Here is a 144179-nt window from a genome sequence, read left to right as displayed (position 1 = left end):
TTTGGGAAGTTGATGATATAATGGAATTTCCAGAGACTGGTGTCTCGAAAATGTCTGGATAGAAAATCCGCCATCTGATTGAAACGGCCTGGGAGATACTCCGCTGTGACAGAGATCTAGGCAATATTGCCAGAAACTGGTTGCACAGTCTGACAATGTCTTTGAAGGGGTCCCGCCCAGATGATTGATATAAGGGACGGTAGAGATATTGTCCATTGAGTAGGATGCATGACTGGATAGAATCTTTGGTCCAGCACTTGACTGCAAACGAGCCAGCTAAGAGCTACAGAAAATTGATGTGTAAATTCTGTACTTCCGTGGACCAGAATCCGCCTGTGGAAAATTCTCCACAGCGAGCGCCCCAGCCTGATCTGCTGGCATCTGACTCTATGATGAGATTTGGTGCTGACCCAAACATTGCTCTGCCGGTACAGGCCTCCATATGCTAATGAATTTCCTCCCAAGCTTCCTCTGAAAGAGAAATCATGTGAGTGTAAGAGTAACCCTTGTGAGGATGGGTCACTTTGAGACGCTGGAGAGCACGATAATGGAGAAGGACAGCAAAAATCGGCTGAATGGAAGAAGAGAGAAGGCCTATCAAACAGGCAATTTGACATAGAGAAATCCGATATCTGGCCAAGGATCGTCGAAGCTCGTGGAGAATTTTTGTAATTTTCCTTGATGGAAGGTTCAAAGTGGCTGAGACTTAGGCCCTCATTACGACCCTGGCGGGCGGCGGAGGCCGCCCGCCAGGATTCCGCCCTCCATAATACCGCTCCGCGGTCAGAAGACCGCGGAGGGTATTATGAGTTTTTCCCTGGGCTGGCGGGCGGTCTCCAAAAGACCGCCCGCCAGCCCAGGGAAAAACTCCCTTCCCACTCCGCCGGCTCGTAATTGAGCCGGCGGAGTGGGAAGGTGCGACGGGTGCTACTGCACCCGTCGCGTATTTCACTGTCTGCAAGGCAGACAGTGAAATACATTTTGGGGCCCTCTTACGGGGGCCCCTGCAGTGCCCATGCCGTTGGCATGGGCACTGCAGGGGCCCCCAGGGGCCCCGCGACTCCCCCTCCCGCCATCCGGTTCCCGGCGGGAGAACCGCCAGGAACTGGATGGCGGGAGGGGGAGTCGGAATCCCCAAGCCGGCGCAGCAAGCTGCGCCGGCTTGGAGGATTCCTTGGGGGCAGCGGGAGACTGCCGGTTTCCCTTCTCTGACCGCGGCTAAGCCGCCGCGGTCAGAATGCCCCGCGGGGCACCGCCGGCCTGTCGGCGGTGCTCCCGCGTGCCGCGGCCCTGGCGGTTACAAACCGCCAGGGTCATAATGAGGGCCTTAGTCTATCACAAAACCTAGAAACACGGCTTTTTGGGAAGGCACTAGAAGAGATTTGGATTTGTTTACAACGAAAACTAGGTGTTGCAAAAGATTGATAGTGATTTGCAAATGAAGAGTCCACTTGCAAGACTGGGCCAGGAGAAGAATTTAGTCAAAGTAGCCATTAGACGAATACCCGGAGCCCTGAGGTGTTCCACCCCTTGGTTTGAGAACCTTGGTGAAACACCAAGGGGTTAAGGAAAGACCAAGCAGAAGCGTGGTGAATTTGTAAGTTTGTTGATGCCAAACGAACTGTAGAAAACGCCTGTGAGGAGGAAAAATTGGAATGGTAAAGTTGGCATCTTTTAAATCTAAAAGAGCTAACCAACCCAGAGGGCACAGAATATCGCGAAGGTGGTGAATTCCTTCCATTTGGAAATGACGATATACAAGCCAATCGTTGAGGTCGCAAAGGTTTATGACAGGCCGTTGTCCGTCATTTGCCTTGTCGACCAAGAAAATGTTGCTTATGAAACCACAAGGATGAGGCCACGTTGGAGAGATAGCTTCCTTTTCCAACAAATCTTGAAACTCTGCGTCCACCAAAGCAAGACCTTGAGAAGAAAATTGAATAGGTCGAGGAGAAGCAGTCTGAATGGGACTTCCATGGAATTCTATGTGAAAACCTCTGACTGTTTGCAAAACCCATGCATCTGTTGTGAGTGATTCCCAAGTCTGGATCAAATTCGCCAGATGGCCCCCTACTTTGAACAGAGAAGAAGGGAGAACTCTTACCTGAATAAGTGGGAGAGGAGACACTTCTGTTCCCTCTGTTCCTGAAACGCCGACCTCTGGTTGGGTAGAAATTGGCGAATCGGGTTTGATCTGAAGGTTGTCCTGACTGGGGCCCTTGTCCTATGGAGGAGTTTTGAGAGTATGGGCGGCTGGACGAGTGGCCCCTGCCTCGACCGGCCGCGTAAAAAACACGAGAGGAAAAAACTTTTTTAATTGAAGACTGAGCCTTGTCTAGGGATGTGAAGATGTTCACAAATTTCCCAAGTTCTTTGATGAATGGCTCTCCAAAAAGACCACCCTGATCTACTGGTCCTGCTTCAGAATTTGCCAGGAACCACCTTAATTAAAAGAGAGCGGTGATGCTCAGTGGAAAGAGCACAATTAGCATTCCCCAGGAAAATCACAGGTCACTGTGCCCAACCAGAGAGGACTTCTGGGGAAATACCAGAGCCAGAAGCTTTTGCGTCCTCAGCCATATCCAAGATCTTTGTTAAAGGACCAAGGATATCCAAAAGCTTGTCCTGACATGACTGCCAAGACCTGTCAATACCTTTTTTAGGGTCCTTGATACATTTCTGCAAAAAGGTTGACATTCTGAGATCTAGATCAGGAGTCTGGGCAACTTTGTTACACAGGGAAGGGTGAGGACACTCCACTGTAAGGTTATTGCGTGCCTCCGAATGCACCACGCTACATATGTGGCAGCTTTGTCAGACGGGGCCCAGTCGGAAGACCGAGGATGGAGAATATCATCGGGATCAAGCATGTCCGAAGGTTCAGCGATATGATCAGGAGAAACCTAAGAAGAAGGAAACCAAGGTCTGGCAGGACCAGGTTCTTCATCAGTATCAAAATAATCATCAGAATACTGATCATAAGGAATTGTTGAGGAAGAGTCCATAACTGGGTTATTGTCATCAGAAATTAACGCTTGTTTGAATCTATCAAACAAATCTTGATTGACTCTTTCTGTGTGACAGCGCTTCGCAGGAGTAGGGCCCTCAGTGATGTTTTGCAAAATAGGGGCTGAGGGAGAGGTGAGGATGTAGAAATTTTAGCACACTCTCTTGACATTTGTGGAGACAAACATTCCTTTAAAGGAGCAATAGCCTCAGAAACTACGCGGTAAATAGAAGCATCAAACTCATAAACAAATTCCTCCCCCTCATTTAATTCCATTATAGTTTTATATAAATTAATAAAAGTGTATTAAAACAGTAAGGAGGCTTTCAAAACAAGACTGGGTGTCAGGATGAAATAAACAGCAAAGCTGTAAGGTTTTTTTTTGTAATAAGTGGGACAATAACACCCCTGGTGCAAGAAATTTAACTGGGGAAACATTTGCCTGAGAGGAATGTCCCAAACATGAGCAGTTTTAATAATACAGACCCTGAAAAAAAAGGGCGTATAAAGAATAGAATGCAGACCCTGAAAATAAAGGGCATCAGAAATTCAAATGAGGAAATAATAGTACCGACCCCTGAAAAATGGCGTAAATGCAGGCAAGAAACAACACTACACCTATACGCTACAACTCCTGACTGAGGAGAACATTTGAAGCTGAGCGCTTGAGCTCAAGAACATCAACTGTCAAAATGTCCCCCTGTGGAGCAGACACACAATAGCGAGTCGCACCAAACAATAACAGTCGAGAAGGAGCGTGGAAAAAAAATCTCCTGCGGTTGCAGAGAGAAAGTTTTATTCCTAAATGTAAGCGGTATAAAACATATATGCATTACAGTACACAAATAACATTCAAATACTATGAAATGCGAGAGAAAGGAAAAAACTGCACTTATCCTGGCCGCGAGCAGCAAAGAAAGAGGATTTGCTAACACTGATGACGGACTAAGATTGAAACTCATGTGTGCCAATTGGTTGTTCCGGTGCTGTTCCTCGTTATTGGATACCTTGGTTTTTACTTCCTGATCCTTAGTGTTCTTGGGATCAGTAGTCTTGTTATATATCTTTCTTGGCTGCTATTTAAATAAAGTGAAGAAAGTTTGGAATAATCCTCGCCTCCGGTCCTGACATAGAATTCCCTATACTGCAAGGGAATGACTAGTCTCCTGGTAGCACCAGGTTTTGGGTCCCTTGCCTCTGTATAAAGGAGATTGTTCTCCCAGTAAACCCTGTGAGAGTCATTGACATCCCCTGCTTCTTGTTTGACAGGTTGCTGTCTCAAGCCCTCTAGTGTGGGACAGGTCTGCTGTGCCACACTCTATTCCTTCCTGGCAGCCCCCCCTGCACCCAAGAGTTCAGCTGTGTCAGCCTGAAGCTCCTCCGGGGTAGGATCTGCACAAGGAGTTGACTCCTCCTCATCAAAAGGGGAATCTTCATCAAAGGGAGGGATAGTGGACAAGGGTTTGCCCTTTATACCCCTAGTTTTTGGGAGCGTTGGGTCCATTGTTCCAGGATTCAAGTTTCCCTGTCCTCTTTGCTTCTTGGCCTGAGCCCTGGTAAGAGCAAAGATGTGCCCTGGAATGCCCAGTATTGCTGCATGAGCCTCCAACTCCACTTCAGCCAAAGATGAAATCCCCAAATCATTGCCCAGTAGACAATCTACATGTAGGTCAGTGTATACCGCAACTTTCTTTGGACCAGTAAACCCCCCCCCCCACCCCAGTTGAGGTTCACACCATCCAGGGGATGGCTAGCAGTGTTATTATGGGTGTCAGTCACTTGGTACTGATGACCAAGTAGGTGTTGCTCTTGAGATACTAGTTTCTCCGTCACCATAGTGACACTGGCACCTGTGTCCCTGTAGGCCTCAACCTGTACACCATAGATTAGGGGTTGTTGCTTGTACTTATCCATATTAAGGGGACAAGTAACAAAGGGGGCAAGGTCAATGCCACCATCTGAGACTAAAACAGCCTCAGTGGTCTCCCTAACTAGAACAACCACCACTATATTACCAAATGTGAGCCCAGCTACACCCTTGGTCTGGTTATTTGTAGTGTTTTCCTACCACCACTGCTATTACTAGGGACACTAGTGGAAGCAGTGGGGGTTGTGGTGGTCGGAGGTTTGATGTTCCTCTTGGGGCAAGTGGGGTCACTTGCCCAATGGCTTTTGTTTTTACACAGGTAACACCAAGGCTTTTTCTGTTGGTTGGAAGAGGATTTGTGCCCACCCCCAGAAGATTTGTGTGGGCCTGATGAAGACTCTGACTGTTTATCTTTGTCCCCACCCTTATCATTTGACTTACCATCCTTCTTCTTGTCCTTGTCACCCCCTGTATGAGCTTTTCTGCTCACCCTTGTTCTAACCCATTTGTCTGTCTTCTTCCCCAATTCTTGGGGAGAGGTCAGATCCGAGTCTACCAAGTACTGGTGCAACAAGTCAGAAACCCAATTGTTAAGAATGGGCTCTCTCAAAATGAGATTATATAGACCCTCATAGTCAGACACTTTGCTGCCATGTAACCAACCTTCTAAAGCCTTCACTGAACAGTCCACAAAGTTTATCCAATCTTGTGAAGACTATTTTCTGGTTTCTCTGAACGTAATCCTGTATTGTTCAGTGGTTAAGCCAAATCCTTCCAAGAGTGCTGTCTTCAAAATATTGTAGTTATCTGAATCTTCCTCCCTGACAGTGAGAAGTCTTTCTTTACCTTTGCCAGAAAAGGACAACCACAGAATAGCAGCCCACTGCGTTTGAGGGACCCTCAGTATTTTACATAGCCTCTCAAGTGCAGCAAACCGTTTGTAGATATCATCCCCCTTCTTGTAATGGGGAACAATTTTGTTCAAAGTCCTGGAATCAAAGGTATTCTCCCTAATACCATAACCCCTGAAACTGCTGTTGCTACTGCCACCATGGGGAACTAACCCCAACCCCTGCCTTTCCAAAGCTAAGGCTTCCCAATCTAGGGCCAACTGTTGCTGTTGCAGCCTCAGTCGAGCCTCCTCCAATCTCAGCTTTCTGAGCTCCCTGTCTATGGAGTCATCCTCTGGATTGGATGTGTGGAACCCCTCAGAAACTGAGGTGACATGGGAATGTGCAGAGGCAGATCTTTCCCTAGCTTTGGTAACCCTAGTGACCTGACCTCTAGGTGTGAAGGGAGCTCTACCTGTATGTGAACCCCTCCCACTGACAGCTACACTATGTGGGTTGCTTAGGGGACGATTTTGAGAAGGACCCTCCCCTGAATCCTCAGGCTGCTCCCCTGATTCTAAAGGGTTAGAATTCCACTTCCTTCCCCCATCCTGTATAGCTCCAGGTAGAGAGTACACTTTCTTGTGGAAAGCACTGGTGACAGAGTGATAAGGCAATTGCAAGTACTTTTCCCAACACTGCATCACCAATGTAGGAGGCTGGCCTGGTTTGTAGTGGGTACCAAAGGTACTTACACCTTATACCAGGTCCGGTTATCCCTTATTAGTGAAATGTATTCAGTGTCTAGAAGCCAGGCTGCCTAGGGGTAGCTGTAGCTGAGCAGCCAAGGCTGAACTAGGAGACATGCAAAGCTCTTGCAATACCACTGTAGTCACACAGCACTCACACACATGAAAGAAAACACTCAGTGTTACAAAAATAAAGGTAATTGATTTTGGTGACACAAATGACAAAAATACCTTAGAGACTGTACTCCCTTAGGAGGTAAGTAATATACACAATATCTACACTAGTATCCAAAAACAGGTAAGTAAACAGTCAGAAAACAGTGCAAATAGTGAAAATCACAATAGGTTGCAATGGGCCTATGGGGAACACAAACCATATACTAAAATAGTGGAATACGAAAGTCGGTTTCCCACCTAGGCAAGTGTAGTGTGTAGAGGGGTGCGAGGAGTGTAAGAAAACACCAAAGGTAAGCAATAGAACCCACCCCAGAGTCCAGGAAAACAGGAGTAAATCACAATAAGTTTCCTGAAACACACAAGAAGTCGTGATAGAAGATTCTACAAGAACCAGAAGAGACTACAAGACACCAACAATGGATTCCTGGAGCTGAAGACCTATGGATGAAGGGGACCAAGTCCAAGAAGCACTAAAGAGTCCAGGGAGAACAGGAGCCCCTTTTAACCCAGATAAAGGTGCAAAAGAAGAACCATCGGTGAGAAGACAAAGTCAGTTATGCACCCAAAGAAGAGAGATGTGGGTTCCTAGTTGGTGCAGAAGATGTCCCACGCCAGATGTATGATTGCAGTCTGGTTTGCGTCACTGGATTCCGCCAACAAGCCTTGGCACACGCAAAACTCACAGTTAGCGGAAGATGGCGCTGCCCGGGACCAGGAGGGACCTGGTGGCCTCTACCCAGGAGGGGTAGGCAGAGGGGGCTCTCAGCAACTCAGAGAGCCCTCAGAAGACCAGGCAGAGCACACAGGAGTCCCACAGCACAGGGACAAAGAAGGTGCAAATGGAGGCCCACGCAGCACAAAACATAGGGATTGCACGCTGCTGGAGAACCACTCAGGAAGCTGTGCATCGCAGGATGGAGTGCTGGGGGCCTAAGCTGTGCTGTGCATGAAGAACTTCTGGGAAGGTTGCACACAAGCCTTGGCAACTGCAAGTTACGGGATGCACGCGGGTACTCTCTTGCATGGGGAAGCAAGCTCTTACCTCCACCAAAGTTGGACAGCTGGACCTTGGGACTGTCAGGTCACTTTAGTCCGTCACCTGTGTTGCTGGACCACGCTGGTCATCTGGAAAGGGACCCATGCCACCGGTGGCTGCTGCAGAGAGGTGCCTGCTGAAGCAGGGAAGTGACTCCATCACTCCACTTGAGATTCCTTCAGTTCTTCTGGTACAGGCTGAAGACAGGCAGTCCCCGGAGGATGCACAACCCGGAAACTGTTGCAGTTACTGGCAGGAGCTGCAGATACAATGTTGCAGAAGTCACCTTTGCTTCTTTGTTGCAGTTTATAGAGTTCCTGGAGGGATCAGCGGTGGTTCCGTCGGTAGAAGATGAAATAAAGGATGCATAGGATTCCTGCTCGAGTCTTGCAACCCGAATCTGAAGAAACACCCAGAGGAGAGACTCTAAATAGCCCTGAAAGGGGAGTTGGTCACCTAACCAGGTAAGCACCTATCAGGAGAGGGCTCTCACAAAACATGCTGGCATTGGCCACTCAGATGCTCCCAGAGTGCCTCACCACCTTGGAATACAAGATGGCAAAACCCAGGGACATTCTGGAGGAGCTCTGGGCACCACTCCTGAGGTGGTGATGGACAGGGTGTGGTCACTCTCCTTTCCTTTGTCCAGGTTCACACAAGAGCAGGGACTGGGGGTCCCTGAACCGCAGTAGACTGGATTATGCAAGGAGGGCACCATCTGTGCCATTCAAAGCATTTCCAGAGGCTCTAGGAGGCTACCCCTCCCATGCCTGTAACACCTATTTCCAAAAGGATGTTTGGCAACTGTTGAAGACACTTCTGGTGGATGTGTAATAAAGGCCACCTGATGAAGGAATGGATCACTTTGAGGCCAAACACTAGTGAACAAGACAGAGAGATATGAATTGAATTCTCTCAGATGCACAAAGCTTGCTGAAATGAAAGGAGGCAGAGGAGATACGTCAACATGCATGGAGTTCAGAAGAAGAAGCTCACCATCAATCTGCGCACTGCAGTACCTGTGAATGAGTAGAGAAGGGAACGCAGGGAGAGGCACTAATCAGTCAAGTTGAGACAAGATGAATGCATGAACCACGGTTCCCTTGTTTTGGGAAGTAGGAATAGAATAGTCTAAATCAGACAGTAGAGGTGAAAGAAGCCACAACCAACAGTTATTTGACCTGAAAGGCAAATGAGAGGATTGTACATGTGAAGAAAGAAGGGACAGAGAGAAGCATCTCAGTATGGAGTGCAGAAAGAAGGCTAATTTCCAAAGGTATGTGTGCTGGTTGAATTTCTGGGCTTCTGTATTGCAGCTATACTCACCTACATACAGGAGGCAATAAACTTTAAGCAGCAAGAGAAGGAAGGGACCGAGTCAACACCCACGACTCAAAGAAAGTTCTGCATGACATCTGAATAGGTGATGAATCTAATTTGAGGCAACAGATAGAGGGCAGGGGACAGGTGGATCTTGGAGAAGAAAGGAGATTGCTAAAGCTTTTGCTGATCAACTTTGCAGAGGCTAAACCAGCGATGGAGAATATGACCCAGGAGAGCTCTGACAAACGACTTTCAGTGATGACATGAAGAGCGGCAAGTGGGGTAGAATGATAAATCTTTACTGAAACAACCAAGAGGCAGAGAGTCATGTGAGTACCAGTATTAATGGAGACAAGGAGCATGATTAGATCATCAAGGGCACAAATGCTAACAGATGTATTTCCACTGCCTGGTGGAATGCTGCATTTGTTGTTATTAAGGGAATTGTGAGTCTCAAAGGAGTTAAGTGAGAGGAGACCACATCTTCAAAACGTTCAGCAAGAATTATTAGATGTTTCTTGGGTGAGGGGTGATAAATTGCCCCAGGTCATGGAGAAGGGAGACACTGATGAGAAAGATTAGGCTAAGGCAGGGAGTGTAGTTTGAAATAAAAACAGAGAGCATTGAAAGTGGAGGAGAAAGAGAGTGAATTTTGGGAAAGGAAGAAGTAGAGCATAGCATAAGTGGTGAGTGTAGCAAAGTACCATCTTGCCTGGCATGTTACCCCCATATTTCACTGTATATATGTTGTTTTAGTGTATATGTCACTGGGACCCTGCCAGCCAGGGACCCAGTGCTCATATGTGTGCCCTGTATGTGTTCCCTGTGTGATGACTAACTGTCTCACTGAGGCTCTGCTAACCAGAACCTCAGTGGTTATGCTCTCTCTGCTTTCCAAATTGTCACTAACAGGCTAGTGACTAATTTCACCAATTCACATTGGCATACTGGAACACCCTTATAATTCCCTAGTATATGGTACTGAGGTACCCAGGGTATTGGGGTTCCAGGAGATCCCTATGGCCTGCAGCATTTCTTTTGCCACCTATAGGGAGCTCTGACAATTCTTAAACAGGCCTGCCACTGCAGCCTGAGTGAAATAACGTCCACGTTATTTCACAGCCATTTACCACTGCACTTAAGTAACTTATAAGTCACCTATATGCCTAACCTTCACCTGGTGAAGGTTGGGTGCAAAGTTACTTAGTGTGTGGGCACCCTGGCACTAGCCAAGGTGCCCCCACATTGTTCAGGGCAAATTCCCCGGACTTTGTGAGTGCGGGGACACCATTACACACTTGCACTATACATAGGTCACTACCTATGTATGGCGTCACAATGGTAACTCCGAACATGGCCATGTAACATGTCTAAGATCATGGAATTGTCACCCCAATGCCATTCTGGCATTGGGGAGACAATTCCATGATCCCCGAGTCTCTAGCACAGACCCGGGTACTGCCAAACTACCTTTCCCGGGGTTTCACTGCAGCTGCTGCTGCTGCCAACCCCTCAGACAGGATTCTGCCCTCCTGGGGTCCAGCCAGGCCTGGCCCAGGAAGGCAGAACAAAGGACTTCCTCAGAGAGAGGGTGTTACACCCTCTCCCTTTGGAAAAAGGTGTCAGGGCTGAGGAGGAGTAGCCTCCCCCAGCCTCTGGAAATGCTTTGATGGGCACAGATGGTGCCCATCTATGCATAAGCCAGTCTACACCGGTTCAGGGATCCCCCAGCCCTGCTCTGGCGTGCAACTGGACAAAGGAAAGGGGAGTAACCACTCCCCTGACCTGCACCTCCCAGGGGAGGTGCCCAGAGCTCCTCCAGCGTGCCCCAGACCTCTGCCATCTTGGATTCAGAGGTGTGCTGGCACACTGGACTGCTCTGAGTGGCCAGGGCCAGCAGGTGACGTCAGAGACTCCTTCTGATAGGCTCCTACCTGTGTTACTAGCCTATCCTCCTTCCTAGGTAGCCAAATCTCCTTTTCTGGCTATTTAGGATCTCTGCTTTGGGGAATTCTTCAGATACCGAATGCAAGAGCTCATCAGAGTTCCTCTGCATCTCCCTCTTCACCTTCTGCCAAAGGATCGACCGCTGACTGCTCAGGACGCCTGCAAAACCGCAACAAAGTAGCAAAGACGACTACTGCAACCTTGTATCACTCATCCTGCCGCCTTCTCGACTGTTTCCTGGTGGTGCATGCTCTGGGGGTAGCCTGCCTCCTTCTTGCACCAGGAGCTCTGAAGAAATCTCCTGTGGGTCGACGGTATCTTCCCCCTGCAACCGCAGGCAACAAAAGACTGCATCACCGGTCCTCTGGGTCCCCTCTCAGCACGACGAGTGTGGTCCCTGGAACTCAGCAACTCTGTCCAAGTGACTCCCACAGTCCAGTGACTCTTCAGTCCAAGTTTGGTGGAGGTAAGTCCTTGCCTCCCCACGCTAGACTGCATTGCTGGGTACTGCGTGATTTGCAGCTGCTCCGGCTCCTGTGCACTCTTCCAGGATTTCCTTCGTGCACAGCCAAGCCTGGGTCCCCGACACTCTAACCTGCAGTGCACAACCTTCTGAGTTGTCCTCCGGCGTGGTGGGACTCCCTTTTCTGACTTCGGGTGGACTCCGGTTCACTCCTCTTCTAAGTGCCTGTTCCGGTACTTCTGCGGGTGCTGCCTGCTCCTGTGAGGGCTCCCTGACTTGCTGGGCGCATCCCTCTGTCTCCTCATCCAAGTGGCGACATCCTGGTCCCTCCTGGGCCACAGCAGCATCCAAAAACCCTAACCGCGACCCTTTCAGTTAGCAAGGCTTGTTTGCGGTCTTTCTGCGTGGGAACACATCTGCAAGCTTCTTCACGACGTGGGACATCCATCCTCCAAAGGGGAAGTTCCTAGTCCTCTTCGTTCTTGCAGAAACCAAAGCTTCTTCCATCCGGTGGCAGCTTCTTTGCACCCTCAGCTGGCATTTCCTGGGCATCTGCCACTCTCGACATTGTCGCGACTCTTGGACTTGGTCCCCTTGTTTCACACAGGTACTCAGGTCCATAAATCCACTGTTGTTGCTTTGCTGGTGTTGGTCTTCCTTGCAGAAACCCCCTATCACGACTTCTGTGCTCTCTGGGCGTTATAGGTGCACTTTACACCTACTTTTCAGGGTCTTGGGGTGGGCTATTTTTCTAACCCTCACTGTTTTCTTTCAGTCCCAGCGACACTCTACAAGCTCACATAGGTTTGGGGTCCATTCGTGGTTCGCATTCCACTTTTGGAGTATATGGTTTGTGTTGCCCCTATACCTATGGGCTCCTATTGCAATCTATTGTAACTTTACACTGCTTGCATTACTTCCTTTTGCTATTACTGCATATTTTTGGTATTGTGTACAAATATCTTGTGTATATTTGGCATCCTCATACTGAGGGTACTCACTGAGATACTTTTGGCATATTGTCATAAAAATAAAGTACCTTTATTTTTAGTATATCTGTGTATTGTGTTTTCATATGATATTATGCATATGACACCAGTGGTATAGTAGGAGCTTTGCATGTCTCCTAGTTCAACCTAAGCTGCTCTGCTATAGCTACCTTCTATCAGCCTAAGCTGCTAGAAACACCTCTTCTACACTAATAAGGGATAACTGGACTTGGTACAGAGTGTAAGTACCCCTTGGTACCCACTACAAGCCAGGCCAGCCTCCTACAGTGAGGGGGCACTAAATTGATGGGATCATATTCGGAAAATATTTACAAAGTCTGTTCAGAAGAATGGGAACGAGAGCCGGGAGGGAGAAGTGTTTTGGGTTCTCTGAAAAGATCATAGGAAGGTTCTATGGCTAGGACTCTGAAGGCATAGTGTCTTTTTGTTCACACAAGTGAATGACCTAGCTCCGTCTGTCTTGGTGACAATTGTAGGCGGCTGGCCTGGTTTGTAGTGGGTACCTTGGGTACTTACACTTTACACCAGGTCCAGTTATCCCTTATTAGTGAAATGTAGTAGTGTTCTAGCAGCTTAGGCTGATAGAGGGAGCTATAGCAGAGGAACTTAGGCTGAACTAGGAGACATGCAAAGCTCCTGCAATACCACTTATAGTTACACAGTACTTATACACAAATAAAGACAATACTCAGTGTTACCAAAAATAAAGCTAGTTTATTTGGGTGACACAAGGCCAAAAATATCTTAGAGGCAATACTCCTTCTGGAGGTAAGTATTATACACATTATATATACACTAGACACCTGTAGGAAAGTACCATCTTGCCTGGCATGTTACCCCCATTATTACTTGTGTGTCAGTTTGTTTTTGCCTGTCTTACTGGGATCCTGTTAGCCAGGACCCCAGTGCTCATAATTGTGGCCTGAATGTGTTCCCTGTGTGGTGCCTAACTGTGTCACTGAGGCTCTGCTAATCAGAATGTCAGTGCTTATTCTCTCTCTGTCTTTAAAATTGTCACTGCAGGCTAGTGACCATTTTTACCAATTCTAATTGGCACACTGGAACACCCTTACAATTCCCTGGTATATGTTACCTAGGTACCCAGGGTATTGGTGTTCCAGGAGATCCCTATGGGCTGCATCATTTCTTTTGCCACCCATAGGGAGCTCAGACCAATATTACACAGGACTTCCACTGCAGCCTGAGTGAAATAACGTCCACGTTATTTCACAGCCATTTTACACTGCATTTAAGTAACTTATAAGTCACCTATATGTCTAACCCGCACTTGGTGAAGGTTAGGTGCAAAGTTACTAAGATTTAGGGCACCCTGGCACTAGCCAAGGTGCCCCCACATAGTTCAGGGCAATTTCCCCGGACTTTGTGAGTGTGGGGACACCATTACACGCATGCACTACATATAGGTTAATACCTATATGTAGCTTATAGCTTCACACTGGTAACTCCGAATATGGCCTGGTAACATGTCTAAGATAATGGAATTGTCCCCCCCATGCCAAATCTGGTATTGGGGTGCCAATCCCATGCATCCCCGGGGCTCCAGCATGGACCCCGGGTACTGCCAAATTAGCTCTCTGGGGTTTTCACTGCAGCTTCTGCTGCTGCCAACCCATAGACAGGCTTCTGACCCCTGGGGTCTGGGCAACCCAGTCCCAGGAAGGCAGAACAAAGGATTTCCTCTGAGAGAGGATGTTATACCTTCTCCCTTTGGAAATAGGTGTTAAGGGCCTGAGAGGAGTAGCCTCTCCTGGCCTCTGGGAATGCTTTGAAGGGCACAGATGGTGCCCTCCTTGCATACACCAGTCTACACCGATTCAGGGATCCCCCAGCCCCTGCTCTGGCATGAAACTGTACAAAGGAAAGGGGAGTGACCACTCCCCTGTCCATCAAAACCCCAAGGGTGGTGCCCAGAGCTCCTCCAGTGTGTCCCAGACCTCTGCCATCTTGAATGCAGAGGTGTGAGGGCACAATGGAGGCCTCTAAGTGGCCAGTGCCCGCAGGTGACTTCAGAGACCCCTCCTGATAGGTGCTTACCTGACTAGGTGGCCAATCCTCCTCTGAGGGCTAGTTAGGGTCTCTCCTCTGGGCTTCTCTTGAGATAACGAATGCAAGAGCTCACCAGAGTTCCTCTGCATCTCCCTCTTCGACTTCTGCCAAGGATCGACCGATAACTGCTCCAGGACGCCTGCAAAACTGCAACAAAGTAGCAAGAAGGCTACCAGCGACATTCTAGCACCTAATCCTGCCGGCTTTCTCAACTGTTTCCTGGTGGTGGATGCTCTGGGGGCTGTCTGCCTTCACCCTGCACTGGAAGCCAAGAAGAAATCTCCCGTGGGTCAACTGAATCTTCCCCCTGCTAACGCAGGCACCAAACTTCTGCTTCACCGGTCATCTGGGTCCCCTCTCATCTTGACGAGCGTGGTCCCTGGAACACAGGAGCTGGATCCAAGTGACCCCGACAGTCCAGTGGTCCGTCTGTCAAAATTTGGAGGTAAGTCCTTGCCTCCCTACGCCAGACAGTAATCCTGTGTACTGCGTGAACTGCAGCTGCTAGGGCTTCTGTTCACTTTTGCAAGGAATCCTGTGTGCACAGCACAGCCCAGGTCCCCAGCACTCCGTCCTGCATTACTCAACTCACTGAGTTGACCCTCCTTTGTAGTGTTGAGACGACCGCCATGTTCAGTTTTCGTGAACACATGTTTAAGTGCTTCTGCGGGTGCTGCTTGCTTCTGCGTGGGCTCTCTGTGTTGCTGAGTGTCCCCTATGTCTCCTCCTCCAAGGGGCGATGTGGTCCCCTTCCTTTGCAGGTCCTCAGGTCCAGGAATCCGTCTTCAGTGCTGTGCAGTCAGTTGTGGTCTTTGCAGAATCTCCTATCACGACTTTAGTGTGTTTCTGGTGAAGCAGGGTTACTTTTCTCCTACTTTTCAGGGTCTTGGGGTGGGGTATTTTGGACACCCTTAGTGCTTTCTTACTCTCCCAGCGACCCTCTACACACTACACTAGGCCTGGGGTCCCTAAGTGGTTTGCATTCCACTTACTTAGTAGATGGTTTGTGTTGCCCATAGGCCTATTGCATCCTATTGTATTCTACAGTGTTTGCACTACTTTTCTAACTGTTTACTTACCTGATTTTGGTTTGTGTGTATATTTTGTGTATTTCACTTACCTACTAAGTGAGGGTATCCTCTGAGATATTTTTGGCACATTGTCACTGAAAAAAAGTACCTTTATTTTTTGTAACTCTGATTATTGTGATTCTTATGCTATATGATATAAGTGGTATAGAAGGAGTTTTGCATGTCTCCTAGTTCAGCCTAAGCTGCTCTGCTATAGCTACCTCTTTCAGCTCAAGCTTCTAGAACACTACTAATCTACTAATAAGGGATTGAACAGTTAGAGAGGTGAGGACCCACATACATCAATTACAGCAGAAATGTCTTTAATTAATATTCCATAAGTCCAATTGAAGGCAAAGAACACAAAGACAGGTCAAGTGATAAGAAATGTATTAAGGTAGATCCCAATAAATTCACGAATACATAGGAACGAGTGAGAGCAGTCTTTACAGCAGAAATGTCTTTGATTGATATTTCATAAGTCCAATTGAAAGCAACGACCATGAAGACACGTCGAGTGATGAGAAATATACTAAGATAGATCCAATAAATTCACAATACATAGGATCGAATGAGAACAGCCGACACGTGTTTCGCCCCCTATGGTTATTTCACCTGGGGCCTTTTCAGGGCTGAAAACGAAAATTAAGAAAAAGTAAAATAAGGTCACTAGTAGACCTGTGAGCTCTCATTTATTTCAAATAGTGAAAGTCTGAACATGCAAGAAGGTCATGCAAGTCAGTGATCATAGCAAAAAAGTCCACTGGATTAAACCCAGGAAAAGAAAATAGATTTGAAACAGAATGAGAAAATACACCGGCTCCCATTACCCCAAAGTCTAGAAAGAGAGATAAATAATTAGAGGAAATATTAGAAAAATAATGTTATATTATACCAGTCCCTAACGGTTATAATTAATTGATTCTACTATTAATGTGGCTAATTTACATTCAGAACACCTGTGAGAGAAGTGCAGATCAAATAATTATTATAAAGTTACAAATGATGGAGAATTCCATAATTAGTATAGTATGTGAATTAAAGGCAGGACCGAAAGTTGAAAGGAATAGTAAACAATACGTGGAAACCACCCCAAGGAAAACTCTGATCAATCATACCAATGTAATGTTCATGGTCATTCATCACTTCATCATTAATCAGTGGTCTGAGTTCAGAGAAAGAATAGTCAACCAATTAGGAAAACTCAATAAGCATATTGCTTCTAAGTCCTTAACTGTCAATTCCTCTGGACTGGGTAGTCGTTGAGCTGATGGTCTATCTGAGGGTACTGTTGAAAAAAAGGACTTGAGTTTGAGTTTCCGAATGAATTTGAACAAATCTATTTTGGTTTGAACTAAGTCCCAGTTGGTAGTTGGACAGAAAGAAAGCCCCATATTCAATATTTCAATTTGAGCATTTGATAGCGTAATATCGGATAGATTGACAATCAGGTTTGGGTTTGTTTGTGATGTCTTGCTTCCTCGCTTCGTGCTCTTGTCTGTTTACCTATTTGCATGGGTTCTTCCATTGAGGTACCTGGTGGTCTTGTGCGATTGTATTGAGTAGTACCTAAGCGATGTCTTCTGACTTCCTCTGAAAAATTTACAGATGGTTTTTTAGAAGGGCGTTTATCAGCTTCTTCAAATGAGTCAATGTCTGAGGATGTAATTGTGTCAGAGCAACTAGGTAAGTCTGTCACGGGGTTAAACTCCTTAATGTTATCGTATTGTTTCCCAAATGTATATACCCTACCTAATTGATAATCCGTTATGTCACGCCTGAATTTTCAGTTTTTTCGTTGAATGATGTATTCCTCATAGTGATCTATAATATTATTGAGAATTTCCTAGTTTTTAACTGTAATATCTCCCCAATTAGCCTCCTCGATACATTTATTGAGCTGATCCACCTCCTCTCTAGAATTCTCATAGGCTTCCTGTGCTATCTCAATAAGTTGGCGTATCATATTGTCGGGGGCCAGCTGTAAATTGGCTTCCCATTGTTGAAGTCGTTCCTGTGATGTAGTATCCGTTGGAGGAAAGATTAAGTTTCTGAGTCCACGTGGGATCAAATCATGTTCTCAGTATTTTTAAGTGACGCCACTTCCCACCACTTTGAAGTTTCTTTTTTCAATGCTCGTTCCAGGGCTAGAAACGTACTTTTAGCTGACATTGGATTAGATATATTGGATCTTGTGGTGCTTATACCTGTGGTGCTGAAAACTTGATCCAATTTTGCATTACGTAATTCACGTCTATTCATCTGGTTCACCATGCTTGTCTTTTAATTTAGTTACAGAGTGTTACTTGTGTAATAATATAAGGCTTGGTAGGAGGGAAAGTAAAAGCAATTCCTCTGTCATTAAGTCCAAAATATTCCCTTCCTTTTGAATGCTCAATGTAGAGAGACAACCAGAATCCCTTTCATGAAATAATTGAACAGTTAGAGAGGTGAGGACCCACATACATCAATTACAGCAGAAATGTCTTTAATTAATATTCCATAAGTCCAATTGAAGGCAAAGAACACAAAGACACGTCAAGTGATAAGAAATGTATTAAGGTAGATCCAATAAATTCACGAATACATAGGAATGAGTAAGAGCAGTCTTTACAGCAGAAATGTCTTTGATTGATATTTCATAAGTCCAATTGAAAGCAACGACCATGAAGACACGTCGAGTGATGAGAAATACGCAATACGGCCATAGTCGATCACCAGGGATTGATCACCAACATCGTGGCTAAATATCCTGGGAGTGTACATGATTCATACATCATCCATCACTGCACCATCAATGAACACTTCCAGGATGGACGGTATGGCACTGGACTAGTTGTTGGTAAGTACAAAAACCTACTTATATACACACTGCACAGCAACCCTCTAGGACACACAACACATACACCACAACAGCAACATGTGAACAGGAACACACTGAGGCCGTGACATCGCTAGCCATGTTTCTTAAGTCACCATTGAACCTGTCACACATCGGAAATTATTGTACAGCCTAATGTTAAGACGTCAAAGATCACAAAGTGTGGAGTGGGTTGCCTAAATGTCACCTTGCAAATTGTAAGTGTCCCAATGACCTTTACATTAATCCATTGCATACGTTTCAAGGTATGGGATGTCCAGGGTACATTGATATGAACGTGTTAACAACACTTTCAATTTTAACTGTGCATGGAACTATCATCTCACCCCCAATAAAGACACATGGACACCTGTATCACAAGTCACAATGCTAGGGATGGCACACTGTACTGCAAATCCCAAAACATACTGATGACAAACGGTTAGCAGACAAACACTCGTTCAGCAAAGGAAACAACACAATGCAGATGGTACCGGCTACAAGCATATGCCACATTAGTACACAAAATAGTCACAGACAACACAAGACAACTACTGCCATGAATGGTCTTTTCAATAGTGCCAGCTACATCAACATGATCCCATTCATTTTCTCTTGCAGCTGATCAGGGGTATAGCATCCAGCCATGGATTATGACACCATTTGGCAACCCAAGTACTGCTGCAGAGCGTGCATACAACGACGCCCACAGGAGGACACGCAGCATTGTCGAGCGGACCTTCGGCATCCTCAAGTCAAGGTTCCGCTGCCTCGACATCACTGGTGGTAGCCTCCTATATTCCCCTGAGATGATCTGTAGGATCATCCTTACATGTGCAATATGGCACAACATTTGTATCAAAAGAAACATTCCCCTCCTGGAACCAGAGCCACACATGCCTGAAGAGGGGGAAGAGGAGGATGCTGGCCTGCAACAGGAGGGGTAACTACAGAACACAGCCGCTGGTATACGCAGGCGGCAACAGATTGTAAATAATTTCTTCTGAATATGATCACCTTCACCACTTTAGTTAACAAATTGAAATAAACACCTATTCTAATCACCATATCATGGTCTGGCTATTCCTTTTTGCACACCTTCATCTCTACTTATCAGAATAAGAGTGTTGCCTCATGGAGCATTGCTGAGATACAGAGTAGGACACGGAACTTCCAAGAGCTAATGTGATGCCTAACATACAATGGTCACATACACACACACTCTTAATGACATATATCATGTACATATCTCCTTTGAAGGCCAATAGCAGAGGACCACAACTATTTCACACATACATGTTGAAAGCAAGGTCCAACACAGCATATGGCACACAACTAAGACACCATTACTCAATAAGGGGAAAACAAGCCTCATACATGAGGCAGTCAATGTGCTTTGGCATCAGTAACAGGAATGCATGACCAGACCCTTGACATCAGTAAGTCCAACTGCATCCATTATTTGCAAGGACTATCTGTGACTAGAGTTCCCTAGAAGCAGAACATAGACAGCACAAGTGCCACATATGACATGCATTGCGCACATGACATTCCATGTACATGTCAGCCCATTTCCTAACTCTTGACACCCCCATGCACCTGGTCACAACCCACCTGTCGGAAGAGGTCCCTGGAATACTAAGATGTGTACCCTGATATTACCTCCTCTACACACACAGACCAACATTAGCAAACCAGTGTGCTACACCCTTTCCTATGGTATGCCATTGTCATAGAACATCTGACTGCAAGGACGTCAGGTCAATTTATACACTGTCTTCTAGTTTCAAAGCCCTGTTAGCACATGTAGATTGCTTCCCCTTGTGAAAATGTCTGTTGGCCCTTAGAATGCAAGTCTCACCTACAGGACTGGTGAGAAACAGATGCAGCCCACACCTGTGATCACCTCCATGCACAACACCCATTTCAAAAAGCACTGCCCCTGATGATGCCTGGAACAGCATAGGAGTTGCATAGGAGCATAGGAGTTGCCATTATGTCAAATACACCGTCAAGCATTGATACTAATTAAGCCGTGTAACACAGCCACTGGGTTCATTTGTCACCTCAAAAACACAGCACGTACACAGTTTGACATGTCAACTGTCTAGTTTGTCCTCAAAACAGTCTCAGTCAGACCACTGATTACGTAACTTGTCAAGTAACTGGATCCTGAATCACCTTGCATTCTGTCAGCCTGACTGGGAACTGTCTGTGCGTCACACTAAAGTATCCCTGCGTCTACATATGTACCACACTTGCGTTAGCAAACCTCTCATTCATCAGGGGGCATTGGGCATGGGCTTCTTCCATGCATACCCAAATACATTGTATAGCATCATCAGCCTTTTAACTGTACCATTTGAGTTACATCCTCTTGGAAAAGCAAAATTCATGGCCCATCCCTTGTCTGGAATGCATTTATGCATGAATGACAAAGTGTGACAGTGTCCCAGGGCCGTAGGCAGGGATTGGGTACGGGGCTTTCAGCACAACCAGCAACCTCTGATAATGTCCATGAAAAATACACAAATGTCAGGACCATGACAGTTCACAGACAGCATCACAGTGCGCACAACATAGTGATGGGCCGTGTGTGGTGAATAGCTACGAGAATAATCAGCACAGAGGCTATGATATTCTCAGATGCAGTGGAAAGTGCAGAGGCCAACCTGTGTACACATGTTGTAATGACACCTGCTGGAACATGACACCTGAGACATTATCTCACTCAGCACACCAAGGTTGCCCTGTTGACTGTCTCATTAAACATCTTTAGTGACAGGGTGGGATCATCCACATGTTGGTTCACATGTCCACATCTACTTTACTCACATTGATCAACCAAGGATACTCAGTAGATACAGGAATAGCTGTCACTGACTCATGATGAGTCCTGGACCGAACTGTGACAAATTACACCCCAAACAATATACAGGATCATCATTGGACCACACACATGAACAAGACACCTATGTGCAATTGATCACTGGAAATAAGTGGACACGTGCTGTCTTGTATGCTGGTCCACCACAGCCACTTGATAGTTGGGGCTCACTTCTATGGCCTCAACTGTGGTGTCATCATACATATGAGATTCACCCTTGACTGTCTGTGCAAACAACATGGTACCCACTTCCTCAATGCATGTGTATGACTCACTGTGGGATTCTTCAAGTAGTGCCAAGGAAGCTTTTACCAGTACTCTAGGACATAGGATGTAGAAAATGTGGACCATTGACATGAACAAGCGTCTGCCATCCATCTGGTGCCTACGTGACCCTAAAACTTGGAAGTACACTTTACGGGTGTTGTTACATGTATGACTAACACATGCCCTCGCTCATTTTCAATTTGACTTGCATCTAAGGATTTGACACATGGACGTCACATTCATACAACCATATGTACAATTATGCTTCATGTGATACACACACACTTAGTCAACCAACACATTAGTTGTCAAAGCACACACTTTGAGCCAAAGGCATTTAGGTATTGTACATATGTGCGTCACATTGCTATCCTCTCCTAATGCCAAACATGCACAATTTGTGCAACACATATATGTAGGCCACACTTATGACCATCTATTGCGTCAGCCAACTGTAAAAATACTGTGAAGGTTGTAGTGGATCATGTTCTGCTGCAGTATGATGTCACACATGTGAACATACACCATCAACACCATACTGTCTTCAATTAGCCAATCTCCGATGTGTTCCAAATGTAAAATAACCAAAAAACAAGTAAAAATGCACCAAACCAGTTAATGCACTGTAATTTTGACGTCCCTAGCGGTGTGCGTAATTTTTTGACAACCAAAACTGTATTTGCGTCATTTTTTTTTGATGCACAGGAGTGAAATTTAGACCGCATCCAGATATTTGTACAGTCCATGTATCATTATGTGGATGCGGGTTAATATTCACGTCTGTGCGTCAAAAAAAATGACCCAAATACAGTTTTGGTAAACAAAAAATGACACATAACGCGAAAAAGGTGGGACTTTTCATACAGGAAGTGATGTAATAGGATATCCTGTTTACAGATCATGTACAGTGGGTGTACTTTCACTTTCACTTTGCAGTCTATGATCCTTCTAGACTGTGTGGCTGTGTAGAGAGTGTTGTCCTGAGATTTTGTGCTGTTTTTGTCCTGTGTGCTATCTGTAAAGTCCATTTGTGAAATAAATATTGTTGCTGTATACTGTACTACTGTGTTTTGTCTACATTTGTCCATTTATCTTGTGTTTTTCTTGTTTGTGGGAGTCTGTTGTGGGTAGTGTTAGTTTGGGGATAGTTGGGCTCTTTTAGTGTTTAGGTTTACTTTTTTTCTGTCTTTGTACCCCTACTTTCCCCCTTTTCCCCTTTCTATTTCTTTTACCCCTATTCCATATCATCACTTTTAAGTATGTCTGGTAGGCCATGTCTTGGCAGGATGGGGGAAGAGGAGTTGGGGGGCTTCATCTGGCTGGTGCCGCATTTCTTGCCGCTCATGATCCAGGCAGGTGGCAGGGTGATACAGGGGTATCCGACAGAGGCGCGCAGAATCCGGTGGGGAAAGGTGCTGCGTCACCTGCAGCGTGTGTATGCCAGCCAGAGGAGTGACCACCAGCTGAAGCACCGGTGGGCTGACCTCATCACCAGGGAGCAGGATCTCTTGGACCACCTGGGAATCATGATTGGTGGCACTGTTGGTGAGTACGAATTATGTTAATGTGCACGATTAAATGCTCTGTAGTGACATCAGGGGATTAGTGCAATGTCTGCCAGCTAACTTGCTGACTGTGTGTAATGCTGGGGAAATATAAGGGGATCATTGATGCACTATGGCAAGGATCACAATTGCTAGCTGTCAGGTAGCACGTGCTCAGCAAACTTACAGGTTACTTTTCCATGAAGGAAATTGGTGCGGCCTTTTTGTCAGAACACCTTACAAAATATGAGCCAATCATGTCTATATAGGGTACTATTGACAGAGAAGTACAGATGTACCAACATTTAGGCAAAATATGTTGACACAATTGCTAGACTGACTCTAGAATCACTACATGATGCTGAAAATGAGTGCTGCCTTCACGTCAATTGATAATAGCAAAGTGGCTCAAACATATGTCTCATGTGAGTCTGGTGAGTGTGGAAGGAAAGCGTTCACAGAAGTACTATGAATGTGTGGGATTATTGTGTTCCTTGATCTTTTTGGATACATGTCAGTTCTTGATTTGAAAACATTGTGAAAAGGTGTAAGGTGCCCTCAGCTAACATCTTAAGATGTTTGTTGGAATTAGTTAAGCCACAATCCAAATATGGATGGCAGTCCAAGTGTATGCACATGGCCTCACATCTCCATGGTTGGTGCAAATCACCATAGCTGGGCCACATCAATTGACTATACCTTAACAACAGGATGGCTTACAAAAGTCCCTGCCCCTCCCTCTGTACATTGGGCCTATGTGCAATAAATGTGTCTTGGCCACAAGGCATGTTTGACTGGTAATGCAGTCCTCAAGTAACCAGGCTTTGGATGGCTCTCTTGGATGCACATGATGAGACGATTACACTCCATATTTTTTAGTGCTCACCAATTATGGGGCATGTTTGCAACCACATGATAGTTAGTGCCAATGTATGTGTGCAGATATGTGTGTAACTGTCACAGGAGACCCATGCTATGTACAAGTTGGCCGTGATATATCAGATCCAGTACCATCATGTCTGAATGGCTGCCATTTCATTATTAAGCCTACACATTGTAAATATTTATGAAATTGTTGCACTGTGCACAGATTTTGAGCACATATCTTCCTTCCATACCTTACAGGTGGACCAGCACCCTACACTGTGGGAGAGGTGGCGACATTTGAGGACCCCGACCACTCCAGTAAGTGTTGATATGTCTGTTATGTGTTGTGTTTGCTTGTTATGGACTCGTGTGAGTTGGACGCATAGCAAGGTGTGATGCGTTTGGCAAGCTTTTCTCTTGTTCCATGAGTGGGAATGCAGTTCTCACATGTTTTGAGTTTGCCAATGCGTATCCAATGGTATCATGTAGGGATTGTAGGACATCCCTGTAGGCCCCACTGTGAGTACAGAGGATAGTCATGTGTATGATACTTGTATCACCAAGAGTCGCAATGGAAGTCAGCCCCAATTTAGTCAGCCTGTCAGACCCACATTCTCTAAGATTGGTAGAGCTAATAGCTTTCCAATAGACATCTGCTTCCCTATTTGCCTACGTTATTTTGAAACAGTAGGTAGAACCTCCTAGCAGCAAGTACTTCCACATGTAGTGCAAGAAGTCTGTGGAACCTGAGTACAATGGCCTAGGTGTGCATGCAATTCATGATCATTGGTGTTCTAGCAACTCTGTGTCTGATGTAAGTCAGGCCTCACTGGAAGTATATGTTGTGTACTAAGTTCTGCATTTCCTGACATGTCTGACCCTATGAGTGCTCTAGGGTTTGCTGACTCCTAATTGTAGATAGACCTTACCTGTGGTGTGTATGTAGAGACAAACATGTGTGGAGTTTCCTAGACACTCCTCAGTGTACATGTTGTTGGCAAATTATAGTTGTGTATCCAGCGCCCCCCCTCAAACACGGCCATGGGTTTGTGAATGGGGTACCTAGTACTGATGCTACCAGTATGTTACACATACATGTGAATAAGTGACGGTTTGGTTGCATACTAGTATACACACTCAGGTTTGGCACTTGGTACTATACTGGCAAGTCCAGTTACGACTTGCAGACCATGTGGCATTAGTTTTGCTTTCCGTACACTGACATTTGTAGCCCAGTGGAGGATATGCAGCATGATTCTTAGATGTTAACTGTCAGAACTCAGATTGCAAGTCAAAGCCAGTTATTACCCATCTTGTAGGTTATGGATGTGCTTTGTGTGATGTGACCTTTGTAGTCTGGCCTGCCATATACTTCCTCAGGGACATTCAATGCTCTGTATTGTGATATGAGCTGTTACAAGTACAGTAGATGTAATGTCTGATTAACTTGCTGTGCCGTTTCACACAATGCAGTTACTAATGTAGAATATCTGCATTTAGCTTCACAGCTGCTAACATGACTCCAGACCAGGTCCATGAATTTCAGCGCCGGGCCATGCGATATCAGCACATCCCGCTGGTGGAGTCGGGTTTCCGGAGGATGGCCCGGCGATATCGCCATGAACGGGCCATGGGGGCATGGCGAGCCTTCCCACAGGGTGGGCCTACTTTAGCCACCACAGCCACCACCAGCACAACCACCAATCAGAGCCAGGTGGCCCCACCCACAGCTGCCACTGTTGGTCCAACATCTGCTGGACTTCCTGGCCCCAGCATTGCCACCGGTGCAGGACAGCCCACTAGGCCTGGCACCACACCCACACAGACCTCCTCCACCGGTACCCAGACTGCCACTGCTCCATAAGTTGACCCTGCAGCCTTCAACAGAATGGAACATAAGATGGACAAAGTGCTGCGCAAGTTGAGCCACCTGAGCCGGGACGTGCGGCACATTAACCGGCGGGTCAAGGACATTAAGAGGACCCTCCGGAGGGCCAACCTCTAGACACTTTTTTTGATGGACATGATTCCCTCCCCTCCCTCCTCTTTCCTTGTTCTTATAGTTAGTGGGCTTAGGGGGCTTAGTGTTAGGTTAGTATAAGCTGTTAGTTTAGTTAGTGTTGGTGTGTGGGGGGTTGAGGGGGTCCTCATTCTTTATATTTTTACTTATTAAGTGTGTGGGTGGGGGGCTATGTTGGGGTTCTTGTGTGTTAAAAAAAAAAAAAAGAATTAAAAAGAAAAATACCCCCCAAAAATATATTTGTTTAGGATAGTATAGTATGTGTTTAGGTTAGTATGTGTTGTCCTCCATGTGTCCTGTCTCATAAGGGGGGTGGGGGGTAGATGTTTAGAACGTTTCGTTACATGTGATAAGTAAGTGTAGCTTAGGTTAGTTAGGGACAGTTGTGGGTAATGAGTAGTCAGGGTAGATTAGGGTAGGTAAGATTTTTCCCTCAGTTTCCTCATCTGTGGTTAGCATTTAATAAATATTTGGTTAACCCTTAATAGTATGTGTTGAATGGTACTTGATCGTAGGTTTGGATTCAGTGTACATTAATTTGGTACTATAACATCTGTGTCCTATGCTACTAACAAATCCCAACCGAGCTGTACGATTGGCAGCTAGCTCAGAGCTACCTTGCAAAGTGTCGTCCCTTTGTTGCAACCACCAATCACAGTTAATGTGGATCCCAATGTGTTTCTGTTGATAAGTGTGTTTTCAAAGTCACTAGCTTGATATTGGGGAAACAGTTTTAGGTCTGACTGCAGTGTGATGATCATGCACACCCTTTTAAGATGAGTTCTCATTGGCAATCTTGTATTCTTGTCTTCATGACCCTCATACATCATTTGTGACACAGTTCGGCATGATTACCTATTTGTATGTTAACTCAGACACCTTCATTTGTGCAGTTTTTGTAGTGTTTACTTAGATTAGTGTGGCATGTTTATTGTGTTATTTTTGCATGTTTACAACATTTTGCTAACACTATTTTATGACTTAGTTATCCCCTGAGGAAGCATTCTTCTGTCCAACACAGCATGGTGGTGTATGGTTTCTCACTTCATCAGATTTGTCCCTCAGGAAGGGCAGAGTATGATGCAATCATGGGCACTGTGCAGATTTCTCTGACTACATATTATCAGGACAGTTGTATTGACAAGCTACGTAATTTGACAGTAGGCACATTTCAGTAATCTACTTCACAGCTGATATGCCACATTGCCCAGAGACAGATTTGTTGTGTAAGTGCCATTTACGTGCTGTAGTGCTATCTGTACATTGTCCATGATTGTGAGTCCATTATAGTGACATTTTAAATTGTGATCCAACACAAGGGGTTACGGAAATGCTTTTGACATGCTGGGGTTGATGTTTCAGACAGTGCAGAGGGACAGGATTTGGCAATGAGTAGGAGAGAGACAATCACTGGGCTGGGTGACAAGATATACAGTGGTTTGCAGAACAGTGCTCGAGTAAAGTTGTTGCAAGACTGGCAAGTTACAATGCGCAGGACCTCGGTAAATGTGGGCCATGTGGCAGGGACTAGTGCTTCCGGGTCATTTTCCCTGTGAATGTGATCTGTTCCATGTCTTCTTCTTCTGATGTGTGTGTTGCCTGCTTTTTCCTTGTTGTTGTTGGTTGTGAAGGGGCAACACACACCTCAGTGTTAGAAGACGTGGAGTCAGACATCCGGTCGCTGCTCCCTGTGAAAGTCTTAAGGGCAGTACTGCAGCAAGGAGGGTCTGCTGGTTCTTGAGAATAGCAGCCACATCACAATGGTAGGCAGCCAGGTCGGCCCTGAGGCAGTCATGATTGCATTTGTGCATACAGTGGAAGGTTTGGGGTGCGAGGTGTTGTGGCAACTCCCTTACTGCAGTGGTGAATTCCTTGACAGTTTCTTGTAGTCCTTGCAGTATGGATGTTAGGGCTTGCATGGCTGCTGCCTGATCTGCAGATGACATCATGCACGAACGCACCCCCTCAAGGCTGGCTGCCATAGTTTGCATCCCCACCCGCACCTCCTTGGCCAGCTCCCGCTGTACTCCAACTGCAGTTCTCTCAAAGCTGGTGCCAGTGTCGTCAGATTCCTCAGCTGTATTGGAGCTGGCAGGTCTTACAGTTGGGGTGGTGGGTGGATCCTCTGCGATGGCTGCTTGTTCTGTGCTCCTCCTTGTGACTGAAGGTGGGGTCTGGAGGGTTTCAAGGACCTTTTGGATAGTCTCCTGGGGAATGTTTATCTGCTTGTCGTCCATGTCATTAGGGAAATCTGGGACAGGCATATCCGCAGGAGATCCATCTTCCTCTGCAATGAAACAGGGTACAATTAGTGTGTCTGTGTTGTGGCAATTTTGATGTGACGTGCCTGCCTTATGATGAATTCACTTTGTGATCTTGTTTTGTGTAATTTCTCCAGTCCTTTAGATGGGCATTCTTCCAGGCCTATGGCCCATCTGTGTGTCACATGTATGTTATTGAGTTATCAGACTTGTCAGCCTCATCGCCTCTAGGTGTTGATTTATGCCAAATAGAGAATTGCCACCTTCTTTTCCTACTCGACCCTCCGTGTACATCCATTCTCATGGTGAGACCTTTCACTGGCTGTGGGTGTACTGATGGCCCTGGCAGCACACTTAACTATCAGGACCTGCCCCAATCCCTGATCTTTCACATCGACTTAAATGTAATTGACATGTGGCATATCCTATGCATGGTAATGTTATGATCTGATATGGATGTTGACATTGTTAATGTGTCCTGCTGATGTTGGGGAATGTGTGTTACATTGGATTGCCCTGATAGTCGTATCAGTGTCCTATTTCATCCTCTGACTGTGCAGGTGTATTTCAGTGACCAGTTACATGTGTCCCCTCCTCAATGCTGTTGTCTGAGCAGTATGACATTTGGGATGTTGCTTTGTTACCCAGGCACAGGATGGACCCTGACATATGCAGCATGGGTGTGTCCTTAGTGCTGTGTAGCTCCTATTGTTGTTTACATTGGCTGATGTTTGTGACAACTACGGGCATTGACATTTGAGAGTACTGGGGCCTTTGTCTTGTTTCTGGGGATTGTTGCAGTTGTCATCCTCACCCCCTAATTTAGGTGTGTATGATCCATGGGGAGGTTACTGCCATTGGCTACTTGAGCTGCACACAGAGCAGAGGTGGTAGTGGCAACTGTTGTCGCAGTTACATTCCAGTTGTCGGTATGGCTAGAGGATTGCTAATAGGGCCCTAGTTAATGTAGGGGGTATGTTGGCTGATGTGTGCCAGGATGTCAGTTTGACGTAGTGGCCTTCCCTCCTTGCGTGGCTTTCCCTTTGCTCCATCGTTGGCATGACAGAAGACAGCATGACAGCATGCCCCTATGGGACTGTTGTTGGTGTTGTGTAATGGTGTGCCCCAGGTCTTCTCAGAACGGGCCATGCCCCCCTGCCGTGCCCCTTTACCCATGCCACTCCATGTATTAGATGACTTCCATGCATTTAGTGGTCGGTATCCCCCCCGGTTGTAGATGACATTATTGCATTATAATTCCCCATGCGACTTACCCTGCATGTGCGTTGTCTCCTGGTAGTCTGCGCTGTCCTGTCCTTCAATCCCTGTGACGATCTCCTCAGGGATGACGGCTGCGACCATCTCCTCCATGTGGTCCAGGGCCTTCTGGTGTGCTGGTCTCCCCCCTCCAGTCTGCAGTGCTGCCTTCCTGTTCCTGCCCATCTTTTCCTTGGTCCTGCGCTTGCAGTCATGCCAGCGTTTCTTGCACTCGATGACTGTTCTGCGTACTTCAGCCACACTGTTAATCTTGTCGACAATTTGTTGCCATATGGCCTCTCTCCTACTGATTGGCAACTTTGATGTGACAAACAGTTGGTGCAGGTGTTCCGTCACCTCTTTAACCAGAATTTCCTGCTCCTCTGCACTAAAGTGACACTTTCTTGTCTTCTTAAAAGTGTCCTGGTTCTTGTGTGGGTCCTCTCGGCTGGTTCCTGGTCTGCTGTCCTCTTCCTGGGGTCTGTAGTGGCATCTGGGATCCATTTTGGCTCTCCTCTGGTGAAATGGCTGTGTTCGCAGGTTTTTTTGACGCTATTGTGTCAAAAAAAACAGCGCATATCCGGTTTGCGGTGTCGTAAATCGACCCACAGTCATTTCCGCCGCGTTAACGTCGTTTTCCTTTACGACTTGACGCCGCGGTGTGCGTCAAAAATAATGACTCCCACCTGTTGTTTGCGCCGCCGTGCGTCAAAGTATAAATATGACGCCGGCGGTAATATTTTTGACGCAAAACTGCGCCGGCGCAGTTTTATGTCAAAAAGTATAAATATGGGCCTAAGATTCTGAGTCCACGTGGGATCAAATCATGTTCTAAGTATTTTTTTAAGTGACGCCGCTTCCCACCACTTTGAAGTTTCTTGTTTCAATGCTCGTTCCAGGGCTAGAAATGTACTTTTAGCTGACATTGGATTAGATATATTGGATCTTGTGGTGCTTATACCTGTGGTGCTGAAAACGTGATCCAATTTTGCATTACGTAATTCACGTCTATTCATGTGGTTCGCCATGCTTGTCTTTTAATTTAGTTACAGAGTGTTACTTGTGTAATAATATAAGGCTCGGTAGGAGGGAAAGTAAAAGCAATTCCGCTGTCATTAAGTCCAAAATATTCCCTTCCTGTTGAATGCCCAATTTAGAGAGACAAATTAAGTGGGTGCTCACGATTTAAGGGGTATGGACCAGAATCCCTTTCATGAAATAATTGAACAATTAGAGAGGTGAGGACCCACATACATCAATTAGAGCAGAAATGTCTTTAATTAATATTCCATAAGTCCAATTGAAGGCAAAGAACACAAAGACACGTCAAGTGATAAGAAATTTATTAAGGTAGATACAATAAATTCACGAATTCATAGGAACGAGTGAGAGCAGTCTTTACAACAGAAATGTCTTTGATTGATATTTCATAAGTCCAATTGAAAGCAACGACCATGAAGACACGTCGAGTGATGAGAAATGTACTAAGATAGATCTAATAAATTCACAATACATAGGATCGAATGAGAACAGCCGACACGTGTTTCACCCCCTATGGTTATTTCACCTGGGGCCTTTTCAAGGCTGAGAATGAAAATTAAGAAAAAGTAAAATAAGGTCACTAGTAAACCTGTGAGCTCTCATTTATTCCAAATAGTGAAAGTCTGAACATGCAAGAAGGTCATGCAAGTCTGTGATCATAGCAAAAATGTCAACTGGATTAAACCCAGGAAAAGAAAATAGATTTGAAACAGAATGAGAAAATACATTGGCTCCAATTACCCCAAAGTCTACAAAGAGAGATAAATAATTAGAGGAAATATTAGAAAAATTATGTTATATTATACCAGTCCCTAATGATTATAATTAATTGAGTCTACTATTAATGTGGCTAATTTACATTCAGAACACCCGTGATAGAAGTGCAGATCAAATAATTGTTATCAAGTTACAAATGATGGCGAATTCCATAATTAGTATAGTATGTGAATTAAAGGCAGGACCAAAAGTTTAAAGGAATAGTAAACAATACGTGGAAACCACCCCAAGGAAGACTCTGATTAATCATACCAATGTAATGTTCATGGTCATTCATCACTTCATCATTAATCAATGGTCTGAGTTCAGAGAAAGAATATTCGACCAATTAGGAAAATTCAATAAGCATATTGCTTCTAAGTCCTTAACTGTCAATTCCTCTGGACTGGGTAATCATTGAGTCGATGGTCTATCTGAGGGTACTGTTGAAAAGAAGGACTTGAGTTTGAGTTTCCGAATTAATTTGAACAAATCTATTTTGATTTGAACCAAGTCCCAGTTGGTAGTTGGACAGAAAGAAAGCCCCATGTTCAATATTTCAATTTGAGCATTTGATAGCATAATATTGGATAGATTGACAATCAGGTCTTGGTTTGTTTGCGATGTCTTGCTTCCTTGCTTCGTGCTCTTGTCTGTAAACCTATTTGCTTGGGTTCTTCCATTGAGGTACCTGGTGGTCTTGTGCGATTGTCTTGAGTAGTACCTAAGCGATGTCTTCTGACTTCCTCTGAAAAATTTACAGATGGTTTTTTAGAAGGGTGTTTTTCAGCTTCTTCAGATGAGTCAATGTCTGAGGACGGAATTGTGTCAGAGCAACTAGGTAAGTCTGTCACGGGGTTAAACTCCTTAATGTTATCGTATTGTTTCCCAAATGTATATACCCTACCTAATTGATAATCCGTTATGTCACGCCTGAATTTTCTGTTTTTTCGTTGAATGATGTATTCCTCATAGTGATCTATAATATTATTGAGAATTTCCTAGTTTTTAACTGTAATATCTCCCCAATTAGCCTCCTCGATACATTTATTGAGCTGATCCACCGCCTCTTGAGAATTCTCATAGGCTTCCTGTGCTATCTCAATAAGTTGGCGTATCATATTGTCGGAGGCCAGCTGTAAATTGGCTTCCCATTGTTGAAGTCGTTCCTGTGATGTAGTATCCACTGGGGGAAAGATTACGATTCTGAGTCCACGTGGGATCAAATAATGTTTTAAGTATTTTTTAAGTGACGCAGCTTCCCACCACTTTTAAGTTTCTTTTTTCAATAATAAGGGATAACTGGACCTGACACAATGTGTAACTACCATCAGGTACCCACTATAAGCCAGGCCAGCCTCCTACAACACCAAAATAAGGTAAGTAATTAGACATAAGATAGTGCAAACAATAGGAAATGATATAGAATGCAATGGTAGAAAATAGGTCTGGGGCAACACAAACCATATACTAAGAGAGTGGAATGCGAATCACGAATTCCCCCCTGGACAAGTATAGTGTGTACAGAATCACTGGGAGAGTAAGAATACAGTAAAGATAAGTAAATTACCCCACCCCAGAGCCCAGGAAAGTAGGAGTAAAGTACTGCAAGTTTCCTTAGGACACACTACAAGTTGAGATTAGATTTTTTGGAAGAACCAAGCAAGACTGCAAACAACAAATGGTGGATTCCTGGATCTGAAGACCTGCAAAGGAAGGAGACCAAGTCCAGAAGTGAGAAGATGTTCCAGGACAGACAAGAGCCCCTGCCAATCCAGAAGACGGTGCAAAAGAAGAGTCCCCGGTTGGACAAAGACTGCAGACATGCACCCAAGCAAGATGTCAGCGGGTTCCTGCATGATGCAGTGGATGTCCCATGAAAAGATGTTGGATGCAGGTAAGTTTTGGTGCTGGATTCGTCCAACAAGCCTTGGTTCCGGCAAAGTCGCGTTTTGCTTCTGAATGGCGTTGTCTGGACCCAGGAGGGACCTGGGGGCCTCAACCCTGTGTGAGGAGGAAGAGGGGGCTCTCAGCACCTCAGAGAGCCATCAGTCGACCAGACAGCATTCACAGGAGTCCCAGGACACGGGGACAAAGGAGGTGCAGAATGCGGTTGGTGCAGCACTACAAAGGAAGGCCCCACGCCGCCGGAGGTCAACTCAGTGAATTTAGTGTCGCAGGATAGAGTGCTGGAGACCTGGGCTAGGCTGTGCATGAAGGAAATTTGCAAATAGTGCACAGGGGCCTCAGGAGGTGAAGAAGACGCAGTACACAGGGGTACTGTTGTACTCGGGGAAGGCAAGCTCTTACCTCCTCCAATTTGGGACAGCAGGACCTCAGGACAGTGTATGTCGAAGGGGTCCACCACCTATGTTCCAAGGAGGACGCTCGTCGCCAGGAGAGGAGTCCAAGAGAACCGGTCATCGACTTAGAAGGTGCCTGCGTGAGCAGGGAGGTGACTCTGTCACTCCACAGGAGATTTCTTCGGTCCTTCTGGTGGAGGGTGAAGACAGGGAGTCACCAGAGTGGGCATACCATGGAAACTGTTGCAGTTGCTGGCTGAAGCTGAAGTTGCCGAGGAAAAGTATCCCTTCTGGATACTTTGTTGCTGTTACAGCAGTTCCTGGAGCAGTCTGCGGTCGATCCGAGGATCAAGTAGTATTTGCAGAGGATTCCTGCTGGAAACTTGCAAGTAGAATCTGAAGAGAAACCCATAGGAGAGACTCTAAATAGCCCTGAGAGGGGGATTGGCTACCTCATCAGGTATGGACCTATCAGGAGGGGTCTCTGACGTCACCTGTTGGCACTGGCCACTCAGAGGCCTCCAAAGTGTCCCCACACCTTGGAAAACAAGATGGCTGAAGTCTGAGACACACTGGAGGAGCACTGGGCACCACCCCTGGGGTGGTGATGGACAGGGGAGGTGCTCAGACCCTAGGAGGGCAGAACCCTGTCTGTGAGGTAGCAGCAGCTGTAGCTGCATTGCAAGCCTTAGGGAGCTGGTTTGGCAGTACTAGGGGTCCATGGTGGAGCCCCCAGGATGCATGGATTTGTCTCCCCAATACAGAGATTCGGAATGGGGGGACAAATCCATGATCTTAGACACCTTACATGTCCATATTCAGAGTTACCATTGTGAAGCTACATATAGATATTGACTGATGTAGGAAGGTAGCCTCTTTCTAGCCTTGTTGCCCCCACTTTTGGCCTGTTTGTGAGTATATGTCAGGGTGTTTTTACTGTCTCACTGGGATACTGCTAGCCAGGCCCCAGTGCTCATAGTGAAAACCCTATGTTGTCAGTGTGTTTGATATGTGTCACTGGGATCCTGCTAGCCAGGACCCCAGTGCTCTGTGGCCTATATGTGTTCCCTGTGTGGTGCCTAACTGTATCACTGTTTATGCTCTCTCTGCTTTCTAAAATTGTCACTGCAGGCTCGTGACTAATTTTACCAATTCTCATTGGCACACTGGAACACCCTTATAATTCCCTTGTATATGGTACCTAGGTACCCATGGTATTGGGGTTCCAGGAGATACCTATGGGCTGCAGCATTTCTTTTGCCATCCATAGGGAGCTCAGACAATTCTTAAACAGGCCTGCCACTGCAGACTGAGTGAAATAACGTCCTCGTTATTTCACAGCCATTTTTCAATGCACATAAGAAACTTATAAGTCACCTATATGTCTAACCCTCACTTGGTGAAGGTTAGGTGCCAAGTTACTTAGTGTGTGGGCACCCTGGCACTGGCCAAGGTGCCCCCACATTGTTCAGGGCAAATTCCCCGCACTTTGTGAGTGCGGGGACACCATTACACGCGTGCACTGCACATAGGTCACTACCTATGTGTAGCGTCACAATGGTAACCCCGAACATGGCCATGTAACATGTCTAAGATCATGGAATTGTCCCCCCAATAGCATCCTGGTATTGGGGGGACAATTCCATGATCCCCCGGGTCTCTAGCACAGAACCTGGGTACTGCCAAACTGCCTTTCCGGGGTTTCCACTGCAGCTGCTGCCAAACCCTCAGACAGGATTCTGCCCTCCTGGGGTCTGGACAGCCCCAGCTCAGGAAGGCAGAACGAAGGATTTATTCTGAGAGAGGTTGTTACACCCTCTCCCTCTGGAAATAGGTGTGAAGGACTGGGGAGGAGTAGCCTCCCCCAGCCTCTGGAAATGCTTTGATGGGCACAGATGGTGCCCATCTCTGCATAAGCCAGTCTACACCAGTTCAGGGATCCCCCAGCCCTGCTCTGGCGTGAAACTGGACAAAGGAAAGGGGAGTGACCACTCCCCTGACCAGTACCTCCCAAGGGAGGTGCCCAGAGCTCCTCCAATGTGTCCCAGACCTCTGCCATCTTGGATTCAGAGGTGCTGGGGGCACACTGGACTGCTCTGAGTGGCCAGTGCCAGCAGATGACGTCAGAGATCCCCTCTTATAGGCTCTTACCTCTCTTGGTAGCCAATCCTCCTTTCTTGGTAGCCAAACCTCCTTTTCTGGCTATTTAGGGTCTCTCCTCTGGGGTATTCTTCAGATAACGAATGCAAGAGCTCACCAGAGTTCCTCTGCACTTCCCTCTTCGACTTCTGCCAAGGATCAACCGCTGACTGCTCCAGGACGCCTGCAAAACCGCAACAAAGTAGCAAGACAACTACCAGCAACATTGTAGCGCCTCATCCTGCCGGCTTTCTCGACTGTTTCCTTGTGGTGCATGCTCTGGGGGCTGTCTGCCTTCACCCTGCACTGGAAGCCAAAAAGAAATCTCCTGTGGGTTGACGGAATCTTCTCCCTGCTAACGCAGGCAACAAAAGACTGCATCACCGGTCCTCTGGGTCCCCTCTCATCCTGACGAGCATGGTCCCTGGAACACAGGAGCTATATCCAAGTGACCCCCACAGTCCAGTGATCCTTCAGTCCAAATTTGGTGGAGGTAAGTCCTTGCCTCCCCACGCTAGACTGCAAACCTGTGTACTGCGTGATTTGCAGCTGCTCCGGCGTCTGTGCACTTCTCCGAGGATTCCTTTGTGCACAGCCTAGCCTGGGTCCCCAGCACTCCGTCCTGCAGTGCTCAACCCTCTGAGTTAAACTCTGATGCCGTGGGACCCTCCTTTTGTGACTCCGGTTACACCAATCTTCTAAGTGCCTGCTCCGGTACTTCTGCGGGTGCTGCCTGCTTCTGTGGGGGCTCTCTAAGTTGCTGAGTGCCCCCTCTGTCTCCTCCTCCAAGTGGCGACATCCTGGTCCTTCCTGGTCCTCAGCAGCAGCACCCAAAAACCTCTACTGCGACCCTTGCAGCTAGCAAGGCTTGTTTGCGGTATTTCTGTGTAGAAACACTTCTGCAACCTCCAGCACGCCATGGGACATCTTCCTTCCAAAGGAGAAGTTCCTAGCCCTCTTAGTTGTTGCAGAATCCTAAGCTGCTTCCATCCGGAGGCAGCCTTCTTGCACCTTCATCTGGGGTTTCCTGGGCTCCTGCCCCCCCTGGACACTATCCCGACTCTTGGACTTGGTCCCCTTGCCTTGCAGGTCCTCAGCTCCAGGAATCCGTCTTCAGTGCTTTGCTGGTGTTTGTGGTTCTTGCAGAATCCCCTATCACGAATATGGTGTCCTTTTGGGGCAGTAGGGGTACCTTACTCCTACTTTTCAGTTTCTTGGGGTGGGGTATCTTGGACACCCTGACTGTTTTCTTACAGTCCCAGCAACCCTCTACAAGCTCCCATAGGTCTGGGGTCCATTCGTGATTCACATTCCACTTTTGGAGTATATGGTTTGTGTTGCCCCTAGACCTATGTTCACCTATTGCATCCTATTGTAATTCTACTCTGTTTGCATTACTTTTCTTACTATTACTTACCTGTTTTGGGTTTGTGTACATATGACTTGTATATATTACTTACCTTCTAACTGAGGGTACTCACTGAGATACTTCTGGTATATTGTCATAAAAATAAAGTACCTTTATTTTTAGTAACTCTGAGTATTGTGTTTTCTTATGATATTGTTCTATATGATATAAGTGGTATAGTAGGAGCTTTGCATGTCTCCTAATTCAGCCTAAGATGCTTTGCCATAGCTACCTTCTATCAGCATAAGCTGCTAGAAATACCTCTATTCTACTAATAAGGGATAACTGGACCTGTCACAGGGTGTAAGTACTACAAGGTACCCACTATAAGCCAGGCCGGCCTCCTACAACCGATATGTAGTGCACATGTGTAATGGTGTCCCCGCACTCACAAAGTTCCGGGAATTGACCCTGAACTATGTGAGGGCACCTTTGCTAGTGCAAGGGTGCCCTCACACTTAGTAACTTTGCACCTAACCTTCAGTAAATGAAGGTTAGACATATAGGTGACTTATAATTTAGTTAAGTGCAGTGAAAATGGCTGTGAAATACTGTGTGCACTATTTCACGCAGGCTGCAATGGCAGGCCTGTGGAAGGGTTTATCTGAGCTCCCTATGGGTGGCAAAAGAAATGCTGAAGCCCATAAGGATCTCCTGGAACCCCAATGCCCTGGGTACACTAGGTACCATGTACTAGGGACTTATAAGGGGGGGTCCAGTGTGCCAATTCAAATTTGTAAATGAAGCCACTAGCCTATAGTGACACATTTAAAAGCAGAAAGAGCATAAGCACTGAGGTTCTGGTTAGCAGAGCCTAAGGGACACAGTCAAGCACTACTGACAACACACACATTAGGCCATAAATTAAGGGCACTGGGGTCCTGACCAGCAGGATCCCACTGAGACAGGCAAAAACATACTGACATACAGGTAATAATGGGGGTAACATGCCAAGAAAGATGGTACTTTCCTACACAACACCCCAGCCCCCCTCCCAAACGAGGAACAATAAGGCTAACCTTGCCCAGAACGAGTCTTCGTTGTCTAAGAGGAAATATCTGGAGAGTCCATCTGCATTGCAGTGTGTACTCCCAGGTCTATGTTCCACTGTAAAGTCCATACCCTGTAGGGAAATGGACCACCTCAACAATTTAGGGTTTTCACCTTTCATTTGTTTAAGCCATAATAGAGGTTTGTGGTCTGTTTGAACAATGAAGTGAGTCCCAAACATGTAGGGTCTCAGCTTTTTCAAGGCCCAGACCACAGCAAAGGCCTCCATCTCTATGGCAGACCAACGCTTTTCTCTAGGGGTCAACCTCCTGCTGATAATACTGCCCCTACCCCTAATTCAGAAGCATCTGTTTGGACAATGAATTATTTTGAGTAGTTTGGGCTCTTCAAGACAGGCGCAGAGCACACAGCCTGCTTAAGCTCTTCAAAAGCTTTCTGACAGCTAGCTGTCCACAACACCTTTTTAGGCATTTTCTTTGAAGTGAGGTAATTAAGAGGTGCAACTCTAGAGCCATAGTTCTTAATGAACACCCTGTAGTACCCAGTGAGACCTAAGAAGGCTCTGACCTGGGTCTGTGTAGTAGGGGGAGCCCAGTCCATAATGCATAATGGTCTGCATCTTCCCTTGTAGTGGTTCAATCTGTTCTCCACCTACCAGGTGGCCCAGATAAACCACTTTACCCTGCCCTATCTGGCGCTTTGAAGCCTTTTGCAGGGCCTCCAACACTTTCCAGAGGTGGACCAAGTGGTCATCCCAGGTGGAGATAATACAGTAATATCATCTAAGTATGCTGCACTGAAAGCTTCCATACCTTGGAGGTCTCTATTCACCAGCCTCTGAAAAATGGCAAGTGCATTTTTCAAACCAAAGGGCATAGCAGTGAATTGATAATGTCCCCTATGGTAGAAAATGCAGTTTTTGCTTTGGCATCTTCTGACAATTTGATCCATAAATGCCCTGCAGTCAAATCAAAGGTGCTTAGATACTTTGCAGATGCCAGTGTATCTATGAGCTCATCTGCCCTGGGTATAGCGTGAAAATCAGTTTTTGTTAAAGTATTAAGACCCCTATAGTCCACACAAAAACGCATTTCTCTCTTTCTTCTTTGCTGTGTGGTTTGGGGCCAGGCACCACTGGGCTGGCCCAGGGGCTATCAGAGGGTTCAATAACTCCTGGATCTAACATTTTCTGGACCTCCGTTTTTATACAACCTCTGAAATGGTCAGGCTGCCTGTAAATTTTACTTTTTACAGATAAACTGTCTCCAGTATCAATCATATGTTCACACCAGGTAGGTATACCAGGTATGAGAGAGAAGAGGTCAGAAAACTGTCCTAGGAGATTTCTGCAGTCCTCCCTCTGCTCAGCAATGAGGCAGTCTGCAAGAACCACTCCTTCCACTAAGCCATCAGCTTCAGTGTTGGAGAAGAGGTCAGGGAGAGAGTCACTCTCTTCCTCCTGCCCCTCATCTGTGGCCATGAGCAGGGTTAAGTCAGGCCTGTCATAGTAAGGTTTAAGGTGATTGACATGAAGCCCCCCTAAGGGGGCTTCTAGCAGTGCCCAGGTCCACCAGATAGGTGATCTCACCTTTCTTTTCCACAATGAGATGGGGTCCATTCCATTTGTCCTGGAGTGCTCTTGGGGCCACAGGCTCTAATACCCACACCTTCTGTCCTGGGTGGTACTCTGTCAGGACAGCCTTCTGGTCATGCCATTGCTTTTGGACCTCTTGGCTGGCCTGAAGGTTTTTAGTGCCCTTTTTCATGTACTCAGCCATTCTAGAACTTAGGCAAAGTTCATAGTCCATAATGTCTTGCTTTGGAGGTTTTAAAGGTTGTTCCCAACCCTCCTTAACAAGAGCAAGGGGACCCCTAACAGGGTGACCAAATAGGAGGTGAAAGGGACTGTAGCCCATTCCTTTTTGGGGTACATCTCTGTAGGTGAAAAGGAGGCATGGCAAGAGGACATCCCATCTGCTTCTGAGTTTCTCAGAGAGTCCCATGATCATGCCTTTGAGAGTTGTATTAAACGTCTTAACCAATCCATTTGTTTGTGGATGATAATGGGTGGTGAACTTGTAGGTAACACCACACTCCTTCCACATTGCCTTGAGGTATGCAGACATGAAGTTACTACCTCTGTCTGATACAACTTCCTTAGGGAAACCCACCCTGGAAAAGATTCCCAGTAGGGCTTTTGCCACTGCATGTGCTATAGTAGTCTTAAATGGGATAGCCTCTTGATACCTTGTGACATGGTCCACTACCGCAAGGTTGAATCTATTGCCAGAAGCTGTTGGAGGGTCAAGGGGGGCCAGAAATATTGATCTTGGCAAGGATAAGCAAAGATACATCTATCTCGGGTGGCCTACTAACTTGGAATCTCCGCCAATACTTACAGAGCCTGTCAGAAAAATTGGGGTAAAATCCCATAGCTATTTATCTTTCACACAGCAAACTAATGATGTCTTGGCTTCCTGCTTTGACATCATTAAAGCATTGAGAAGCTCATAGGGTCTCTGCCTCTGGCTGTGAGAAAAACTAGTAATTTCCAGATTATATTATTTCAGCACTCTCTATATGGGCCTCCCTGCCTGTTTTATATGCTGACTTGAGACTGTGCAGAATTCTGCAGAAGTCATTCTCTTCAAAACTCGGAAAACTTCATTGGTTTCCAGTCGAAAAGCAAATTAAATTAAGGTTCTGTCTTATATTCACAGAAGGATATATAACTCTGGATCTGTGAGACTACAGAATATTTTTTAAATGTTATTAGCTGTCCAGGGCCTTGAGATTTGCCAATGCTTATATCCTACTCCCACCAAGATTCCATCGGACTCAGAGAGGGAGTTGTTCAGTTACTTTTTTGTGAGCCAACTTCCACTGTCACTGAGGATTATGCTTAGTTATCGAAGTTTTCTGAAAGGATGTTAAAACCTATGTTTCCTCTGTCTCTTAACCGTTAACTTTTTTTTTACTGCACTCTTGTTCTGTTCTGTAGTCCGCCTGCTTCCTAGAAGCAGTAAAATGATCTAGATATATATCTCAAAATATACCAGCAATTAGGAAAGCACAATAAAGTATTTTTCGTAATTCTGAAGTGTGATGGAAACAAAGATTTTAATAGTATAAAAACTAATCAGGACACTGTATGGGGTGATGTGCAGATGATAAACATTCTTCGAAACCTGATTTTTAGACATTATTTTTTGTGTGCTATATAGTTTTATCAGTAAAATTGATTGTATATGCAAATTTAGTGGCCAAGTGACCTGTAAAGGTGCTGTCTGTAAATGACAGTGCACTACCACACCATGCTCCAAAATACACCACCAGCTACATACCACACCCTTACCACTCTCTTGCTGATTGGGCTTTGTGCATACACTAAACTTTTCTTTGTGTAACACTGTTCTGCTTTGCTTCAAACTGAGAGGAAATGGTGCCAAGCAATGCAGCACTCTTAGTTTGAGTAATACATTTATTAAGACACTTCCCAGATATCAAATAAAAGCACACGAAAATATCAACATGAGCATTTAACTTGAATGCAGTAAAACACTTGTAAATGCTAAAATACTCACAGCAGTTAAAAAATGACATGCATAAAAAGTGCGATACATCAATAATGAATATATGCAGTGACAATATATACAGACATATGGACAGCAAAGCTAGATAATTAAGAATACAAATGCATCACCAAGGAGGTTGACCTCTTCATCCTTGCTAGCTTCATAAAGCCAAGGAACCCTGGAGGGCTGAGGCAGGAGGTTTTCCCAACATGGGGTGTTTCTTGAACCATGCGTCCACGTTCAGACAAGCACCTTCTCCCTCAGTGCCAAGCTTCTACACCTTATGTACCTTAAACAAACCCAAGAGGAAGATTCTAGCAAGCTCCCCCTCCCTCTGAATAAGTTCTGAAATTCAAGCGCTGCCTGTGCTCAGTCTGTGTCAAAAACATACAAAGGAACAGGCCCTTCCTCGATGTGCATTCCTGAAAGAGAGCTGTACCTTTTTCTACTGAAAATATTCTCACCCTGGTACACTCATATCACCTCCACATTCCCCACAAAATGTTCCCTGCTCTGACGAGAAGAGCAAAAACACGTTCAGCGTAGAAAAATACCCGCACCACCGATGTGACGGCATCTGAAGCTAAGCACAAAATGGAGTCAGTGGTCAAGATGGAGTCAGTGGTCAAATACAAATAGCATTACATCCCACCCTTTGACCGGTGACTCTCATAACATACTGTTATAAAAATAACTCTTTTGGGTCTAAACAATGCAATCAGGTTAGGTATGCATTGTATACAGCAATATAGTTTTATTATAAAACAAATCACTACGAATGCTCTACCTAAAATAGTGTGTACTTGCCCAAAATCAGGTAACCAGCCCCACCTCCCTTTATCTACATTTTGTTTTACTCCCTTCACCAATTCATGTAAAGCTTTCATATGGGACTGGATGGAGGTTTAATGGTCTGACAAGTTAAATACCACATATCCTCAAATTCGGAGCAGTCATGATCGTGGTTCAGTAGTAAGTAGTCATTGGCCGCCCTGTTTTGCCATGCAGCTTTGCTAGTGCCCTGTATATCTAGTAGTAACTCGGCCAAAGCAATGGAGGTATGATTAATATTCTTGACCATCAAACATGCTAACTTGTTATCTCAAGTATTATAAACAGCTAATCCTGGAACTCCTACTATAGAAATACTTAAGCTCATATACTCTGGTCTAGATAATATCTTAATTTCAGAGTCACAGTCTTCACTTAGTTGAATGGGTTCTCTTACATGTCGAGTATGCATGGAGTGAAATAGAAACATCATGGGTCCTAACCGCGTAAAAGCAGACTGTCCTCCAGTTATATTGGCAGGAATGTAAGTATGGGTGGTGTTTCCACAAGAGAACAACCACCCCACCGGTAGTTTAACATGCTTGATATGACTAGCAGCAGTCACATTGTGTTGGCAAGACATGTTATTGTTCATGTTTTTACATATTTTATCATTGCTATGCTGACACAGTACTCTTGAGGAGACCCCGTTGTTACTCCAAGAAGCATTTGAGCACATTTTCCGATTCTGTAAGTGTTGCGAGTTAAGTTGTAACAGATATCACCAGTAGTAATGTTGTAAGTAATCACATGTGTTATGTTACCCCATTTTCATCCATTACCTCTTGGCAAAACCTACAACACTCGTAGGGGGTGAAGTGAGTCAGTACATCACTTTCTTCTACTTCTCCATCTTCGTTGGTGGCATTAAAGATTTACAGAAAACGCTGGCATGAGTTGGTATAGTGACTAAACATGTGGAGGTAAAATCAACTGTACTTTTCATATTCGTTATGCAAAAATCCAATCTGTTGAGCACAGTCTGAACCAAATGGATCCAAACGTTCTCATTCTGATGAGGTAAAGGTGTTGATCGGTGCGGTCGGTCAATCACTTCAGAGCTGGGGGCTTTCGGTTCCTCCCGACCCCACACGGACACGCCTGAACACTGACCAGGTAGCGCAGTCAGTACAAAGACACCTTGCAGTATGATCTGTAAAAGAGATGAGTATGATCATTCTTGCAAATAACATTTACCAGCAGGTATGTGCTTCCATTTATCCTGTCCTAGTTTCATGACTAGTAAAACGTTGCCCCTGCCTTTCGCTATAACTTCTGCTGGTTCAAGTGGACGATTTGGGGATTCTACCGACACCATATGCACCAGGATTTTTGACAGTTGAGCCAAAACCTGGGGACACGCACTGAAGGAAGGGCTGGGGCAGTTCCTCCATACACTGGAAACAGATAATCTGTGCAATTCTATCTCCAGATTGTATTATGAAATCAGCAGCTCCATTGTTTAATAGGATAACCTTAAGTTCTCTTTGGTCTTCTGCATCGATCATTCCGCCCAAAACCTGAATACCTTTGAGTGTCAACCCAGATCGAGTAGCAATCAATTTTAAATGCTCCTGGGGAATCTGTATTACAACACCTGTTTCAAGAAGTGTCATGTCTCGTGGTTTCAATCTGTACATTTTCAAAGCATGCAAATCAAGACCTGCAGATTCTGGTGTTGCTTGGTACGGAGCTAAAGCTCCTGGTTTTATTTCCCAATACATGATGGTGTTTGTTGCTACATGGGGTTGTATCTGTAACGTAGGAGTCACCATTCACATTAAAGGGTTCTCTGCATTTGTCAAAGGTCTATTATTCAAAATTTAGAGAACCTCATTTAAATGCTTTCTTCAGTTTCTTAAAGTTCCGTCAGATAATTTTCGTAATTGGGCTTTTAATAAGCCATTCATTCTCTCAATCAATCCCGCAGGTCGTGGGTAATATGGAATATGGTAAATCCACTCCATATTGTGTTGTGAGCAATAATCTTGCACCAATTTACCTTTGAAATGTGACCCGTTATCACTTTGGACTTGGAGTGGGACTCCGTAATACATTAACAAGCCCAATGTTTTAATAGTGTTGAACTCAGTAGCACATTTGCAAGGGACTGCAATCAAATAGCCAGAATAAGTGTCCACCACTGTGCAGGGGTTATGACACCCGCAACTATTCAGTAGTGGCGAAATGTAATCAGTCAGCCATATCTGCACCAGCAACTTCTCTCTCCCTAACTGACCTTTGACAGTTTGCTGACAAATCTCTGTTTTGTGTGTTGACAAATAGGGCATTGAAGAATGATGGTTTTGGTCACATCTAGGGGAATGTGCATCCCTCTAATCTCTGCCCACCTGTTAGTGACCTCCTCTCCCATATGTTCACAATTTTGGTACACCCTCTTAACCATCACCCCAAGTCAGAATCCTGTGTCACCATTTCTGCCTCTGAGATTTTGTCTTTCTTGTCTGCAAGGGAATTAAACTAGCATTATAGTGATTTGGATGAACAGTGGGCATATCCACGATATACAGTAATGGTACTTTGTTCTAACATTTCCCAAATTTCTTGCCACAATTCTTTGCCCCACACCTCCTTGGAATGTATTTGCCAGTTATGTGCATGCAATGTCGGTAGCCAGGTGGCTAACCCATTAGCGGTGGACCAAGAGTCAGTATAAATGTGACATGTCCCATTAAGTTCCTGTTTTAATGCTTGATACACAGAGTCCAATTCTACATATTGACTACTCTTCCCTTCTCCGGTAGTAAAAAGCAGCTTGTTGTTTACAGGATTATATGACACTACCTTCCAATGTCTCTTGGCTTCCACATATTTGGCTGAACCATACAGGCTTCCTATCTTCAGGGCACAAGGATTCAAATGGCTCACCCCACCTAACGGATGAGTCTTTTATCTCTGGTTCTATCCTGCACCCTCTCATTCTCCTGCACGGGTGCCTGAGCCACTTGTTCATGTAGGAATGCTGTCCCTGCTGGTCCCACTAGGGCCCTGTTCTGAATGTACCACTTCCACCTAATCACACTGGCGTGTTCTACATGTCCTATCCGGTGAGTTTTAGGTGAACTGATCACCCACTGCATGATTGGAATCCCAGGTCTCAGAATCACATTATGACCTAGGGTCATTTGCTCTGTATCCACTAGAGCAGAGCAACACTCTAGGACCAAAAAGCATCTGGTTGCTTTTTGGTCCAGCAACCAAGGGACACCCTCTTTCTTCCCTGTTTTTGCCACATGCTCCAGTTTGCATATTGCCCCGAACGGTTATATGTAACTCAATGTCTCCTTCCTGTACTTGCCATAAGTCTGAATCCTGTTGAATCGCCTTCTTTGCCAATTCAAACGCACACTGATGCTGCTCTCCCCAATCAAACTCATGCTTCCTACTTGTCACTATATACAAAGGGGCCAAAATCTGACTCAAGTGAGGGAAATGCTGTCTCCAAAAGTCAAACAAACCAATCAATCGCTGAGTCTCCTGCTTATTACGGGGTGTAGCAAATTCTAGTATATTTTATTTTACCTGCTGCAACACCTCCCTATGTCCCCCCTGATTCCACTGAATTCCTAGAAACTTCACATTTTTAGACGGTCCTTGCATCTTTTCTGGAATGATCATTCACCCTTTGCTCTGCAAAAGAGTCTTAACATCTTGAATTGTCCACTGCTGTGGGAGAAGCTAAATTGCTCCTGACTCTTAGGGGCCAATGTTATGGAAAAGAAAGCATTAGCAATATCAATAGTTGCATACCAGTTCCCTTTATGTTTTTTTATCCTGTCAACCAAAGTCTTGTGTCTGGGACTGCAACCGTCAACAGGGGTGTATATTTGTTCTATTCGCAGTAATACATAGTCAGTCTATTGCCACCATCGGATTTGGTGACCGGCCACAAAGGATTGTTCCACTCATTGGTGACTGGGGCCACCACATCTGCCTCCATGAAATCCTGCATAGTCCTACTTATCTCCTCATGCCCTCCTGAAATTCTATATTATTTCAAACAAACCATGTTGGTTGCTGGGGGGAACTTTCACTGGGCGTACCGTCAGATGACGCACCCTCACGGCTGCCCCTAAAGTGTATCGCTTTGATCCAAATTGATATCAACCATCATCCAGGTATAAAGTCATCCCTCTCAAAATGTCAATTCCCAGTATAAACTCCAGGAGGGGCATAATCAAAACAGTTTATTCTCTTATAGGCGTTCTCCCTATTTTCATTTGAACATTAGTCTTCACTGCAGGGGTTTACTTTCCACCCAACCCGGTGATGGTGTAGCGCTGACCTGTAAACTTTTTCAGATTCCCATATATGAAAGAGTCCTCCACTTCCGTGTGTACCAAGGCCTGAACATTTTGTAACATTTCTGTATTTCCAATGAATATCTAAATCAACATTGGATCTGTTATCTTTACGAGTCCATCCCTGTACCATAGCTTGGCCTGTTTCCTAATTTGACTTAAACCTGTCAACTTTTGCCCAGGTCAGGTCTGGATATATCCTCTCATATCTGCGAGGAGATTCGTCTCCTTCCCTGTTCTTAGCAGTTAACCAATCGGTGTCCGAATCTTTCTCCTCCTTTCCCTGTGAAGAAACATTTTTCTCCCTCTCTTTTCCATCCTCATGCATCTGTGACTTTCTCCGATTCACTCGTTTGATATCCTGCTTATCCACTTTTCTGCTGCCCTCCTTTCCATCCAGCCCTCGCTTATGATACGTCTCCCACAGACTATAAGTATCTATCCCTTCAATCTGCTCTTTGTTGACCTTCAGTACACCATAAAATATCTCTCTTCAATACTCTGTTATTGTCTGTGCGACCCTCAGACCTTTAGGTTCTCTCAGGTTTCCTCCAGTCTCCAAGCTCTCCTAGTTCACGAACTGCCTCCAGTATATCTTTCAATGCCTGCCCTGTCTGATTAATTAGTAGAGTCATTATTACCTGCATGTAATCTGGAGGAGCTAACCGAATGATTTTGTTTTGTACTGAAACTGTCAATGGAGCATCCAACAAATTGTGAGCCTCATCTAAGAGAATAGCAGTTTTCATTCTTTCTTCTTTAATTCTCTGCATAGCCTCTCTGAACGTGTACCAGGGCTTATCATTTGGTGGCCAGTATGACTCAATACGATATTTCTGACTACACCCCACAACTGCCAATTTCTACAAGTTAGTCACTCCTTCTATCCCATAACTTCTAAACTGCTCTTATATTATGGGGTTAGTGCTAAGAGTGCAAAACTTCTTTGCATCTCCCACATCCAGTGCCACCTCAGAAGCTCCTGTGTCAAACAGCTGCATCATCCACGTAAGAAATGCTTCCCCAAGTTTTTGTTGAAACTTATCCATGATGTTGTTTATCTCTTGTTGAAAATAATCTTCTCAGGAGTGCATTTCAACCCCCCCCGGGTTTTGTGGGGTGCCCTTTGAATATATATATATATTATATATATATATATATATATATATATATATATATATATATATATATATATATATATATATATATATATATATATATATATATATATATATATATATATATATGAATAAGTATATGTGCACAGCCAAGCTAGATAATTAAGAATAAAAATGTATCACCATGGGGGTGGACCTCTTCATCCTTGCCAGCATTTTCAAGCCAAGGAAACCTGGGCGGCTGTGGCAGGAGATTTTCCCAACTGGGGGTGTTTCCTGAACCATGCGTCATGTTCAGGTGAGCTCCTTATCCCTCTGTGCCAAGCTTCCCCACCTTATATACCTTAAACAAACCCAAGAGGAAGATTCTGGCAACCTCCCCCTCCCTTTGAGTAAGTTATAAAATTCAAGCGCTGGCTGTACTCGGTCTGCGTCAAAATCAGGCAAAGGAACGGGCCCTGCCCGATGCGTATTCCTGAGTCAGAGTTGTGCCTTTTTCTGCTGAAAACATTCTCACCCTGGTACACTCTTATCATCTCCGAATCCTGAACAATATGTTCCCTGCTGTGGCAAGACGCACGTTCAGTGTAGAAAACAAGCTTCTGCGCCACGGATGTGACAGCATCTGTAGCTCAGCACAAAATGGAGTCAGTGGTCAAGATGGAGTTGGTGGTCAAATACAAATAGCGTTACAAACACTTGGATATTTCACAATTCCACTGACTTCAGGGATATAACAGTAATGGCAGCACCCACTCTAAAAATAGTTCCAGCACCCCTGATGCAATGCACACCTTAATTAAATAGATGCACAATTACAGGGCTTTTTTCCAGGGTTAAAGGAAATTTATTATAGAATGTTGTCACCTGGACAGAGCAGAAGAAAAGGGATCTGTTCTTTTAAACTAGGACTGTTGAAACTCTGTGCAGCATTAAGAAGAAATGCAACTTCAGCTCTCTGTAAATGGGATGACAGCCACTATGCAGGAGTTCAGAATCAAAATATTTAGGTATGTACAATACTGGCTAAGACAATCATCTGGTTTAATAAAAATTAACCTGCTATCATAGTAACTCAATTGAGGTCAATCAATCAGGACTTGTAAAGCGCCGCTAATCACCCATAGGGCGCTGAATGAAGGCGTGCTGCTCAGTCGAAGAGCCAGGTCTTGAGGTCCTTCCTGAACTGCTTCAGTGATGCGTCCGTCTGAGCTTGAGAGGTGGCGTGTTCCATGTCCGGGCTGCTCAGAGGAAGAGCCAGGTCTTGAGGTCATTCCTGAACTGCTTCAGTGATGCGTCCGTCTGAGCTTGAGAGGTGGCGTGTTCCATGTCCGGGCTGCTCAGAGGAAGAGCCAGGTCTTGAGGTCATTCCTGAACTGCTTCAGTGATGCGTCCGTCTGAGCTTGAGAGGTAGCGTGTTCCATGTCCGGGCTGCTCAGAGGAAGAGCCAGGTCTTGAGGTCATTCCTGAACTGCTTCAGTGATGCGTCCGTCTGAGCTTGAGAGGTGGCGTGTTCCATGTCCGGGCTGCGAGGTAGGAGAAGGATCTTCCTCCTGCTGTACTTTTCCAGATCTTGGGGCAACTGCAAGGGTGAGCTGGTATGTACAGAGATGTCTGTTGGGTACGTAGAAGTTGAGGTGGTGGTTGAGTTATACTGGTTCTATGTTGTGTAGTGCTTTGAAGGTGTGGATCAGGAGTATGCATGTGATGCGCTTGTTGGCGGGAAACAGCGTAGGTCTCTGAGGTGGGAGCAGATTTGGCTGTGTCGGGGGATGTCCAGGATGAGTCTGGCTGCTGCATTCTGAACTCTTTGTAGTCTTGATTATAGTTTCTTGGTGATGCCGGCATATAGTGGGGTGCGATAGTCCAGTTTGCTGGTGATGAGTGCGTGGGTGATGGTTTGCCTCATGTAGGGGGGAATCCATTTGAAGATCTTCTGCAAGAGACAGAGGGTGTGGAAGCTTGATGAGGAGACAGCATTAACTTGGCGGGTCATTGATAGACTGGAGTCCAGGATGATGCTCAGGTTGCGTGCATGGTCCGTGGTCCAAGGTCATAATATCAACTTTGGAAGGCAGGAAAGATAAAAAGCAGAACTTTCTGCCCACTCTGTTCCGTTTTGAAGATATGCAAACATCACAGGAGGTTGCATGTTAAATTTCACAAGATTTCTAATGGTGGGAGTTGTACCATAGTTGGATCAAAGGATAAACCCAATTTCTTCTATTCAGCTGGTGAAAAGGTTCTGGGAGGTTTTTTATTGTCCTCGCGGATACAAGAGAAATAGAGAGCATGTGAGGCCTACCATTGCCAGCTGATCTCATGAGTAATGGCAGCCCTGCCATGTACCACGCATCAGGGGTTAGACTAACATATTTAAGTGTGCTTTGATTGCTCTGTGTTCCACAGTGTGCCCCAAGCAACTTACTTATGTCTTCTTATTCAGGGGACGGATACATACCACAGCCTCATATAACCCAGCACTTTGTTTTTATTTTGACACAGCTTATGTTTTCATAAATATTAAAAAGGTTTTTAGAAAAGCAACATAAAAACACAAAACACACCACTTCCCTCCTTAAAAATATAATCCCCCATACATTTTACATATACGCATTGTTCAGATTTAAGGTGAGGAATTACATCCAGAGCTTTGTAACTGGGGAACCAGGTTCAAGCATTACATCTGGTCAGCATCCTGTCATTCTGGGAAAAACACTTAGGGGCATATTTATACTCTGTTTGCGCTGTTTATATGTCATTTTTTTTACGCAAAAACAGTGCAAACTTAATTCCATATCTATATTTTGATGCTAGACATCAAACGTCAAAATATTGGAGTTAACATCATTTTTTGGATGCGTGAACTCACCTTGCATCAATGAGATGCAAGGTACGCCCATCCAAAAATGACTCTAAGCCTGTAGCGCCATATTTAACTCCCCACCCCGGGCAAAAATGACGCAAGGGTAAGAGGCGGGCATAAATAATGGTGGCAATCCTGTTTTGCGCCATTATTTAACTCCTGGGTCAGACCAGGCGTTAGGGGACCTATGGACCGATTTCCATGGCCAAACACCATTGAACGGGCCCACAGGTGCCCACCCCAACCCCCAGGAACAACCCCACCCACACCAGAGGGACACCAGAGGATGGGGGACCCCATCCCAGGTAAGTAGGGTAATTATTTTTTTAATATTTGTTTTTGCCATCGGGGGCCCTAACTTGGGGCCCCCTGCATGGCACAGGGTGCAATGACCATGCCCAAGCGACACTTGTCCCCGTGCTGACCATTGGGGTGCTGGGCATGACTCCTGTCTTTCCTAAGACAGGAGTCATGATTTTGGTGGTTGTGTGCCAGGAAATGGTGCTAGTCTGGTTAGAGGCATTTTTTGCCTCTAACCAGGCTAACGTTGTATTCTGACGCACAACCCCCTCCTTCCCTACCGCCACGCCCACCCGGCTAGCGTCTTTTTTTAAGACGCTAGCCCAAGTTTAGTGCTGGCTTGCGCCATTCAATTAATACGGCACCCGGCCAGCTTTGTGAAATGAGGCAAGCCGGTGCTAAAACCTTTTGCCACAAAATTGCATTAGCGCAGTTTTGCGGCAAAAAGTATAAATAAGGGCCTTAGGGGCATATTTATACTTTTTTTACACCGCAACTGCATCATTTTTTTTACGCAAATGTGGCGCAAACTTAACTCCATATTTATATTTTGCTGCTAGACACGTCTATCATCAAAATATAGGCGTTAACGTCATTTTTTGGATGCATAAACCCACCTTGCGTCAGTGAGATGCAAGGTAGGCATTCCCGTCCACAAAATAACTCTAAGCCTGTAGTGTCATATTTATCCCCCATGCAAAAATGACACACGGGTGGGGGGCGGGTCTAAATAATGGTGCTAAGCTTGCTTAGCGCCATTATTTATTGCCTGGGTCTGACCAGGCATTAGGATACCTGTGGACCCATCCATGGTTAAACACCATGGACTGGGTCCACAGGTGCCCTCCCCAAGCCCCAGGAACACCCCACCCACACCAGAGGATGGGGGACCCCATCCTATGTAAGTATTTTATTTTTTATTTTTTTGCAACCGAGGGCCCTAGCTTGGGGCCCCCTGCATGGCACAGGGTGTAATGGCCATGACCAGGGTACACCTGTCCCCTGTGCTGGCCATTGGTTTGGTGGGCATGACTCTTGTCTTTCCTAAGACAGGAGTCATGATTTTAGTGGTCGTGCGCCAGGAAATGGCGCAAGTCAGGTTAAAGGCATTTGTTTTGCCTCTAATCAGGCCAGCGTCATTTTCTGACGCACAACCCCCCCCTGCCTTACTGCCACCCCCACCCGGCTAGCGTCTTTTTTTAAGACGCTAGCCCAAGTTTAGCATCAGCTTGCGGCATTCAATAAGTACGGTGCCCGGCTGGCATTGTGAAATGACTCAAGCTGGCACTAAACATTTTGCTGCAAAACTGCGTTAGCGCAGTTTTGCGGTAAAAAGTATAAATATGGGCCTTAATCTCTCTGACGTAAAAATGAATGCGACCTTTTGTAATATAACCGGTGCTTTTAATTCTAAAGTGCTCCAATGCCTTTGGGTCGAGTTTGTGGTATATAAAACTGCAAAAAGAAACTGGCATGTGTTATTTGAAATGACAGTATGATTATCTTAGAACTGAGGCATTAAGATCATTTTAGCACTTCTCATTGTTCAAAATGGAATAATTTGTGATATTTAATAGGTTTAATTGTTTGGTTTTAATCTCAAGAACATGTCACTCAGAGTGTTACACATTTGGCAGGTGAATGTCACTCATACGTGCACTGAAGCCATGGAAAAGTCCCACATACACAATCAGAAAACTTGGCAGCTATGTGATGCAGAGCTCAACATGACATCCATGCCTTGGGCCATGTGTGAGCCCGGCAGACTGGAGGGTGGCTATTGTCACACACTTCAGAGGCGCATGCTCGGTATATAATTTGTATGGGGCTGTCAAATGCTCTGCATACAAAATGAGCAGTCTGGTAGGACTATCAGGGAAGCTTCCAGGGTCTGGAAGAAGAGGCACGAGAGATGCTGGGAGATCCTAAGATAGGGGGTTCAGGGAACAGACTGTCTCCCAGAGAGACTCCTTTGTTTTTGTTGCCTGCCCAAACCAATGAAGACTCATGTAAAGCAGCTAGAGTCACTAACAGCGTCTGCCATCCGATTACAGTGCTTTGGGCTGAACTAAAACTAGGCTGAGAGTAGCATCAAAGCAAATAGCCAAGATGGACCGTTCCATTCCTTCATTCAGTGTACTATGAATGCCGCCCAGTGCGATGATCCAACATTCAAATGACACTCCAGAACAGCAGTGGCTGAAAGGGGCGACCCAAAGCACCTCTCTGTTTTAACAGCCAGATCTAGCCTGTCCCTATCACACCAGCAGCACAAATGCTGCAAATTGTATCAATATTATTTTTTTCACCAGTGCAGATCTTTACCTAATGGTCACATATTGCTTCTCACCTTCAAAACAACCATTACTGCCTGGTCTCTGTACCCTTTCTGGGTGCATTCACTTCATAGCAACATTTTAGCTATTTAGATGTGAACAAGAACAGGACTGAATATTTTAATGCAATATTGTTAGGTAAGTGTATCGAGTCTGTGATATGATGGTCAGTTTATCAGAATGAGGTTTATTACATCTGCTCCTGTGGGATTAACAGTGTAGATTGAACTGTTATCTGTTTATAGTATTTTAATTCAGATTCATAGTTTTGAAGAAACTGTTTCCTTTTAACTCATGGGCAGAATGCTACATTTTGACTGTTTTTTTAATCCAACAGACAATGAAAGCGTGAATAGAAAGGAGAAAGTGAAGGACCAGAGACACTGTCTAGATGTGTCTCCACCATGTGATGGAATTTCTGGGGAAATGAACACTACGGGCCTCCAGAGGTCTAACAAGGAAGCAGGCCCTAGAAGGCAGATGTGGTTGGAATGTTATCAGGAACTTCGGAGGGAGAAAACTGCTCAACATGAAATTACTTTTGGCAACCAAGCACATTTGAACTTGCATCCACAAGTCCCCAACGTAAGAAGATCAGATCTATTTAATGAATGTGAACTTAGAAACTTGCAATGTCCTGAAGATTTCCAAGAGACTCAACAAAATCATAGAACATACGTATGCAGTGAAGACACAAGCAACAATTTGAGTGAAGAAGTTAATAGACCTATGGAAAGAAATCCAAGAGAGAGACCGTACGCATGTACTGAATGTGAGAAAGGTTTCTTTCACAGGAGCCATCTTATCACACATCATAGAATACATTCTGGTGAAAAGCCTTATAATTGTACTTTCTGTCACAAAAGGTTCAACCGCAAAGACTATCTGGATGAGCACATAAGGATACACACTGGGGAGAGGCCTTATATACTGTATGTATGAAATGTCAAAAAAGCTTCATTAGAAAATGTCACCTCAATGACCATCAAAGGAAAATTTGCAGCAATTCAGCAAAACAATAATTCCAGAATTGGACAGAACTGCAAAGGTTGCAAATACTGTGAGAATCTAAAGAACTAACAGAGATACCCTATTTTACTCAGGTATTTTACAAAACCTAAAAAAGAATTAGGTAAAGTTGACTTGATACTGTAATAAGCAATCAGCCATGTGAGCAAAACAAAATGGGCTAGAGAAAATAGTTTACGGCACACACAAAAAGAAACTGCATATTCTGCCAAGGGCCTTTCTACTTTTTCACGTTTTGTGTCTGTGAGTCATACAAGAGATTACAAACAGAATACAAATTATAAAGCGTTATCCTGTGGACAGTCTGTAAAAACTATGGCTGAGTGAACTCATGTCTAATGTAGATGATTATGATTCCAGTTTCAGGCCGAGCACTGTAGCTGGGTTTAGGGGACACAAAAGGGAATTTCAGTCCCTGAAGGTAACAACAGCAGTTAGAAGAACAGTGAATGAGTAGCATTCATGCTCTGTTATACAAGCAATAATAATACATTGTTTTAAGTTCTTCATAGCACACTATGTAAGTGCTGTACATAATAGTTACTATCATTACTCATCTTTATGGCACAAACTGCTCTGTTTAGCATCGCATTCCCACACCAATAACCACTGCACATTCAGTTATAGAATGCAGAATGATAGTGAGTGATTCAGTCGCTCAGCTAATGCAGTCAGCTATTAGGGTGTGGAATTCCCAATCCCAGGATTATAGCAAATGAAAATTTAAGGAGTTTGCAAAAAGTCCCTGAAAATAAGCAGTATCTCAGGAGACACAAGGCAAGTTCCAGAAAACTAAAGACATCCAACCAGAATTTTTGTTCTCTTGTTTGGAACACAGGGCCTCATCTACGAGGCACTAGCGGTACACTGTGCCACTCAAGTGTCATTTTTCTATGCGCCAGTGGCGCAGTGTGCCAGCCCATCGCAAAGCCAACTTGCAAGGCTTTTCATGGCCTTATAAATATGGACCCCTTTCACGCATAACACTGCGTAAAAAGAGCATTCCATGGTGTAGGAAAGTACCATCTTGCCTGGCATGTTACCCCCATTTTTACATGTATGTCAGTTTGTTTTTGCCGGTCTCACTGGGACCCTGCTAGCCAGGACCCCAGTGCTCATAGTTTGTGGCCTGAATGTGTATACCTGTGTAGTGACTAACTGTGTCACTGATGCTCTGCTAATCAGAACCTCAGTGCTTATGCTCTCTCTGCCTTTAAAATTGTCACTATAGGCTAGTGACCAGGTTCACCAATTCTAATTGGCACACTGGAACACCCTTATAATTCCCTAGTATATGGTACCTAGGTACCCAGGGTATTGGGGTTCCAGGAGATCTTACACAGGACTGCCACTGCAGCCTGAGTGAATTAACGCACACGTTATTTCACAGCCATTTTACACTGCACTTAAGTAACTTATAAGTCACCTATTTGTCTAATCCTCACTTAGTGAAGGTTAGGTGCAAAGTTACTTAGTGTGAGGGCACCCTTGCACTAGCAAAGGTGCCCCCACATAGTTCAGGGCAATTTCCCCGGACTTTGTGAGTGCGGGACACCATTACACGCATGCACTATATATAGGTCAATACCTATATGTAGCTTCACAATGGTAACTCTGAAAATGGCCATGTAACATGTCTAAGATCATGGAATTGTCCCCTCATGCCAAATCTGGTATTAGGGTGCCAATTTCATGCATCCATGGGACTCCACTATGGACCCCGGGTACTGCCAAGCCAGCTCTCTGGGGTTTCCTCTGCAGCTAACGCTGCTGCCACCCTACAGACAGGGTTCTGCCCTCCTGGGGTCTGGGCAGTGCAGGCCCAGGAAGGCAGAACAAAGGATTTCCTCTGAGAGAGGGTGTTATTCCCTCTCCCTTTAGAAATAGGTGTTAAAGGCTGGGGAGGGGTATCCTCTCCCAGACTCTGGAAATGCTTTGAAGGGCACAGATGGTGCCCTCCTTGCATAAGCCAGCCTACACCGGTTTAGGGAACCCCCAGTTCCTGCTCTGGTGTGAAACTGGACAAAGGAAAGGGGAGTGACCACTCCCCTGTCCATTACCGTCCCAGGGGTGGTGCCCAGAGCTCCTGCAGTGTGTGCCAGACCTCTGCCATCCTGAATCCAGAGGTGTGAGGGCACTCTGGAGGCCTCTGAGTGGCCAGTGGCAGCAGGTGACGTCAGATACCCCTCCTGATAGGTGCTTACCTCACTAGCTGGCCAATCCTCCTCTGAGGGCTATTTAGGGTCTCTCCAGTGGGCTTTTTGTCAGATAACGACTTGCAAGAATTCATCAGAGTTCCTCTACACCTCTCTCTTCGACTTCTGCCTAGGATCGACCGCTGACTGCTCAAGGACGCCTGCAAAACTGCAACAAAGTAGCAGGAAGACTACCAGCGACATTGTAGCGCCTAATCCTGCCGGCTTTCTCGACTGTTTCCTGGTGGTGCATGCTCTGAGGGCTGTCTGCCTTCACATTGCACTGGAAGCCACGAAGAAATCTCCTGTGGGTTGACGGAATCTTCCCTCTGCTCCAGCAGGCACCAAACTTCAGCGTCACCTGTACTCTGGGACCTCTCTCATCCTGACGAGCGTGTCCCCTGGAACACAGGTGGTGGACCCAAGTGACCCAGACTCTCCAGTGGTCCAACTGTCCAAATTTGGAGGAGGTAAATCCTTGCCTCCCCTCTCTAGACAGTAATCCTGTGCACCACGTGAACTGCAGCTGCTAGGGCTTCTGTGCACTTTTGCAGGGAATCCTTTGTGCACGGTCTAGCCCAGGTCCCAAACACTCTGTCCTGCATTGCTCAACTCCCTGAGTTGACCTCCGGCTTCATGGGACCCTCTTTTGTAGTGTTGAGATGACCGCCATGTTCAGTCTTCTTGAACTCGTGTTCAAGGACTTCTGCGGGTGCTACCTTCTTGTGCGTGGGCTCTCTGTGTTGCTGAGGGCCCCCTCTGTCTCCTCTCCCAAGTGGTGACATCCTGGTCCTTCCTGGGCCCGGGCAGCACCCTTGTTCCTGTACCCTGTAGCTAGCAAGGCTTGTTTGCGGTCTTTCTCCAAAGAAACAACTCTGCATCCTCCAGCACTCCGTGGGACATCTTCTGCACAAAGGAGAAGTTCCTAGCACCTTTCATTGTTGCAGAATCTTCAGCTTCTTCCATACGGAGGCAGCCATTTTTCACCTCATCCGGGGTTTAGTGGGCTCCTGTCCCCCCTCCCCGGGCACTTTCACGAGTCTTGGACTTGGTCCTCTTCCTTTGCAGGTCCTCAGGTCCAGGAATCCGTCTTCAGTGCTTTGCAGTCTGTTGTGGTCTTTGCAAAATCCTCTATCACGAGTTTAGTGTGTTTCTGGGGAAATAGTAGTACTTTACTCCTACTTTGCCTATTGTATCCTATAGTATTCTACAGTGTTTGCACTACTTTACTTACCTCCTAAGGGAGTATATCCTCTGAGATATTTTTGGCAGATTATCACTAAAATAAAGCCCCTTTATTTTTAGTAACTCTGAGTATTGTGTTTCTTATGATATAGTTTTATATGATATAAGTGGTATAGTAGGAGCTTTGCATGTCTCCTAGTTCAGCCTAAGCTGCTCTGCTATAGCTACCTCTATCAGCCTAAGCTGCTAGAACACTACTAATCTACTAATAAGGGATAACTGGACCTGACACAAGGTGTAAGTAACATCAGGTACCCACTATAAACCAGGCCAGCCTCCTACACATGGGTGTTGCTTAGAGAATTCCCACACAACACCCATGGAACCCGAAGGAATCTGACGCATTCCCAGATTTAGAAGTCTGGGAATGCGTCAGATTCCTACGCCACTTCAGGGTTGACGTAAGAGTGACGCAATGGGGAGAAATATCTTTATTTTTCCTCGTTTTTTCCTCTTCTTCTGCAGCACACATAGTAAGAGGAAAACACCTCTTGTCATTGTTTTTGTGCTGGAAGGTCTCAAACGCAATCATCCCCAAAACACATGCACCCTTGCACCATGGAGCAATGGTGTCTGAATTGGTGCTAGGCAGCAATTTGTGTGCCAGTCCAGAATAAGAGGACAGACATGCGCCTTATCTTGTATTTTACCTTCTTATCATTTGTGACTCTGTTTCTGCTCCTAACAGGGGTGCCTCAGTTTCCATGCGTTAGCTGGTGGTTAAGTGCTGGTGCCTGCAGGGAAGTGCAGTGTTTCAGTGGTTGAGTTGCGTCTTAGCTGCGGCCTCTTTGCGAAACTATCAGTGTGGTGAGGTTCAGGGTGAGGAGTCGTTGATTGCCCTACTCCATTATGACAAGACAAAACGTTGCCACCTTTGCTGATCTATGTAAGCAAACTTTAATGCCAGAAAATAACACAGAGGTTTAATCCAGCACTCGTGAGGTCTCTGTATTTATGATAGAGGCTCTCAAGCATTTAGTGAAGCAGTGCCACTTCATTACCTCTGGAAAGGATGAGGATGCATCTTAGGTGGTGGTGGCGGCTAGCCATGCTCACCGATGGCGAACTCTAGGTCCTCATTGATTTATATATACTATCCTGCCTAGCTCCAGTCAAACAGCGGTACATCTTCCCCCTGGAACCAGAACAGGATTTGCCTCATCCCAAGGGGAATGCATGCTTGAATTGCAGATGGAAGAGGCTGTGCAACATATCAGGTGAATCCTGGATCTTGTCTGTTTGGTCACCCTCACAAGAGGACCATTTCTAGCAATATCTGGCCTCTGAAGCTGTGGCTGTTCCATTGCATGCTGAAGTACTTCAGATTATGCACAAAGAATGGTCCAGTATTGACAATTGCCTCTTCCCCAAATTCTGACAAAGAGGTTGCCACTGGAGGGTTTTGATAATGAGTTTCCTCTTTTTCCAAAAGTGTATTCTCTTATGGAGTATACGTTTTAACACCTTACCTGCTTTCATTTGTTGACCAAAAAGAGGTAGGATTTTTCACATTAGCGCAATGATGACACAACTGGAAATTATTTGACCGTCTTCACAGAGATGGCATCAATAAAAATATAAATTACACAGTGACAGGAGGAAAGGAGCTGGCCTGGTCGGAAACATGTTAAAGTGGACTGTGGATGGCAGCGGATGTATTATGACAATAGCTGTTCTGCTTATACATCCATTGCGACAAAGTTTAACACCTCAATACGTCTAGACTTGGCAAGCTTGTGCAGTGGTCCAGTCTCTCCTTATGTTTAATGCAAGCATATGCCACAAAAATAAAAAGAAGACAAAAAAAGAAAATATGCCACCTCTTAAGTGTGGTGATTTTAACAATCACATATTGTCAGAACCCCTACTAGAGGGCCACGGGGCAGGCAGGAGCTACTGGGCCCAACCGTGGGTTTTGAAGTGTTTTACTCCTGATTTTACTCCTGATGTCCTAGGCCTGTCTTACTGTGGGTTCTTAGAAACTGCGCCAAATACCCCTTCAGCCTTTACTTTCAGTAGTAGCTTTGGTTGAGAAGGTGTGAACACAGGCTCACAACTCAAAATACATTAAATAGCAGCAATAATTGATTGTTCAGTTGTTAGAAATTGGGTTTCTGGTTGGCTACAGTATGCACCTGAGCCAGGCAGAACCCACCCACTCTAGTCAGGGCAAAGGGAGTCACACACCCAAGATAACCCCTGCTCACTCCCTTGGTAGCTTGGCACGAGCAGTCAGGCCTAACCTGGAGGCAATGTGTAAAGTACTTGCACAACACACACAACACAAGTGACACAATATGTACACCAAAAAGGAAACACAACACCAAGTTATATAAAAATGAACTGTATTGCATAAAACGTAATTAGACCAAACACAACATGTCAGTAATACCCTGCTATCCAAGCAGTTGTCAGAACATTACTCAGTTACTGGTACTCTGCAAAAGCCAGCAGTAGTCACATAAAACACATGGGTTACTGGTGCCCCAGGGGCACTGTCCTCAGCGTCCCGTGCCCGGGGAACACCACAAGGAGTGTGCTCGCTCAGGACTCTGTTCTCCCATGAAATGCACACAGACGTGCTAGTTCCCCAGCTTCTCAAGGGCAAGGGGCACATCAACACCACACAGAGCGTGTTCCCAGCACATTGGGCCAGATGCCCATGGTGCGCTTCTCATCCGCTGGACCAGGAAACGTCCCAAAAGAAAATGTAGTGCTCTCCTCGCACTTAGGGACACAGGGCACTCTTCCAGCGCTTTAAGAGATAGACTGGCAGGGGAGCAGGGGACACAGAACCCAGCCCCTGGAGACAGAAATGGGGAGCACAAGGTGGCAGGGCCCAACAAACAGGCAAGTACAAAGAGTTGCAGTTAGTGGCAGTTCCTCCTAGTGACCCAGCAGAACACACATCAGCACAGCAGCAGCAGTCCAAGGCGATTCCTGGTGAGTCCCTCCAGCAGCATTCTGTGTCCAAGTTAATAGTCCCAAAGTGTCTAAAAATGTGGGGGAAAACCCCCTGTACTTATACTCATTTTCCTCAGTCTCCACAAAAGGAGAGAAGGGGTTCCAACCAGTCCTAACTGGTTCTAGGAGGGTCCCTTCTCTCCTCCAGCACAGGCTCCAGACATCATTGGGGGGTGAACAAGCCCCATTGTGTGAAGCCAGGACATAGCCTTTATAAATGCAGGTATGCCCCGCCTCTCCTTCTCTCAGCCCATGAAGACCATTTAATATGCAGGCGCACCTCTGTGACACCTCCTACTTCCCTGTCTACAGGCTGTTTGAAAAGTATGCACAAAGCCCAGCTGTCACTCTGCCCCAGATGTGCATTGGAGTCAAGCTGCAAAACACCAGAGTCATAAGCACAGAGAAATGCTCACTTTCTAGAAGTGGCATTTCTATAATGTTAATAAAAAAATCCACCTACACCAGTAAGCAGCATTTCTCACTAGCATTACAACCATACCCAACATGCCTATGTTACCCCTCATAGATCAAACTATACCCTCTAGTCGTAAGGCAGGGCATTACCAATCCAATCCTATGAGCAAGGCAGCACTCACAGCAGTGAGAAACCAAATAGGCCTTTTATCACTACCAAGACAGGCCACGCTACCAGGCACACGACCTACCTTCTTAATGCATAGCCCCCTGCCCATAGGGCTATCTAGGGCCTACCTTAGGGGTCACATACATGTAGTAAAAGGGGAGTTCCAGGCCTAGCAAGTACATTTAGATGCCAGGTCCCAGTGTCAGTAAACTGTGCATGCAGGCCTGAGACAGGGTTGAAAGGCTACCTTTGTGTGAGGTGCATGCTGCGCTGCAGGTCCACTAGTAGCAATTAATTTACAGGCCCTGGGCATAGAGATACCACTGTACAAGGGACTTACAGGTAGATTAAATGTGCCAATCAGGTGTAAGCCAATCATACCAAGTCTAGAAGGTAGAGCACACGCACTTTAGCACTGATCGGCGGTGGTAAAGTGCCCAGAGTCCCAACGCCAGCAAAAAGGGTCAGAAAAAAATAAGAGGAGAAAGGCAAAAAGTTTGGGGATGACCCTGTAAAAAGGGCCAGGTCCAACACCAGTCAAATACTTGCTTTCATAAAAAAAAAGAAATGTTTATATGCAAACACAAAGCATACGCACAGTCACCAAAATGAAGGGACTCTAGTGTTCGTACGGCTGGTCCTTCAGTCCCACTTCCCTCCCGCTAACTGTAGTGATTATTTCCCATTCACTATAGGCAGGATTCAGGTAAGCCCACTAGTAGTCTGAGTCGGAGTGCTACTGGAGTCCTGGGAGCATTTCACTTTAAGGCATTTCAGAGGGCTGCAGTGCTTGCTGAAGGTGAGTAGCACGCACAGCTCTGCAGGAACAGTGGCTAGACATTCAAGGCACTTCCTCTGGTGAGACGGTAAGTTCTTCTGTTTTATTCTCACATGTGGGGGGAATGATTGCTGATGTTCAAATCCTCAGTTTGGGTTTGGGTACACTCTCCTCTTGACAACTTACCACAGAGGCACAACGAGGAGAAATGTGTTATTTCTCCCAGTTATTTCCTCTTTCCACCTGTGCTGTATTCTGCTTTTCCCATCCAGAAGCCTCAGGCCATTCTGTCTGCCTTTCTCCCTCTTTCAAGCCATCCTTGTTCTCCTCTACCACAATATCAGGTACTGTTTCCTACCGGGGTTCTCCACTCTTGTTACCAGTTTGTCTGCTGCTCCTTCTTCATCAGTTAGCCTGGAAGTAGACAAGGTAGCAGAGTAAGGGAAGTTCATGGGAGACGGCTTTGGAGACTCAGATGTCCCACCATCTCAGTGACTCTGCTCTCTTCTCAGCCTTGTAATTGTGAGGCTAATAGGAAGCAATGTGTGCATCTGGGTGGTTGTGTCTCAAGTAGAGCCATTGACTGGCCGTCTCTTAAAGAATTTACCTTGTAGTCTCATCATGGGGTAGTTATTTGCTGTTTGTGGTACTCTCATCCCTTTAAAGCATTGTAGGTCATGAATCAATGCATGTGGGTGGATTTGGGACCTCCCTCCCCTCCAACTTTCTGGGTTGGTATTTTCCCCAGTAAACTTCCAATAAAAGGTGCCCTCTCAATTCAGTTTAGCACATCACAATACCACTGTTTTTGCCTGATCTGATGTTGACTGATAAGCTAGTAGACCATTCTTTGGATGCACCCAGTAGTGTGCCTATTTATTAGGACCATTGAGTTTACTTTTAGGCATTTCAGTCCCTTTTTGTTTCTTATGTCATATCAACTAAGGAAAGAAGCCCTCCCGTGCCACACTCCATAGGTGGCTGCATTCAGCCATTGGTTCTTCTGATTTGGTGGCCCAGGTTCTTATCTCGGTGGCGATAAGAAAGTCATGCTGCCAGTAACAGGATGGTTCTTGAGCCAAAGCCTAAAGGATCTCCTTGAAGGATGTCTGTGATGCAGTGTTCTAAGCTTGCTTTCATAGTTTTGTGCATCCTTTTAGACTGCATCTGGGGTAGTGAACACTTCTCTGCATCTGGTCCACTGTGTTGGTGTAATGCTATGTGTATTTAACCACCAACTCCATCTTGACCATTGACCCTATTTTGTGCCCTGTTTTGGTTGCCATCATAGCAGTGCAGGATTTTTCCACACAAAGCTTGTTTTCCATGCTGAACGTGTTTTCGCTCTTCTCATCAGAGTAGGGTCATAACGTACTGGAACATATTATGGGGGATGTGGATGTAATAAGAGTGTAAAAGGATGAGAATGTTTTCATCTCGGAAAGGTACAGCTCTGTCTCAGGAATGCGCATTTGGGCTTGGGCAGTTCTTTTGCCTGTTTTTGACACAGACCAAATACAGTCAGCATTTGATTCCATAACAGAAGGGAGGGGGTTACTAGAATCTTCCTTTTGAGTAAGTTTAAGGTATAAAAGACGGGGAAACTTGGTGCCAAAGTAGGGACTCACCTGGGGAGTGGACGCACTGCCCAGTAAATCCCATTTGGGGAGGGTCTCCTTCATTGGCTGTTTTGAGGGTTCCTCCTGTTTGGCTGGCAAGAATCAGGGACATAACCTCTATGGTGATCCATTTTAACTTTTAATTATTTAGCCTATACATGTTAATGCTTTTTTGATGCACTGCACATTTTGTTCTGTGAATGCTGAATGCTTAACTGTTGTGAATTCTCGTATATACACGTTTCATTCCATTTGAGTTAAATGCTTACTTCCATATATTTGTGTGCTTTTATTTGATATCTGAGAAGCAAGTGCCTTAATAAATTCATTACTCAGACTAAGAGTGCTGCATTCTTTGTCATCCTTTCATCTTAGTTTAAGCAAAAGCAGAACAATTGGGTTTATGACAATTGGGTTGATCCCAAGGACAGCTGAATACATTCTGATTTACAGGTGCTGCGGTGACTAGAGAGACAGTGGTGCTACCACCATGTCCTAGCATTTCTAGCCATTGTTCTGCATCCCTTCCTGCACAAAAACAATCCTTAGAGGTGTGTTCCTCTTACACTCTGTGTTCCGAACGCAGCACAGATGAAAGAAGAAATTCTGAGGAGAAATACATTTCTCCTCATTATGCCTATGTCAGGTAGGCATGAGATTTTGCTGCAAACCCAGGTTTACTGGTCTTTGTAAATCTGAGTTTGCTTCAAAATCCGTGGGTGGATGCATGGGATGCCCGTGCTCCACCCATGTAATGCCTCTCCGATGCAAAGTAGTGCAAGTCAGCAATATGCGCTGTCTTGGGTTACTTTGTATTTACTAAAGCGTGCAAAGTTATGCCTAGTAGCTTTGCGGGGTTTAGTAAATCCCAGTTAAAGACCTGTGTTGGCTTGCGATGACTTGGGTCATGCAAGCACAAAGCAAATATTTAGTAATTCTGCTGTTTAGATTCTATTAAAGACATGGAGGTGAAGACTGTGATTTAATTCCTTTATTGAAAACTCTAGAAGCACAGAAAACAAATAATGCATATGAAGAACATATTTCAATATGGCTACAAAAAAGAACTAAAGTTGGCCATTAATGTACTATGCTTTCCTTGGCTATGACATCATAACACTTCCTGTGATGTCATCAGCAGCACACAAAAAATACTGCAGTCCCAATTAGCACTTCCTCTTCTTTGTTAAACAGAACATCATTCAAACCAGCCTAGAATCACTTTGAACTGAAGAGTAACTGTAGAGAACAGAATAGTCCTTTAATACCTTCGGCTTAAGGCAGACCATCCTCCAAACATAAAGGAAAGACATCTCCCACTGCTCTAATCAGATCTCAGGGGCAGTAGAAGGAATGAATGGGGCGTGGGCAGGATGGATAATCTTCGTCTTCGTGTCTATAATAGGATCTAAACCTCCTGTCATGACAGTGGCGGAGATTCAACATTTTGCTACTAGACCAAAGGTTCAATTATCACAGGTTCAAAGCCTGTGTACAATTGCTTGAGACACATGAGCTATTGGCTGAAAGTAGAAAGTTCTGAAGGGAGACTCACAAGACCAATCTGACGCCTTTGTGAAGTCTTCCATGCCACCTGAGGCTCTAAGATGTTGGACGGTAGAGCCACTCTAGCTGAATGAGACCTGAAAGCTGAAACATCAATACCCGACTCACTCATAGCCCATGTGACCAGGTGGCTGAAGTAGAAAAGGAAGCTGAATTAAAAGGCTTTTTAAAAGAAATCAAACATAGGGAAACACTTGTCGATAGAGTTTTAGTGTGCCTTGTAATATAAAATGTAACCTCGTGGGGAGGAAAATACTTGTCATCAAAACTAAAGTCTTAACTTTTGATACTCTGTGAAAAGAAATTTCGCACAACAAAATAGTTTTGCTCAAATCTGCTTCAAAAACTACAAATGGTTTTCCATCCAGCTCGTCAAACAATTTAAAACTAGCTGTACATTCCAAAGGACAGAATTCGTAGGTTTAGGAGGATACTCTATATGAGCTGAGTGCAAAGGCAATGCAGCAGAAAGTGACCAACCATCTGAGTGAAAACGTTCTCACCTTTAGGAGAGAACAAATCTCCATTTTAGCAGCTTCATCTCTGCCCCTGGAAGAAAAATGGATTCTTTCATTAGACCTAGGGTGAATCCCAGCAGCCGAATCAATGACATCAGTCTAACACTGAATTATTTTGTTCAATGACAAAATGGAACAACCAAAAGAATTGGGGAAGCCCTATGTGACAGTGCGTGGAGCCCGGGACCGGAGAGGGAGTCCCCCGGGGGAACTGCCGACGGTATTGCCACTGACCCGGAAGAGGCGGGAGCTGCTGAGGGGCTTGTCCGCAGGAATGGCTCAGAACCTATAGGGACGGTATCGACACTGACCCGGAAGAGGCGGGAGCTGCTGAGGGGCGTGTCCGCAGGAATGTCTCAGAACCTATAAGGACGGTATCGACACTGACCCGGAAGAGGCGGGAGCTGCTGAGGGGCGTGTCCGCAAGAATGACTCAGAACCTATAGGGACGGTATCGACACTGACCCGGAAGAGGCGGGAGCTGCTGAGGGGCGTGTCCCCAGGAATGGCTCAGAACCTATAGGGACGGTATCGACACTGACCCGGAAGAGGCGGGAGCTGCTGAGGGGCGTGTCCGCAAGAATGGCTCAGAACCTATAGGGACGGTATCGACACTGACCCGGAAGAGGCGGGAGCTGCTGAGGGGCGTGTCCGCAGGAATGGCTCAGAACCTATAGGGACGGTATCGACACTGACCCGGAAGAGGCGGGAGCTGCTGAGGGGCGTGTCTGCAAGAATGACTCAAAACCGATAGGGACGGTATCGACACTGACCCGGAAGAGGCGGGAACTGCTGAGGGGCGTGTCCGCAAGAATGGCTCAGAACCTATAGGGACGGTATCGACACTGACCCGGAAGAGGCGGGAGCTGCTGAGGGGCGTGTCCACAAGAATGACTCAGAACCTATAGGGACGGTATCGACACTGACCCGGAAGAGGCGGGAGCTGCTGAGGGGCGTGTCCGCAAGAATGACTCAGAACCTATAGGGACGGTATCGACACTGACCCGGAAGAGGCGGGAGCTGCTGAGGGGCGTGTCCGCAGGAATGGCTCAGAACCTATAGGGACGGTATCGACACTGACCCGGAAGAGGCGGGAACTGCTGAGGGGCGTGTCCGCAAGAATGGCTCAGAACCTATAGGGTCGGTATCGACACTGACCCAGAAGAGGCTGGAGCTGCTGAGGGGCGTGTCCGCAAGAATGGCTCAGAACCTATAGGGACAGTATCGACACTGACCCAGAAGAGGCGGGAGCTGCTGAGGGGCGTGTCCGCAAAAATGGCTCAGAACCTATAGGGCTTTTAAACCCCGAGCGGGAGGAGGAAGGGGGAGTGTCATTTTCCCCAGGAGGAGGAGACGAGGCGAGGACGGAAAGCGGGACGGACGGACCAGTGTCGGGGCTGATCCCCGGAATCAACGTCGAGAGCGTACTCGCTCGGTCTACGCGACCCGCATCAGCTGGTAAGTCTTTTTTTAGACACCGAATCTCCAGTATTACGTTTTTAGTATTACGTTGTAGTTTGAGGATTTTGTTAAGAGACAAGGGGCCAGATGTAGCAAAGGGTTTGCGCCTCGCAAACGGCGAAAATCGCCGTTTGCGAGGCGCAAAAGCCTCTTTGCTATTCAGAAATGCATATTGCGAGTCGGGACCGACTCACAATATGCATTTCAGAATTGCAAATAGGAAGGGGTGTTCCCTTCCTATTTGCGATTCGGAGTGGAATGCAATTCCATTTGCGACCGCATATGCGGTCGCAAATGGAGTCGCAGTTACCATCCACTTGAAGTGGATGGTAACCCACTCGCAAATTGGAAGGGGTCCCCATGGGACCCCTTCCACTTTGTGAATGGACCCACAAATATTTTTTCAGGGCAGGGAGTGGTCCAATGGACCACTCCCTGCCCTGAAAAAATACCGAAACTAAAGGTTTCGTTTTTTTTTTTAAGTGCAGCTTGTTTTCCTTTAAGGAAAACGGGCTTCACTTAAAAAAAAAAAACTGCTTTATTTAAAGCAGTCACGAACATGGAGATCTGCTGACGACAGCAGGCCTCCATGTTTGCGAGTGCCTAGACTCGCTATGGGGCCGCAATTAGCGACCCACCTCATGAATATTAATGAGGTAGGTCATTGCGACCCCATAGCGAGTCGCAGTCGGTGTCTGAGACACCGTACTGCATACCAATTTGCGAGTTGCAAATTGCGAGTCGCAGGGACTCGCAATTTGCAAGTTGCAAATTGGCGTTTTGCTACATCTGGCCCAAGATTGCTTAATTTGATATTTCTGAATATCTATCATAGGAAAGAGCGGTTACAAATACTTACTTGAATTCAAGTTAAGGAAACTGACAACTGGTGAGTTAATTGGAAGAGATATATGACCATAATACCCTGAAGAAGGTAATTGAGGGAATTTAATATTAATGAATATTTACCTGTGTTTCAGCTGAGTATATGGAAGGGTCTTGGAATTACAGGGAGGGGTAATAAGTGTATAGACAACTTGAGTCTATTTGGAAGGTATGGTTTATCTGATACATTTAATTACACGTTTAGGTTTTTAATGGAGATTATATGTGGGTGTTTGGGAATATATCACAGTTGTGGTGATTTGTTTTTGAATGTGCATGTTTAGACACACAGCATAAAATAACTACACATTAGTTTCTGTCTTTTCTCTAGATCACTAATAAGGTGTATTTCATGAACAATGGTATCACTAAGTATCATTAGAAAACAGTTTGGTATGGTTCCCACTGTCTATTAGTGTACTATAATAATAATCAATATTAATGAAAACAAGAATGTAATTCATTAGTTGTATACTGAAGTAGCATTTATGGAAATATTATTCTAGGAGGTCCTGAGGAAATCCAGGGGCACTCCCCGGATGAAACACGTGTTGACGAAGGATGGACTATTAAGTGGCAACCTTTGGGATGGACCATCTTTGAATGGACTATTCTGGATTTTTGGAATAAGTTCGGATCATCAAGTGGAACTTGTAGTTGACATGAGTTGCTTTGGAATATAGACTATATCACTTGGAACTTTATTATTAGGAGGTCATAAATTTGGAATTTTGTTACTATTTTGGATATAAATATAAAATCTGAGCAACTTATTGTTACTGTATTTATCGGAATTTAATTTGTTCACGTGTGCGAATACTTATTGTGGAATTTTTGGTAATGTTATGTTATCGTGTTGGGGGATTTAGAGGGTGTAACCCCAGCATTTTGCACCGTGCATTACACGACAATATGAGTTATTTGGTATGAGAGCAGGAGCACCTATTACTCATAAATCACCCCCGTCAGGTATTTGATCCCTGGAAGAGGACTACGTGGAGGAGAAGCGCCGATCACCACTGAAGCAGCGATAGTGGAGGATGTCTTGGAGGAAGGAGAAGCGGACAGGCCGGCCACGTGCTGGAAAGAACGTGGCCCAGTCAGGTACGGACTACAGCCGAAACGGGACACGGGGAGGCGGGAATTTTTTTAATAAAATAGAAGGGGGAGTGGGGCCCGAAGGGAATCATCATGGGAGCGCACAAAAATAAGTTTTGTTAATTACTTTTTCTCATGGGGCACCAAAGATATTAGTAGAAGAGATACTCATATACAGGTAGGTCCGATAGAGAAAACAAGAGGGAAACCGAGGAGAACAAAACAACTACTATTAGTAGAAGAAATACAAGGATAAGTACAGACAGTCCAGATATTACGGAGAGAGACAGGAGACTATAGAAGAGCCCTGAGAAAGGAAGAAAGAAAGAAAGTCCGAAGGGCGGGAAAAGAGAAAGCTAAGAGTAGAAAGAGTATTGACAGCAAACAAAAAGGCAGAAAAGAAAGAGAATGACAACACTAAGAAAAGAAAGGCAGGAGAAAGAAAACAAAGGTCAGAGAAGACAGGAAGAGAGAAAAGTAAACAATACCTACCTTCTAAAGGTCTCTCTTCTCTTCTTTCCTCCTATGCCCCTCCCGGATGATCCCTAAGGCTCCACCTGAAAACCAAGAGAAAAGGAAGACGAAACAGAGTCAAGAAGCTGAAGACGTACCAGAAGAGGGAGAGAGAGAGAGGAAAATAAAGAGACACTCGTATAGAAAGACTATAACACATAACATTACGAAAGAGAAATAAAACCATAAACTACTACAATGCCTACAAGCCTCCATTATTTCTGACCCTGGTACACCCTAGTAACCCCCCTATACTCGAGCTAGTAAACTGTGGTAAAACAGAAATAGTGTATAGTAGGGAAAGATACCCATAAATTATGCATTGCAGTGAAAACCTTAATTATTCACTGGAAAAATGTTTTAATTCAAAACCATGTTCTTTATATAAATCTATATTATTGTCTCCTTCTGTCTCCCCCTTCTACATAAACCACCTCTGAGAGTACCACTGCAGGGATTGCCACTGCTGAGATTACCACTACTGGGATTACTACCTCTGAGATTACCACTGCAGGGATTACCACTGCTTATATTACCACTTCTGATATTACTACCACTGAGGTTACCACTGCAGGGATTACCACTGCTGGGATTACCACTACTGTGATTACTACAGCTGAGATTACCACTGCAGGGATTACCACTGTTGAGATTACCACTTCTAATATTACCACACCATTGAGTAAAATAGATTCAAGATTAGGTGTACTGACCCTATACTAAGTTTCACCTTAAAATGAAACCTTACTTTATAACTACCCAGCACCCTATCTTTATGGCCATAGAGTACGCTCTCCTTAACCCAGTGGTTACATTGCGCCAGGAGGTGCCAATGGGCCCACCAGTACATATTTTGGAAGACCAGGACTCTTCCAGTCTGTCCCATGGTGGTCCTATTGGTCTTTACAATGCATGGGCCTGACCTGTCTATTAGTTCCCCCCCCCAGGCCCAGGCATAGACATGAATGTAGCATTCTTAAGTGGCAGGGACACCAAGCGCTTCATTTTTTCATTCTGTGCCCAGGCAAAGTCACGCTTTCATTTTCATAAAATAATATTTTGCACCCTGTAACAAGTACAGCATTTCAGGATTTTTATTCAGTATTTCCCTGTTCTTTGTCCATGCACACAGTGATGCTATCAGCTTTAGGTGGACCAGCCCCTTTGATATTTTAGTAGATGCTGCTCTGTTTCACCCTTTGCCTTTTTTTCGGTAGAACACTAAAAATGTGTCCCGCATGTGCTAGACCTTCTTCTGCTTCATGAAGGGTGTTTGGGAAAAGGCAGCTGCATTTACCTCTTCACTTCCTGTCTCTCCGCAGTTCTAAATTGCCGGGTACCTCACTCACTCTAACTCACATTCTCTCACTTACTCATCCTCACTCCCACTCAGGGGCGTAGCTTCAAGGGGGTATTTGGAGTGTTACACCCCCACTAATAAATGTATAGTCTGATGAATTGTTGGCTACAGTTGGGAATGGGGAGTTGTCTGTCGGGTTTCACCTGGGATTTGTGCACACACACATACTGACAAAGCGCACACACTCTCTCTCATTTCTGTTTTGAAAGCCCCAAAAATGTTAATTATTTTAGAAAATATTATGTTCCTCTCACTTATTAATCAATACCAATCTGCACTGCTCTCTCTTTCCACTGCCGCTTAAGCCACTCTCATGCAGTCTGCTTGTCATATGATGTATTTTAACAATATATGCCAGCCAGGGGCAGCTCCTGTAGGGGCAAAGCTGTGGGGTGGGGGCACAACAGCATTCAGTGATTGTTGGAATCTGCATGAATGGGAAGGATGCATACATACATTTGATAAACGATCTGCCATGTGAAACTGCATAATGACATTATGTTATTATCTGTCTGAACAACATATTGTCCTTTAGTGAATTTTTATGGACATTTTACTGCAAAACCTGCTGTGTTGCCACTATATTTTAAAGACCTCTTGGGGAGGGATAGTCATGCTTATCACATAACATAAAATTATAAGAATGTTTCAATAGTGCACATTTATAAACTCTTGATTTTCAGTCAATCTATGTAAAAAAACTATGCTGTCAAATTCACCATTTTTAGGGTCGAGCGCAAAGCGCTCCGTCCCTGGTGTAATCTCTTTGTGGGCTTTCAACCACACCCATGACAAGACCATCAGTTTGGTTGGTTCTTGGGCTTGATTTGTTTGGTAAAAGGCATGCATACTTCATGCCTTTTCCGGTGTTTAACCCGCCTCGAGCACACCGGCCAACTACTGAAAACATACGAGGCTCCATGTTTTCCATATGGTTTCTGCACTATTTTGTCTTTTTATTTCGTAGCCAGTAGTAGAGCGCTTTGCATGACATCGACCCTGTTACATGGATATTTGCGCTTTTGTCGGTTACATGGATAATTGCACTTTTGTCGATACGTTTCACTGCGAGCAAACTTCTGTTTCCTTTTGTGTGTTTGCTTTGTGCTCATGGCGGCCGTCGGCTTGCTTATGTAAAACTGTTTTACTTTTCAGTTTATGTGGCATTAAAAGTCTGATTAGGAGTTTACAATGCTAATAGCTTTAACTCGAGTTAGTAGCTTTAACTCGAGTAAACACGAGACCCATTGCATTGCAAATGCTTGGTGTAATAAGTTGTGAACTTCTTTTGTAACCAAAAACCACTCCATCTTGGGGAAAACACATTGTCTGAGAAAGAAGAACCAGAAAAGGTGGGGAATAAAATTCTTGTAACCTTGAACTGTACTGATTACCCAAAGGCCCGATGTTCTGTCCCTCCACTTGTTGAGAAATAGGGCCAGTGTGCTACCCAGGTTTCCTGTGGAGAAAAGATTTAATCGAACTTGAGGGCATAATTATCATGCACATGAGTCGCCCTTTTGCCATGTATTGGGACGCAAGGGTGATGCAACTACTAAGTAAGATTTATCAAGTCACGCAAAGCCACCTTGCGTGACCCTGCGCGGCTTGGTACATCTAGATTAATGCATCACAAATCACTGTGCTGCGTTACGCTACCCCAGAGAGGTGTTCCATGGGTGAAGAGTGGGTGCTCCAACACATCCAACCATGGTTTTTCACGCATTCCCAGATTTACCATTACCGGTAGCCCTGGGAATGCTTAAAAATGCTACGCCTCCCCAAGTGAGGTGTAACAAGGAGAAATAACTTTACTTCTCCTCCTCTTTTACTCTTTCTATGAGTAAAGGGCAAAGTTTGCATAGCCAAAGGGAAAACTGTTGTGCCAATGCAGAAGAGATGGATAGCGTGTACGCATCGTTTCCCTCAAGGAAAAGTCCCTAAGAAGGAAAACAGTGGCCCAGATTTACTAAATAGTCACGCAGTGCAATGCAGCAGTGAAAACATCTATGCTGTGCTGCCTGAGAAGGAGAGAGCACGAGAGTGCCATATCCCCTACTGCAGACGCAGATCTTAGCTGCTGAGCGCCACGCACACACCTTTGCACCATACTGCAAGGATGTCTGCTTGAGTATAGCATACGTTTTTCACTGGAATACTGGAAAGGTATCCTTCCAGTACAAAATACTAAGCTTAGACACACGTTAAAACTTTTTCTACTTCGTATCTGTCCTGCACAGTGCAGCACTCAAGCAAAGTAGAAAAGTAGAAAACCCCTGCTTTAAAATGACATTACATTTTGGTGCCAAACCCTGTCTACTAATGTTTGTAGATTGGGTTTTGCAGCAAAAAGCCCGGGTGATAGCATGGATATGCCCAAGTAGCACCCATGTAAGGCCCCCTCGGCGCTGACTAACGCAAAGCAATGCTTCGCCCTGCTTTGCATTACTTTTCAGTGATTTTCCAGTGCAAAACGAAATAAATAACAAGCATTTTCAATGCAATCGGTCTCGCATTTGAAAAAGTTTGAGCTTTTGGTAATGTAAATGCTTAAGGTGTTTGTGGGATCATTTTTGGTTATTTGTAAACAAATTTGTTTTGTGTGATATAAGTGTTTTGAATTTATAAATAATGTAAACATTTTGTTATGTGCAGTAAAATATGAATATGGTGTTTTTTGTGTTGTAATGTAAAATAATGATAACTGATGGACGCAAACAGAACTAGACATGGCAGACGCACAGTAAGATGGATGCAGAGGAGTTTAATGAAGCAGTTTATAAATAGATTAAATACCGGAAGGACCATGAATTGGAGGTGAAGCTGCACTCGATAACTGATGCACGTAAAGGGAGGCACAAATGTCAGACACAGAAAGAGAGACATAGGGAGAGTACTACGGAAAAAGAAACGGACAGAATGAAAAACAGAGAGAGCGTGGCCCTGAGAGACAGATGCACAAAAGAGATACACAACATTTACTAAAACGAGACAGATGCACAAAAATAGAGACACACAGAAAGAGTGACACTAGAAACAGATGCACAGAAAGAGACGTTTGGAACTTGCAGTAAAGGACAGTTGCACATAAAGAAAGAAACAGGGAGCGTGTAATAAACGTTAGAACCACAAAAAGAAAGACACACAGGAAGTATGGCATATCGTGACTGATGGACGCAAAGAGAGTCAGAAATGGCAGACGCACAGAAAGACACATAGGAGGAGTGCTACTGAAAGAGAAATGGAGGGGAAAAAAAGCAGAGAGAGCGGGACACAGAGACAGATGCACAAAAGAGATATCGGGTGCTTACTACAGAGAGATATAGAGACAGTAACACTGAAGGAGAAACCGATAGAAAGAAAAGTACAGAGAATGTGGCACTGAAAAACAGATGCACAAAAGAGATACATGGCGCTTACTACAGAGAGACAGATGCACACAAATAGAGGCACATAGGAAGAGTGACACGACAAACAGATGCACAGAAACTTGCAATAAAGGAAAGTTGCACCAAAAGAAAGAGACAAGGTGCGTGTAATGAACGATAGAGGCACAAAAAGAAAGACAGAGAGTGTGGCACTTGATGACTGATGCACGCAAAGAGAGGCACAAAGGGCAGACGCACAGTAAGAGAGACATAGGGAAAGAAACAGACAGAAAGAAAAACAGAGAGAGCGTGGCACTGAAAGACAGATGCACAAAAGAGATACACAACGCTTACTAAAAACAGACAGATGGACACAAATAGAAACACACAGGAAGAGTGACATGACAAACAGATGTGCATAAAGAGACCTTCGGAACTTGCAGAGAAAGTGTGGCACTTGATAACTGACGCAAACAGAACATGGCAGACGCACAGTAAGACGGATGCCGAGAGGATTTTATTGTAGCACTTTATAAATAGATTAAATTCCGAACGGGCTGTGAATTGGAGGTGAAGCTGCACTCGATAACTGATGCACGTAAAGGGAGGCACAAATGTCAGACACAGAAAGAGAGACATAGGGAGAGTACTACTGAAAGAGAAACGGACAGAATGAAAAACAGAGAGAGCGTGGCCCTGAGAGACAGATGCACAAAAGAGATACACAATGCTTACTAAAGATAGACAGATGCACAAAAATAGAGACACACAGAAAGAGTGACACTAGAAACAGATGCACAGAAAGAGACGTTTGGAACTTGCAGTAAAGGACAGTTGCACGTAAAGAAAGAGACAGGGAGCGTGTATTAAACAACAGAGACACAAATAGAAATACAGATAGAGAGTGTGGCACTTGATCACTGATGGACGAAAACAGAACCAGACATGGCAGACGCACAGTAAGATGGATGCAGAGAACAGTTTTTTGAAGCACTTTACAAATAGATTAAATACCGGAAGGGCTGTGAATTGGAGGTGAAGCTGCACTCGATAACTACTGCACGTAAAGAGAGGCACAAATGGCAGACGCACAGAAAGAGAGACGTAGGGAGAGTACTACGGAAAAAGAAACAGACAGAATGAAAAAAAAGAGAGACCATGGCCCTGAGAGACAAATACAATAAATATGGAATAAAGTAAACTTTTGAAATATATAAGCGTAAGAAAAAATAGGATTTGTAGTTTGTGTGTTAATTTAAGCACTTTATAAATGAAATAGATACAGGATGGGGAGCGAAGTGGGGGGTGATGCTGGTAATTGGCTGCGGCTTTCTTTTGCTGCTTGTTGGGAGTGTTGCTGCTAGAGCACAAAGGAAGGTGAACGCTATTGTAATAGTATTTGCTGTAGCTTGGAAGTGAAATGTAAACTTTTTAAAAATGTACAGTTTAACAAAGCAATTGAAAACGCAGCATACAGGTGAATTTGGATAAAATAAGCCTTATTCTAGTAACTTTATTTTTGGAACACACATTTTAAATATGTTATTGTGTGTTAAGAAAGCATGTAAATCAAAAGCTTCAATGTGTATATATATATATAAAATAAAGCGTTTGTTAAGGTAGCTAATGATAGTTATTGTTAAAATAAATACACATACTCTCTCGTTTATAAATGTGTAAAAGGTTTGGTAGAAATGAAAATAATGGAGATATTATACAATTGTTAGGCAGAAGAAGTACATTACTGATTAGCTAAATAGAAACAAATGGAGAATACTTGCAGTGAACTTACCAACATGTTAGTGTGTAAATAAGGACTTCTGCTGAAATGTCGGCAGCGCATCTGTTTGGAAGAACTATTTGTGTCTGGCTTTTGTGATGCTTAAGTAAGGTAAAAGAGATAAAATCAACTAAGGAATTCAAAGGGAACCAAGAAACCATTTTTTATAGAAGATAGAAACATATGTGCATTTAACTTCAAAGAAGTGTAAAGTGGGGTAACAGCAAGGTGTTAAAAGGGGTTCGTGTTATTTGTGTGAAACATGGAGGCAGTGGTGCATTTAAACAAAAACAAAAGATGGTGAAGTAGATGCAGTGGGTTGAGGACGAGTCTGCAACCTTAAGCAGAGCTATAGGAGCCTCTGTGCGATCTGAAAAAGGGCGGCAGGCTTGGAACGCGAGCAGCAAACTAACCAACCAAGTTATGAAGCACACTTCGGAAAACAAGCAAGAAATTAATTAAAAAGATAATTAGCTATGGTAGGGAAAGAAAACAGTCAGACGGCTGATACACTGGTAGTGGAGTTCAAGTAAACGCGACACAGCCATTTTGAAAACAGACAGAGGTCAAGTTATCGGTGCATTTGTGTGATTGGAAAGGGAAAGGCAGCCAGATGCAAGGCAGGGGTGTTTCAAAGTCCGGTCTAAATGTCGGAGCGAGAATGCAATTGAGAGTAAAAGAAAAGTGACCAATTATGGAGCCGAACTCAAAAAATAATCTGGAAAATAATAAAGCAGGAAACAAACTGAAATCATAAACACTAAAGTTTTTTTAATTTTGATATCGAACATTAGAGCATGTGAAAGGCAGCGTGTCTTTCTATACTTTTCATTTGCAAGTGTTACATACGTTGCAAGCACATTGTTTAAACAGTATGCCTACATAAACAATGTTTTCAATTTGAAAATATCAATTTGGAGGCAAACAAACGCTACCTTTTTAAATGCCCTGAAGCACATGACGTTGATGGAGTTGAAATTTCGGAGCACAAAAGTGCTACGGAAAAAGAAATGACACGTAAAGAGAGGCACAAATGGCAGACACACAGAAAGAGAGACGAAGGCAGAGTGCTAGGGAAAAAGAAACGGACAGAAAGAAAACAGAGAGAGCGAGACACTGAGAGACAGATGCACAAAAGAGGTACACAATGCTTACTAAACAGACACAAATGACCACAAATAGAGGCACACAGAGTGACACGACAAACAGATGCACAGAAAGAGATGTTGGGAACTTGCAGAGAAAGTGTGGCACTCGATGACTGATGCACGTAAGCAGAGGCAAACACGGCAGACACACAGAAAGACAGATTCAGAGAAGAGTTCATTGGCACACTTTCTAAATAAATTAAATACCGGAAAGTGAAGCTGTGAATCGCCCGAGGTTTTCCTGTCCTGCTCGTTTGGAGCCCTGCTGCTAGAGCACGCTGAAAGGTAGACACCGTTGTAATCGGAAAACTTACAAAAACACAAAGGTCGTGTTTTACCGTGAGCTTTTTAAATTATGCATGAGGAAGGGAATCATGTTTACACATGAAAGCTGGCCCTTGAAAAGCACCCCTCTGTTTTATTATGTTTTCAAGGGGAGCTGGTAAGGAGGAGGGACTGAACAAGCATCCACAGCCTTGAAGTCAAACAGGCAAATAGTAAAAAAAAGTCCCTTACAGAAGAGATAAACAGAACATAGCGTAATTACACAGTACTTTGTGCTGCTCCCAAAGTAAAAAAAGGCAGGACAAAGAGGCAGAACTGACCAATAGCAAGCAAGGAATTTTGAAGGACACTGCAACTAACAAATCAAAACACTGAATCTCACTCTATTGTATACTTTAGTATACAGCAGGTCGAACGCTAACGCTCGACCTAAAAAAACTATTTTGCATCTATTTGCATCACTTTTGTGACACAAACAGCATAAAATCTTAGTAAATGCTGCGGATCTGAGTAAAGGAGCACGGAGGTACGGAAGCTGGATAAAAGGTCAAACTGTGAGCTTCACAGACACTGGGTGCATGCTCTGAGTTTCACAGCTTCAGTCAATAACAAGCACTGGCAAAGCCAATATGTCTCGCTTATGCAAAAGACCTATTGGCTTTGCCAATTACTTTTAGCCTTGGTGCAGAGCAGCGCGGCTGCTGTGCATCACAGTTACTAGTTAGAAAAATAGTAATATGATGTAAGCCAGCAGTGGCATTGTCATATTGCTTTATTTTCCTATGACAGATGAGGGGGCAACACAGACAACGGGTGGTTAGGAGAGAACAAATAAAAACAGAAGAAGCAACACAGAGAAGAAGCGAGGAGGAAAGAGGTGGCATCAATAAGGACAATGAAAAAGACCACACTGATATCGAGGAAGAAGAAGCAACAGAGAATAAGCAAGGAAGGAAGAGGTAGCATCAACATGGAGAACGAGAAAGACCACAGTGATATTGTGGAAGAAGTAAGAAGAAGCAACACAGAGAATAAGCGAGGAGGAAAGAAGTGGCATCAACATGGAGAATGAGAAAGACCATTATGATATTGAGGAAGAAGAAAGAAGAAGCAAAACACAGAAGAAGCAAGGAAAAAAGAGATAGCATAAACATGGACAACAAGATGTTGAGGAAGAAGAAAGAAGAAGCAATACAGAGAAGACGCGAGGAGGAAAGAGGTAGAATCACCAAGTACAACGAGAAAGACCACAGTGATATTGAGGAAGAAGTAAGAAGAAGCAACACAGAGAAAAAGTGAGGAGGAAAGAGGTAGCATCAACAAGTACAACGAGAAAGACCACAGTGATATCAAGAAAGAAGTAAGAAGACGCCACACAGACAACAAAGAAGAAGAAAGAAAAATAGTATCTCAATCAAGCACGAGCAGTGGAAGGCAGCAGTTAGGATGAAGCAATCAGTACTTGGTCCATGCTCCAGCTGAAAGAAAAGGAAGTGAAGCCGACACGTGCTGTCCAAGTAAGAGGCAGCAAAGAAGAGTGACAATGAAGGCAGTGAACTGTCAGCAATGGTCGGCCTCCAAGCCCCTTGTAGAAGACAAAATACCCTCTCACCGACAGCTCTGGCACTGTCGGCAGGCGAGTCTGCAACCGTGTCCACCTGGGCCGTCAGAAATGTAAATGTCTATATAGCGAAAGGTCCAACCTGCTGCTGCCAGGGTTCTGTATGTGTTTCAACCACACAGACCAATCACACCAGCACTGTGGGCTCACATTGGTCCCCTCTGACTATCAGGTAGATTCAATGCACCATACAGGGGCATAAACAGCCTATTGTGGGACTGGTCATGGCTTCTTTTTGGACAAATAAATAATTAGATGTATGTGCTCTAAGAAAGCGCCTGTTGTCATTGCATCTGATGTCCCGGACCCCAACACCAGGATGTCCTTTCGAAGAACTTTGCATGTAATAAAGCTTTGAAGTCTAGTCGATGGGCATGGGAACACAATGGAGATTAACACAAAAAGAAAGCTTGTATTTGTAGGAAAGTACCATCTTGCCTTACATGTTACCCCCATATTTCACTGTATATATGTTGTTTTAGTGTATGTGTCACTGCCAGCCAGGGCCCCAGTGCTCATAAGTGTGCCCTGTATGTGTTCCCTGTGTGATGACTAACTGTCTCGCTGAGGCTCTGCTAACCAGAACGTCAGTGGTTATGCTCTCTCTGCTTTCCAAATTGTCACTAACAGGCTAGTGACCAAATTCACCAATTCACATTGGCATACTGGAACACCCTTATAATTCCCTAGTATATAGTGCTGAGGTACCCAGGGTATTGGGGTTCCAGGATATCCCTATGGGCTGCAGCATTTCTTTTGCCACCCATAGGGAGCTCTGACAATTCTTACATAGGCCTGCCACTGCAGCCTGAGTGAAATAACGTCCACGTTATTTCACAGCCATTTACCACTGCACTTAAGTAACTTATAAGTCACCTATATGTCTAACCTTCACCTGGTGAAGGTTGGGTGCAAAGTTACTTAGTGTGTGGGCACCTTGGCATTAGCCAAGGTGCCCCCACATCGTTCAGGGAAAATTCCCCGTACTTTGTGAGTGCAGGGGCACCATTTCACACGTGCACTATACATAGGTCACTACCTATGTATAGCGTCACAATGGTAACTCCGAACATGGCCATGTAACATGTCTAAGATCATGGAATTGTCACCCCAATGCCATTCTGGCATTGGGGAGACAATTCCATGATCCCCCGAGTCTTTAGCACAGACCCGGGTACTGCCAAACTGCCTTTCCCGGGGTTTCACTGCAGCTGCTGCCAACCCCTCAGACAGGTTTCTGCCCTCCTGGGGTCCAGCCAGGACTGTCCCAGGAAGGCAGAATAAAGGACTTCCTCAGAGAGAGGGTGTTACACCCTCTCCCTTTGGAAAAAGGTGTCAGGGCTGGGGAGGAGTAGCCTCCCCAGCCTCTGGAAATGCTTTGATGGGCACAGATGGTGCCCATCTCTGCATAAGCCAGTCTACACCGGTTCAGGGATCCCCCAGCCATGCTCTGGCGCGAAACTGGACAAAGGAAAGGGGAGTGACCACTCCCCTGATCTGCACCTCCCAGGGGAGGTGCCCAGAGCTCCTCCAGCGTGCCCCAGACCTCTGCCATCTTGGATTCAGAGGTGTGCTGGCACACTGGACTGCTCTGAGTGGCCAGGGCCAGCAGGTGACATCAGAGACTCCTTCTGATAGTGTGAGAAAGTAGCCTCTTTCTAGCCTTGTTACCCCCACTTTTGGCCTGTTTGTGAGTGTATGTCAGGGTGTTTTCATTGTCTCACTGGGATCCTACTAGCCAGGGCCCAGTGCTCATAGTGAAAACCTTATGTTTTCAGTATGTTTGTTATGTGTCACTGGGACCCTGCTAGTCAGGACCCCAGTGCTCATAAGTTTGTGACCTATATGTATGTGTTCCCTGTGTGATGCCTAACTGTCTCACCGAGCCTCTGCCAACCAGAACCTCAGTGGTTATGCTCTCTCTGTACAAATTGTCACTAACAGGCTAGTGACCAATTTCACCAATTTACATTGGCATACTGGAACACCCTTATAATTCCCTAGTATTTGGTACTGAGGTACCCAGGGTATTAGGGTTCCAGGAGATCCCTATGGGCTGCAGCATTTCTTTTGCCACCCATAGGGAGCTCTGACAATTCTTACACAGCCCTGCCACTGCAGCCTGAGTGAAATAACGTCCACGTTATTTCTCAGCCATTTACCACTGCACTTAAGTAATTTATAAGTCACCTATATGTCTAACCTTTACCTGGTAAAGGTTGGGTGCTAAGTTACTTAGTGTGTGGGCACCCTGGCACTATCCAAGGTGCCCCACATTGTTCAGGGCAAATTCCCCGGACTTTGTGAGTGCTGGGACACCATTACACGCGTGCACTATACATAGGTCACTACCTATGTATAGCTTCACAATGGTAACTCCGAACATGGCCATGTAACATGTCTAAGATCATGGAATTGCCCCCCCAATGCCATCCTGGTATTGGGGAGACAATCCCATGATCCCCCGGGTCTCTAGCACAGACCCGGGTACTGCCAAACTGCCTTTCCTGGGGTTTCACTGCAGCTGCTGCTGCTGCCAACCCCTCAGACAGGTTTCTGCCCTCCTGGGGTCCAGCCAGGCTTGGCCCAGGAAGGCAGAACAAAGGACAACCTCAGAGAGAGGGTGTTACACCCTCTCCCTTTGGAAAAAGGTGTCAGGGCTGGGGAGGAGTAGCCTCCCCCACCTCTGGAAATGCTTTGATGGGCACAGATGGTGCCCATCTCTGCATAAGCCAGTTTACACCGGTTCAGGGATCCCCCAGCCCTGCTCTGGCGCGAAACTGGACAAAGGAAAGGGGAGTGACCACTCCCCTGACCAGCACCTCCCCTGGGAGGTGCCCAGAGCTCCTCCAGTGTGCTCCAGACCTCTGCTATCTTGGAAACAGGGGTGCTGCTGGCACACTGGACTGCTCTGAGTGGCCAGGGCCAGCAGGTGACATCAGAGACTCCTCCTGATAGGCTCCTCCAGGTGTTGCAAGCCTATCCTCTCTCCTAAGTAGCCAAACCTCCTTTTCTGGCTATTTAGGGTCTCTGCTTTGGGGAATTCTTCAGATAACGAATGCAAGAGCTCATCAGAGTTCCTCTGCATCTCTCTCTTCACCTTCTGCCAAGGAATCGACTGCTGACCGCGCTGGAAGCCTGCAAAACTGCAACAAAGTAGCAAAGACGACTACTGCGACCTTGTGACGCTGATCCTGCCGCCTTCTCGACTGTTTTCCTGGTGGTGCATGCTGTGGGGGTAGTCTGCCTCCTCTCTGCACTAGAAGCTCCGAAGAAATCTCCTGTGGGTCGACGGAATCTTCCCCCTGCAACCGCAGGCAACAAATAACTGCATCACCGGTCCTCTGGGTCTCCTCTCAGCACGACGAGCGAGGTCCCTTGAACTCAGCAACTCTGTCCAAGTGACTCCCACAGTCCAGTGACTCTTCAGTCCAAGTTTGGTGGAGGTAAGTCCTTGCCTCCCCACGCTAGACTGCATTACTGTGTACCGCGTGATTTGCAGCTGCTCCGACTCCTGTGCACTCTTCCAGGATTTCCTTTGTGCACAGCCAAGCCTGGGTCCCCGGCACTCTAACCTCCAGTGCACGACCTCCTGAGTTGTCCTCCGGCGTCGTGGGACTTTCTTTTGTGACTTCGGGTGAGCTCTGGTTCATTCCACTTTGTAGTGCCTGTTCCGGCACTTCTGCGAGTGCTGCTTGCTTCTGAGTGGGCTCTATGTCTTGCTGGATGCCCCCTCTGTCTCCTCACGCAATTGGCGATATCCTGGTCCCTCCTGAGCCACAGCAGCATCCAAAAACCCTAACCGCGACCCTTGCAGCTAGGAAGGCTTGTTTGCGGTCTTTCTGCACGAAAACACCTCTGCAAGCTTCTTCACAACGTGGGACATCCATCCTCCAAAGGGGAAGTTTCTAGCCCTCTTCGTTCTTGCAGAATCCACAGCTTCTACCATCTGGTGGCAGCTTCTTTGCACCCACAGCTGGCATTTCCTGGGCATCTGCCCACTCCCGACTTGATCGTGACTCTTGGACTTGGTCCCCTTGTTCCACAGGTCCTCTCGTCTGGAAATCCATTGTTGTTGCATTGCTGGTGTTGGTCTTCCTTGCAGAATTCCCCTATCACGACTTCTGTGCTCTCTGGGGAACTTAGGTGCACTTTGCACCCACTTTTCAGGGTCTTGGGGTGGGCTATTTTTCTAACCCTCACTGTTTTCTTACAGTCCCAGCGACACTCTACAAGCTCACATAGGTTTGAGGTCCATTCGTGGTTTGCATTCCACTTCTAGAGTATATGGTTTGTGTTGCCCCTATACCTATGTGCTCCCATTTCAATCTATTGTGACTATACATTGTTTGCACTGTTTTCTATTGCTATTACTGCATAATTTTGGTATTGTGTACATATATCTTGTGTATATTTGCTATCCTCATACTGAGGGTACTCACTGAGATACTTTTTGCATATTGTCATAAAAATAAAGTACCTTTATTTTTAGTATATCTGTGTATTGTGTTTTCTTATGATATTGTGCATATGACACCAGTGGTATAGTGGGAGCTTTGCATGTCTCCTAGTTCAGCCTAAGCTGCTCTGCTAAGCTCCCATTTTCTATCAGCCTAAGCTGCTAGACACCTCTTCTACACTAATAAGGGATAACTGGACCTGGTGCAGAGTGTAAGTACCCCTTGGTACCACTACAAACCAGGCCAGCCTCCTACATTGGTCGTGCAGCGGTGGGATAAGTACTTGCAACTACTTACCACTTTGTCATTTTGTACTTTTCATAAGAGAAAAATATACAAAACAAGTTCAGTGTATGTACACCTAACCAAAAAGTTTTGCTTTTCTTCCCTTACTCTTTCGCTAAGTGCTGAAAAGTACCTCTAAAACTTTCAAAAAGTTTAAAAAGTTTTTTTCTGTTCCTTAAAAAGTACTGAAACTTTTTGTTTCTTTTTCTGTCCCTTAAACCTTTTCTATCATGTCTGGTACAGGTCAAACTGTTGATCTGACCAGAGTTGCTTATGATAACCTTAGCTGGAAAGGAGCAAGGAGTCTCTGCATTGAAAGAGGTTTAGGGGTAGGGAAGAATCCCTCAAGAGAACTGTTAGTTAATATGCTCATTGAACAGGATAAGACCATAGTTGGCACATCTGGTGAGACATTAGCTGATGGATCACACTCTGATTCTGGGAATCCCCCAGTAAAAGTGTTAGAAGGGAACCTTCCCAACCTGCCCCTTAGCAGGCCACCTAGCATGGCTGGTACTAATGTGAGTTCTCATCACAGTAGGAGTGTTATTTCTGTAGGCCAGAATGTTAGAGTGCCATCTGTTAGGGACAGGTCTCCCTCTGTCCATTCACACCATTCTTCTGTGTCAAGGCATGCCCAACCCACCCTCCCTGAAGACAGAATGTTAGAAAGGGAACTCAATAGATTGAGAGTGGAAGAGTCCAGGCTGAAGCTTAAAAAGCAACAGCTGGATCTAGACAGGGAAGCATTTGACTTAGAAAAAGAAAGACAGAAGTTGGGGTTTGGACCCCATGGTGGCAGCAGCAGTTTTACAGATAGTAATCATGTGAAAGAGCATGATTCTAGGAATCTGCACAATATAGTTCCCCCTTATAAGGAGGGGGATGACATTAACAAGTGGTTTGCTGCACTTGAGAGGGCCTGTGTTGTACAGGGGGTCCCTCAAAGGCAGTGGGCTGCTATCCTATGGCTATCTTTCAGTGGAAAGGGTAGGGATAGGCTCCTTACTGTAAAGGAAAGTGATGCCAATGATTTTACAGTTCTTAAGAATGCACTCCTAGATGGTTATGGCTTAACCACTGAACAGTACAGGATCAAGTTCAGAGAAACCAAAAAGGAGTCTTCACAAGACTGGGTAGACTTTGTTGACCATTCAGTGAAGGCCTTGGAGGGGTGGTTACATGGCAGTAAAGTTTCTGACTATGAAAGCCTATATAACTTAATCCTGAGAGAGCATATTCTTAATAATTGTGTGTCTGATTTGTTGCACTAGTATCTAGTGGACTCAGATCTGACCTCTCCCCAAGAATTGGGAAAGAAGGCAGACAAATGGGTCAGAACAAGAGTGAACAGAAAAGTTCATACAGGTGGTGATAAGGATGGCAAGAAGAAAGATGGTGAGAAATCTCAGGATAAGCATGGGGACAAGGGTAAAACCAAAGATCCTTCTTCAAATCCTAAACACTCTTCAGGGGGTGGGGATAAAACAAATTCTTCCTCTTCTTCTCAACCCACACACATTAAAAAGCCTTTGTGCTTTGTGTGTAAAAACAGAGGCCATAGGCCAGGGGATAAGTCCTGTCCAGGTAAACCCCCTGAGCCTACCACCACTAATACATCAAGCTCTAGTGCCCCTAGCAGTAGTGGTACTAGTGGTGGGGCTGCTGGCAACAGTCAAGTTAAGGGTGTAGTTGGGTTCACTTATGGGTCCATCATAGAAACTGGGGTAGTCAGTCCCAAGACAGTTTCTGTCCCACCTAGTGGCATTGGCCTTGCCACACTGGCTGCTTGTCCCCTTACAATGGATAAGTACAGGCAGACAGTTACAATAAATGGTGTTGAGGCTCAGGCCTACAGGGACACAGGTGCCAGTATCACTTTGGTGACTGAAAACCTTGTGGCTCCTGAACAACACATTATTGGACAACAGTATAATATTATTGATGTCCATAACTCCACTCAGTTTCTTCCCTTAGCTACAGTTCAGCTTAGTTGGGGTGGAGTTACTGGCCCTAAGCAGGTGGTAGTGTCACCTAGTTTACCTGTAGACTGTCTCTTAGGTAATGACCTAGAGGCCTCAGGTTGGGCTGATGTAGAGTTTTATGCCCATGCAGCCATGCTGGGTATCCCTGAGGAATTGTTCCCTCTCATTTCTACTGAAATGAAAAAGCAAAGGAGAGAAGGCCTGAAAACTCAGGATCCCTCTTCAACAACAGGTAAAAAGGGTATCACTGTATCCCTAACCACCCTGCCATTCAGGATACCATTCCTATGGTGGGAGAAACCTCTCCTGGGGTGGCACCTGTTCCAAGGGAATCATCAGCTGGCATAGCTGTACTCCCTGAGGTGGAAGTACCTCTCTGTGGGATAACTAACATTGGTGAGAAAAGAGCACCATTTTAGTTAACATGGAGCATCCCTCCAACCCTCCCAGAGAAACTTTAGTGCAAAAAACCCTGCACTGCCTCACAACACGTAGGACAGCATCCCTGCCCTAGTGTGGAGCTCATAGGACAGCATCCCTGCCCTGCTCCAACAAAGAGAAACAGCATCCCTGTTCTCTCTTCCAGCCATATGGACAAAGTTTTTGCCCAGCTATGGCTTTACTGAGACAGCATCCCTGTTTGGCATTCTCATCATTAGAAATAGGTTCAGTGCATAATTCCCACTGCTCTAAACTAAAACTTACTGATAGAAACTCTGAAAATATATCTTCACATTGTTGCTTAGCTAAAAAACTTCAAACAGGGTGGTTTACATCCCCACAGGGAAGTAACCATATAGTGGATGATAAATGGAGTAACCAGTCTATTGCAGAGCTACTCTCTACTTATCACCACTTAGACAATAAAGTCTCAACTGGCCAAGGTTAGCCTTATTGTCCTCCGTTTAGGGGGGTGGTTGTGTGAGAAAGTAGCCTCTTTCTAGCCTTGTTACCCCCACTTTTGGCATGTTTGTGAGTATATGTCAGGGTGTTTTCACTGTCTCACTGGGATCCTGCTAGCCAGGGCCCAGTGCTCATAGTGAAAACCCTATGTTTTCAGTATGTTTGTTATGTGTCACTGGGACCCTTCTAGTCAGGACCCCAGTGCTCATAAGTTTGTGACCTATATGTATGTGTTCTCTGTGTGATGCCTAACTGTCTCACTGAGGCTCTGCTAACCAGAACCTCAGTGGTTATGCTCTCTCTGTACAAATTGTCACTAACAGGCTAGTGACCAATTTCACCAATTTACATTGGCATACTGGAACACCCTTATAATTCCCTAGTATATGGTACTGAGGTACCCAGGGTATTGGGGTTCCAGGAGATCCCTATGGGCTGCAGCATTTATTTTGCCACCCATAGGGAGCTCTGACAATTCTTACACAGGCCTGCCACTGCAGCCTGAGTGAAATAACGTCCACGTTATTTCGCAGCCATTTACCACTGCACTTAAGTAACTTATAAGTCACCTATATCTCTAACCTTTACCTGGTAAAGGTTGAGTGCTAAGTTACTTAGTGTGTGGGCACCCTGGCACTAGCCAAGGTGCCCCCACATTGTTCAGGGCAAATTCCCCGGACTTTGTGAGTGCGGGGACACCATTACACGCGTGCACTATACATAGGTCACTACCTATGTATAGCTTCACAATGGTAACTCCGAACATGGCCATGTAACATGTCTAAGATCATGGAATTGCCCCCCCAATGCCATCCTGGTATTGGGGAGACAATCCCATGATCCCCCGGGTCTCTAGCACAGACCCGGGTACTGCCAAACTGCCTTTCCTGGGGTTTCACTGCAGCTGCTGCCAACCCCTCAGACAGGTTTCTGCCCTCCTGGGGTCCAGCCAGGCTTGGCCCAGGAAGGCAGAACAAAGGACTTCCTCAGAGAGAGGGTGTTACACCCTCTCCCTTTGGAAAAAGGTGTCAGGGCTGAGGAGGAGTAGCCTCCCCCAGCCTCTGGAAATGCTTTGATGGGCACAGATGGTGCCCATCTCTACATAAGCCAGTCTACACCGGTTCAGGGATCCCCCAGCCCTGCTCTGGCGCGAAACTGGACAAAGGAAAGGGGAGTGACCACTCCCCTGACCTGCACCTCCCCTGGGAGGTGCCCAGAGCTCCTCCAGTGTGCTCCAGACCTCTGCCATCTTGGAAACAGAGGTGCTGGTGGCACACTGGACTGCTCTGAGTGGCCAGGGCCAGCAGGTGACGTCAGAGACTCCTTCTGATAGGCTCCTCCAGGTGTTGCTAGCCTATCCTCTCTCCTAAGTAGCCAAACCTCCTTTTCTGGCTATTTAGGGTCTCTGCTTTGGGGAATTCTTCAGATAACGAATACAAGAGCTCATCAGAGTTCCTCTGCATCTCTCTCTTCAGCTTCTGCCAAGGAATCGACTGCTGACCGCGCTGGAAGCCTGCAAAACTGCAACAAAGTAGCAAAGACGACTACTGCGACCTTGTAATGCTGATCCTGCCGCCTTCTCAACTGATTTCCTGGTGGTGCATGCTGTGGGGGGTAGTCTGCCTCCTCTCTGCACTAGAAGCTCCGAAGAAATCTCCCGTGGGTCGACGGAATCTTCCCCCTGCAACCGCAGGCACCAAAGAACTGCATCACCAGTCCTCTGGGTCTCCTCTCAGCACGACGAGTGAGGTCCCTTGAACTCAGCAACTCTGTCCAAGTGACTCCCACAGTCCAGTGACTCTTCAGTCCAAGTTTGGTGGAGGTAAGTCCTTGCCTCCCCACGCTAGACTGCATTACTGGGTACCGCGTGATTTGCAGCTGCTCCGGCTCCTATGCACTCTTCCAGGATTTCCTTTGTGCACAGCCAAGCCTGGGTCCCCGGCACTCTAACCTGCAGTGCACGACCTCCTGAGTTGTCCTCCGGCGTCATGGGACCTTCTTTTGTGACTTCGGGTGAGCTCTGGTTCATTCCACTTTGTAGTGCCTGTTCCGGCACTTCTGCAGGTGCTGCTTGCTTCTGAGTGGGCTCTATGTCTTGCTGGATGCCCCCTCAGTCTCCTCACGCAATTGGCGATATCCTGGTCCCTCCTGAGCCACAGCAGCATCCAAAAACCCTAACCGCGACCCTTGCAGCTAGGAAGGCTTGTTTGCGGTCTTTCTGCACGAAAACACCTCTGCAAGCTTCTTCACAACGTGGGACATCCATCCTCCAAAGGGGAAGTTTCTAGCCCTCTTCGTTCTTGCAGAATCCACAGCTTCTACCATCTGGTGGCAGCTTCTTTGCACCCACAGCTGGCATTTCCTGGGCATCTGCCCACTCCCGACTTGATCGTGACTCTTGGACTTGGTCCCCTTGTTCCACAGGTCCTCTCGTCTGGAAATCCATTGTTGTTGCATTGCTGGTGTTGGTCTTCCTTGCAGAATTCCCCTATCACGACTTCTGTGCTCTCTGGGGAACTTAGGTGCACTTTGCACCCACTTTTCAGGGTCTTGGGGTGGGCTATTTTTCTAACCCTCACTGTTTTCTTACAGTCCCAGCGACACTCTACAAGCTCACATAGGTTTGAGGTCCATTCGTGGTTCGCATTCCACTTCTAGAGTATATGGTTTGTGTTGCCCCTATACCTATGTGCTCCCATTTCAATCTATTGTGACTATACATTGTTTGCACTCTTTTCTATTGCTATTACTGCATAATTTTGGTATTGTGTACATATATCTTGTGTATATTTGCTATCCTCATACTGAGGGTACTCACTGAGATACTTTTTGCATATTGTCATAAAAATAAAGTACCTTTATTTTTAGTATATCTGTGTATTGTGTTTTCTTATGATATTGTGCATATGACACCAGTGGTATAGTGGGAGCTTTGCATGTCTCCTAGTTCAGCCTAAGCTGCTCTGCTAAGCTCCCATTTTCTATCAGCCTAAGCTGCTAGACACCTCTTCTACACTAATAAGGGATAACTGGACCTGGTGCAGAGTGTAAGTACCCCTTGGTACCACTACAAACCAGGCCAGCCTCCTACATTGGTCGTGCAGCGGTGGGATAAGTACTTGCAACTACTTACCACTTTGTCATTTTGTACTTTTCATAAGAGAAAAATATACAAAACAAGTTCAGTGTATGTACACCTAACCAAAAAGTTTTGCTTTTCTTCCCTTACTCTTTCGCTAAGTGCTGAAAAGTACCTCTAAAACTTTCAAAAAGTTTAAAAAGTTTTTTTCTGTTCCTTAAAAAGTACTGAAACTTTTTCTTTCTTTTTCTGTCCCTTAAACCTTTTCTATCATGTCTGGTACAGGTCAAACTGTTGATCTGACCAGAGTTGCTTATGATCACCTTAGCTGGAAAGGAGCAAGGAGTCTCTGCATTGAAAGAGGTTTAGGGGTAGGGAAGAATCCCTCAAGAGAACTGTTAGTTAATATGCTCATTGAACAGGATAAGACCATAGTTGGCACATCTGGTGAGACATTAGCTGATGGATCACACTCTGATTCTGGGAATCCCCCAGTAAAAGTGTTAGAAGGGAACCTTCCCAACCTGCCCCTTAGCAGGCCACCTAGCATGGCTGGTACTAATGTGAGTTCTCATCACAGTAGGAGTGTTATTTCTGTAGGCCAGAATGTTAGAGTGCCATCTGTTAGGGACAGGTCTCCCTCTGTCCATTCACACCATTCTTCTGTGTCAAGGCATGCCCAACCCACCCTCCCTGAAGACAGAATGTTAGAAAGGGAACTCAATAGATTGAGAGTGGAAGAGTCCAGGCTGAAGCTTAAAAAGCAACAGCTGGATCTAGACAGGGAAGCATTTGACTTAGAAAAAGAAAGACAGAGGTTGGGGTTTGGACCCCATGGTGGCAGCAGCAGTTTTACAGATAGTAATCATGTGAAAGAGCATGATTCTAGGAATCTGCACAATATAGTTCCCCCTTATAAGGAGGGGGATGACATTAACAAGTGGTTTGCTGCACTTGAGAGGGCCTGTGTTGTACAGGGGGTCCCTCAAAGGCAGTGGGCTGCTATCCTATGGCTATCTTTCAGTGGAAAGGGTAGGGATAGGCTCCTTACTGTAAAGGAAAGTGATGCCAATAATTTTACAGTTCTTAAGAATGCACTCCTGGATGGTTATGGCTTAACCACTGAACAGTACAGGATCAAGTTCAGAGAAACCAAAAAGGAGTCTTCACAAGACTGGGTAGACTTTGTTGACCATTCAGGGAAGGCCTTGGAGGGGTGGTTACATGGCAGTAAAGTTTCTGACTATGAAAGCCTATATAACTTAATCCTGAGAGAGCATATTCTTAATAATTGTGTGTCTGATTTGTTGCACTAGTATCTAGTGGACTCAGATCTGACCTCTCCCCAAGAATTGGGAAAGAAGGCAGACAAATGGGTCAGAACAAGAGTGAACAGAAAAGTTCATACAGGTGGTGATAAGGATGGCAAGAAGAAAGATGGTGAGAAATCTCAGGATAAGCATGGGGACAAGGGTAAAACCAAAGATCCTTCTTTAAATCCTAAACACTCTTCAGGGGGTGGGGATAAAACAAATTCTTCCTCTTCTTCTCAACCCACACACATTAAAAAGCCTTGGTGCTTTGTGTGTAAAAACAGAGGCCATAGGCCAAGGGATAAGTCCTGTCCAGGTAAACCCCCTGAGCCTACCACCACTAATACATCAAGCTCTAGTGCCCCTAGCAGTAGTGGTACTAGTGGTGGGGCTGCTGGCAACAGTCAAGTTAAGGGTGTAGTTGGGTTCACTTATGGGTCCATCATAGAAACTGGGGTAGTCAGTCCCAAGACAGTTTCTGTCCCACCTAGTGGCATTGGCCTTGCCACACTGGCTACTTGTCCCCTTACAATGGATAAGTACAGGCAGACAGTTACAATAAATGGTGTTGAGTCTCAGGCCTACAGGGACACAGGTGCCAGTATCACTTTGGTGACTGAAAACCTTGTGGCTCCTGAACAACACATTATTGGACAACAGTATAATATTATTGATGTCCATAACTCCACTAAGTTTCTTCCCTTAGCTACAGTTCAGCTTAGTTGGGGTGGAGTTACTGGCCCTAAGCAGGTGGTAGTGTCACCTAGTTTACCTGTAGACTGTCTCTTAGGTAATGACCTAGAGGCCTCAGGTTGGGCTGATGTAGAGTTTTATGCCCATGCAGCCATGCTGGGTATCCCTGAGGAATTGTTCCCTCTCATTTCTACTGAAATGAAAAAGCAAAGGAGAGAAGGCCTGAAAACTCAGGATCCCTCTTCAACAACAGGTAAAAAGGGTATCACTGTATCCCTAACCACCCTGCCATTCAGGATACCATTCCTATGGTGGGAGAAACCTCTCCTGGGGTGGCACCTGTTCCAAGGGAATCATCAGCTGGCATAGCTGTACTCCCTGAGGTGGAAGTACCTCTCTGTGGGATAACTAACATTGGTGAGAAAAGAGCACCATTTTAGTTAACATGGAGCATCCCTCCAACCCTCCCAGAGAAACTTTAGTGCAAAAAACCCTGCACTGCCTCACAACACGTAGGACAGCATCCCTGCCCTAGTGTGGAGCTCATAGGACAGCATCCCTGCCCTGCTCCAACAAAGAGAAACAGCATCCCTGTTCTCTCTTCCAGCCATATGGACAAAGTTTTTGCCCAGCTATGGCTTTACTGAGACAGCATCCCTGTTTGGCATTCTCATCACTAGAAATAGGTTCAGTGCATAATTCCCACTGCTCTAAACTAAAACTTACTGATAGAAACTCTGAAAATATATCTTCACATTGTTGCTTAGCTAAAAAACTTCAAACAGGGTGGTTTACATCCCCACAGGGAAGTAACCATATAGTGGATGATAAATGGAGTAACCAGTCTATTGCAGAGCTACTCTCTACTTATCACCACTTAGACAATAAAGTCTCAACTGGCCAAGGTTAGCCTTATTGTCCTCCGTTTAGGGGGGGGGTTGTGTGAGAAAGTAGCCTCTTTCTAGCCTTGTTACCCCCACTTTTGGCATGTTTGTGAGTATATGTCAGGGTGTTTTCACTGTCTCACTGGGATCCTGCTAGCCAGGGCCCAGTGCTCATAGTGAAAACCCTATGTTTTCAGTATGTTTGTTATGTGTCACTGGGACCCTTCTAGTCAGGACCCCAGTGCTCATAAGTTTGTGACCTATATGTATGTGTTCTCTGTGTGATGCCTAACTGTCTCACTGAGGCTCTGCTAACCAGAACCTCAGTGGTTATGCTCTCTCTGTACAAATTGTCACTAACAGGCTAGTGACCAATTTCACCAATTTACATTGGCATACTGGAACACCCTTATAATTCCCTAGTATATGGTACTGAGGTACCCAGGGTATTGGGGTTCCAGGAGATCCCTATGGGCTGCAGCATTTATTTTGCCACCCATAGGGAGCTCTGACAATTCTTACACAGGCCTGCCACTGCAGCCTGAGTGAAATAACGTCCACGTTATTTCACAGCCATTTACCACTGCACTTAAGTAACTTATAAGTCACCTATATCTCTAACCTTTACCTGGTAAAGGTTGAGTGCTAAGTTACTTAGTGTGAGGGCACCCTGGCACTAGCCAAGGTGCCCCCACATTGTTCAGGGCAAATTCCCCGGACTTTGTGAGTGCGGGGACACCATTACACGCGTGCACTATACATAGGTCACTACCTATGTATAGCTTCACAATGGTAACTCCGAACATGGCCATGTAACATGTCTAAGATCATGGAATTGCCCCCCCAATGCCATCCTGGTATTGGGGAGACAATCCCATGATCCCCCGGGTCTCTAGCACAGACCCGGGTACTGCCAAACTGCCTTTCCTGGGGTTTCACTGCAGCTGCTGCCAACCCCTCAGACAGGTTTCTGCCCTCCTGGGGTCCAGCCAGGCTTGGCCCAGGAAGGCAGAACAAAGGACTTCCTCAGAGAGAGGGTGTTACACCCTCTCCCTTTGGAAAAAGGTGTCAGGGCTGAGGAGGAGTAGCCTCCCCCAGCCTCTGGAAATGCTTTGATGGGCACAGATGGTGCCCATCTCTACATAAGCCAGTCTACACCGGTTCAGGGATCCCCCAGCCCTGCTCTGGCGCGAAACTGGGCAAAGGAAAGGGGAGTGACCACTCCCCTGACCTGCACCTCCCCTGGGAGGTGCCCAGAGCTCCTCCAGTGTGCTCCAGACCTCTGCCATCTTGGAAACAGAGGTGCTGGTGGCACACTGGACTGCTCTGAGTGGCCAGGGCCAGCAGGTGACGTCAGAGACTCCTTCTGATAGGCTCCTCCAGGTGTTGCTAGCCTATCCTCTCTCCTAAGTAGCCAAACCTCCTTTTCTGGCTATTTAGGGTCTCTGCTTTGGGGAATTCTTCAGATAACGAATGCAAGAGCTCATCAGAGTTCCTCTGCATCTCTCTCTTCAGCTTCTGCCAAGGAATCGACTGCTGACCGCGCTGGAAGCCTGCAAAACTGCAACAAAGTAGCAAAGACGACTACTGCGACCTTGTAATGCTGATCCTGCCGCCTTCTCAACTGATTTCCTGGTGGTGCATGCTGTGGGGGGTAGTCTGCCTCCTCTCTGCACTAGAAGCTCCGAAGAAATCTCCCGTGGGTCGACGGAATCTTCCCCCTGCAACCGCAGGCACCAAAGAACTGCATCACCAGTCCTCTGGGTCTCCTCTCAGCACGACGAGCGAGGTCCCTTGAACTCAGCAACTCTGTCCAAGTGACTCCCACAGTCCAGTGACTCTTCAGTCCAAGTTTGGTGGAGGTAAGTCCTTGCCTCCCCACGCTAGACTGCATTACTGGGTACCGCGTGATTTGCAGCTGCTCCGGCTCCTATGCACTCTTCCAGGATTTCCTTTGTGCACAGCCAAGCCTGGGTCCCCGGCACTCTAACCTGCAGTGCACGACCTCCTGAGTTGTCCTCCGGCGTCGTGGGACCTTCTTTTGTGACTTCGGGTTAGCTCCGGTTCACTCCACTTTGTAGTGCCTGTTCTGGCACTTCTGCGGGTGCTGCTTGCTTCTGAGTGGGCCCCCTCTGTCTCCTCACGCAATTGGCGACATCCTGGTGCCTCCTGGGCCACAGCAGCATCCAAAAACCCTAACTGCGACCCTTGCAGCTAGCAACGCTTGTTTGCGGTCTTTCTGCACGAAAACACCTCTGCAAGCTTCTTCATGACGTGGGACATCCATCCTCCAAAGGGGAAGTTTCTAGCCCTCTTCGTTCTTGCAGAATCCACAGCTTCTACCATCTGGTGGCAGCTTCTTTGCACCCACAGCTGGCATTTCCTGGGCATCTGCCCACTCCCGACTTGATCGTGACTCTTGGACTTGGTCCCCTTGTTCCACAGGTCCTCTCGTCTGGAAATCCATTGTTGTTGCATTGCTGGTGTTGGTCTTCCTTGCAGTATTCCCCTATCACGACTTCTGTGCTCTCTGGGGAACTTAGGTGCACTTTGCACCCACTTTTCAGGGTCTTGGGGTGGGCTATTTTTCTAACCCTCACTGTTTTCTTACAGTCCCAGCGACCCTCTACAAGCTCACATAGGTTTGGGGTCCAATCGTGGTTCGCATTCCACTTCTAGAGTATATGGTTTATGTTGCCCCTATACCTATGTGCTCCCATTGCAATCTATTGTGACTATACATTGTTTGCACTGTTTTCTATTGCTATTACTGCATAATTTTGGTATTGTGTACATATATCTTGTGTATATTTGCTATCCTCATACTGAGGGTACTCAATGAGATACTTTTGGCATATTGTCATAAAAATAAAGTACCTTTATTTTTAGTATATCTGTGTATAGTGTTTTCGTATGAGATTGTGGATATGACACCAGTGGTATAGTGGGAGCTTTGTATGTCTCCTAGTTCAGCTTAAGCTGCTCTGCTATAGCTACCTTCCATCAGCCTAAGCTGCTAGAAACACCTCTTCTACACTAATAAGGGATACCTGGACCTGGTACAGAGTATAAGTACCCCTTGGGACCCACTACAAGCCAGGCCAGCCTCCTACATTGGTTGTGCAGCGGTGGGATAAGTACTTGTAACTACTTACCACTTTGTCATTTTGTACTTTTCATAAGAGAATAATATACAAAACAAGTTCAGTGTATGTACACCTAACCAAAAAGTTATGCTTTTCTTCTCTTACACTATCTGCTAAGTACTGAAAAGTAACTTTCAAAAAGTTTGAAAAAGTTTTTTTTCTGTTCTTTAAAAAGTCCTGAAACTTTTTCTCTCTTCTCACTGTCTCTAAATCTTCTTCTATCATGTCTGATGTAGGAACTTCTCTTAAAATGGTCAATACAACTTGTGACAATCTTAACTTTAAGAGCCTAAGGAGTCTCTGCATTGGTAGAGGTTTAGTGGTAGGAAAGAACCCTACTAGAGAATTTCTGTCTAATATGCTTATTGAGAATGATAAGGCCCAGGGTGGCACCTCATCTGAAAAGTTGATAGATAGCTCGCATTCTGACTCAGGGGAGCCCCTTGAGAGAGTGGTACAGGGTTCTCCTCCTAATCTGCCCCTTAGCAGACCACCTAGCAATGCTGGTAGTAATAGAAGCTCCCATCATAGTAGGGATGTTTTTGTTCCTGAAGGCCAGGTTGTTAGAGTGCAAGCTGTTAGAGGCAGGTCTCCCTCTGTTGAATCCAATATTTCTTCTGTGTCAAAGCATTCCCAACCCACAGACCTTCAAGACAAATTGTTAGACAGGGAACTCAATAAGTTGAGAGTGGAAGAGACCAGGCTGAAGCTTAAACAGCAACAGCTGGCTCTAGACAGGGAATCCCTAGAATTAAAGAAGGAGAGACAGAGGTTGGGGTTAGGACCCCATGGTGGCAGCAGCAGTATTCCTGATAGTAATCCTGTTAGAGAGCATGATTCCAGGAATCTGCACAAGATAGTTCCCCCTTACAAGGAGGGGGATGACATTAACAAGTGGTTTGCTGCAGTTGAGAGGGCCTGTATGGTACAGGGGGTCCCTCAAAGGCAGTGGGCTGCTATCCTTTGGCTATCTTTCAGTGGAAAGGGTAGGGATAGGCTCCTTACTGTTAGAGAAAGTGATGCCAATAATTTTACAGTTTTGAAGAATGCACTCTTGGATAGATTTGGCTTAACCACTGAACAATACAGGATTAAGTTCACAGAAACCAGAAAAGAGTCCACACAAGACTGGGTAGACTTTGTTGACTATTCAGCGAAGGCCTTGGAGGGATGGTTACATGGCAATAAAGTTTCTGACTATGAAAGCCTGTACAATCTAATCCTGAGAGAGCATATTCTGAATAACTGTGTGTCTGATTTGTTACACCAATATCTAGTGGACTCAGATCTGACCTCTCCCCAAGAATTGGGAAAGAAGGCAGACAAATGGGTCAGAACAAGAGTGAACAGAAAAGTTCATACAGGGGGTGACAAGGATGGCAAGAAGAAGGATGGTAAGTCTTCAGACAAGGGTGGGGACAAATCTAAAAATGAGTCTTCATCAGGCCCACAAAAACACTCTGGTGGGGGTGGTGGGTCCAAATCCTCTTCTAATCAAGTAAAGAAACCATGGCGCTATTTATGTAAAGTAAAAGGCCATTGGACAACTGATGCCAGTTGTCCAAAGAAAAGCACCAAGCCTCCCACTACCACAACCCCTACTGCAACCTCTAGTGCCCCTAGTAATAGCAGTGGTTGTGGGAACAAACCTACTAATAGCCAATCCAAGGGAGTAGCTGGGCTCACTTTTGGTAATTTAGTTGGGGTTGTGTAGGAAAGTACCATCTTGCCTGGCATGTTACCCCCATTTTTCACTGTATATATGTTGTTTTAGTTGTATGTGTCACTGGGACCCTGCCAGCCAGGGCCCCAGTGCTCATAAGTGTGCCCTGAATGTGTTACCTGTGTTATGACTAACTGTCTCACTGAGGCTCTGCTAATCAGAACCTCAGTGGTTATGCTCTCTCATTTCTTTCAAATTGTCACTAACAGGCTAGTGACCAATGTTACCAATTTATATTGGCTTACTAGAACACCCTTATAATTCCCTAGTATATGGTACTGAGGTACCCAGGGTATTGGGGTTCCAGGAGATCCCTATGGGCTGCAGCATTTCTTTTGCCACCCATAGGGAGCTCTGACAATTCTTACACTGGTCTGCCACTGCAGCCTGAGTGAAATAACGTCCACGTTATTTCACAGCCATTTTACACTGCACTTAAGTAACTTATAAGTCACCTATATGTCTAACCTTTACATGGTAAAGGTTAGGTGCAAAGTTACTTAGTGTGAGGGCACCCTGGCACTAGCCAAGGTGCCCCCACATTGTTCAGGGCCAATTTCCCGGACTTTGTGAGTGCGGGGACACCATTACACGCGTGCACTACATATAGGTCACTACCTATATGTAGCTTCACAATGGTAACTCCGAATATGGCCATGTAACATGTATATGGTCATGGAATTGCCCCCTCTATGCCATCCTGGCATAGTTGGCACAATCCCATGATCCCAGTGGTCTGTAGCACAGACCCTGGTACTGCCAAACTGCCTTGCCCGGAGTTTCACTGCAGCTGCTGCTGCTGCCAGCCCCTCAGACAGGCTTCTGCGCTCCTGGGGTCCAGCCAGGCCTGGCCCAGGATGGCAGAACAAAGGACTTCCTCTGAGAGAGGGTGTTACACCCTCTCCCTATGGAAAATGGAGTGAAGGCAGGGGAGGAGTAGCCTCCCCCAGCCTCTGGAAATGCTTTCATGGGCACACATGGTGCCCATTTCTGCATAAGCCAGTCTACACCGGTTCAGGGACCCCTTAGCCCTGCTCTGACGCGAAACTGGACAAAGGAAAGGGGAGTGACCACTCCCCTGACCTGTACCTCCCCTGGGAGGTGCCCAGAGCTCCTCCAGTGTGCTCCAGACCTCTGCCATCTTGGAAACAGAGGTGCTGCTGGCACACTGGACTGCTCTGAGTGGCCAGTGCCATCAGGTGACGTCAGAGACTCCTTCTGATAGGCTCCTTCAGGTGTTGCTAGCCTATCTTCTCTCCTAAGTAGCCAAACCCTCTTTTCTTGCTATTTAGGGTCTCTGCTTTGGGGATTTCCTTAGATAACGAATGCAAGAGCTCATCCGAGTTCCTCTGCATCTCTCTCTTCACCTTCTGCCAAGGAATCGACTGCTGACCGCGCTGGAAGCCTGCAAAACTGCAACAAAGTAGCGAAGACGACTACTGCAACTCTGTAACGCTGATCCGGCCGCCTTCTCGACTGTTTTCCTGGTGGTGCATGCTGTGGGGGTAGTCTGCCTCCTCTCTGCACTAGAAGCTCCGAAGAAATCTCCAGTGGGTCGACGGAATCGTCCCCCTGCAACCGCAGGCACCAAAGAACTGCATCACCGGTACCCTGGGTCTCCTCTCAGCACAACGAGCGAGGTCCCTTGAATCCAGCAACTCTGTCCAAGCGACTCCCACAGTCCAGTGACTCTTCAGTCCAAGTTTGGTGGAGGTAAGTCCTTGCCTCCCCACGCCAGACTGCATTGCTGGGAACCACGACTTTTTCAGCTACTCCGGCCTCCGTGCACTTCCAGCGGAAATCCTTTGTGCACAGTCCAGCCTGGGTCCACGGACCTCTAACCTGCATTGCACGACCTCCTAAGTTGTCCTCCGGCGACATGGGACTCCTTTGTGCGACTTCGGGTGAGCACCGTTTCTTCGTAGTGCCTGTTCCGGCACTTCTGCGGGTGCTGCCTGCTTCTGAGAGGGCTCCTTGTCTTGCTCGACGCCCCCTCTGTCCCCAGACTCAATTGGCGACATCCTGGTCCCTCCTGGGCCACAGCAGCATCCAAAATCCCTAACCGCATGATTTGCAGCTAGCAAGGCTTGTTGGCGGTCTTTCTTCAGGAAAACACTTCTGCACGACTCTCCACGGCGTGGGGGATCCGTACTCCAAAGGGGAAATTCCTAGCCCTTGTCGTTCCTGCAGAATCTTCAGCTTCTACTGTCCAGTAGCAGCTTCTTTGCACCCACAGCTGGCATTTCCTGGGCATCTGCCCATCTCCGACTTGCTTGTGACTTTTGGACTTGGTCTCCTTTTCCACAGGTACCCTCGACTGGAAATCCATCGTTGTTGCATTGCTGATTTGTGTCTTTCCTGCAGAATTCCCCTATCACGACTTCTATGTCCTTTGGGGAACTTTAGTGCACTTTGCGCTCACTTTTCAGGGTCTTGGGGTGGGCTATTTTTCTAACCCTTACTATTTTCTAATAGTCCCAGTGACCCTCTACAAGGTCACATAGGTTTGGGGTCCGTTCGTGGTTCGCATTCCACTTTTGGAGTATATGGTTTGTGTTACCCCTATCCCTATGTGTCTCCATTGCATCCTATTGTAACTATACATTGTTTGCACTGTTTTCTAATACTATTACTGCATATTTTGGTATTGTGTACATATATCTTGTGTATATTTGCTATCCTCATACTGAGGGTACTCACTGAGATACTTTTGGCATATTGTCATAAAAATAAAGTACCTTTATTTTTAGTATATCTGTGTATTGTGTTTTCTTATGATATTGTGCATATGACACTAGTGGTACTGTAGGAGCTTCACTCGTCTCCTAGTTCAGCCAGAGCTGCTCTGCTAAGTAACATTATCTATCAGCCTAAGCTGCTAGACACCCTATACACTAATAAGGGATAACTGGGCCTGGTGCAAGGTGTAAGTACCCCTTGGTACTCACTACAAGCCAGTCCAGCCTCCTACATTGGTTGTGCAACGGTGGGATAAGTGCTTTGAGACTACTTACCACTTTTGTCATTGTACTTTTCATAAGAGAAAAATATACAAAACAAGTTCAGTGTATGTACACCTAACCAAAAAGTTTTGCATTTCTTTTCTCACCTCTTTTCTAAAGTGCTGAAAAGTACCTCTAAACTTTCTAAAAGTTCTTAAAAGTTTAAAAAGTTTTTTTCTGTCTTTCCAAAAAGTTCTGAAAAACTTTTTTCTCTTTTTCTGTCACTTAAACTCTCTCTAAAAATGTCTGGCACAGGCCAAAATGTTGATCTGTCCAAACTTGCATATGATCACCTTAGCTGGAAAGGAGCAAGGAGTCTCTGCATAGAGAGAGGTTTGAGTGTAGGGAAGAATCCTTCTTTGGAATTATTGCTTAACATGCTTAGAGAACAAGATAAGGCCAGAAGGGCCCCATCTGTTGAAAAAGTAGCTAATGGTTCCCAATCTGATCCAGGGACCCCCCCCTAGGAAAAGATTCAGGAAAGAAACTTCCTAGCCTGCCCAATACTAGACAGCCTAGCATAGTTGGTACTGAGGTTGAGTCACACCATACAGATAGTGTTGTCTCACATCTTAACAAGAGTATTCCTTCTCACCACAGTAGAAGTGATGTTTCTGTTAACCAAGCTGTTAGGGTGCCTTCTGTAAGGGATAGGTCTCCTTCTGTCAATTCTCATCATACCTCTGTTTCAAGACATGTCCCTCCCACCAACCCTGATGACAGAATGTTAGAAAGGGAACTCAATAAGTTGAGAGTGGAACAAACCAGACTGAAGCTTAAAAAGCAACAGCTGGATTTGGATAGACAGTCCTTAGAATTAGAGAAGGAAAGACAGAAGTTGGGTTTAGAAACCCATGGTGGCAGCAGCAGTATTCCCCATAGTCATCCTGCAAAAGAGCATGATTCCAGGAATCTGCATAAGATAGTTCCCCCTTATAAGGAGGGGGATAACATTAACAAGTGGTTTGCTGCACTTGAGAGGGCCTGTGTTGTACAGTATGTCCCTCAAAGGCAGTGGGCTGCTATCCTATGGCTATCATTTAGTGGAAAATGTAGGGATAGGCTCCTTACTGTGAAAGAAAGTGATGCCAATAATTTTACAGTTCTTAAGAATGCACTCCTGGATGGTTATGGCTTAACCACTGAACAATACAGGATAAAGTTCAGAGAGACCAAAAAGGAGTCTTCACAAGACTGGGTTGATTTCATTGACCATTTAGTGAAGGCCTTGGAGGGGTGGTTAAATGGCAGTAAAGTTACTGATTATGACAGCCTGTATAACTTGATCCTGAGAGAGCATATTCTTAATAATTGTGTGTCTGATTTGTTGCACCAGTACCTGGTGGACTCTGGTCTGACCTCTCCCCAAGAATTGGGAAAGAAGGCAGACAAATGGGTCAGAACAAGGGTGAACAGAAAAGTTCATACAGGGGGTGACAAAGATGGCAACAAGAAGAAGGATGGTAAGTCTTCTGACAAGGGTGGGGACAAATCTAAAAATGAGTCTTCATCAGGCCCACAAAAACACTCTGGTGGGGGTAGTGGGCCCAAATCCTCTTCTAATCAAAACAAAGAAAAGAAACCATGGTGCTATTTATGTAAAATAAAAGGCCATTGGACAACAGATCCCAGTTGTCCAAAGAAAAGCACCAAGCCTCCTACCACTACAACCCCTACTGCTACACCTAGTGTCCCTACTAATAGCAGTGGTGGTGGGAGCAAACCTACTAATAGCCAATCCAAGGGAGTAGCTGGGCTCACTATTGGTAACTTAGTTGGGGTTGGTCTTGTTAGGGAGACCACAGAGGCTGTGTTAGTCTCTGAGGGGACTATTGATTTAGCCACCTTAGTTGCTTGTCCCCTTAATATGGATAAGTACAAGCAGCTACCCCTAATAAATGGTGTTGAGGTTCAGGCCTACAGGGACACTGGTGCCAGTGTTACTATGGTAATAGAGAAACTGGTCCACCCTGAACAACACCTACTTGGTCACCAGTACCAAGTAACCGATGCTCACAACAACACACTTAGCCACCCCATGGCTGTTGTAAATCTCAACTGGGGGGGGTTACTGGTCCAAAGAAAGTTGTGGTTGCCTCAGATTTACCTGTAGACTGTCTACTAAGGAACGATTTAGAGACATCAGCTTGGGCAGAAGTGGAGTTGGAGGCTCATGCAGCAATGCTGGGCATTCCTGGGCATATTTTTGCTTTGACAAGGGCTCAGGCCAAAAAGCAAAAACAACAGGGTGACTTGGATCATGGAACAATGGACCAAGTGCTCCCTAAAGCTAGGGTTAGTGAGGGTAAATCCCTACCCACTATCCCTCCCTCTACAGATGATTCTACTTCTGAGGAAGAAGAATTTCCACCCTGCGCAGAACCTTCACCAGAGGAGATGGCAGCAGACACTGCTGAGCTTTTGGGTGGAAAGGGGCCTGCCAGGGAGGAGCTGAGTGTGGCACAGCAATCCTGTCCCACATTAGAGGGTCTCAGACAGCAAGCTGTCAAGCAGCAAAATGGGGATGTCGCTGACTCACATAGAGTTTACTGGGAGGACAACCTCTTGTACACAGAGGCAAGGGACCAAAAACCTGGAGCAGCCAGGAGATTGGTCATTCCCCTGCAGTACAGAGAGTTCCTCCTAACTCTGGCACATGACATTCCTTTGGCTGGACATTTGGGTCAGATTAAAACATGGGAAAGGCTTGTCCCCCTGTTTCACTGGCCTAGGATGTCAGAGGACACAAAATACTTTTGTAAATCTTGCGTGACCTGCCAAGCCAGTGGCAAGACTGGTGGCACTCCAAAGGCTCCCCTTATTCCACTACCTGTGGTTGGGGTTCCCTTTGAAAGGGTAGGGGTTGACATAGTTGCCCCCCTTGACCCTCCTACTGCTTCAGGCAATAGGTTTATCTTGGTGGTAGTGGACCATGCCAAAATATGTCCTAAAGCAATTCCTCTAAGGACCACTACAGCACCTGCAGTGGCAAAAGCCCTCCTGGGAATCTTTTCCAGGGTGGGTTTCCCAAAAGAGGTTGTATCAGACAGGGGTAGCAACTTTATGTCTGCATACTTGAAGGCCATGTGGAAGGAATGTGGTGTAACATACAAATTCACCACACCTTATCATCCACAAACAAATGGACTGGTAGAGAGGTTTAATAAAACTCTCAAAGGAATGATAATGGGACTCCCTGAAAAACTCAGGAGGAGATGGGATGTCCTGTTACCTTGCCTCCTTTTTGCTTGCAGGGAGGTACCCCAGAAAGGAGTGGGCTTCAGCCCCTTTGAACTCCTATTTGGGCACCCTGTAAGAGGTCCTCTAACACTTGTGAAGGAAGGTTGGGAACAACCTTTAAAAGCTCCTAAGCAAGATATAGTGGACTATGTACTTGGTCTAAGATCCAGAATGGCTGAGTACATGAAAAAAGCCAGTAAAAACCTTCAGGCCAGCCAAGAGCTCCAAAAGCAATGTCATGACCAGAAGGCTGTTCTGATTCAGTACCAACCAGGACAGAAGGTGTGGGTATTGGAGCCTGTGGCCCTAAGAGCACTCCAAGACAAATGGAGTGGACCCCATCTAATTGTTGAAAAGAAGGGCGAGGTCACCTACTTGGTTGAACTGGGCACTGCCAGGAGTCCCCTTAGGGTGCTCCATGTCAATCGCCTAAAACCCTACTATGACAGGGCTGATCTCACCCTGCTCATGGCAACAGATGAAGGACAGGAAGAAGAGAGTGACCCTCTCCCTGATCTCTTCTCTTCCACAGAACAGGATGCTCTAGTGGAAGGTGTAGTTTTGGCAGACTGTCTTACTGCTGAGCAGAAAGACAACTGAATAAATCTCCTAGGTCAGTTTTCTGAACTCTTTTCTACTGTTCCAGGCACCACATCTTGGTGTGAGCACACTATAGATACTGGAGACAGCATGCCTGTCCAAAGTAAGATCTATAGGTAGCCTGACCATGTCAGGGACTGCATAAAACAAGAAGTTCAGAAAATGCTTGAACTAGGAGTGGTTGAACATTCTGAAAGCCCATGGGCCTCTCCTGTGGTGCTTGTACCAAAGCCTCACTCAAAAGATGGGAAAAGAGAGATGAGGTTTTGTGTAGATTACAGAGGTCTCAACCAGGTAACAAAAACTGATGCTCACCCTATACCCAGGGCAGATGAGCTCATAGATACACTGGCATCTGCCAAGTATCTAAGCACCTTTGATTTAACTGCAGGGTATTGGCAGATCAAGTTATCAGAGGATGCTAAAGCAAAAACTGCATTTACGACTATTGGAGGGCACTACCAATTCACAGTAATGCCCTTTGGTTTTAAAAATGCACCTGCCACTTTTCAGAGGTTGGTGAATACAGTCCTGCAAGGGTTGGAGGCTTTTAGTGCAGCATATCTGGACGATATAGCTGTCTTTAGCTCCACCTGGGATGATCACCTGGTCCACCTGTGGAAAGTTTTGGAGGCCCTGCAGAAGGCAGGCCTCACTATCAAGGCTTCAAAGTGCCAGATAGGGCAGGGGAAAGTGGTTTATCTGGGACACCTGGTAGGTGGAGAACAGATTGCAGCACTTCGGGGGAAAATTCAGACAATCATAGAATGGGTTCCCCCTACAACTTAGACCCAGGTGAGAGCCTTCCTAGGCCTCACTGAGTATCACAGGAGATTCATTCAAAACTATGGCTCAATTGCAGCCCCACTTAATGATCTCACTTCCAAGAAGATGCCTAAAAAGGTATTATGGACAGCTAGCTGTCAGAAAGCTTTTGAGGAGCTCAAACTGCACCTGTCCTAAAAAGCCCATGTTACTCCAAGAAATTCATTGTTCAAACTGATGCATCTGAATTAGCGGTAGGGGCAGTCTTATCACAACTCAATTCTGAGGGCCAGGATCAACCTGTTGCTTTTATCAGCAGAAGGTTGACCCCTAGAGAAAAGTGTTGGTCTGCCATAGAGAGGGAGGCCTTTGCTGTGGTCTGGGCACTGAAGAAGTTTAGGCCATACCTGTTTGGCACTCACTTCATTGTTCAGACAGACCACAAACCTCTACTTTGGCTAAAACAAATGAAAGATGAAAACCCTAAATTGTTGAGTTGGTCCATATCTCTACAGGGAATGGACTATACAGTGGAACATAGACCTGGGAGTACCCACTCCAATGCAGATGGACTCTCCAGATATTTCCACTTAGACAATGAAGACTCATCAGGTCATGGCTAGTCTTATTGTCCTTCGTTTGGGGGGGGGTTGTGTAGGAAAGTACCATCTTGCCTGGCATGTTACCCCCATATTTCACTGTATATATGTTGTTTTAGTGTATGTGTCATTGGGACCCTGCCAGCCAGGGCCCAGAGCTCATAAGTGTGCCCTGTATGTGTTCCCTGTGTGATGACTAACTGTCTCACTGAGGCTCTGCTAACCAGAACCTCAGTGGTTATGCTCTCTCTGCTTTCCAAATTGTCACTAACAGGCTAGTGACCAATTTCACCAATTCACATTGGCATACTGGAACACCCTTATAATTCCCTAGTATATGGTACTGAGGTACCCAGGGTATTGGGATTCCAGGAGATCCCTATGGGCTGCAGCATTTCTTTTGCCACCCATAGGGAGCTCTGACAATTCTTACACTGGCCTGCCACTGCAGCCTGAGTGAAATAACGTCCACGTTATTTCACAGCCATTTACCACTGCACTTAAGTAACTTATAAGTCACCTATATGTCTAACCTTCACCTGGTGAAGGTTGGGTGCAAAGTTATTTAGTGTGTGGGCACCCTGGCACTAGCCAAGGTGCCCCCACATCGTTCAGGGCAAATTCCCCGGACTTTGTGAGTGCGGGGACACCATTTCACACGTGCACTATACATAGGTCACTACCTATGTATAGCGTCACAATGGTAACTCCGAACATGGCCATGTAACATGTCTAAGATCATGGAATTGTCTCCCCAATGCCAGAATGGCATTGGGGAGACAATTCCATGATCCCCCGAGTCTCTACCACAGACCCGGGTACTGCCAAACTGCCTTTCCCGGGGTTTCACTGCAGCTGCTGCCAACCCCTCAGACAGGTTTCTGCCTCCTGGGGTCCAGCCAGGCCTGGCCCAGGAAGGCAGAACAAAGGACTTCCTCAGAGAGAGGGTGTTACACCCTCTCCCTTGGGAAAAAGGTGTCAGGGCTGGGGAGGAGTAGCCTCCCCCAGCCTCTGGAAATGCTTTGATGGGCACAGATGGTGCCCATCTCTGCATAAGCCAGTCTACACCGGTTCAGGGTTCCCCCAGCCCTGCTCTGGTGAGAAACTGGACAAAGGAAAGGGGAATGACCACTCCCCTGATCTGCACCTCTAAGGGGAGGTGCCCAGAGCTCCTCCAGCGTGCCCCAGACCTCTGCCATCTTGGATTCAGAGATGTGCTGGCACACTGGACTGCTCTGAGTGGCCAGGGCCAGCAGGTGATGTCAGAGATTTCTTCTGATAGGCTCTTACCTGTATTACTAGCCTATCCTCTTTCCTAAGTAGCCAAACCTCCTTTTCTGGCTATTTAGGGTCTCTGCTTTGGGGAATTCTTCAGATACCGAATGCAAGAGCTCATCAGAGTTCCTCTGCATCTCCCTCTTCACCTTCTGCCAAAGGATCGACCGCTGACTGCTCAGGACGCCTGCAAAACCGCAACAAAGTAGCAAAGACAACTACTGCAACCTTGCATCGCTTCATCCTGCTGGCTTTCTCGCCTGTTTCCTGGTGGTGCATGCTCTGGGGGTAGCCTGTCTCCTTCTTGCACCAGGAGCTCTGAAGAAATCTCCTGTGGGTCGGCGGAATCTTCCCCCTGCAACCACAGGCACCAAAAGACTGCATCACCGGTCCTCTGGGTCCCCTCTCAGCACAACGAGCGTGGTCCCTGGAACTCAGCAACTCTGTCCAAGTGACTCCCACAGTCCAGTGACTCTTCAGTCCAAGTTTGGTGGAGGTAAGTCCTTGCCTACCCACGCTAGACTGCATTGCTGGGTACCGCGTGATTTGCAGCTGCTCAGGCTCCTGTGCACTCTTCCAGGATTTCCTTCGTGCACAGCCAAGCCTGTGTCCCCGACACTCTAACCAGCAGTGCACAACCTCCTGAGTTGTCCTCCGGCGTCGTGGGACTCCCTTTTCTGACTTCGGGTGGACTCCGGTTCACTCTTCTTCCAAGTGCCTGTTCCAGTACTTCTGTGGGTGCTGCCTGCTTCTGTGAGGGCTCCCTGACTTGCAGGGCGCCCCCTCTGTCTCCTTTTCCAAGTGGCGACATCCTGGTCCCTCCTGGGCCACAGCAGCATCCAAAAACCCTAACCGCGACCCTTGCAGCTAGCAAGGCTTGTTTGCGGTTTTTCTGCATGGGAACACCTCTGCAAGCTTCTTCTCAACGTGGGACATCCATCCTCCAAAGGGGAAGTTCCTAGTCCTCTTCGTTCTTGCAAAACACCAAGCTTCTTCCATCCGGTGGCAGCTCCTTTGCACCCTCAGCTGGCATTTCCTGGGCATCTGCCCACTCTCGACATTGTCGCGACTCTTTGACTTGGTCCCCTTGTTTCACAGGTACTCAGGTCCGGAAATTCACTGTTGTTGATTTGCTGGTGTTGGTCTTCCTTTCAGAAACCCCCTATCACGACTTCTGTGCTCTCTGGGGGTTGTAGGTGCACTTTACACCTCTGCTATAGCTACCTTCTACCAGCCTAAGCTGCTAGAAACACCTCTTCAACACTAATAAGGGATAACTGGACCTGGTACAGAGTGTAAGTAACCCTTGGTACGCACTACAAGCCAGGCCAGCCTCCTACAGTATTGCACAGAGAGGATATTGAAATACTGATATAAAAACATTGATAATGCGAACTTCTGGGTATTACGTTGAATCTAGCCGCGGTGGTATAATGGTGGCTTCATCAATAGCAAGTATTTCCTCTGTGTTCAGACTTGCTGATGTGGCAGATTCCCAAGTGGTAACTGCGCTGAAGATTTTGCATTTGTCATCTGTTGGAAGGGCCATGAAGAATCCAGGCGTTGTGGTAAGCGAGTGAATGTTTTATTGAAAACTTCCTGTGTCTTAGACCACCTCTAAACATGTCACACCCTATGGGCCGTAGTGCCACAGGAGTGTCACTTTATGTACCGCTCCTTTGGCGCTAAGCACAGCGCCGTATTTACAAGGTGGCCACCCTGTAAATATGGCCCCTTCCCTCGCAGCACCATGCGTGGAAAGGGCGTGCAATGGGTGTTGCTGTGGGCGCGCCACAGCAACACCCATTGCATTTTGACGTGCCTCAGATTTATGAAATAATGTAAACCTGTCCCTTCCTGCACATAAACAATCATTTGCACATGACGCTTTGGCACTTCTGTTTGTGCTGCATTGTGCAGCACACACAGAAGTGCCAAAGCGCTATTAGTGATTGTTTATGTGCAGGAAGGGACACCTTCCCGCACATAAACAATCATACCCCTCAACACAGACATCCTCGCACGATGGTGCAAGGATGCCTGCGTTCACAGCTAAATTTAGCGCCAGCGCAGGGGGAAACGCAGGGGTGCGCAATATTCACTTAAAAACAGCGCATCCCTGCCTTTCTAAAGTGACACAGCGTGGCGCTGCCAATTTTGGCGCAGCACTGCGCTGCGCCACTTTATAATAAATCTGGCCCCATGTCCCTGAAGGGCTTAAGCAGCATGAAAACACGCAAATAAACATGGGGCATTTTAATAGGAAAACTTGTGAAACAGATGTAAAAGGTTGCCAACCAGAGGAACCTGAATTAAAACATATTAAAAAGTACATGGATAACTTTGTGGAAATAAGTGATTCAATACAGTGATCAGCAGCAGGAAATGCTGCCATCATGTGGTTATTTTTGGTGTTACTGTGCACAATAAGATTACTTATACAGCGACACAGAAAGGGGCATATTTATACTCTGTTTGCGCCGGATTTGCATCATTTCTTTTTTTTACACAAATCCAGTGCAAACTTAACTCCATATTTATAGTTTAATGCTAGACATGTCTAGCGCCAAAATATTGGAGTTAAAGTCATTTTTTGCCTGCGGAAAACTACCTTGCGTCACTGAGATGCAAGGTAGGCGTTCCCCGGCAAAAAACGACTCTAAAGCCCTAGCGCCTTATTTATCCTCCCGTGCAAAAATCACACAAGGGAAGAGGAGGGCCTTAAATAATGGCGCTAAGCCTGCTTAGCACCATTATTTAACGCCTGGGTCAGGGCAGGCGTTAGGGGACCTGTGGGCCTTTTTCCATGGTCAGAGACCATGGAAACAGCCCACAGGTGCCGTACACTGCCCCCAGGGACATCCCCACCCACCCGCACCCACACCTGGAGGACACCTAAGGTTGGGGGGACCCATCCCACGAAAGTCCAGGTAAGTATTTTTATTTTTTTTGCAAAGTGCCTGGGCATGGCCATTCGGCTGGGGGCCATGACTCCTGTCTTTACTTAGACAGGAGTCATGTCCATGGGGGTTGTGCGTGGAAATAATGACGCTAATCAGGTTAGAGTCATTTTATTTTTACTCTAACCTGACTAGCGCCATTCTTTCATGTGCAACCTCCAGTTTACCCTACGCTACCTATTTTTTGATGATATTAGTGTCAACAATTTTTTTTTTCAATATTTGGACTTACGATTGTAGGTAAGTACCGTCTTTTTGGCATTGTTACTCCCACTTTTTGCCTGCCGTCAGTATGCTTTGACTGTTTTCACTGGGATCCTGCTAACCAGGACCCGAGTGATTGTGCTCTCTTCCTATAATTTTGGTTGCTTAGGACTTTGCACACATCATAATTAGCATACTCGTGACCCCATATAAGTCCCTAGTATATGATACTTAGGTACCCAGGGCATTGGGGCACCAGGAGTGAATTGAAAGAGAGTCCTTTCCGGACCCCCAGGTCCCAGGGACCACCATCCCCCAGGGCTATCTTCATGTTGGGACCTGTCAAACAGCAGAGCTTTCATATCTGTCTCCTGCACGCTGTCCAAGGGACAGAGATGAAATGCTTCAGCAAGCAGGGAGCTGCTGTCAAAGCAGCTCCGTGCTTGCTGAAGCAATGGCACTGCGGGGTAAGCCTTAAGGCTTCCCCTGCAGTGCCAGGTAGCTTGTAAAGGACATTTAAAAAAATATATGTTTATTAAAAAACAAATAAATATTTAGGGATCACAGGGGTCCCTAAAAGCCCATAAAGGGCTCAAAAAAATATGACCAAAGAACACAAACCCCATAGCTCATTGTGAAGGTTGCTGAGTTTCACGCTAAGCTTTGGGTTTCGAGTCCAGCTTAACTCATTTTCTTTTTTTTTTTATAAAAAAAATGTTTTATTTAAAATAATAAATATTTTTTTTATTTTAAATTGAACGCAAATATCTCATTCTAACTGTATGAGATATTAAAGCCTAAAAAAACTCCCTCTTTCCCTCTCACTTTCTTTCTCTTTCTCTCCTTCAATCAATTTCTCCCACTCAGACACTTAACCAACCACTCACACTCACTCAGACACTCACGCACCCACTCACAGACCCATTCACACCCTCATGCACCCATTCACAGACCCACTTACACACTGACGCACCTATTAAAACACTGATGTATGCACTTTCACACCCAGACAGACAATCTGAGAGCCACTCCCACCCTAGATACACCCTCTCACATATATTCTCACACCCAGAGAGGCCTCAGCCAACTCGCACCGCGCACGGCCAAAGACCCGAGTACAGCATGGGGTTGAGTAGTTAGGGGGAGTTGGCTGCAGGCAATCTCCCTTGTGCATGGGTGAATGCCATTCATGGTGCAAGTTTGGGTGCTTATTGGGATTTGGCCTCAGTGGCACGGCAGTGGTTGGATTAACGTGTAGTAATGACAATTACTATATGTTAAAAAACATTGAAATTCACTGAAAAAACAAAGGTTACAGGACATTATAGTTAGGAAATAGATTTTCAAAAGCCTTAGAAATTCACTGACATAACCTAAGGTTAGAGGGGCGTTATAGTTAGGCTCACATTTCAAGTTAACAAAACTCTAGAAATTCAGCAGATATAGTTATAATTACCTCAAGTAACTATAACTCATGCTCTAAGGTAACTGTAACTCGCGTCCTCGCCATGCACTGCTAATTACCCCACAAATTACAGCACTTATGACATCTTTGACAACATGCTTGATAGAATCAATGTAATATTTTCAGTAACAATTTTTAGAGAAAAAATGTGCAAGGCAGGGGCGCAAGTTATGGTTACCTTAGGGCATGAGTTATAGTTACTTGAGGTAACTCTAACTACAACTGCTGAATTTCTATGTTTTTGTATGCTTGAAATATGAGCCTAACTATAACGTTCCTCTAACCTTTGTGCCCAGATTTAAGAGGGTCTTGCTCCATTCTAACACCACATTAGCTTTCACTTTTTTTTTACGCTGATGTGGCGTTAGACGGCCAAAAACTCTGTGCCATATTTACAAAACAATCTAAGAGATTTGCTTGCTCCATTTTTTCCAGCACTTTTAACGTCTGCTCAAAGCAGGTGTTAAAAGGAGGCTTCCATTGATTTCAATGGGCCTCTGGGTGCTCTACAGGATTAGCGTCAACATTTTTGACGCTAATCCTGCAAAGCGCCAGACTACCATAAAACATTATGACGCTAGTACCCCTTACTACCACCATGGTGCGCCGTATTTTTAATGCAGCGCACACATGTTGGCATTAGGGGGGGCTAAGGTTTGAAGTATTGGCAGCCAATCAGAGCTATGCATTTCCCTGCACAAACTCGTCTCTGTTCGTGAATTCTCGCGGCCAGATATATACAAATTTGAATTTCCCTAAATTTCTCAACAACTATCGAATGGATTTACTTTAAATAAGCGAAAGCGTAATCTTTGTACCGACAGCTAGCTTTCTGCCAAATTTAGTGTAATTCATTCCAGTGGTTTGGCCTGTAGTTGCATCTTTAGAATCCTATCGAAATTAACATAGGAAACACACTTTCCATGCCCAACAAAAATCACCTCAACACTTTTTGTGTAAAATTTAGTGAAGATTTATCAAACTGTGCCAAATATATAGGCAAGTGACTGCCAGAAGGTAATATTACCTACTGTTTACCCACCTCACTGGGAAACATACTAAATAATGTAAATACTATTACATTACTACTAAATGATATATAAGGGGTCAGTTTCGGATCCTCATTAGCCCTTGGGACCACCACCAAGATTGTTGGAGGGGGGCCGCGCGCTTCCCCCCTCGAGGAGCCAATGATGGCCCTGTGGACCGCCAACCCCCCCAGAGCCGACTTCTGCTATGTCCCTGAGACATAGCTGTTTGCTGTGGCTTGGCTGCAGATCTGAAGTTGCAGCCACGCAGCTGTTTGACAGCGGGATATGTAAAGCAGGGGACATGCTTGCAGGGGACAGAGGTGAAATAATTCGGTAAGCAGGGAGCTGCTGTTAAAGCTTGTTGAACCAATGGCACCCTGTGGTACCAGATAGCCGAAAGGGCATTTTTATAGAATATATTTAAAAAATAAATAAATAAGGAGGGATTGCAGAGAAGCCCTTGAGGGTTCCCTCACGGTACCAGATAGCCCAAAAAGGGTTAAAAAATAAAAAATAAAATATGAAACTAATTGCTCAGTGTGAAGGTAGCAGACCTTCACACTGAGCATTCAGGGTTTGGGTACAGCTGGATTAGCTTCCCTCTTCTTTTTTTTTTTTAAAGTACAAATTATTTAAAATTTAAAAAAATGACTATACATTTTTTAAATTTTAAATTGTGCAGAAATATCTCATTCTAAATAAATCATACATCAAAGCCTATAAAAATTGCTATCTCTCTCCCTCTCACATTATCTCTCTCTGTCTCTCCTTCAATCAATTTCTCCCACTCACACACCCACTCAGACACTTATGCACCCACTCACAGACTCACTCAGACACTCACACACCCACTCACACACCCACTTAGACCCTTGTGCACCCACTCACAGCCCCAGTCAGATCCTCACGCACAGACTTAAAGACACACTCAGATAGTTACGCACCAACTCACAGACCCACTCCGACTCTCACACACCCACTCACAGACCCATTGCCAGCCTCATGGACCCACTCATAGGCTCGCGCACACACTGATGCACCGATGAAAACAGTGATGTACGCACTCTCACACTCAGACAGACACTCTCACAGCCACTTTCAGCCCCAGGTATACCCTTTCACACCTATTCTCACACCCAGAGAGGCTGCGGCCAACTCCCACTATGCATGCCCGAAGGACAATGCACAGCATGGTTTTGGGTGGTTACGAGGTTGGCCGCAGGGTCTGACTGCAGGCCAGGTCTTGTGGGCAACATTTGCTGCGCATGAGTGAAGGCCATGCATGGTGCAAGGTCGGATGCTTTTAGGGATTAACCCTGTGGCAAACCGCCGCCGCGCACATAGTAATGAAAATTACTATACGTGAAAAAACAACAGAAATTCACTGAAAAAAACAAAGGTTACATAGTCACCTAACACCACATCGCACATGTGTGAGAGGTTGCATGAGACACTGAGCGTGTCTATGAGTAAATGAATTTGTGTGTGAAGGAGTCTTTGAATGTATTGTTTTAAAAAATATTCCCTGATATTTGCAAATTCGTCACAACGTTACACGGGGCGGCCATCGCTGACAGACGCGACGACTTCACGAATATCGCGCATGGACAACATATATATTTTTTTTTTACATATTGTAAGTAGGAAAGTGCCCATTTTGGCAGGATTACCCCCACCCCACTTTTTGCCTGATATTGAAGCTGACTTGACTGAGGGTGTGTGGGGATCCTGCTAACTAGGCCCCAGCACCAGTCTTCTTTCCCTAAAATTGTATCATTGTTCCCACAATTGGCACACCCCTGGCACAGCTAAGTCCCTTGTAAAAGGTACCAGTGGTACCAAGGGTTCTGTGACCAGGGAGGATCCCTAAGGGCTGCAGCATGTATTATGCCACCCCAAGGAACCCCTCACCAAGCACATGCACACTGCCATTGCAGCTTGTGTGTGCTGGTGGGGAGAAAACAGTAAAGTCGACATAGCATCCTTCTCACAATGCCACGCCCACCAACCATTGCAGGTGGCCTAGGTAGGTGACCCCTCTAGCAGGCCGTACAGCCCTAAGGCAGGGTCCACTATACCACGGGTGAGGGCATAGCTGCACGAGCAATATGCCCCTTCAGTGTCTAAGTCCATTCTTAGACATTGTAAGCGCAGTGTGGCCATATAAAGTACATGGGCTGGGAGTTCGTCATTACGAACTCCACAGCTCCATGATGGCTTTACTGAAGACTGGGAAGTTTGGTATCAAACTTCTCAGCACAATCAACCCACACTGCTGCCTGTGTTGGATTTATTGTGCAGTGCTCCCAGAGGGCATCTTAGAGATGTACCCTGTATTTTAGATAATTTTCTTGTACTGGACTGACCAGTCTGTGCTAGCCTGCCACTTCCAGACACGTTTCAGACCTCATGGGGTAACACCTGGTGGTGAGCCTCAAAGGCTCAGGCCTCTTGTTACAGTGCCCCAAGGCACTCCAGCTAGTGGAGATGCCCACCCACCGGACAAAGCCCCACTTTTGGCGGCAAGTACGGTGGGAAAATTAGGAAAAACAAGGATGAGTGACCACTTCAGCTAGGACCACCCAAAAGTTGTCCAGAGCTGAAGTGGCCCCCTCCCTGCAGAATCCTCCATCTTGGTTTGGATGACTCATACTAATAGGGTTAGTTCTGTGTCCCCCTCCCCAAAGGGAGTGGACACTGGAATTGTGTAGTCACCCTCAGGGTCAGTAGCCATTGGCTCCTGCCCTCTGACCCCGGCAACGTGCCTAAATCCAGGATTTAAGGGCTCCCCTGAACCTAGCTCACCAGATTCCTGGAGACCTTAAGAAGACAAAAAGAAGAAAGAAGAAATACAGCTAAGTTGACCCCCAGCAGAGAAGACCACAGACACTAATTGACTTGGCCCCAGCCCTACCAGCCTGTCTGCAGCTTTTAAAGCTCCTGCTACAAAAAGGCGATGCATACTGCAGGACCAGTGAGCTCTTCAAAACCCCAAGAGGACTGCCTGCCCACCAGAGGACCAAGATTTCCCGAGGACAGCACCCCTGTCCACAAAGGACTCCAGAACCGCCCCGGATCCTTGAGCCCTGCCCACTCTGCACCAACTGCCCAGGGCCCATGTCCCGGTGGCCCACAGGTCTATAGCAGGTCCCCAGGAGATTCTGACCTAGTGTCCACCCTGGGTTGACCCCCCCTGACCAACACAACAACACCTGCATACTAAATCCAGAGGACCACCCTGCCCGTGAAAGATCCGGACAAAGATACCCGACGCCAAAAGGTACCCTGCACCCTCAGCCCCCTTGCCTTGGGGAACCCTACCTCCAGTACAGCACTGTGCAGCAGGCGGCCCTCCCCTCCCTTCAGCCTGTGTTTTCCCTGAACCAACCTCCTTGACCCAGCCTGCAGCCTACTTGTGACCCCTGGGGTCCCTCTTTTCAAAAGCATTAGGAGCTGAATTTTCACCCTGCATCCGATTGCCTCTGTGTAGCTGAGGATGTGTGTTTGGTGCTGACCTGTAGCCCTCCCGGTGCTCACCTAAACCCCTCAGGTCTACCCTCCGAAGACGCTGGAAATTCTGAGTGCCCCCAGACTCCATAGGAGACCATTTTAAATCCTGCATCAACTTTGACCTCTGCACCCGGCCGGCCCCGTGTTGCTGGTGGTGGATTTTTGGGGTTAACTTGAACCCTGAACTTGTGGGCATCCTAACCCCCGGAGACTGGAACTGTAAGTCTTGTGCTTAACTCGAAAATTTACAAAATTTCTCTCCCCGTAGAACTGTGTTTGAAAATTGTAGTGTGTCAACTTTTAAAACAGATTATTGCTATTTATTTGAAAATCGTTTAACTTGCCAAATTGAAACAAAGTAGTGTTGATACATATGCTTGCTAATTACTTGCAAATGTGCCTACCTGCAATCAGAATCTTGTGGTTCTAGAAATAAAGTAACAAAATATATTTTTGCTATATAAAAACCATTGGTCTGGAGTTATTCATTGAGTGTGTGCTTCCTTTATTCCGTGTGTGTGTACAACAAATGCTATTCACTACCCTCTGATAAGCCTAACTGCTCGACCACACTACCACAAAAGAGAGCATTAGTATTATCTACTTTAGCCTCTGTTAATCCTATGGGGAACCCCTGGACACTATGGCCCTCATTATGAACATGGCGGTCTGTTCCCCACCGCTGGCGGTGGCGACAGAAACCGCCAACAGAGGAGCGTTCCGGACCGCCAAATAATGAACAAAACGAAACTCCTGCATCCCGTGCACCACCCACCGCCAGGAAAGGAATCCCGCTGACAACGGCAGAGGCCGCCCACAGGCCGTCGAAAAGGCCCAACCCGCCCATCAAATTATGAACCACCATTCCGCCGCCAGTTCTGGGGCGGGAACCACCGCCACACAATGCCAGGCGGAAATGAAACAAATAGAAGGAAACACTCACCGGAGCTCAACAAAACGTGCAGCGGCAGCCATGGACAGAGAGCTGCAGATCATGCCAGCCATGCTCCTTGCCATATATCTACACTACCGAGACCGCCGACGAAGACGACGACGGTAAGTACCACAACCTACAAAACAAGGGAGGAAAGGGCAAAGTTACATACCCACCCACTCAACCCACCCCGCAAAGCCCCCCCAACCCTACCCAGCAGCAATAGTCAGACACCCCACACCAAGAGGGACGTACCCGACCGAAGGCCACTGCAACTTGGCCATAGGACATACAATAGCACCACAGCCATAAATTATTTAAACAAACACTAGGGTGGAACTGCGTGCAGCCCAAACACAGGCCACACGAAAAATTTATTATGAAGCTCACTGAGCGAAATGATGAAAACAGGGCCAATGGCCAGTCCATACAAAGTCCATTTTCCTTGGCCACAACTGGCCACACCTGACTCCCACAAGGGCTGGGTACTCCACTCAACAGGGCACCATAGAGGGATCCAGGCACCTCATGGAATGGGGGCAGGGAGGGTGGGGGTGGGGATTTACAACAGGGGTGGGACTTTGACTTGCGTGAGGAGGTTGGGGGGGGTGGGCTTCTCCTTAGAAGGGGGTGGGGGCTGTTTGGCACGGGTGGAGCTGGATGCCTTAGGCTCAGAGCGGGCCTTCTTCTTAAGTGGAGAAGGGGCACGGGAATAGGAAGGCTGGAACGGGGTGGGCTGCGATGTGGAAGGAGCGGAAAGGGCAAGGAGGTGGGCACGTTTCGAGACAAGACGGGGTGGGGCAGGGGGTTCTAACAGGTCTACACAGGAGAGGAAAAGTTTCTTGGGAGCAATTGGGGTGGGCGTGGATGAGGGCGTGGGTGTATTGCTGCGTTTGAGTGATTTGGGAGGTGGGGGGGTGGACACAGTGGGAGAAGACAGACAGCTAGTGTGGATGTATGTTGGGTAAGTGTCTGCAAGTCGTGTGAGTGTGCTGCATGTGTCAACTACAGTGGAGGTGGTGAGTGCAGGTATGGTGTATGGGGTGCATATATGGCTGTCTGCTATTGTGGTGAGTGCAGGAAGAGGAGCAATAACAGTGAGTGACGGAGCGGTGCATGAGGGTGTGCATGTAGAGGGGACAGGCAGGGAGGCGGAAGAGGCGGGCACAGTGGGGTAAGTGGACGTTGTTGTGTGTGCAGGTGTATGTTGGCTGTGTGAATGCTTTTGGTGGAAGTGTGTTTTTTGTTTGTTGAAGTGCTTGACTGCGTGTCTGAATGTGCGCCTTGGACGGGTGAAGGGAGTGGGGTGCTGGAAGGGGTAGAGGAGGTTGGAGGGGGGACGGAATGGCCAGGGAAACTGGCTGCCATCCAAGAGGAGGCCAGAGCCTGAAAAGATCTCTGTAGGGCAGACACGGCACCGTGAATGCCATCCAGATAGGCATTAGTCTGCTGCACCTCTGATGCTAGCCCCTGGATGGCATTGACAATGGTTGTCTGCCCTACAGAGATGGTTCTCAGGAGGTCAATACCCTCCTCTGTGAGGGCAGCAGGGCTGACTGGGGCAGGGGAGGAGGTGCCTGGGGCGAAGGAGACGCCCACCTTTCTGGGTGGGCGGGCATGGCCAACTCAGTGGGGAGCAGAAGGGAGGGCACTGATGGTATGGGTGGTGGAGGAAGATGTCACAGTAGTGATTTGTCCACTAGTGTCCGCCACGGCCGGAGGACCCCCATCGGAGGAGGTTTCAGAGTCACTACCACCAGTGGTAGTACCCTCCCCCGTGGAAGTCCCCTCGCCCTCCCACCCACTGGTCCCCTGGGTGTCCGTTGTCTCTGCCTCCGAGGATCCGTGGGCCTCTGTCTCCCAACTAGCCGGTGCCTCAGCTCCCTCACCTGATGTTGATGCTGTACCAGACACCAAAGAGAACAGGGATGGGGAGACAAAACAGGAGAGACACTTGTAAGTAGCTGAATGCTGATACACAATGGCCAGACATACACCTACCCAGCAGACACACCCAACAGGCAGCACCGTGCACTAGGCCCATGACCATGGCCCTGACTACTGAGCAATATACTGACCTACACCCATATCCTGTCATTGCATTGAAGCTGAGGTAGGTGAAACCTGACAGGGACACCCTTTGGGGAGCAGACAGTAGCTGGACACCAGTCAAAACCATGCTCTAAGCCCCATGAGCCCTAACGCACACACACTCATCCTTCCAGGCTGAAGTATGGGCTGTGAGTACTCACCCCCTTGTGACTGCTGTGCAGCCTTCAAGCGCCCATCCAGGTCTGGGTACGCCACCGCCAGGATCCTTCGCATTAAGAGGGTCAGTGCCCGACGGGCACCCCTACCACGTTGGGAGGACTTCCCCAGCTGGGCCTCCCTGATCTTCCGCGCCCAGCGCCGCAGGTCCTCCCACCTCTTCCGACAGTGGGTGCTCTGCCGGTTGTACACCCCCAGGGTCTGTATCTCCTTGGCGATGGCATGCCAATGTGCCCTCTTCTGGTGGGCGCTGACCTAGTAGGGAGACACAGAGGAGACACAGAGGTCAGGCACCTGCACAATGGCAATAGCTGGCTGATTGTTAGACATAGGACAGACAGTACTCCCAGACATGCAGGACAGTGGCACGCAGCATTCCATGGCCCAAGCCCCACCCTGGCTCACAGGAACGCACATCAGAGCAATCCACTCCATCCATTACACACACAGTGCCCCCCAAACCTGGACTCACCTGTACCTCTGACCGGCCGTGGAGTCTGCCATACAGGGGCAGGACCCCTTTCACCAGTTTCTCCAGTTCTTCCTGGGTGAAGGCCAGGGCCCTTTCCCCTGCACCACATGGAACATCCATAGCCAGAGGCAGGCCACAGCAGTACACAGAGTGGAGTACTTGTCCGCACAAGATCAGGGAGTCAAGTGAGCACACGATGACGAATGCGCGTACGCTCTGCGGCGGAATGCACCGTCACCGCTGACGGCGATCATGATACGCCAAGATTCCCCATTGGCATCCATGTTATCCAATGAGGGTGCGAACAGTGGGAAACACCGCCGAACCCTGTGACGTCAACCGCTAGCGGTCTTAGGTCACTTCCACAACTAAGGGGCAGAACTACAGTGGGCAAACATTTTGCCACCAGCTACGCATCTTGAAATTCAATTTAGTCACAATGCTGGACCTACTAGCCATATGAATCACATATGTCTCTATCCATAGAGTATATTATCACACATGATTTACTCCGTTCCCTCTTAGTGATGACAATGTACCTCTGTCACATTGCAGTTATTGTACAGACACTACTATGAAGAATGCAGTGATTGTGTTAAGCAAATATGTCTGTGTATGTGTGCACATGACTCCTTGTTCTTACCCCTCAGAGGCACAGACCCTTGTGGCGAGGAAGGGCACCTTCTGTGTACAGACCACTTGTGGATATGGGGATCATGGTGAAGCGTCAGATCATTATCACTTACAGACTCATGCGTGCAACTATTCAGGACCTTTGTGCATTACTGGATCCTGCACTGACTCCCGGAAATCGTAATCAGCATGCCATTCTAACTGAGGTGCAGGTGCTCTCCGCACTCTATTTCGTGGCCCCAGGTTCATTTCAAGTGACAGTGGGCATGGGTGCTGGTTTCTGACAGCCAATGTTCAGCCAGGTACTTACAAGATTTCTAAATGCATTTGTACAACATCTGAAATCCTATGTGCGATTCCCCCAAAGTGCTGAGCTCCCTGCCATCAAGTCTGACTTCTATGCCTTTGCAAACATTCCCCATGTTATTGGTGCCATCGATGGAACCCACATACCCATCATCCCCCCAAGAGTGAGTGAACAGGTGTACAGAAACAGGAAGAACTTTCACTCCATGAACATTCAATTGGTATGTACAGCCGACCAGTACATATCCCATGTGAATGCCATGTTTCCTGGTTCAGTCCATGATTCATTTGTTTTGAGGAACAGTAGTGTGCCACAAAAGATGGAACAACTCCAAGAGGACAGAGGGTGGATCATAGGTAAGTGTGCCTGTCACTAACTGACATATTGCTGAAAAACAGCCTGTCAGACTAAGGACATTCCAATGACGACTCTGTATTGACCATTTCTCTAGGTGATTCGGGCTATCCAAACTTGTGTTGGCTCCTGACACCAGTGAGGAATCCCAGGACGGATGCAGAGAGGAAATACAATGAGGCCAATGGACGTACTAGAAGGGTAATAGAGCGTACTATAGGTCTCCTGAAGGCTAGATTTCGGTGCCTACATATCTCTGGGGGTTCCCTGGCTTATGGGCCTGATAAGGTGTGTAAGATAGTGGTGGCCTGCTGCATGCTGCACAACGTGGCAGTGAGACATTCAATCCCCCTTTTGGAGGTGGAGGGTGCTATAGGTCCTGATATGTTACCTCAGAGAGGTGAGGAGAGTGATGGTGAGGATGAGGAAGGGGAAGATGTAAATTCCAGAAACCAACTGATACAACTCTACTTCCAATAACTGTCTGGGACTTCAGCCTGTATATGTGGTTAGTGACTGATACTGTAAGTGTGCCATGTCAACTAGGTGGAATTGGTCATGATATGCGAGTCATGGACCTCTTCAGCATGGTACAGACAGACAACATATGCATTCCCTTCTTGACTTTTTAGAAACACACTGTACCAGCAGCATGAACAATTTGACAATAAAGTTTATCCCTGCCTGTTGCATCATTACTCCACTTTGTTCAACATTGAAGACAGGGGACAGTGTTACAGGTGAGATATGTTGTTTATTGGTGGAATACAGTGAAAAGTGCTATGTACGGTGATGGAAGTCGTTATGGTTGGTTGTCCTCAAAACCGACTTGGTGGCAGGCCTGTTTGGTTTCATACGTGGGTCCTATTTGTAGTTCTGTACATCATTTAGCCCTCAGCTAAGTGCAGTTTGTGAATGGGTGGGTTGGTTGCTTGGCAGTAGCTGCAGGGTCAATTGTTGGTAGGGGGCTTGTTCTTTGCTGGGTTTCCAGTGCCATATCTTGGCCTGAGACTACGTTTGGGCGCCTGCTGTGAAGCTACTTGGGGTGACATGGTCGGCCCTTGTGATTCCTGGGAGGGTTTTTCCTGTGCTGTTTCAGCAACTTGGGACAACTGTTGCTGTTTGTCCAGGGCTGTTGTAGGAGCCTCTTGTCCGGTGTGTGTGTCTGAGGGTTTGTTGACCAACTGCAGCAGTGCTCCAGCAATGGTGGCCATTGGGGCATTGTGTTCTTTCTCCATGGCCTGTTGGTGGTGTTCCAGCTGCATCCTCTGACTTTGCTCCAGGGTGGTTACAATCTGTGACAACCTGTCTTGGGTATGTTCGTATGCCTCCAATACCTCTGCAATGACGTCCTGGGCTGCTGCATCTATTCGGTGCCCTACCCCCTGACCCACTGGGACACTTGACCTTGCCCTGGCCCCCTGTGCCTGTGTCCCCTGCACAGGTCTGGACGTGCCACTAGTACTGGGGCCCTCGTCTTCCTTCATGTTGGGGGAGGGAGACTGTGGCCTCTGTTGCTGTGTTCCACCTGTTTGTGCCCTGGGTCCACTGGTGTGGGCACGCCTCCCCTGGCCTGCTGGTCTTGCCGGGTGTTAGGGGTGACAGTGTTTTCCTGGGTGGGGCTACTGCATGGTGAGCATCCAGGGCTGTGTGAGGGGCCTGCCTGCTCATCAGTGTCCAGGAATCCTTCACCAGTGTCCTGTGATGCGCCTCTGTCTACCTGGAACGCTGTGGCACTCCTTGTCCCCTCCATTAGGGTTGCATGGGTGGTGGTGCCTTTTGGGGGACATAGAAGTGTTTGTTACATATGCAGGAGGGTCTGAGTTGGGCAGTACTGTACAATTTAGTGCTGGTGTGCCTTTCAGTGGCCTTCAGGGGTGCCTTTGTGAGGTGGACATGGCATCTAGTTGCAGTGGTGGCGTTACATTGTGGTGGGGGTTATTATTCCATTGTGGGTACGTGCAGGGGTGGGTGGCTGTGCACAGCGCGAGTGATGTGGGCCTGGTAGTGAGTTGTGGGTGATACAGGGTGGTGGATGTGGTGGGTGTAAGGAAATGCCTCCTTGGCATGGTTACCCCCTGACTTTTTGCCTTTGCTGATGCCAAGTTATGATTTGAAAGTGTGCTGAGGCCTGCTAACCAGGCCCCAGCACCAGTGTTCTTTCCCTAACCTGTACCTTTGTCTCCACAATTGGCACACCCTGGCATCCAGGTAAGTCCCTTGTAACTGGTACCCCTTGTACCAAGGGCCCTGATGCCAGGGAAGGTCTCTAAGGGCTGCAGCATGTCTTATGCCACCCTGGGGACCCCTCACTCAGCACAGACACACTGCTTGCCAGCTTGTGTGTGCTGGTCGGGAGAAAATGACTATGTCGACATGGCACTCCCCTCAGGGTGCCATGCCAACCTCACACTGCCTATGGCATAGGTAAGTCACCCCTCTAGCAGGCCTTACAGCCCTAAGGCAGGGTGCACTATACCACAGGTGAAGGCATAGGTGCATGAGCACTATGCCCCTACAGTGTCTAAGCAAAACCTTAAGCATTGTAAGTGCAGGGTAGCCATAAGAGTATATGGTCTGGGAGTTTGTCACACACGAACTCCACAGCACCATAATGGCTACACTGAAAACTGGGAAGTTTGGTATCAAACTTCTCAGCACAATAAATGCACACTGATGCCAGTGTACATTTTATTGTAAAATAGACCCAGAAGGCATCTTAGAGATGTCCCGTGAAAACATACCCGACTTCCAGTGTGGGCTGACTAGTTTTGCCAGCCTGCCACACACCAGACATATTGCTGGCCACATGGGGAGAGTGCCTTTGTCACTCTGTGGCTAGTAACAAAGCCTGTACTGGGTGGAGGTGCTTCTCACCTCCCCCTGCAGGAACTGTAACACCTGGCGGCTCACCCCCTTTGTTACAGCGCCACAGGGCATCCCAGCTAGTGGAGATGCCCGCCCCCTTGAGAAAAACAAGGATTCGTCACTGGCCAGTCAGGACAGCCCCTAAGGTGTCCTGAGCTGAGGTGACTCTGACTTTTAGAAATCCTCAATCTTGCAGATGGAGGATTCCCCCAATAGGATTAGGGATGTGCCCCCCTCCCCTCAGGGAGGAGGCACAAAGAGGGTGTAGCCACCCTCAGGGCTAGTAGCCATTGGCTACTAACCTCCCAGACCTAAACACACCCCTAAATTGAGTATTTAGGGGCCCCCAGAACCAAGCAAGATAGATTCCTGCAACCTGAAGACGAAGAAGGACTGCTGACCTGAAGCCCTGCAGAGAAGACGGAGACACCAACTGCTTTGGCCCCAGCCCTACCGGCCTGTCTCCCCACTTCAAGAAAAACTGCAACAGCGACGCGTCCCCCAGGGTCCAGCGACCTCTGAAGCCTCAGAGGACTACCCTGCATCTAAAAGGACCAAGAACTCCAGAGGACAGCGGCCCTGTTCCAAAGAAACTGCAACTTTGCAACAAAGAAGCAACTTTTAAAGACCATACGTTTCCCGCCGGAAGCATGAGACTTTCCACTCTGCACCCGACGCCCCCGGCTCGACCTGCGGAGAACCAACACTACAGGGAGGACTCCCCGACGACTGCGACTCCGTGAGTGGCCAGAGTTGACCCCCCTGAGCCCCCACAGTGACGCCTGCAGAGGGAATCCAGAGGCTCCCCCTGACCGCGACTGCTTGCTTTAAAGAACCGATGCCTGGTAAAGACACTGCACCCACAGCCCCCAGGACCTGAAAGATCCGACCTCCAGTGCAGGAGCAACCCCCAGATGGCCCTCTCCCTTGCCCAGGTGGTGGCTACCCCGAGGAGCCCCCCCCCCTTGCCTGCCTGCACCGCTGAAGAGACCCCTGGGTCTCCCATTGAAACCTACTGCAAACCTGATGCCTGTTTGCACTCTGCACCCGGCCACTGTACTGTTTGTGCTGACTTGTGTCCCCCCGGTGCCCTACAAAACCCCCCTGGTCTGCCCTCCGAAGACACGGGTACTTACCTGCTGGCAGACTGGAACTTGGGCACCCCTTTCTCCATTGAAGCCTATGGGGGTCATTCTGACCTCGGCGGTAAAAGGCGCTTACCGCCGTTCAGAAGACCGCCATAACACCGCCGCGGCCGCGGGAAACCGCCACGGTCATTCTGACCCGCAACAGGCAGACCGCCAAAAACCCGACATCCACAAAAGTCCGCCACACCAACAGCCAGCGAGAAACTGGCGATGACCAAACCTCCACCGTCACGCCAACAGAAATACGCCCATTCCATTCCGACACACGAATCCACGCAGCGGTCTTTCAACCGTGGTATTCCATTGCAGTCAAAATACACACACAGCTCCAAAATACGGCCACATTGGAGATTTTGAAACACACACACCTGATACACATACTAACACCACTCCCACACACCCAACACAATATAAAACACACACCCACATCACCCACAAACCCCTACGACCACCATTTATTGACTAAGGCCAGAGAGAGACACCACCAGCTAGTACAGAGCATTCACAGGCACATAACACCATCACTCACACAACATCCACGAACAAAACACCACACACCACCACACTCACCACACTCATCACCACAAACGCCACCCCACACCTCATCCACACCACCCCATGGCACCCCAAAGACACCCCAGGTTTTCAGACGCTGAACTCAGGGTCATGGTGGAGGAAATAGTTCGGGTAGAGCCCCAGCTCTTCGGGGCACAGGTGCAGCACACCTCCATTGCCAGGAAGATGGAGCTATGGCAAAGAATAGTGGACAGGGTCAACGCTGTGGGACAGCATCCACGAAATCGGGACGACATCAGGAAGCGGTGGAACGACCTACGGGGGAAGGTGCGTTCCATGGTATCCAGACACAACATCGCGGTGCAGAAGACTGGCGGCGGACCCCCACCTCAACCCCCAGAATTCACAACATGGGAGAAACAGGTCTTGGCGATCCTGCATCCTGAGGGCCTCGCAGGAGTAGGCGGAGGAATGGAATCTGGTAAATTTAATCTCAACTACTTCATCCCCCCCCACCCACCGGCATGCCAAATCATACCCCCACCCCCATCACACATCCTCCTTGCTAATGTCTCACCATCACAACCCACCCATCCCCACTCCAAGCCCTGCATGCGACCACAAACCATGGACACCCCTCACCTAAGCATGCTCACTGCACATACCCATCCCCCCCCAAACCAACGTCACAACAGCCCCCAGAAGGGAATGCCAGCACTGGGGTACACGGGCACCCACCCATTGCACGCTATGGCACACACAGAAGCAATAACCATACTCTTATACCCCTGCAGGACCCGAACGCCACGACACCACCCAGGAGGGTCCAGAAATGTCCATTCCATCCCCAGAAGAGGCCCACAGTGATGACAGCAGCTCTGTCTCCCTGGACCCAGATGACCAGCCCGGCCCATCGGGGACCTCGGGACAGTCGGTTCCCCTCAGACAGCCACAGGCCACAGCAGACCTACCCCCCCTCTGGGAACACCAGCACAGCACCCACCCAGCGGGCCCATGCCTCTGTCTCCAGGACACGTCAATCAGCGGTGTGTCCACCACTACAGGGCACCCAGGTTAACCCACCACCCCAGCAACAACAGGGACCTGTGGGCAGTGGTAGTGGGCACACGGTCCAGGGGACAGAGGCCCAGGGAAACAGGGGAACTGGGAGGGCTGCTGTGCGACAGGGGGGGACAGGCCCAGGGAACCCACTCTCCACGAAGCCCTATCCTCCATCATGGGAGCATACCACCACTCCCAGGAGACGATGGCGACGGTCCTGGCCAGGTTTCAGGAGATCCAGGTACTGCAGGAGGAACAGTATATGGGGTTCAGGGAAGAACTCAGAAATATCAGTTCCGCAATGGGCACCATCGTTGTGTCTCTCAATCTGATTGTCACCACATTGCGGGACCATGTGGCACCACAACGGGCCCCTGTCACTAGCATAGACCAAGAACAGGCTACCACCTCCGCCGGCGCTAGTGGATAGGAGGCCCCGACACAAGAACAACAGGCCACCAGAACCCCATCCCCTGCAGAAGGAGAACCACCCCGCAAGCGGTGCCTGAGATCTAGGAAGAAGACTGAGTAGGATGCCAAGACCCCCGCCAGGAAAGGATACCCCCTGATTGTCATCCCACTGTCCCACATTGTCACCCTGTCCAACCTTAAACTGCCCCTGCTCCACCTTCCACAGGCATATGGACAATGCACCTGTGAGACTCAAAATCTGGACTCTGCCATGGACATTCCTCCACCATCACCCATCACCGATTTGCAACCATTACCCAAATTTGAGCACTTTAATAAACACACTTATTGAAAAAAAAAAATCTGGAGTCTGCCTGTATTTTTGAACAAATGTATTACACAGAACCGTGCCAAAATGTCCATTTACATTGTGATGACAACATACCACTGTCACACAGCTGTAGTCCATGGGGAAACAAAGCAGAGGTCACGGAGTGGGGCCCACATCTCTGAAATTGGAAGGGAAAGACACAACTCAGTGAACATACACTGGGTGGAAACAGTAGAGAGGCAGGAGACTTTAAGTAAATGTAAATTCCGGTGTTAATTCTTACCTGTATGTTATTGAAAATACTGCTGTATTACTCTGTCCCTGTTGTCTGTGTCGTCCTCGTCGTCTTCCTCCTCTTCACTCTCCGCAGGCTCCACAGCTGCCACAACACCACCATCTGGACCATCCTCCTGCAGGAAAGGCACCTGGCTGCGCAAAGCCAGGTTGTGAAGCATACAGCAGGCCACGATGATATGGTACACCTTCTTTGGTGAGTACATTAGGGATCCACCTGTCATATGGAGGCACCTAAACCTGGCCTTCAGGAGGCCAAACGTCCGCTCGATCACCCTCCTAGTACGCCCATGGGCCTCATTGTACCATTCCTCTGCCCTTGTCCTGGGATTCCTCACTGGCGTCAGTAGCCATGACAGGTTAGGGTAACCAGAGTCACCAATTAGCCACACACGGTGTCTCTGAAGTAGTTCCATCAGGTAAGGGATGCTGCTATTTCACATGATGTACGCGTCATGCACTGACCCAGGGAACTTGGCATTTACATGGGAGATGTACTGGTCAGCCAAACAGACCACCTGGACATTCATGGAATGATAACTTTTTCTGTTCCTGTACACCTGTTCACTCGTGCTGGGGGGGACCAAAGCAACATGTGTCCCATCAATTGCACCAATGATGTTGGGAATATGTCCAAACGCATAGAAATCACCCTTCACCGTAGCCAAATCGCCCACCTCAGGGAAAACAATGTAGCTCCGCATGTATTTCAACAGGGCAGACAATACTCTGGACAACACCTTGGAAAACAGAGGCTGTGACATCCCTGATGAAATGGCCACTGTAGTTTGGAATGACCCACTTGCCAAGAAATGGAGTACTGACAGAAAATGCACTAGAGTGGGAATCCCTGTGGGTTGGCGGATGGGTGACATCAGGTCTGGCTCCAGTTGGGCACACAGTTCCTGTATAGTGGCTCTGTCAAGCCTGTATGTCAGTATGACATGTCTTTCTTCCATTGTCGACAGGTCCACCAGCGGTCTGTACACGGGAAGATTCCTCCATCTCCTCGCAAGTCCCAGCGGATGGTGCCTAGGAAGGACAACATGGAGCACAGAGTCAATCAACCCACAGGTACGTTCCCACAGCTTGCACAGTACACGATTCTCAATGCATTGAATGGCTTGTATGAGTGTTGATGCAAGGCCTAGTGTGACGCAGTAGATTTTAAGCCATGTGGGCCCTTGAAATGGCGGCTGCCTGACCTGTGAAGTGCGACAGTGGGATGTGAGGTCAATGCGCTGGCGTGGCACACCATGGCGGGAGGCGGTCGAAGACCGCGGCGCAAAGCCGCATTGGTTAACATTGAACCCTATGGGTCTCAGGAGCCAATGACGATGTGCGCTGGAGGTCGCGGTACGCACCGCCACGGTACGCACCGCCGCGGACGTGACCGCCATTTTCTATCTGTTCAATCACTTGATACCTGATCTTTGACAGGAGAGGACCTACACTGCAAGTGCTGCCGTGACCTCGGTCTGGAAGAGACAATGGCTCGTGCGTCTGGGGAAAGGGCCCCTGCCTTCACATCGGAGGAGTTGGAGGAGCTCGTGGATGGGGTCCTCCCCCAGTACACGCTACTCTACGGTCCTCCAGACCAACAGGTAAGTACACAGGGAGCACGTTGTATGGGCTATGCCTGTGTGGAGAGGGCTGGTTGTAAGAAGGAAGGGGGCAGAGTTCTGAGTGCATGAAAGACAGTGGGTGCATGTGCCACTTGGCAAGGGTAGGGATGGGGGCCACTCACTTTGACGCCGCAGTTGGTGATGACTTCTCTTCTACCCCTGTACATTTCATGTAGGTCAGCGCCCACCAGAAGGATATTTGGCGTGCCATCGCCAAGGGCGTCCAGACCCTGGGGGTCCACCACAGACGGAGCACCCACTGCCGGAAAAGATGGAAGGACATTCGCCGCTGGAGCAAGAAGATGGCGGAGGCTCAGCTGGGGATGGCCTCCCAACGTGGGAGGGGTGCCCGTCGAACCATGACCCCCCTGATGTTCCAGATCCTGGCGGTGACCTACCCTGAGTTGGATGGGCGCTTGAGGGCATCACAGCAGACACAAGGGGGTGAGTACACTCTCATTCAGCTTACTGTGCGCGCAGTGGAGGGGTCTGGGTGGAGGAGGAGGGATGTGGGTTTCCCTAGGCCAGGGCGAGTTCCATAGGCTAGGCCCCTAAGTAAGGCATGGCCCTGTGGCCCCCCACCCCACCTCTGTAGAGTGCCAAGTACAGCTATTCATGCCCCTGTGTCATCTATGTGTGCAGATGTCGTCCATAGCCTTGTAGGCCAATTCCCAGGAATTGCACTGTAGAGCCCAAGAGCGCGGCGTAGTGCAGGGGGCTTCTGTGTCTGTCTTGTCCGCCAACGGTAGCGGTAAGCCATGCACTCAACATGTCTTTCTTCTGTTTGTCCCCCACCCTTTTTGTGGTCTCCCTGTTCTTGTGTGCATTAGCATCATCAGGCGGAGGAGCAGGGGCACCGGAGCACGAGAGAGCTGCATCACACATGGCCATGGAGGGCCACACTACGGACTCTGAATACACCAGTGGGATGGAGGGCGAGGGGAGCACCACGGCGGGGACAGGAGCTGCAACCAGCGACACGGACTCGTCCTCTGATGGGAGCTCCCTTGTGGTGGCGGCAACATCTGTGCCCCCCACTACTACAGGTACAGCCGCCACCCCCCCTACCAGCACTGCCCTCCCAGCAGCCCCTCAGCCGTCGCCCTGTGCCCGCTCACCCAGGAGGGTGGGCATCACCTTCGCCCCAGGCACCTCATCCCCTGCCCCTGCCACCTCTGCTGCCCTCAGTGAAGAGGCCATTGACCTCCTCAAGTCCTTGACTGTTGGGCAGTCTACCATTTTGAATGCCATCCAGGGTGTAGAAAGGGAGTTGCAACAAACCAATGCATTCCTGGAGGGCATTCATTCTGGTCAGGCAGCCCTTCATCGAACCGTTCAAACTCTGGCCTCAGCACTGATGGCAGCCATTGTCCCTGTGTCTAGTCTCCCCCCTCCAACTTCCTCCACCCAGACCCAATCCCCTGTACCTCTGCCTATCCCAAGCACACCATCAGACCAGCCTGCACACACCTCACCACACAAGGGAAGCTCAAGCAAACATATGCACCACACATCCCACAGGCACTCACGCAAGCATCACACACATACACACACACCAACATCCACTGCCTCCACTGTGTCCCCCTCCTCCTCGTCTCCCTCCTCCCTCCCAGTCTCGTCTACACTCACACCTGCATGCACTACCACTACAGCCACTACGTCCCGCACCAGCACACCCATCACCACACCCCACTCACGTGCAGTCACCACCCCCACTACCATTCACACGTCCCCTGTGTCCTCTCCCACTGTGTCTGTGACGCCCCCTCCCAAGATACACAAATGCAGGCACACACCCACCCAACAGCCATCCACCTCACAACAGCCTCCAGCGCATGCACCTGCACCCAAAGCCACAAAACGTACACCTCCTACAACCACCACCTCTTCCTCCACTCCCAAACCCCCTCCAGCTACCCGTCCCAGTGTCTCCAAACAACTTTTCCTGTCCACCCTTAACCTATTTCCCACCACCCCCTCCCCCGTCCAACTCATAGGTCCCAAACTAGCACGTCAGCCACAAAATCTCCGGGACCAGTGGTGCCTGTTGTCACAGGCATGTGGAGTGCACCGGCCAACAGGCCAGCCAGTGTGGCACGGAGCCACAGCACAGCCAGTCCCACCCCTGTGAAGCACCAGAAGTTGGCCAGTGCCCGGCGGGAGAGGGGGAAGACTCCAGCCAGCCAAGTCGCTCATAGGGGTCCCGGGGGGGGAGTGTGGACACAGCTGTGACTCCTCCCAAGGTGGGGAAGGGGCAGAAGAAACCCGGAAAGTCTGGGAGGAGCAGCACGGGGAGAAGAGCGCCATCATCCCCGCTGGCAGGGAGGCCACCTCCAGCCCCATCGTCGCTGGCCAGGAGGCCACCGCCAGCCCCATCGTCGCAGGCCAGGAGGGCCCCGCCAGCCACAGCCCAGCTGGCCAGGAGGACCCCGCCAGCCACAGCCCAGCTGGCCAGGAGGACCCCACCAGCCACTGCCCAGCTGCCCACGAGGGCCCCGCCAGCCACAGCCCAGCTGCCCAGGAGGGCCCCGCCAGCCACAGCCCAGCTGCCCAGGAGGACCCCGCCAGCCACAGCCCAGCTGACCTTTGAAGGACCGCCAGCCCCAGCCCAGCTGGGCAATGAAGGACCGCCAAGTCAAGCACCGCTGAACAGGGCATGCACCGCTGAACATGGCAAGGCCGCCAAGTCAAGCACCGCTGAACAGGGCAAGCACCGCTGAACATGGCAAGGACCGCCAGGTCAATCCCCGCTGAACAGGGCAAGCACCGCTGAACAGGTCAAGGACCGCCAAGTCAAGCACCTCTGAACAGGGCAAGCACCGCTGAACAGGGCAAGGACCACCAAGTCAAACACCGCTGAGCAGGGCAAGCACCGCTGAACATGCCAAGGACCGCCAAGTCAAGCACCGCTGAACAGGGCAAGCACCTCCAAGTCAAGCACCGCTGAACATGGCACCGCCATCTCAAGCACCGCTAGCCCATGAACGGCAGGGGCACTGACGCAACTGGGTCCGTCACAGGGTGAGTGAGGCACTCTGGACACCAGTCCCCCTCCAGAACCAGTGGAGACATGCATCCACTACCACTATTCTTCATAGAATGAAGCACTCTGGGCACCAGTCCCCCTCCAGAACCAGTGGAGACATGCATCCACTACCACTATCCTTCACATAATGAAGCACTCTGGGCACCAGTCCCCCTCCAGAACCAGTGGAGACATGCATCCACTCCGTCTGTCCTGCACAGGATGAAGCACTCTGGGCACCAGTCCCCCTCCAGAACCAGTGGAGACATGCATCCACTACCACTATCCTTCATAGGATGAAGCACTCTGGGCACCAGTCCCCCTCCAGAACCAGTGGAGACATGCATCCACTACCACTATCTTTCACAGGATGAAGCACTCTGGGCACCAGTCCCCCTCCAGAACCAGTGTAGACTGTTATCCACTTGAGAGACTTTGGCTTTGCACTCCCCAGGATGGTACAGTGGGCAAACCACCCAGTGTAGAGACTTGAGAGACTGTGGCTTTGCACTCCCCAGGATGGTACAGTGGGCAAACCACCCACTGTAGAGACTTGAGAGACTGTGGCTTTGCACTCCCCAGGATGGTACAGTGGGCAAACCACCCACTGTAGAGACTTGAGAGACTGTGGCTTTGCACTCCCCAGGATGGAACAGCGGGCAAACCAACCACTGTAGAGACTTGAGAGACTGTGGCTTTGCACTCCCCAGGATGGTACAGTGGGCAAACCACCCACTGTAGAGACTTGAGAGACTGTGGCTTTGCACTCCCCAGAATACATCAATGGGCATGGAGGCCCCTCGTGGATCTGGCGTCGTGCACTCATCTGGCTGAGGTGCCCCCCCTTCCCTTCCCCCTGAGGTGCCTGTTGTATTTCTATCTGATGCCCCACCAGTGTTCTCTCTGTTTTGATCTGGTATCGTCTGTGGGCCTCACCCATGCATTTTGGGCCCAGTGGTCCACGGACTATAAATGGTGCAATACCTGAACTATTAATAGTGGTGTATATTTTGTTCATAGTGTATATATGTATATTTTTGCTTATTGAATTTTAATATATTACAATGGTTACACTCATTTCCTTTTGTCTTTGCATTCTTCCAGGGGGTTTGGGGGGTGTAACTGTAATGTATAGATATGCATTGGTGTGTGTTGTAGTGGGGGGGGTGTTGCGTGTGTGTGTCCCTGTTTTTTGCCTCCCCTCCCCTGTGTCGTAGGTGCAGTACTCACTGTGGTCTTTGCCGCCAGTGTTGGTGCTCCTGGTTCAGGAGCAGGAAGACTATCGCAGGAAAAATATGGAATTCCGGCTCCATGGTGTCCTCCTTCCTCATGGAGTGTGTAGAGGTGAGCGTTTTTTCTTTCAAAATGTCTGTTTCCGCCGTGTTTTTATCCACGGTGAATCCGCCCCGGAAAAGGTGGGGGATCGGACTGTTGTAATACTGTGGGCGGTACTTTGTCCTCCGCCTGTCTGTTGGCGGTGACCGCCGCGCTGTTTGTTTGTACCGCCGTGGCGGTCGGAGTGTTAAAGTGGCTGTCTTTGTTGGCGGTTTCCGCCACGGTCGTAATTCCAAAATATTTACTGCCAGCCTGTTGGCGGTCTTACCGCCGCTTTCACACCGTCCTCCAGGGTTGTAATGACCCCCATAATGTCTCCTGCAGAAGAGATTGTGATGGAACTCAACCTCACCCCTTACTTGCATCTTAGGATGTCAGAGTTAAGGTCTCTCTGCAGAATCAAAAAGATAAAAACTGGTCCAAACCCTACCAAAGTACAGCTCCAGGAGCTTTTGGCAGTGTTTGATAAAAACAACCCCTCTGATGATGGGCTCACAGAGGGGGATGCTAGTGATATGGAAGAACTCCCACTTCCAGTCCTAGTTAGGGAGCCCAGGGTTTCTCCAACCCTGACTCCAGAAGTGATAGTCAGAGATGTTGCTTCTCTCACAGGAGAGTCCAACAGCTCTGGAAGCATTGAGGGCAGCCTCGATGAAGATGACCTCCTGTTAGCCAGGATGGCCAAAAGATTGGCTTTGGAGAAACAGCTCCTAGCCATAGAAAGGGAAAGACAAGAGATGGGCTTAGGTCCCATCAATGGTGGCAGCAACTTAAATAGGGTCAGAGATTCTCCTGACATGCTAAAAATCCCCAAAGGGATTGTAACTAAATATGAAGACGGTGATGACACCGCCAAATGGTTCACAGCTTTTGAGAGGGCTTGTGCAACCAGAAAAGTAAACAGATCTCACTGGGGTGCTCTCCTTTGGGAAATGTTCACTGGAAAGTGTAGGGATAGACTCCTCACACTCTCTGGAAAAGATGCAGAATCCTATGACCTCATGAAGGCTACCCTGATTGAGGGCTTTGGATTCTCAACTGAGGAGTACAGGATTAGGTTCAGAGGGGCTCAAAAATCCTCGAGCCAGACCTGAGTTGATTTTGTTGATTTCTCAGTCAAAACACTGGATGGTTGGATTAATGGCAGTGGTGTAAATGATTATGATGGGCTGTACAATCTGTTTATGAAAGAACACCCAAGAATTGTGAAAGAAGGCGGATCATTGGGTCAAGACTAGGGTGACCAAGACTTCCACAGGGGGTGACCAAAAGAAAGGGGTCACAAAGACTCCCCAGGGGAAGAGTTTTGAGACATCAAAGGGTAAAAGTAAAGAGTCTTCTACAGGGCCCCAAAAACCTGCTCAGGAGGGAGGGTCCAAAGCCTCCTCACAATCCAATTTTGGGTACAAGGGTAAAAAACTTTGATCCCAAAAAGGCCTTGTGTCATAGCTGTAATCGGCAGGTACACCAAACTGGAGACAAGGCCTGTCCCAAGAAAGGTTCCACTTCTACTACTACTCCAGTGTGAGAAAGTAGCCTCTTTCTAGCCTTGTTACCCCCACTTTTGGCCTGTTTGTGAGTGTATGTCAGGGTGTTTTCACTGTCTCACTGGGATCCTGCCAGCCAGGGCCCAGTGCTCATAGTGAAAACCCTATGTTTTCAGTATGTTTGTTATGTGTCACTGGGACCCTGCTAGTCAGGACCCCAGTGCTCATAAGTTTGTGGCCTATATGTGTGTGTTTCCTGTGTAGTGCCTAACTGTCTCACTGAGGCTCTGCTAACCAGAACCTCAGTGGTTATGCTCTCTCATTTCTTTCTAAATTGTCACTAACAGGCTAGTGACCATTTTTACCAATTTACATTGGCTTACTGGAACACCCTTATAATTCCCTAGTATATGGTACTGAGGTACCCAGGGTATTGGGGTTCCAGGAGATCCCTATGGGCTGCAGCATTTCTTTTGCCACCCATAGGGAGCTCTGACAATTCTTACACAGGCCTGCCACTGCAGCCTGAGTGAAATAACGTCCACGTTATTTCACAGCCATTTTACACTGCACTTAAGTAACTTATAAGTCACCTATATGTCTAACCTTTACCTGGTAAAGGTTAGGTGCAAAGTTACTTAGTGTGAGGGCACCCTGGCACTAGCCAAGGTGCCCCCAGATTGTTCAGAGCCAATTCCCTGAACTTTGTGAGTGCGGGGACACCATTACACGCGTGCACTACATATAGGTCACTACCTATATGTAGCTTCACAATGGTAACTCCGAATATGGCCATGTAACATGTCTATGATCATGGAATTGCCCCCTCTATGCCATCCTGGCATAGTTGGCACAATCCCATGATCCCAGTGGTCTGTAGCACAGACCCTGGTACTGCCAAACTGCCCTTCCTGGGGTTTCACTGCAGCTGCTGCTGCTGCCAACCCCTCAGACAGGCATCTGCCCTCCTGGGGTCCAGCCAGGCCTGGCCCAGGATGGCAGAACAAAGAACTTCCTCTGAGAGAGGGTGTGACACCCTCTCCCTTTGGAAAATGGTGTGAAGGCAGGGGAGGAGTAGCCTCCCCCAGCCTCTGGAAATGCTTTGTTGGGCACAGATGTGCCCAATTCTGCATAAGCCAGTCTACACCGGTTCAGGGGACCCCTTAGCCCTGCTCTGGCGCGAAACTGGACAAAGGAAAGGGGAGTGACCACTCCCCTGACCTGCACCTCCCCTGGGAGGTGTCCAGAGCTCCTCCAGTGTGCTCCAGACCTCTGCCATCTTGGAAACAGAGGTGCTGCTGGCACACTGGACTGCTCTGAGTGGCCAGTGCCACCAGGTGACGTCAGAGACTCCTTCTGATAGGCTCCTTCAGGTGTTAGTAGCCTATCCTCTCTCCTAAGTAGCCAAACCCTCTTTTCTGGCTATTTAGGGTCTCTGTCTCTGGGGAAACTTTAGATAACGAATGCAAGAGCTCATCCGAGTTCCTCTGCATCTCTCTCTTCACCTTCTGATAAGGAATCGACTGCTGACCGCGCTGGAGCCTGCAAACCTGCAACATAGTAGCAAAGACGACTACTGCAACTCTGTAATGCTGATCCTGCCGCCTTCTCGACTGTTTTCCTACTTGTGCATGCTGTGGGGGTAGTCTGCCTCCTCTCTGCACCAGAAGCTCCGAAGAAATCTCCCGTGGGTCGACGGAATCTTCCCCCTGCAACCGCAGGCACCAAAAAGCTGCATTACCGGTCCCTTGGGTCTCCTCTCAGCACAACGAGCGAGGTCCCTCGAATCCAGCGACTCTGTCCAAGTGACCCCCACAGTCCAGTGACTCTTCAGTCCAAGTTTGGTGGAGGTAAGTCCTTGCCTCACCTCGCTGGGCTGCATTGCTGGGAACCGCGACTTTGCAGCTACTCCGGCCCCTGTGCACTTCCGGCGGAAATCCTTTGTGCACAGCCAAGCCTGGGTCCACGGCACTCTAACCTGCATTGCACGACTTTCTAAGTTGGTCTCCGGCGACGTGGGACTCCTTTGTGCAACTTCGGCGAGCACCGTTTCACACATCCTTGTAGTGCCTGTTTCTGGCACTTCTCTGGGTGCTACCGGCTTCAGATAGGGCTCCTTGTCTTGCTCGACGTCTCCTCTTTCTGCTGGTTCAATTTGCGATCTCCTGGTCCCTCCTGTGCCCCAGCAGCGAACAAAAATGCTAACTGCACGATTTGCAGCTAGCAAGGCTTGTTGGCGTTCTTTCGGCGAGAAAATACTTCTGCACGACTCTCCACGGCAAGAGGGATCTGTCCACCAAAGGGGAAGTCTCTAGCCCTTTTCGTTCCTGCAGAAACCTCAGCTTCTTCTGTCCAGTAGAAGCTTCTTTGCACCCGCAGCTGGCATTTCCTGGGCATCTGCCCATCTCCGACTTGCTTGTGACTTTTGGACTTGGTCCCCTTGTTCCACAGGTACCCTAGATTGGAAATCCACCGTTGTTGCATTGCTGGTTTGTGTCTTTCCTGCATTATTCCTCTAACACAACTTCTTTGTCCTTAGGGGAACTTTAGTGCACTTTGCACTCACTTTTCAGGGTCTTGGGGAGGGTTATTTTTCTAACTCTCACTATTTTCTAATAGTCCCAGCGACCCTCTACAAGGTCACATAGGTTTGGGGTCCATTCGTGGTTCGCATTCCACTTTTGGAGTATATGGTTTGTGTTGCCCCTATCCCTAAGTTTCCCCATTGCATCCTATTGTAACTATACATTGTTTGCACTGTTTTCTAAGACTATACTGCATATTTTTGCTATTGTGTATATATATCTTGTGTATATTTCCTATCCTCTCACTGAGGGTACACTCTGAGATACTTTGGCATATTGTCATAAAAATAAAGTACCTTTATTTTTAGTATAACTGTGTATTGTGTTTTCTTATGATATTGTGCATATGACACTAAGTGGTACTGTAGTAGCTTCACACGTCTCCTAGTTCAGCCTAAGCTGCTCTGCTAAGCTACCATTATCTATCAGCCTAAGCTGCTAGACACCCTATACACTAATAAGGGATAACTGGGCCTGGTGCAAGGTGCAAGTACCCCTTGGTACTCACTACAAGCCAGTCCAGCCTCCTACATTGGTTGTGCAGTGGTGGGATAAGTGCTTTGAGACTACTTACCACTCTTGTCATTGTACTTTTCATAAGAGAAAAATATACAAAACAAGGTCAGTGTATATACACATAGCCAAAAAGTTTTGCATTTCCTCTTTTCACTCTTTTCTAAGTGCTGAAAAGTACTTCTAACTTTCTAAAAAGTTCTAAAAAGTTTAAAAAGTTTTTTTTCTCTGTCTTTCTAAAAGCTCTGACAAACTTTTTATCTTTTTCTATCACTTTAACTCTCTCTAAAAATGTCTGGCACAGGCCAAAGTGTTGATCTGTCCAAACTTGCATATGATCACCTTAGCTGGAAAGGAGCAAGGAGTCTCTGCATAGAGAGAGTTTTGAGTGTAGGGAAGAATCCTTCCTTAGAACTGTTAATTAACATGCTTAGAGTACAGGATAAGGCCATAAGTGCCCCATCTGTAGAAAAAGTAGCTAATGGTTCTCAATCTGATCCAGGGACTCCCCCAGGAAAAGATTCAGGAAAGAAAGTTCCTAGCCTGCCCATTACTAGACAGTCTAGCATAGTTGGTAATGATGATGGGTCACACCATACAAATAGTGTTGTCTCACATCATAGCAAAAGCATTTACTCACACCACAGTGGTACTGATGTTTCTGTTAGCCAAGCTGTTAGGGTGTCCTCTGTAAGGGACAGGTCTCCTTCTGTCCATTCTCACCATACTTCTGTTTCAAGGCATGTCCCTCCCACCCACCCTGATGACAGATTGTTAGAAAGGGAGCTCAATAGATTGAGAGTGGAACAAACCAGACTGAAGCTCAAGAAGCAACAGCTGGATTTGGATAGACAGACTTTAGAAGTAGAGAAGGAGAGACAGAAACTGGGTTTAGAAACCCATGGTGGCAGCAGCAGTATTCCCCATAGTCATCCTGCAAAAGAGCATGATTCCAGGAATCTGCATAAGATAGTTCCCCCTTATAAGGAGGGGGATGACATTAACAAGTGGTTTGCTGCACTTGAGAGGGCCTGTGCTGTACAGGATGTCCCTCAAAGGCAGTGGGCTGCTATCCTATGGCTATCATTTAGTGGAAAAGGTAGGGATAGGCTCCTTACTGTAAAAGAAAATGAAGCTAATGATTACAAAGTTCTTAAGAATGCACTCCTGGATGGTTATGGCTTAACCACTGAACAATACAGGATAAAGTTCAGAGAGACCAAAAAGGAGTCTTCACAAGACTGGGTTGATTTCATTGACCATGCAGTGAAGGCCTTGGAGGGGTGGTTACATGGCAGTAAAGTTACTGATTATGACAGCCTGTATAACTTGATCCTGAGAGAGCATATTCTTAATAATTGTGTGTCTGATTTGTTGCACCAGTACTTGGTGGACTCTGATCTGACCTCTCCCCAAGAATTGGGAAAGAAGGCAGACAAATGGGTCAGAACAAGGGTGAACAGAAAAGTTCATACAGGGGGTGACAAAGATGGCAATAAGAAGAAAGATGGTGAAAAATCTCAAGATAAGCATGGGGATAAGGGTAAAACCAAAGATCCCACTTCAAATCTTAAACACTCTTCAGAGGGTGGGGATAAAACAAATTCTTCCTCTTCTTCCCAACCTGCACACATTAAAAAGCCTTGGTGCTTTGTGTGTAAAAACAGAGGCCATAGGCCAGGGGATAAGTCCTGTCCAGGTAAACCCCCTGAGCCTACCACCACTAATACATCAAGCTCTAGTGCCCCTAGCAGTAGTGGTACTAGTGGTGGGACTGCTGGCAACAGTCAAGCAAAGGGTGTAGTTGGGTTCACTTATGGGTCCATCATAGAAACTGGGGTAGTCAGTCCCAAGACAGTTTCTGTCACACCTAGTGGCATTGGCCTTGCCACACTGGCTGCTTGTCCCCTTACAATGGATAAGTACAGGCAGACAGTTTCAATAAATGGTGTTGAGGCCTTGGCCTACAGGGACACAGGTGCCAGTATCACTTTGGTGACTGAAAACCTAGTGCACCCTGATCAACACATCATTGGACAACAGTATAAGATTATTGATGTCCATAACTCCACTAAGTTTCTTCCCTTAGCTATAATTCAGTTTAGTTGGGGTGGAGTTACTGGCCCTAAGCAGGTGGTGGTATCACCTAGCTTACCTGTAGACTGTCTCTTAGGTAATGACCTAGAGGCCTCAGGTTGGGCTGATGTAGAGTTTTATGCCCATGCAGCCATGCTGGGCATCCCTGAGGAATTGTTCCCTCTCATTTCTACTGAAATGAAAAAGCAAAGGAGAGAAGGTCTGAAAACTCAGGATCCCTCTCCATCAACAGGTAAAAAGGGTATCACAGTATCCCCTAACCACCCTACCATTCAGGATACCATTCCTGTGGTGGGAGAAACCTCTCCTGGGGTGGCACCTGTTCCAAGGGAATCATCAGCTGGTAAAGCTGGACTTCCTGAGGTAGAAGTACCTCTCTGTGGGATAACTAACATTGGTGAGAAAAAGAGCACCATTTTAGTTCACATGGAGCATCCCTCCAACCCTCCCAGAGAAACTTTAGTGCAGAAACCCTGCACTGCCTCACAACACTTAGGACAGCATCTCTGCCCTAGTGTGGAGCTCATAGGACAGCATCCCTGCCCTGCTCCAACTCAAGAGAAACAGCATCCCTGTTCTCTCTTCCAGCCATATGGACAAAGTTTTTGCCCAGCTATGGCTTTTCTGAGACAGCATCCCTGTCTGGCATTTCCATCACTACAAATAGGTTCAGTGGACAATTCCCACTGCTCTAAACTAAAACTTACTGATAGAAACTCTGAAAATACATCTTCACATTGTTGCTTAGCTAAAAAACTTCAAACAGGGTGGTTTACATCCCCACAGGGAAGTAACCAGATAGTGGATGATAAAGGGAGTAACCAGTCTATTGCAGAGCTACTCTCTACTTATCACCACTTAGACAATAAAGTCTCAACTGGCCAAGGTTAGCCTTATTGTCCTTCGTTTGGGGGGGGTTGTGTGAGAAAGTAGCCTCTTTCTAGCCTTGTTACCCCCACTTTTGGCCTGTTTGTGAGTGTATGTCAGGGTGTTTTCACTGTCTCACTGGGATCCTGCCAGCCAGGGCCCAGTGCTCATAGTGAAAACCCTATGTTTTCAGTATGTTTGTTATGTGTCACTGGGACCCTGCTAGTCAGGACCCCAGTGCTCATAAGTTTGTGGCCTATATGTGTGTGTTCACTGTGTAGTGCCTAACTGTCTCACTGAGGCTCTGCTAACCAGAACCTCAGTGGTTATGCTCTCTCATTTCTTTCTAAATTGTCACTAACAGGCTAGTGACCATTTTTACCAATTTACATTGGCTTACTGGAACACCCTTATAATTCCCTAGTATATGGTACTGAGGTACCCAGGGTATTGGGGTTCCAGGAGATCCCTATGGGCTGCAGCATTTCTTTTGCCACCCATAGGGAGCTCTGACAATTCTTACACAGGCCTGCCACTGCAGCCTGAGTGAAATAACGTCCACGTTATTTCACAGCCATTTTACACTGCACTTAAGTAACTTATAAGTCACCTATATGTCTAACCTTTACCTGGTAAAGGTTAGGTGCAAAGTTACTTAGTGTGAGGGCACCCTGGCACTAGCCAAGGTGCCCCCAGATTGTTCAGAGCCAATTCACTGAACTTTGTGAGTGTGGGGACACCATTACACGCGTGCACTACATATAGGTCACTACCTATATGTAGCTTCACAATGGTAACTCCGAATATGGCCATGTAACATGTCTATGATCATGGAATTGCCCCCTCTATGCCATCCTGGCATAGTTGGCACAATCCCATGATCCCAGTGGTCTGTAGCACAGACCCTGGTACTGCCAAACTGCCCTTCCTGGGGTTTCACTGCAGCTGCTGCTGCTGCCAACCCCTCAGACAGGCATCTGCCCTCCTGGGGTCCAGCCAGGCCTGGCCCAGGATGGCAGAACAAAGAACTTCCTCTGAGAGAGGGTGTGACACCCTCTCCCTTTGGAAAATGGTGTGAAGGCAGGGGAGGAGTAGCCTCCCCCAGCCTCTGGAAATGCTTTGTTGGGCACAGATGTGCCCAATTCTGCATAAGCCAGTCTACACCGGTTCAGGGGACCCCTTAGCCCTGCTCTGGCGCGAAACTGGACAAAGGAAAGGGGAGTGACCACTCCCCTGACCTGCACCTCCCCTGGGAGGTGTCCAGAGCTCCTCCAGTGTGCTCCAGACCTCTGCCATCTTGGAAACAGAGGTGCTGCTGGCACACTGGACTGCTCTGAGTGGCCAGTGCCACCAGGTGATGTCAGAGACTCCTTCTGATAGGCTCCTTCAGGTGTTAGTAGCCTATCCTCTCTCCTAAGTAGCCAAACCCTCTTTTCTGGCTATTTAGGGTCTCTGTCTCTGGGGAAACTTTAGATAACGAATGCAAGAGCTCATCCGAGTTCCTCTGCATCTCTCTCTTCACCTTCTGATAAGGAATCGACTGCTGACCGCGCTGGAAGCCTGCAAACCTGCAACATAGTAGCAAAGACGTCTACTGCAACTCTGTAATGCTGATCCTGCCGCCTTCTCGACTGTTTTCCTACTTGTGCATGCTGTGGGGGTAGTCGGCCTCCTCTCTGCACCAGAAGCTCCGAAGAAATCTCCCGTGGGTCGACGGAATCTTCCCCCTGCAACCGCAGGCACCAAAAAGCTGCATTACCGGTCCCTTGGGTCTCCTCTCAGCACGACGAGTGAGGTCCCTCGAATCCAGTGACTCTGTCCAAGTGACCCCCACAGTCCAGTGACTCTTCAGTCCAAGTTTGGTGGAGGTAAGTCCTTGCCTCACCTCGCTGGGCTGCATTGCTGGGAACCGCGACTTTGTAGCTATTCCGGCCCCTGTGCACTTCCGGCGGAAATCCTTTGTGCACAGCCAAGCCTGGGTCCACGGCACTCTAACCTGCATTGCACGACTTTCTAAGTTGGTCTCCGGCGACGTGGTACTCCTTTGTGCAACTTCGGCGAGCACCGGCTTCAGAGAGGGCTCCTTGTCTTGCTCGACGTCCCCTCTCTCTGCTGGTCCAATTTGCGACCTCCTGGTCCCTCCTGGGCCCCAGCAGCGTCCAAAAACGCTAACTGCACGATTTGCAGCTAGCACGGCTTGTTGGCGTTCTTTCGGCGGGAAAACACTTCTGCACGACTCTCCACGGCGAGAGGGATCCGTCCACCAATGGGGAAGTCTCTAGCCCTTTTCGTTCCTGCAGAAACCTCAGCTTCTTCTGTCCAGTAGAAGCTTCTTTGTACCCGCAGCTGGCATTTCCTGGGCATCTGCCCATCTCCGACTTGCTTGTGACT

This window comes from Pleurodeles waltl, chromosome 9, assembly GCF_031143425.1.
Source record: "Pleurodeles waltl isolate 20211129_DDA chromosome 9, aPleWal1.hap1.20221129, whole genome shotgun sequence".
Lineage (NCBI taxonomy): Eukaryota > Metazoa > Chordata > Amphibia > Caudata > Salamandridae > Pleurodeles > Pleurodeles waltl.
Note: the sequence above shows the minus strand (reverse complement) of the source record.